This window comes from Semicossyphus pulcher, unplaced genomic scaffold, assembly GCF_022749685.1.
Source record: "Semicossyphus pulcher isolate SPU_LCO1_2020_fin unplaced genomic scaffold, fSemPul1.0.p SCAF_4, whole genome shotgun sequence".
NCBI classification, from domain to species: Eukaryota; Metazoa; Chordata; class Actinopteri; order Labriformes; family Labridae; genus Semicossyphus; species Semicossyphus pulcher.
Genome location: NW_027211715.1, coordinates 17059585 through 17203763, shown reverse-complemented (window position 1 = coordinate 17203763; position 144179 = coordinate 17059585). Strand labels below are relative to the sequence as shown.

Below are 144179 nucleotides of genomic sequence, written 5' to 3'. Positions count from 1 at the left end.
GTGAGGAACCGTTCAGAGCCTATAATAACTATTTCTGTTTTCCAACCCTTCACTGCAGCTTGGAAGTTATGCAGGGAATGTAATTTAGCTAGATCCGACATTTACAGGACAGATACAGTTCGGTATCATCGTCATACTGTTTAAATTTGATACCATGCTGTTTGATAATGTCACCCCAAAGGGAGTAAAGAGCAAATTAAATGGGTCCAAAAATAGAGCCATGTGGAACTCCATATTTTGCTTGAGAGGACAAATTTTTAGGGCTTTTTTGCCAGTTCAAGGCGGGACTATTGCGCCTCTTCCATCTTCTATGTTGAACAAACGGAGGTGGAATGGTGGGGCGAAGTTGTTCCGCCACTGAGCCGGCATCGGAGGTAGTAACGGAGGCGAAACGGTGTCTGTGTAAAATGCAGAGCCGGCAGGGCGGAACAGTGCCGTGTGTGTGTATTTGAAGCATGCGCTGTTTGTTTACACATCGCGCACGTTTTGCTTCCACAGTGTAAAAAAGGCTGTTGTCAGAGAGTTTAGGCCGAATCCAATACCTCAAAACCGTGTTTTGGATTTTGGAGGATCCGCACAATTAGTTCAAAGGACCTTTTAGGGCCTTAAAGCTGAGAGATCGTCTGAGGTATACAGGTCACATTTAAGCTAGGAGTATAGTAACTGCTGTCACGCATCAAAAGGAGCAAGTTAGAGAGGTTCAGGCATCTGATCAGAAGGCCTCCAGCGCCTTCATTGGAGGTTTTCCAGACTTGCCTATAGAGGGAGATCCCAGGTAGACCCAGACCAGGCTGTTGGTAATATAACTCATATGGCCTCAGGATCTGTCAGTAAGAGCTGGAAAATGTTGCTTGGGAAAGGGACTTCTGAACTAACTTGCTTCGCCTGCTGCCAGCATGACTTTTTTTATTAGCGAGTTTAAGTACTGTTTTAATCTCAATAATTCATCACAATTATTTGACATTTTCCCAGTTTGGCTTTTTACTACAACCAAGAGATGACAATGCATGAATAAAATGATCAGTCAGGTTTCATGTAGCTTTAAAACAGCAGTACTAAAGGCAGGTTTGTTGAACCAGCAGGGTTTAATGTGAAATGCTGAGACACAGTTAAGTATTAAGACTTTAATCAGCTCTTGATGAGTGACTTTTTAGTGCTTATTACACACTATGAAAACACTTTTGTAGAGCTGCTTACAAAACACAGGAATTAGAAATGAAAATAAAAGTGTGGCTCATTATCTGAAACTTAGCGACTGCTGTCAGCTCATCTGTAACAATGGAGCTTGTAATTGTTGAACATATTGCCAATTACCAGCTTGTTTATTATTAATAACAATTTAACAGTGGACTCATAAACGCTGCAGCAGTGTAAAGTGAAGCAAAGTGCTGCTGCTAAAGAAGAGTGGCAGATTCATTAAGACAGGCGGCAAAGGAAATCTATACTCCTCTTGTCGGTCTGTTTTTTAGGAGCTTAGGGCTCTCAGCTCAGCTCTGCAGAGAAAAAGCAAACCAAATATAAAGCTAATCCCCTCATCGCTCTGCTAAATCTGCAGCCTGAGACGGTGTGAACAGATGAGGAGAGAGTAGAGGAGGAGGAAAAGAAGAATAGGTCAGAGAAATGTTGAAAAGGAAGAGCAGACAAATCAGAGACGCAACAAGTGAAGATATGATAATCAAATTAGACATATTGGTGCGCGCTAAAGCCACTGAACACCCAAATCTACCATAGCCTTACAACTTTGTGACGTCACAAAGTGCAGCCTCAGCAGGCTTTGGAGAGCTGGCCAATCAGAAGAAGTGGGCTTATAGGGGCGGGGTTTCTTAAAGGGACAGAGCTGAGTCGTTTCAGGCAGAGGCTGTGTGAGGGCCTGCACAGAGCAGCAGTGTGAGAAAAATTTGTAATTAGAGTTTGTAAATTATGCTAAGATACTCCACAGGTATCACAGAGTGAAATTAAATCAGAAGATCAATACCACCCTGTTGAATCCAAAGCTACAGCTAGCTTGCAGGTTAGCTTAGCTTGGCAGAAAGACTGGAAAGAGCTGCTTAATGGAGAGATACGGCAAAGACATCAATCTTCTCATCAAACTCACAAGAAGAGAGCAGATATAAATAACTTTGACATTAAGTGTTAAAGATATAATAAGCAGCATTTTGTCAACAACACATTCACACTGGGCCCCGCCCCCTGGGCTCTTCAGCACCAGAAGCTCACTCTCACTCTCTCGTTGGAGAACACGCCCGCCCCGCCGAGCTACTTCTACAGCATCACGGTTACCTTTACCCTAGCATGCTAGCTTGTCGTACCTGATTTGAGGCACCTACCTGTCCAACAGAAAGAAGGCCAACTCTGCATCGCTCTTTTGCCATGTTCGCCGCTCTGAATGGGGCCCAGTTGCTAATTTGAACCACTCCCACACTCACCTATACGCTGTGCTTGGCTCAGGGAACCACAACTACACCCCTCCTCAAAATGTCCTGTGCAGAGCAAAACAACAGAATAGATGCAGAGGGAAGGGTCTCACAAGGGTCTGCACACACACTCACCAACATAGATTATAAATAGATAGATTATATTTGTAAAAGTCTATATTTTATGTTTCTAGGAAAATCCTAATTATTATACCTTTAAGGATAACGTTTAGCACATGTGGTCAAATATAATCTTTTGTGCCGTCTTACAGCACAAAGAGGGACTGACAAACGTCTCATCCAGCATGTTCTGAGGAAACAAATGAGCACAGACTGTGCAGCCATTTGTCTCTGCATGTGGTCAGGGTTTTTGTGGACACCAACATGCTGTGCCAGCCTCTCACAAAATCTCGCCCTTCACATGGAGTCCAGGGGCAATCAGGTCTCAAATTACTCCAAGTCTCTCCCTGCTCCATTTCTCCTTCAGGTTAATTTCATGCTGGCTGCTGTGATGAGAGTAACTGTAAAATACTATTCGACCATGTGAGAGTGTCCACTGAGGCCTGGAGTAAGCATGCAAATCAAATTAAAAGCATTGATTGATTACATTTCATCACTGGACAGAAGACAGGGAAACACCTTAGACAGATCAGAAACAGAAGCAGCATTTCAAAGTATACGAACAGAAACGTTGGGCTATTGTTATCGAGAAAGAAATAATTAGACACACTGAGCTGAGACCGTCTCTATCATCACCATCTCACTCAATCCCCAAATGCAGGAGGTCTGATTCCTAACTGTGCCTCTCACGGCTCTGTGACCAATCAATACGTTTAAGCCCCTCTGCCCGCCGCCCGGTGCGATTGAATGACTAAACCGTTAGCAGGGAGGCTGCTCGTTCTCTGCCTGAAAGTCATGAAATTGGCACGGCTGTGAGTATGGAGGAGCTGAAACGAGCCCTTCTGCAGTCTTTGAGTTTGTGCTGAAACTTTTAGTCAAATAAGGAAGTTAGTGGAGGGAAGCATAAAGTAGGTCCATCATTTTTAATGAAGAGCTGCCTGCTGCTGCTGGATATGAGGTTAAAAGGAGGACAGAAGTGAGATTTTTTTTTTAAGCTGCAGGTTTTCTGACATGTATGATCTTAATGAACTATAAAGGAAGAATTAATGAATGAATGTTATATCAAATAATATTTGTCAGCCCTACTCTAAGCCAATAAACTGATGAGCATCTTGACTGCACTCAGCCCTGCTCAGTCTGCACTGACAACAGATACACAGCAGTGCACCAGCCTCCCACCTGCTGTGCCGTGGTAAAAATAACTGCTGGAAAAAACACAACTATCGCAAAGGTGCAGCTTCCCCGGCTGAACCACTTGGAAGATAAAATAGAAGGTAAATAAAAATTGCATCTCAATTCTCAATTTCTCTCTGTTGGAAGCTGGACTGAAACGGCGGCAGCACACACGGCGTTAACAGACCTGGAGAGCGGCTGTCTTCTGCTGTGTAACTTTGAAAGCAAAGACGGATCAATAAAGTGCAGTCCACCATAATCTCTGTTCACTCAGCGATTATTATCAGCTATAATAGGCTCAAGCTGCAAAGCATCAAGGGAAAGAAAGAATGTCTACTGCCTGAAACAGAGTGTTTGTTCATCTTCTTGAAGGAGTTCATTTTCTTAGAAACATACTCTTCTGAAGTCGGTCATATCACAGACTTTCGTGTACATCTATGCAGATTTTGATGGGGCACATTTAGGGTATTTAAAGAAGGTGGAGAAGGTCTTTCCACAAATACTGTTCCCAGATTCTTTTCTGCATGGTCCCTAGAAATTGTGCAGCCTTCAGATTTTATGAAAAAACTGTGACTGATGGAAAAGAAGAGATCTGAATCCAGATGGACCAACAAGCAACAATCCAACCCGTGGTGCATTCAAGTGGAGGGATAATTGACTGTTAAGGTAGACAACAGCTAAAAACAAAACCCCTCAGAAAGTGGCAACACCCTGGGATGGTTTGGCACTTTAATCTACTAACAGCATGTCAGATGAAAGATCAGAATCCAGCGCAATTAAGAGGTTGTTGTTTACCTTTAGTTGGTGCAGATTCAGTTTGTGTTTGGATCTGAAACACTCATCAAGAAGATCATTAATTGTTCGGCAGTATATATATATAGGATATATATCCATGTGAAATCATGCATCAAAGTACAGGAAATGAAAAACATCTGGGCTAACAGCTGTTGCATGCTAAATATATTTGTTTACAGTCACCGCTACTCACCAAGAGCCCGCTGACTGACTGACAGGCAGCAGGCGTGGGCTTTGTGTCAGCACGAGTTACATCTCAAGCCAAAGCAACAAGAAGTTAGTGAGCTGCCCGACGTGAAAATGTCCCAATTATGTTACAAATCACATCGTTTCACATGCTGCAGAATCTGTCTGAACACTAGCAAGATAAATAACTTAAAAAAATTAGTAAGCTAATGAGTCAAAGAAGGGCTAAATAAATGAAGCGGTTCATGTAGGATGCACCTGGCGATATGTGTTTAATTATGCAAAGTGCACTGACTCTGGTATGTATTTATCCAGCAGCAATAGCAGTGGATTTCCTGTATTCGGCCTATAGGTCTAACTGATATATAATATGACTATGATGACATGGATTTTCTTACAGTTGAGCACGACTTTATATCTCAATTTACTCCAGCTTTACCATCTCTTGTGTTTCCATTATTGGCAGCTTTTGAAATTTAGTTTCAACCCTATTATGGAAATATGAGGCTTTACCATTCCTCCTGTAGCACCCTCATGCTCATACGCAGCTTGTAACGTCCAGCCTTAGACCTTAAGTCTGTATATTCTCTTTTATTACAGTCTGAAGCCTTTAATTCAGTGACTCAGTCTCAGCTCTGTAGTCTCTTAAGTCTCAGATCCCCACGTTTTACGGCCCCGCTCTCCCCCATGCTTCACTGCCTGTCTGATAAGAGGGAGGGAAAGTGAGACTGACGGACGCAGGAGGGGGGAGTGGGAGGAACGGAGAGGTAGAAGGTAGGAGAGGCGGGGGGGAAAAATTCAAGAGAGCAAGACACAAAGAAGGTAGACAAAGTGGATGAGACAGAGAAAGGCAGGCGGTGCCATTTGAGGGAGCAGGAGTGGGCGGACAGGCCTTGAAGGAGGTGGGCAGCAGGGAAGCCAAAAGCCTCCACACTCCCTCCTTCCCAATTTTATCACACATTTTATTCTCTCTGTGCGACCCATAACTTTCCTCAGTCGATAAATTAAGAAGTGTGTATCATCATTCGACTGCTCTGTCACTGTCTCCCTTCTGCTTTAAAAGCTGGTGTCAGTCTTCCAGGCGTTTGAGTCAACACGAGGTCAGTATTTGCATCGATACGACTCTTTTGATTAGGGAGGGTGGGCTGAGCTGCCCTCCTCTCCATTACCTGTCTAATTAAAGCTGTGATGATGAAGGAGAGCAGGGGAAATCTTGTTATCTCTAAAAGCCTAATGTCATTGTGGTGTGGAGGAGAAGCAGCAGACTGTGAGGATTAGAGCAGGAAGTGTCTGTTTGAAGTGAGATTTTTGTAAGAATGATGAATAAGGTAGAAGAGTAACACTTCAGGGTGAAACATGAATCATTAATAAATACATCCTGACACTTAAGGAATGCTTTTAAACAAGTATGAGTGCAAAAGATTTATCATTTTAACTAATGAGAGGCCACATTTTCATTTTAGCATGGGTCACTCAAAGAACTGCGATACAAAACTATGTTCATTAACCATCAATGTCAGCTGGAATCACTTATTTTACTCCCAAATGTACATTTTATCCCAATTTGGTGAGTGTCAGGTGCTTATTTTGGACCCTGTCTGCACAACACCATTGTTATACAACCCTCATCTGCTGAATGAGATGCAGACTGACTCAATTCATGTTAGCTGATTTCTGAAGATGTGTAAATGAATGCATAGTACAGCATTTATAGCCTTGGCTAATTTGCATGCGCGTCCCTAGATGGGCCTTTAAAATACATTAAATCAACAACAAATACACAAGAGACAATACAAAACACACTCAACAGCAATAAGACAGATAAAACGATACAGGATACAAAATACACTCCTCCAATAAAACTTAATGTAAAACAGGGAGCACAAAATCATACATGACTACAAGTTATATATATACGAGTATATGTGAGCCACTTGTATTTTTGCATATTTGATAAAACAGGTTGCATTGTGTAAGCTGAGGTAAAACATTTTGTGAAACCCTAGCTGTGTCTCAATTCAGGGGCTGCATCCTTCGAAGCGGAGGATGAGTCATTCGTAGCCTGTGTAGACCGCTAAAGCCTAACTGAAATGAGACGGTCTGGTCTACAGAGGATTTCCTGTTTGTGTCACCAGCTGTTCCCTCCCTTAACCTTGCGTCACCAAACATGACTTCTGTCTTCTAGCAACAGGTAGCTAGCGAGCTAACTAGCTATCATAACTAACGTCTCGTAACTTAACCTGTTTTTTTTTTAGGTTGTTTTGTTTTTTTAAATATTTTTTTTTTTCCGGCTTTTGCCTTTATTACATAGGACAGCTGAAGAGACACAGAGTGGGGGATGGAATGCACCAAAAGACCAGCAGACCAGGAGTCGAGTGTGCGATCAGTGCATCGAGGACCGCAGCTCAGTACATGGGCACCTGCTCTGCCAACTGAGCCAAACAAGCGCCCCTAACCTACTATTTTTAAAGAACTTGTTTCAAGGCCCCTTCCAATTTTTAACATTTGTATCACTAGCTATTCCATTGAGTTGAAACCATTTAAAAGTGTATTCCTTAGCTGTTTAAGAGTCTGCCATCTTGTTTAAATTGGCGCGTAATGAATCTCGGGATATGTTAGGCAGCAAATGATGCCCCTCGATGAGTCCTTCGTGGCCCGGGAAAAGAAGGAGGCATTTGTCGGCTACATCTGAAGGAGCCTTCGAAATGGGACAGCCTTCGACTTGCTGCTGGGACACAAACAGCCTTCAAATAAGTAATTCGAAGGATGCAGCCCCTGAATTGGGACACAGCTCCTCCATGTGTTGGGAAATTTCTTTGTATCTTTAATTTCTCTCTTCTGTTATCCACAACTTTTTAGGCTCTGACAGCTGCAGCAATCGCTGTGTTTTGAGGACAGAGACGCTCATCAAGTGTTGAAATCTGCTGATCTGCAAAAATTGGAAATTCCCTGATATCATCACCAGCAGTTTTGAATCTTTGCCCCCAGAACAAAAAGGTAATGCTTCAGAACAAAACATGCATCCAAATGGATCCAAGTTGTTGCAGTGTCAACAAAACAAAACAGTAAAGAGTTGAGAGTTTATGATACATCACTCATCATACACATCTGGTCCAATAATGCAGTATTGACGTTAGCATGTGTTTTATCTTGACGCATCAATGCTCAGTGGTCCCATCACATCCATGATGGCTGCTTTAATTGCTCCACAGAGGTTTGTTTTAGTGCTGATAAGTAGCAGTGCAGGAAGCAGGAACCTATCTGATGCTCCTCTGCCAGGTAAACACGGTTAGGTCATCGGCCTCCAGCCTAGTTAGAGGCAGAATGATATCTGGTACCTCTGTGGTCGCTCCTGGATTTCGTTTCACCCTCAAGTGTCTCTGCAGTTTTATTTCAGTCTATTTTTTGTTTCCAAACTCTGCCTCTGTATACCTGGGTTCATTTGCACATTTGCCGTAGGCGGGATTGTCTTTGCTGCAGGGAGATTCAGACGACAGCTGCGACCCCCCCGCCCCCCCTTTAAACACTTGATATTCAGAGGCAGCAAAAAAACATGACCTGAAGCTCATTATTCAACATTTGTAAAATAAAGAGCACCCACTGTGTCATATTTTATCAACCATGGACTCGGTTACCCTCTGTCCTTAATTAAAATGTGCCATTGTTATTGGGCTGGCAGCACAGAGGAGCCATAAGAGCATGGGGAGAAAGTAGAGACATTTGTGAGTTGTTTTATGAGCCACATAATAAGAAGGGAAATTAAATATGTGCCTTAATGTGTAGGTTCATTTCAGGTGCATACATAAATGAACACTCACTGAAAATGTTATAGCGTAGATAATATATTAATATTATGTAATAATGTTTGTTGCACTTTGTGCTCAGGTTACACACATAGATACAGAATCAACACGAGGCAAGAGGCACATCACTGCAGCTCATCCAGCCGCCTGGAAAATGTTATTACAGTGTTGTTGTCACAGGTAAGTGCTCCATAATGTCTTCCTTTGAAAGGCAGAGAGAGCATTTAAATACCCACCCAAAACCCTCCCTCTCTTCTCTCCATCTCTGTTTGTCTTTATGAGCACGTGTCTGAAAGCTTCTCTGTTGCTTGTTTTAGCATCTAGAAAAGTACTTGCTGTCAATTTTCTTCTCTTAATCTACAAAGTTAATCTCGCTGTACCTTCTGCTACTTACAGGAAATAATGCTCATTTCGGTAAATGTGTTTACTCCTTGAGAGAAAAGATGAAAAGATTGCTGCTACTGTTCAAAGTTGAAACTTAGCAACACTTAGTATATTAGCTTGAGATATCTACGTAATGTAGGCAAAATGGGAGTGTCAGAATGTGGCTGTGTGTGTGAGTTTGCTTAAAAATAATAATCAGGGAGTTTGAAAAAGTTCTGAAGTGCTCACAGCAATGCCGTCTAAGCGTATTGTTGCTAACGCTAGCTTGTGTGCCATTCAGTTCAGATACTGTTAAACTAAGCTAACGCTCCCCCAGCTCTACTACCATAAACAATTCATGGACTAGTTCAACTATTTTTTTGAAATATCTAATTTGTTTCCTTGCAGAGAATTAGGTGATAAGATTGATTCAGGTAGAACGAATATGAGGCTGCAGTCAGCAGTCGGTTAGTTAGCTTAGCTCAAAGACTACAAACAGGAATACAGCTCTGTCCAAATGTAATAATATCCCACTAACACCCCCAAAGCTCATTGCTGTACAGCTTGAATCTAGTTTAATTCCCACTAAAACCCAATTTTGCTACTACATCATTTTTACTCTTCAAGCTAAGCTAAACGGTGGCTAGCTGTATCTTCATTTGAACATACAGACCTGAGGGTAACACTGAGTCTTTATTCCTCTACCGCCCTTCAATAAAACTTGTTAAACTACAGACATTAAAACATCGGTGTGTATTCATTTGTCATGACCTCTCTACTGTATGGCCGCTTCCTCATCAGAGCTCTCATACTAGAACTAAAGGTCAGGCTCATCCACCTCCTCCATCCATTAGTCTTCAGTATGTAAATTGGCCTCCCAGCTCTGCACCTACACAGATGTAAGCAGGTTACAGCCCCCCTGTCATAACCCCTTAATTCAGCCACATATAAACACACTTTTGTAGGGCTTAGTTGCAGTGAACTTTCTCTCGGGGTAATAACACCCTTATATTCATCTATCTGTGTAATTATACCCTGAGCAGACACCCTGCGCCCTGCTGAACACAGACACTGAATCAGTGAATCAAATGTTTTCAGTTCCCGTCGGAGCGGGGGTCATGAATGTCTCGTCGTTCTTATGAAGAGAGAGAAAAGATGGAGCTTCAATGGTTTTTCTTCACAAGAACTTGTTCATGCCAAACTTCGATTTAATCAGACGATACATTCAAAGAGTTTGAGTGTACATACTTTGGGACTAAATTCCCAAACTGCTTGCAATTGAAATTCCTCTTACACACGACTGTGACACTCAAACTAACATGACATCCCACATCTCAGCACGTGTTTGGAATATAACCATGAAAGACCAAAAAGGCTGTGAGCTTGCAGCACCTTTATCAAAGCAGAGATCTGTGATATTCTCGTGTAAGTGAGTGGTAAATCCAACAAAATGCAAGAGGAAGTGAACGTAAAGACCTTTTCTTTCCTTGGATCACGTAGTGTTTTCTAGAATTCTACTTTAACAAAGTTGTGTTTCACTTTTATTTTAAGCAGCGACAGACTTTACAAACTAAACCGAAGAACTGCAATTAATTTACAAACTGTTAACCATGACTTGTGGACAGAGAAAAGCTGCTTTATACTTACAGAAGAGGGAACAAAATCTTGTTTAATTGCTCTCCAGGGGAGGCCGGCACATTTTGGAGGAAAGCCACCATGAAAGTTAAGATGCATTCAGGACTATAAAAGCGTTAAAGATGAATGCAGAGGATGATATTGTTCTTCCTTTAGTGAGATGATGTCACATGTTTATCCTCAGTCGCTGTTATATCTTGGAGACTTGAATTGAGTTTAGTTTGTTTGACATTAAAAGTGTAACATAATAAAGATTTATTTCATCTTTGTGCATTGGAAATCTTACGTCATACTAACGACACAAATAACTTGCTGCAGAGAAGTCCTCGCTGGCAAACCAGGCAGTGGTACACAGGAGGTCATTCAGAAACAACACTAAGAATAGCAGGAATTGGATGAACCCACAAGGACCAACAAAGGCAATCTGGCAGAGGAGCAGGGAAAACAAAGGAGGAGATGAACCGGATGACTAATGACATAATCAGGGGCAGGTGTGTAATGAGCACAGGTGTGGATAATTATGGAATAAGGAGACAACAAGGGCAGCAACGGAAATGATAGCAGATGTTAGTCCTTCAGGATATAAGAGGAGTAGTAATGTTTAAATTGATTATAGGGATCATGCAAACATTTTTAGGCGGTTTATTATGGAACTTTTAATCAGATGCATCAAAAAATAGAGGAAATAGCAGACAAATTACAGTTTAAATAAGGCTATAGAAGTTAGCAACAACGCAGACACTTTATCATGCAACCAACCTGAGAGAAATGAGCTGAAAGAGAATACAATACAATACATGAAAAGCAAGTTTTATTTTATTATATAGCATATTTGGATAACTGTAGTAGTCAGTGCACAGCTAACACGCATAACACAACATATGGAGCTTAACTTAAACTCTGCTTCATTATTAAGCAAACCTCACAATGCTAGCATTATTACAAGTTATTTCACTTGTGGCTAGGCTAGCTAACGCATATTCTGTCTTTTGTTGCCACAAAAAAGTCTCCCCGAAGCACAGTTTCTGTTTCTCTCGTACTTCTGACCAGGTAGCTGCGTAACCAGCGGTAGGTAAACACAGTTGAGTCAGTGCGCATGCATTGCTAGCTAATTCAACTAGCGAGATGGCAGAGAGGACAGCATTTACTTCCTGTCAGATTGTTAGCATAATAAATTGCTGTAAAAGGTTATATTGTGTTTGCCAGATTGTAATTAGGCTGCAGATAGGGTGACCATACGTCCCAATTTGACCAGGACCGTCCCGTTTTCAAGCTCCGTGTCCTGAGTCCCGACAAATATCTCTAAAACACTCATATGTCCTGGTTTTGAATGGGCCTGTCCCGATTTTGACCAATTGAAACAGTAACGATGCACCATGCTCACAACACTGATTTGTCTGTAGGGCAATCAGTGTCATTGCCAAGGCTGTTGCTGTTTTAACCAATAGAAAACACCACTATGCACCACCAGCCAAAGTTTGAGTCATTTGTTTGTACATGTGTCAATCAATTGGTGTGCGGCTGTTGCTTCGCTTGCCCATCTTATCATACTGACAGGACCTGCTGCGTAACATCAGGTAGGCTAACCGTCATGCCAATTTTATGTTTTCATATACCTGTTTAAGTTACATTGGCCTCAAGGTATTTCCAGGCCTACCTTGTTTTTGTTAAAATGACTTCCAGTCAAGACTTGCTTTTCCATGTGCTGCATTGTTTACAAAAAAAGAACCTGCTTTTCTTGTGATTTACTTTAATTAACGGGTCTTACCTTTGCCAAAACTTCAACATCATGATGCAGATAAGTAAAAAGTAAAAATGAAGCTTTGTCAGGTCTGTCCTCAAGAGGAGAAGAAAACTTTTAAAATGCTCGGGAAATCTGAACGCTGATCGGCTTTCGTGACACAGCGTCAAGGGAATTTATCTCAAGTTGAATTTTTTTTATTAAATGGATTGACACACCTGGATTGACTCCCTTCAGGCCTTCTTTCCTGGGCTGCCGGTGAGATTATGCACTTTAAGCTCTGACTGTTCTTAAATGTAAAGGTTGATCATATATTGTGATGTACAACTAAGAGCAGGTGTCCCCGCTCTGTGTTCCAACGACATTTGCATCCACGCCTTCTACTATGCCATCTGGAAGCGCTTCGGGGCTTTGCCAGAGAGAAACAACTGGCAGCTGCAGGCTCCGGATGTGCTCTTCTACCCTTTAAGGCCAGAGCTGGTGGAGTCGTCCTATCTGCTGTACCAGGTAACACTTTTGACCAGACACAGAGAACCAGCAGTGGCACTGTGAGAGAGAGCAGCTGCAGGGAGAGATCTCCTGGGCCAACCTGAAGAAAGCTACCGTCGATCTGAAGCTGCAGCACTCGAAGAAAAAAAAACCTTCAAGTGCAGCTGAGGAAGATGAAGGAAGAGAATGAGGCCCTTCAGAACAAGAACGAGGCAATGAAGGTGGAGGTCTTCATTGTCAAGCAGCTGAGAGTGATGGCTGAGAATGACGTCGAGAAGATGGATCATCGCCTGAAGGAGCAGCTCGCTGGAAAGGAAGCAGCAGGAGAGCGATCTTCACATTGAGAGGGCTGAAGCTCAGAAGCTGGAGAAGGAACTCAACGAGATGGAGGAAGCTCTTCTAAAGCAAAAGGAGGAAGCTAAGAAGGCCGTGGAGAAATCCCAGCAAACCCATCAAGCTGAGCTGGACGAATACAGAGCAGAGAAGAAGAACATCATGACTGCATTGAAAGAGGCAAAAGACCTGCTGGAGACTGAGCGCCTCCACCAGCAGCAGGAGAAAAGCTCCATCCAGGAGGAGATGGAGAAGTTAAGAGCCTCCTGTCTCTCTAAAGTAGAAGCTGACGTCCGCTCTGAAGGAGGCCGAGAAGGAGCTGGAGAGACCAAGCAAGAGGAAGGAGGAGAAGTCAACCCTCTTTCAGACCAGAGAAAGCCTCAAGAAGACCCTGCGGGAGAAGGAGCAGCAGTGGAAGAAGAAGGAGAGCTCCCTGAGGTCCCTGCTGAAGAGACCTGCAGAGACAGGTCTTTTAAGGAGAGCGTGGGCTGCTGCCAACATGCTCAAAATTAATAATAAGCAGAAAATAATTAATTAAAAAATTAATTTAAAAAAATTAAATCAGTGTTATGTTGTTGGTCGGTTGTTGTTGAGAATATAAAGTTGCATTAAAGTCAGGTGTAAATGTAATCCCTCACTAGTGTCTCTCAGATGCATTATAAAGTGCTGAACTTACCTGAGCTCCTTGTTTATCACATGGCATAGCCAACAGGTATGAATGTGATATCTGATTGACAGTTGGGCACTTGACGTAGCAGCCTCTGCCATCAGTGTATGAATGTGTGTGAATTGGTGAATGTGACATGTAGTGTGAAAGCAGCTTTGAGTGGTCGCAAAGACTAGAAAAGCGCTATATAAGTGCAGTCCATTTACCATTTAGTTCAAGGAAGCTATAAGTGAACATGATAATATGTAGTCGCACATTCATGTCACTTCCTCACCTCTTTAATCAGACACGAATGCAGTTGATAACCTCCACAGACGCCATGTTCATTTCCCCCCATGATCATGTTAACGCTCTTTCGAGATAATATGTCCCCTGCTGGACTGACATTTGTCACCTTTCCTGAGCGTGTAAGAGCTCAACGCTTGTGCGAGCTGGGCCAGGCGTCCATGTACTTGCTTGACAATGTATCGTGGTCTAATGCATATTTATTAATATTAATACTATTACTTTCCATGTAACTACATTTCAACACTGAATACTGTTTATGGGCATAGTATTTATATCTCAACTCCATGAGGGCTGAGATGTTTGGATCTTAATATAAGAGAAGCTCTTCACTGAGTCAGAGTGGAACAAGGCCTGACTCAGTGATGAGAGGCTTTTGTGTAACCCAGAGCTGCTCTCTAGCCTTTGACTCACCTGAGTGTGTAGGAGGCAGGAATGAATGAAGCTTTGTAATCATCATTGTGCACATACTGTATAGCCTCCAACTAACCCGTTCACTTCATCGTCAGGGGGTTAAAAAGCACCATGACTTGTGAGACTGAGAAACACGATCGTTGTTCTATCGCGTATCTCTTTCTTATTCGTGACGGTAGATGTAAAAGGTAGAGAAGATAAAGGACGACAGATTAAAACAGATGAAAACAAACAGACAGAAGGAAGAAAGCTCCTGTAGAAACAATAGAAGAAAAGCCAGTAGAGGTACGGACAGAGAGAGAAAGGGAATGCCAGAAAAAGAAATGATTGACATGAAATGTTGCTGGCGAGCCGCCTGGGCCCAATTAGAACGCCATTATGGAATCTCTATTATGACACGTCATTTAGCGCGCTGCATTCCCGGTCTGACGGGTGAAGTCACACCAGTCCAGACCTCCATCACTCCTTAATGCCTCTCCACTTCCTCCTTCGGCTGCGGACCCAGACAAAGGGCAAGAACAAAGGCTGTGTGTGGGTGCAACATATTATTCTGAGGGATGACGCGTGGCTAAGATTAGGCGTCCGCCCTCGGGGCCGGAAAGACCAGGTGTCACGGCAGTGGTATTCATCTCTGCTCTTTCCTTTACCTCCGTGTTCGTAGGCAGTTCTTTACAGTTTATAACACTTATACTTTGCATCACTGAGAGTTTTTGTTTTTTCAGTTATAAAATCCAGAGTTATGTTGGCGTGTTTATTCTAACTCTGTTTATAACTTGATTGTTATCACATATGTTGTTGCCCCTGAATATGGGGCTTGAGGGCATTGAGTCTGAGGCTTCATTGTTCTTTGGCTGGTGGTCAGGAGATATGAGGGTCCCAAAGTTTTTCCAACTTTTCTTCACCTCATCTGGCCTCTAAAACGTGTTTTAATAACTAATTCGAGAAGAATAAATCAGCCTGTCAAGTCTTTTCAGTTTTTATAGCAAGCTAAAGCAGCCTTAGCTCCTCTACACATGCATGTTAAGTCACTGTGCCACTTAATGAAGACTTACCGTAACATCCAGAATGTAAGCACCGGAATACAAGACGCAGTCTGTTTTTAGGGGTATCCCAGAGGGAAAAAGGTTTTCTATAGCTATTTATTAATAAAAATGTGTATACAAGTTTTATTAACACTTTTTAAAATGCATTTTCATTTAAAACATGTTGAAAACACACCCAGCCTACCATCTGTTTTCACCATGTCGAGTTTGCAATCCTGCTAGCTACCGGCGCTGTAGCTAGCGGTAGCTGGCAGCCTACAGTGATGCTGATTGTTGTGAGGGTGGCGGCTGCACTGGGGATCATGACGGTGCATGTCTGTAACAAGGCGTTAGCAACAATCAAGTTAGCTTTCCTCGCTTAAAACAGCGAGGAAAACACAAAACAGCGCTGCAGCATATTGTGAAAAGGAGACGTTGTAGCGGCTCGGACCTGGAAACAGTTTAATGCGGAGATTTGACGTCACCACTTAATAACCGGATAGCGCCATCGTCCGGGTTTAAATACCGTAACACAAAAACATACGTCTCTCTGCATTTCATTCTGGTTAATTGTTTGCACCGGTATAGGACGCAGCCCACTTTTTAGATGAAACAAAATGTTATAAACCGAATTTTACAGCACTTAATTGTTTTTCTTTTGTTACAGCACTTAATTGTTTTTCTTTGTCAGCATACATTCACACAAACCTCCACACTTAAAGATAACAAATAGAGAGGAAAGATTCAGCAGTATTTATAATGTTTGAAATGACAAAATGAACTTAAAGTGAACAGAAATAAGAGGACAGAAGACATTAATCACTCTGGACAGCTCATTCTAATTAAACGCTCACATTTTTTAAACTCTGGATACATTATGCCGACATTTTGATGACTAGAATTTTCAACGTCTGCTACACAGGGAGCCTGCCGTTTTGTCTACGCGTTGTAAAACCATGTGTCTGTGTTAAAGTCCTCTCTGATCACACACTGAGCACGGACTCTCTCTCTGACCTTGGCTCATATTTGTAGCACATGTTTTTATCCTCTGGAACAGCCTGTCTCGTAACCACTGTTGACACTAGAGAGCAAAGTTATTGTCACCACATACTTTCATGTAATCTGATGGCATCATGTAAAATTGGATTCTCCCCGTTCATCTGTGTCATGTGGAAATTGTCAAAGCAACTTTCTTTGGATCGGGATTTTCAGACCGTGAATTCAATTACAGCGTGAGAGGTTGTCTACAAGAGAAGTATAAACATGCCAAATGAAAAATGTTCTGGAGTTTCAGATGGATCATGAACAGTAAATGGTGTCTCTGTCTCCACAATCCAACTCGTAGTTTTAACCAGAGGATCTGAAACAGACCCACAGTGAGCTGATCCATCACATCAGCAGGGACCCAAAGTTTGTGGCGCTCACTTTCTTTCTGGCTCCCAGGTGGCAGACGCGTTGATACAGAGGCAGTCCAGACACACCATCTGTCTCTGTAATTGTCATTACTCCCCTCTGATATTACATTTTACAACTCCTGCAGACTCCCTGCAGCTTGGAGGCCAAATAAGCAGTCACACACATCGGCTGGCTTCAGTTGTAACAGTTCTAACACACTAAATCTGTAACTGACTCAATAAGTACTTGTTTGTAGTTTTCTGTCTACTTTGAACTTTTAAATCATTTACACTGAGAGTTTGATAGTTTGGTGCACTGGACACTTTGCCAATACCTGAGGGTTTGTATCAAAGTCATTTCTGTATGTCTGACAGATTACAAGCTGTCTTGTTAATGCTCATCATATGTTACATAACTTAAGGTGAACACTTCTTCACTTCAAATGTGTGCATGCTTATAACAATACTGTTTTTTCTGGCCTTTTATGCCTTTATTTTATAGAGAGGACAGTAGATAGAATCGGAAACGGGAAGAGAGAGTGGGGGTGACATGCGACACAGGGGCGAGGGCGGGAGTCGAACCCGGTACCACCGCATTGAGGACTATAGCCTCTGTACATGGGACGCCAATTTAACTGCCGAGCTAAACCACGCTTATCTCTGTAAATGTACTTTCTATATGGAGATTCTGACCAGAGTTTTGTTTCAGAAATGTTCTGGTTTCCGTTTGTAGTTTGTTGTAGGCCTAGTAGTACTGACCAATCACGTATCAGCAGGCTATTCATGCATGCAAGATAAACAGTCCATGTGGACGGCTAAAGCGGCAGAACGCAATCTGCCTTAATGCAGTCCCAGCTCCCGTCTTTTTATTAATCTCTATAACAGATATCTGCATGCATAGCCGATGTGTTCCAAAATCTCGCATGAAGGTGACAGCTTAGTTTAGCATCAGTACTGGAAACAATTAGCATGCAGCAAAGGAAAGCTATCAGCAACAAACCCTTTTAGATTAACATGTTTTTAATGGTTTAATTTGTGCAAAATCCAAAATGTAAAAATTTCAAATATACTGAGCTGCAAGGTGTTATGTGCCTGACAATTTTTTTTAGGGGGGCGGAGACTTCCTGGTGGCTTTGCTGTTTGCCTGACAATGCCACAGCTATGTCAAGACTCAAGAAAGTTAAGGAAGTGTCCTCAGTGAAAAATCATTTGCACAGGCGAGCTGTTTCCCCCATCCTTGCTAACTGTTTTCCAAATGTTTATTATATTTGGGCAGATAAGGGAGTATTGAAGTTCTTATTTAACACTCAGCTGGAAAGCAAATAAGTACATTTGTAAAATCGATAAACTTTAAGGTTTACATTTTTTGTAAATCCAAAAATACAGCATAATCAGTTACTAAACAGGAAGCCAGAAGAGTTAGCAGGATGTGAAAGGTTTGTGCTAAGTTTCCTTCATAAAAAAAACACTCAGATTTAGCTTTGAAAAGTTATTGGATGATGCATAACTCACTGTAACGAACTCGGTATACCGCAGGCAGAGTACAATAAAATAAGCTGCATATTAACTACACAGAGCTACTGCAGAGCTGAAGAGCAGCCAGTCTCTCCTAATTACAACACCACAGGACCAAACTCCCAAAGCAGAGAAAAACATGAATTAAACGCTGTGTGCTTTTGAGAATTTAGGACTAATCATTATTTGAAAAGAGCATCAGTGAAAAGCCCAGTGGCATTGGCTTAATTGCAATAATTAGTCCAAATGAACATGATGCCATGTCTACAAAGAGGATGCAAACTGCCTGATTGCACAATTAAAAAGGCTTATAAAGGTCTGAGAAGTGATTGGGATGTGAAAGTAATGAAGGTAAACACAAAGTAAAATGTTTGGTAATTGGACAATACTTCTATGTGTTGCCTTAAATCATATAATCTGTTCTTTCATGCAAATACCAAGGTAGAATATGCATCTGAGGAGAGACAGAGGCAGTTACAGACGTTAAAGTGCTTCACTGAAGAAGTGTCACATCCTCCACAGCCTGTAATTGTGCAGGACAGACGGGCAGAGCCACCGCTGAAGAGCCCTCTCTCAGAGCTGGTGTTATCTGTGTTTTCTACATGCACCGCTGAATGCCATAATTACTTCGATCACATTTCAGGAGCCTGTGCAGCTCTCGCACGTGGAGACGTCTCACTTCTCCTCACAGCTTTGCCAGACAACTGCACAGAAACATCACGCAGACAAGTTACATTAATGTCTTTACATTCTTATTCTGGTGTGACTATAGCAGAGTTTTTATGCTCTGTCATTGCATCTTTCAGTCAGAGTTATTACTGATAATGTCCAACAGCATGCCAGACAGCCTCTGGTTTCACTTCTTGGCAGTGTGGTTTGATAATTAATTAGCAAAGGATGCTTGAAATGTGTAGTCCAAGTATCTTTTAGCAGCTGAAGTCTAGGCTAAGAAACAGGAAACTTCCAGATGAATTGTAATAAGTTATAACATTATCAATCGGCCACCTGCTTAGCCCCTCCCCAGGGACATAAACTGTCCAATCAAACTGTAGCTTAGCAACACTAACTCTGCACAGCTGGCCAATGCTAGGAATTCACCACATGATGCAATGAGTCTTTTTAAATCAGTTTTTACAAGTTCTACATAAAATTCAGAATCTGTAGGCGTGTGACCGGATTTTGTAGTGTTATTGACAAAGCACATGTCAGCAGGCTTTGGTTGTACACACGAAAACAGTCCATGTGGCGAGCATGCCTGTAAGTCCTTTTGCTAACCGCTGGCTACACTGAAATCCCTAAAAAGTTGGCCGTAGCTCCCAGAGGATATATCGTCTTCAGATGTTAGCTGAAGGGTTCAGAGAATGAGTCTCCAAGACCCCAAAAGCTTAAATCTTATGAACAAATAAAAAAGGGGTTTGGGTTTTTTATGGTAATGTGAGCTGCAATCGTGTCTGGCTAACTAGCTTACTTTCGAAAATAACAACGCAAACTCCAAAGGCAAAAAAAGTACATGCATGGTATCTTCTCACTGTGTTGTTATTAGCATTTAAGCTAATCTACACTGCAGTACATGAACTATGCTGTTTCTTTAGTTCCATATATCTACATCAACTGATGAAGGTGCTGACATTTTGCCATGTTTTTGAATGGGAAATATAGTTTTTTAACTTGATACCATGTTTACAGCCACTGAGGGCATATTAAGACAACTTTCATTTGAAAAGAAGACAGCCTGGAATGATGATCCATCAGCTGGAGATGACAATGTCACTCTGCCCGTTAAGCTAATATTAGCTCATATAGCTATAGCTAGCTAAATGTTGAAATTTATCAGCCACCGTTTTCATTTTTGCAGAGAGAAACGAGAAAAGCCATCAAAAAGATTTGCAACAGTTATACTGACAATCTCAAAGATTTTGTTCTCTTTAGCGCCCCCTGATGGCGATATACAGTAATTGCGGGAGGACACCAAATTTACCGTCGTCCACGGTTGGCTCTGGTTCTAACTCTTGATTTTCCTCGCTGACGGTCACTTTCCTTTTTAGACTGTTTGCCTTCATCTGAGCGTCGAGTTTGTTTCTTTTTCTTTGGATTTTCACTTATGTTTGAAGTTGTGTCTGTAGTCATCAATCTTTTCTTTGTTTGTTCAGCCATAGTAGATTACTGTTTACTCGCAACACTTGCAGAGACCGGAAAAGCAGCTGCTTTGCTCCGCCTTCCCTCTTTGGCAGACCAACCACTGCTGGGTGATGGAAACGCGTCACTAACTGGGCGCCGCGACGTGATTTTTTTCAGCAAATGTTGCCACAGGCACCCTGTGTGTCCCCAGTCTGTAATAATACTATATACTACAAATGCAAAGGCTTTCATCAGTGGGCCATAGGCTCAATCACCATAATGTTCCCTCATTCGGCGATAGATAGTGACTTAACAGACATTTATTCACATGAAAATCGTTGAGATTATCACTTTAAAAAGGGGGCGGGCTTTGCAAGCAGACGATAAAAGGACATTAAAACTAAACAGGATGATTGTTAGCCACATTTGACCTAATGACCCTGAAGACAAGATTACCCATAATTGTAGTTTATGTATACTTTGAAAAACATTCTTGAAAAACACACATTATTTGCAAATCCCACTATATCATCTTTCCAGGTATCCCCAACAACTCAGAGCTTTTAAAGCATTTTACCGGCTGATCTGCAGCTCGAAACCAAACCTGACGATATTCTCCCTCAGGTAGAGGAGCGGGCCACCGAGACAAAACCTCTCCAGTTAGAAGCGCAGAGCTGCGACCTGATGTGGATCTCATGTCACGCCTGCGTCTCCCCTAGCTACAAATATATGTGTGTGTGTACTTTTCCATTTGATCTGGTGTCAGCGGTCAAAGACGATAATGAGGTAAACAGTGTAAAGCTCACTGAGTGTCCGACCAGGTGGAAAAAATCTTTATGGAAACTTTGCTATTGAGTATTCGCGTGGGAGGAGAGGGGGAGATACATTTCTGTGTGAGTATGTGTGTGTGATGCTGTAAGATTAAGCCCCAAGCGAGATAAGAGCAGATCATCAGCCGTCTTATGTTTGTGCCACATGTGATAAAGTGATCAGAGTGGCACCCCGCAGAGAGACAAAGAAAAGAGGAAGAAAAAGACACAAAAGGCTTTTGTGATGCACAGACGCATCGAAGCAGCAGCACAAAACTTCTGATAAAATACATCAGACATATTGGAGCTGTTGGAAACAACTGATGGCTGATTGATGCTTCAAGTGTGACTTGTAAGTGTTGAACAAATCAAAACAGCACCTAAAATACAGCTGATTAATACAACAACAGGATTAAGGAAGTTTCTCTAATTTGTCCTTTTAATTATTGGCAATTATGCAGTAATTATATCCCCCCCGTCATCTGCAACAAAGCAAAAGTAGCAACTACTTCAAAGCATTTTCTTAACCAACTTCATTGAACAGGAAGAATATGAGCCATCAAAGTTACAGCAGGTTTTAGACTCTGATGCCCGTCAGGTTTGATCAACTTTGCGTCATTCTCCAGTTGCTTTAAGAAAGCCACTTTTTCTCGTAAAGCACTTCATGCTCGTTCTGTTGCAGACATTTGTGTATAGAAGTAGCCATCAATCAACATTAATTCCTGAAGAAAAACTAGCTGTTCCCATACCGAGACTTAAATGTGAGGAGGATTCAGCATGTAGGCTGTTTGGGCCTCTGAGCTCCGGATCCTCCTCTGTGTCTGTATCGACTTCAGTGAATTCTGTTAAATCTTTTTTAAACCCTTTTTCATTAGACAAGTCTCTCGGCAGTACATTTTTATTTCTTTGCCCTGTCTGTCTTTGATTCTTTTGATTTGGGACATTTTGTGTGGATCAAACACTTTTTCTCTGTCTCAAACTGTAGTGATTGTTTATGTTATGTTTCCTCTCGCCGTTCCTCCTCCACTCTGCTAATCCAGAACAGATCGGCTGCAGGAGCTGTATTGGTCAACAGAGCTGTCAATCATCATTTTTACAACATCAAATAAAAAATTAAAACTAAACTTGTCAGAAAAATGAACACTTGTATGTAAATCAGCCTGTTAAGAACTAACTATAATGACGAAACCATGTTTGAGAAACATTTATTTGGTTATTTATTTGATTTTGTTTGACTCATGTCCCATCTGTTAACATGGAGGAGGCAGGCTTTATGACCTATACTGCAGCCGGTCAGCAGGGGGCGCGCCAAATGTTTAGGCTTCATTTTTAGGGAGCTGTCATCTCATCCATCTTTTTATACAGTCTATGGTCTGACCGCGTGGTGCACAATATCGGTGCCCCTCACCGGTGTTTTATCTCCCTCCCTCTTAACCACTTACACATCAGACTTTCAATACAACTCCAGTTTATGTCATTTACAAAAGTTCTCTGATGACACCGCCAGCGTGGAGTGTATTGTAGGTGGAGAGGAGGAGTATAGGGGTCTGGTGGAGCGGTTTGTGAGGTGGTGTGGGGAAAATCACCTGCAGCTTAACAAAGGAGATGGTGGTGGACCTCCGAAGCAAAAAGACCTCTCCTTCTCCAGTTCTGCGTCTGTGGTAATGACATAGACATTGTCAAGTCCTGCAGGTACCTGGGTGTTTACCTGGATGACAGACTGGAGTGGTCCACTGTCTGCTGTCTACAGGAAGGGCCTGAGGAGGCTCGGGTGCTTTAACGTCTGCAGCAAAATGCTCAACATGTTTTAGTAGTCTGTTGCACAAGCGTGCTCAATCATCTTTGCTGTTGTGTGCTGGGGTGCAGGCATCACGGCAAAGGACGCCAACAGACTTAATAAACTGATTAAGAAGGCTGAGTCTGTTGCAGGCCTGCAGCTCGTCAGACTGAAAGAGGTGGTTGAGACCAGAAAACTGGAGAAACTCGTGACTATTATGGACGATGACACACAGCTGTGTGGCCCTGCTGTACAGTACACAGAGCCCTCGGGGAGGGATGTGATGTGTTCAGGCTGCAGCGCGCTGGGACCAGAGCCGCCCTTAGAGCTTAATGACTCGTCTTGGAGGGCGAGATTTAGAGACAAAAGTAGAGCCACAACAGGGAACCCGCTGGTGCAATTCATCTTCATTTTAATTGGGAACATTTTGTGTTGCTCCCTTCTCCTCCACATTAATAAACCAAAGCCCTGCAGCAGTTTCTCACAAACTCATTAATGCACAAGATGCTGCAGAGCCAGGTGTTTCTAACAGAAGATACTGTGTGTCCTTCTTGCTATTATCATCATTTCATTTTCTGCAATATGAGTGATTAGCTCTGATACCTCCATTAACAGCATTCAATAAACATAAAGTGATAGAACGGGGTAAACAGGAACATTACGCTCACAAACTTAGGTGAAGATCTGATTGATTCAGACAGACTCTTCCCTCCTCTGACTTGAGAAATGCGTGTGAGACCCGACACAGCGAGGAACATTCAGGCTACAAAGCGCCTGCTGCCACCGCAAATGCAGGAGCTGTTTTTGGAAACCTGAGAGGTGATTCATGCTGGCAAATTGATTCATTTCTTGGGCTGATAAGCAGCTTTTTTTTCCTTCTTCTTTGTGCCCATATGCTGCGATGGCTTTGAAAAGACCCGACGACGACAACAACAACAACAAAAAGTCTCCTATGCCACAATAACAGCAACATCTTACTGATGCAATCCAATTCAACATCGCAAATTACGGCTTCAACAATCAGCATGCAGTTAAAAGTGCACCTCTCTGAACATTAGAAGGCTCACTCTGCTGCAGGGCTTTGTGTTGGATTTCATTTGTGTTCCACAGGTGCAGCTATTTTTACACACTAATCTTGACGGGGTCATTGTTGTGATTGCAGCTGCGGTAGAATCTGTGTGTGTATCTCTATACGGGGAGCGTATGTTTGATAAGTGCACAGCAGGTGTGTGTCTGCTTTGACGAACATTGGAAATGGAAAAGCTTTGACCAGCTCTTATCAGCAACAGCAGTCCATAGCAACAAACCAGGCAGCAAAATAGGTTTTAAAAAGCCCACCGGCTAACCTCCGCTTCACATCTCAGCCCCGCTTCTGCACAGGAGATCACACAGAACTGCTGAACTCCTCCACCCTCGCTCTGCACCCGGGGGAGCCGAGCACATGTGAGCTCAGGCTCAGCCGAGACGCGATGGGGTTGATCAGAAAGCAGCAGCAAATCTCGCGTGTGGGTACGCTGTTTGAGATTTATGTAAACAAATCCCTCATTATCAGCAAAGGCCACCCTGGCTCGGCCTCCCACCTGTTGTCAAATCTTCTTCATCGCAGCCAATTTTTGGGAGACATTCACACACAGTCCTGGAGGAATCAATCGTTTGAAATGCCAGCCATGCAATAATGGGTCTGTCTTTAACGGGAGCCTCTTCCATGAGCTTATGCACAGGATTCATGTCCCTCAGGGTGGCTTCTTCTAAAACATTTTCTTATTTCAAACAAAGTAAGACAAACGAGGAACAACAGACTGCGCACAACGAAAGAGAGACTTTCAGACTCACTTTGCAGCTGCTGAAGACGCCTTCTCAATCTGAGCAATAAGAGCTTATGATTGTAGGATAACAGTAAAAGATTTTTCAAATCTTAACAGATGTTGAAAATGTGACAGACCCCACATGTGACGATATATAATCAGAGATTGAACAGTTTTGCTCCTATAGTGTGTGGAGAGCAACGATTATGCCAAAACAACAGACGGTCAAACGAGACTTTAGAGAGTAAACAAACATTGTGGACGACGGGCAGGAAGAATTGGCGGTGATAGTTTTTGGACTTTTTACTGTAAATTCAGGAAGAAAAAAGAACAAATTGTAAATGAAGTGGTGTGGAAGTGGGCTGTAGATGTTACTTTATACTCCACGTTTGCTTTTGTCGCCATGGCTGCGGTTGTTGTGCTTCTTTCGTCAGTCAGCTTGCTTCCCAATTGGCTATCGTTTCGTTCCACGTGACAATCCATAGACTGCGTGCTCAGATGTCAACAGGGTTCCCCCCACACAGCAGGATAAAGGATCGTAAATATTGAACGTTTAATATTTACGATTTGAAATCGGTGCAGCCACGACGGCCTTCCCATTAGATCGGGCGAAGTAAAATCACTCTTAACATCCCTCACATCACAGGAAGATCTGACAAGATGATCTTTAGAACCATCATAAAATCGTGACTTATGCTTATGATTGTCAGAAGGGGGGAATCAGTCCCAGACACCTATTAGCATCGAGCCTTAAGTGTCCTGACGAACAAAGACATGCTTTAGAAGAGACTGCTGACACTGTTTCTTTAATCAATACCTTATGATCAGTTCAAAGTGTTTTCAGAGTTTCAGTGTGTGACTCAGTGACAGCTGACAGAGAGCTGACTTGTTGCTTTGAATGGAAAACTAATCATTAACAGGTGTGATCTTCTCATTAGTCATTGCTGCTAACAAACACTTAATTATGAACGTAGTTTGTCATGAGTTAAGTTTAGCCTGTTTAGACATTTTGCTCAGTGATGTAATTAACCAGAAACAACATTGAAAGACAGGAAAAACAAGAGTCCCAGGGAAATCAACAAGAAGCAAAAAAGAACAGCAAAAACACAGCGTCACAGTTAGCTGCTACCAAGACAACCTGCCCAGTGTCTTTATATACCCCACCTGACAACGGCCTTATTTGACCAAACCATTGCTGGTTGTAAGGTGAACCAGGAAAAGGAATCACCATTGAAACATAAGTCTAACATTATTAAAACAAAAACTAAAATATTTCATGGTGGGCAGTTAAAGCTCACTAATCGTGCTGCAAAGACTCACTCGGTAATGAAAAGACCTGTTTCATTTCCTTATTGATTAAGGCTGGCCCACACTAACTTTTTAGAATCTTAACAGTGACTTTAGAGTAAACAAAAATGGCGGACGAGCGGCAGGAAGAAAGGGCAATGCTAGTTTTTGGACTACTTTTACTGAAAATTTGCTAAGAAAAAACTATAGATGAAGTCTAGACACAGAGTGAGCACGGGCTGTGCATCCTCCTTAAACCGGTCTCTTAAGCTGCTGTAGAATGTCTTCCAGATGATTCATGTGCCAATAAGACCTGCCAATACCCCTTACATAGAACTATAGTTTAATACTGATGTATTGGGCCTGGCCAGCAGTCCCAATAACATCTAGCCTCTGTTGGCTACGCACCAAACTTTGACTGAGGCTGAAGTTGAAGAAGGTCAATACAAAATCTTATTGTGTTCTCCTTCTTAAGCACCAACATGACAGGACTACTCATTCACTGAGTGACCTTTCAATTACTGTGTGACATCATTACCTCCAGTTCCTTCTTTTGGGGTGGGAGCGACCGCTCTGGGACCAGGTACACCTTTCTGTGGACAGGAGATGGATCATCCAGGATGATGCTTTGTTCGACCAGGTGGCGTAACCCAGTTTGTCTTAAAGCCCATCTTGAGGAACAATGGCCAGCAGCTCCCTCTGCATTTCTGAGTAAAGATAGCTGAGCACAGATGACCTTAATAAGCCGGCTGATTGTGCCTCCTGCAGGAAATGTAGAGAATCTGGCATGAGAAAAGATATTGAGGAAACCATTTTCACTCTTGCACATCCTGTTTGGATTATTTTGATGTTCCCCAGAAAGAGGTTCAGACGGTCTAATTGCTATCTTCAAATGGACTTTGTCAGCTCGTGGTTTTCACACAGGAATTTGTGTACACAATCTGCCTGGCATTCAAGTGGTTGAATCATGAGAACAACACTGCTCGGAAATGACAATGTAGAAACCAAATTAACATTATTGCGGAGATTTGGGAGCCACTGAAGCTAACAACTTTGCTAGCAAGCAAGCATGGAACATGTAGCAGGTAATGCAAACGCATAGGAAAGACACGAGGTCGTTGGGCATTGACAATTTGCTCAGGAAGATATAAAATGTATGACGAAAAACTCTAACAACAAATACATTTAAAAAAATACTTCCATGGCTTCTAACATTTGTGAAAACATTAGCAAACACTACATGATAAAACTGCTTTTTATACACAAAACCCAACTTTGCAATTTACAATTCAGCCAAACAGGATTTACTCTCTTCTTACTGACTTGGTTTCAACTTTCAAGCAAGCCCACAGTAGGCTTTTATTTGACAAGGTGGGCCAAGCTGTGTAATGACAATCTGGATACATCACGTGACACACGCACAGGCCCCAAAAGACCTCTTCTAAATGTACTTACATTGTGAGAGAGACGTCTGTACAGTAAAGTTGATATTTAAGGTGCATGAACTTCCACGTTCCACCACTCAATGTTTCCCTTGATTAAAATGCTTTGTCCCAAAAGTAGTCATAAATTACAGGCTAACAAAATTGTTACGCAGCTAATCAAATCAAGTTAAAACAACATATTTGCTAACTATTAAGCTAACTATTTTCCTAGTTAGCATTCCCTTTAGCCGGCTGACATTACTGCTAGGCTTTGGTGGACAAAGTACAAAACTTTACTTGAGTCAAAGTATACTCCTGGTCAAATATTACTCCAGTACAGGTGAAAGTTGCCCAGTCAAATTATTACTTGAGTTAAAGTACTGGAGTACTTGCTTTTAAAAATACTGAAGTATTCAAAAACCGTAGCCATCATCACCACCACTAAATGAACTGCCTGATCTGAGTGACGTTTGCTATGCATTCAACCACGCGCGGGGTACAGGTACGGCAACACCACTTAGACAAACCATATGGAGAACTACACAAAGCAGTTTATTGTCTTTCAGGTTTAAGAAAAGAAAAGAATATTCATCAGCTTTCTTCAGAGCAAAAGAAGCGAGTAACAAGAACATTGATAGAAATGTAGTGGAGTCAAAAGTACGATATTTGTCTTTCAAATGTAGTGGAGTAAAAGATTACCCATGAAATAATACAAGTAAAGTACGGATACTCAAAAATGTACTTAAGTCCAGCACTCAAGTCAGTTTACTTCGTTACTATCCACCCCTGCCGCTAGGAATTCACGCCTTTTCTTTCGTAGCATGTAACTATGCAATTATGTTAGCTAATGTTAGCTATTTGACTGCTAACCTATTGTCTACCTGCGAATGGGTTATCAATAATGGGGTTTTACCGTGAAATATAGCCCCCTGTCTCCCCAGATTTTCATCATCTACTGTCTGCTCAGTTTCTGATCCATCAAAAAGCAGTAAAAAAAGAAAAAACTTGTCAGACTCCCTACGTTTACAAGAACGCAGCATTATATTAAACAGCATGAAGGTGGATGAGACTTCAGAGTTCTTCATGGCAGACGGAGCTGTGAGGCTGAGACAGAAGGACTGCTGTGGCGTTGTCACTGTCTGGCAGGTACACACACACACACAGGCAGGCACAGATGTACACGTCGCTGTAAGACAATGACTCACATTTTTGTACGCACAGATGCACAAGCACATGTACACCCGCACACAACCTCACCACTCTCTGTCTTACACACACACACACACACACACACGCACACAAACACTCGCACTTGAGAATGTCAAGTTGTCTGGAAGAGAGATGGGATCACTCACACTCCTGTTGCGCGGTGCTTTGACAGCCACTGCCAGCCACAGTGTATGTGAGTGTGTGTGTGTGAATTTTCATATGTGTGTGTGTGTGTGTGTTAGAGTTAAATTATTCTGGGACATGGTTTGCTTAAAATGTTATGTAAACGTGTGTCGTGCTGTTACTGAGTGTACTTCGGCTGTCAGTTGATCATCACGGTGATCCCCGCCCTTAGAAAACTGTGAATGAATTTGTTTGGAGAAGAAATTCATCCCTACTGAGGAACTACTTTATTACTCTGTCTGCCAGGAGGACGGAGGAAAAAGACTTTTTAACAACCACTCTGACTCAAAGCCTGACCTGCCCTCAACTCTCAAATCTACATTTTCAGGCCCTGAACATGGTGAACGTTTTCTCCTTAATAGCTGTTTTTTGAGTGGAAATATTTATGAAAATTGCTGTAGTGTTGAAAAAATCCCATGTGTCAATCCTAAGCAAATCCTGCTATGTTTTATTCCCAAACTTTGAGTCACAGGGAACGTGTGATTTCAGCCTGCGAGAGCAAATTTGTCTTCGTAACAACCTGCCAGTGAAGAGAAAAAACACACAGACACACAAAAGAGACTCTCAAAAGCTAGGATACAAACAAAACCAAGCAGAGACATGTGCGTTCAAAAGTTTGTTTATAATACAAACTAGAAAAAACTATATTGCCCACTACACAAAATAATTAACTGTCACCGTCTGAGAGGAGGTTTCCCAACGCAGAAAAGACTTTCACTAGCAAACACACTCTACTCACAGGTATGTGCTGATGGTAAACACAATTAAAAGAAGCAGCATTTTAAAAAAATCAGTGAAGAGGAGAGTAGTCATGAGAAAATGTACATTTAAAAGTATACATTTGTGTTTAAGGCATCATAAAGATTCAACAACATAGCGCCCACATCTGAATGCAAAGAGCGGCAGTGAGGAGATCAAAAACATTTTATATACACTTTAACAAAACAGCAGCTGAAAACTACATAACAAACAAATTGTGAGCTAAAATTAGCCTCCCATCAAGGTCAGTTAATTTAATAAATTTCATAATTTTCCACTCAACACACACTCAACACTCAGTGACGCACGAGGGGGTCGAACTCACGCTTGTAATCAATATTATAAACTTCCCCTCTGCAGACAAGGATATAAATAGGACGCACGGAGAGTTCACACTGCCACCTCATATTAATATTCTTTACTCTTTACCCTGTAGACCGCCGGTTGGATGGTTTTCATCATCGTCGGTGCGAATCGAGCCGTCTGCTCACGGGACCAACACGTCTCACTTCCTTCACTTCACTCCAATTTATAGGATTGATTTTAACGTCGAGTATTAATAGTGTCTATAGAGCTGACGTGAAATGAAATTGTTGTTTGTAAATTAGTGCAGGATCTTTTAAAGCACATGTCTGTGTCTCAGCTCAGAGAGGACTTTTAAAATGAGCTTCCTGAACACTTCAGATCTGTCTCAGCTGAAAGTTTAGCAGTACAAAGAGAGACTATGACCAATATTAACCAATAAAACGAATGATTCTCTGGGCAGTCAGAGGCAGTGGACTGTTGATACGACACTGACATTATAGTGTTTAAATTTTATAAGGCACATTTCAGCAATTTAGTAGTTGTGACTGTGGGGACCTGTTGAGAGCAAGTCCAGTATTCACTCTCTTTACGCTCCCCTGAAAGGAGCAATCCGCCCCTGGAAAAAGCCGCTGTCAAAGCTGGTGTTCTCTGTAATCGATTGAAGCAATAATATTTGAAATTGCCGCCATAGCTGTGGAAGTTGTACAAACAGCTCATGGTTTCACCCAGCGTGCATTGCGCCCCTCCCTCTGAAAGGAACAGCCCAGCGAGAGATGCTGGAATGAAATACTACCGTTTCGCTGCAGGCAATGGCTCAGAGCGGTACAGAATGCGAAATACGATGACAATATACCGGTGGATCATCTAAAAAATCTTCGGTCCTGCAGTCTACATTTCAAATCTGACGATTTTGAACGAGACGGAGGCAGGCGGATGTCTTCCAGAGCCCATTGGAGAAGCGGATAGCATCCTCCAAAGACACAGAGCCAAATTACATTTTTTTTCCCATAAAAGGACTGAGGTTGAAAATCAGCAAACTGGCCCTTTAACATCTCCACCAACTCCTAAAGGAAATATCTTGCTCTTTAGCTGCTAATTGCTCCACTATTTTCTCTAACTATGTCTGCTGTTTCCTCCTATCCTGGTAAGAAGAAAAAAAGTTGGGGACCAAAACTTCATAACAAAGAGCAGACAGGTGCTGCAGGAAGTTTGCTGATATTTCTTTGTGGGTTTGTTACTATGAGCTACGCATACAAGTAGTCATGTAATTTCATAGCCAGTTTTTCCCTGGATTTTGGGCTTCAACCATACAAATCTCTTTCTTCATGTGCTTATATTTCCTCTCCACACATCAGTGAGGAACATCTGTTAACGGATCTGACTGTCAGGGTGCTTGTGGAAAACTTGTCGGCATTCAGTGTGTTGCTAAATAAGGGCACTTCAGCTTAACGGTTACATGGCAACAACTTATCAACCACCCACCAAAAACATGTTACCTGCCTCCTTACCGAGTGCTCAGCGGCTTGACCGTACACATAAATTGGCTTTTGATCAAATGTTACAAATTCAGTAGTTAGAGGGGGGAAATAAATTAAGCTAAAAAAGAGTAACTATTATGCAACCACATTAAATCCATTTTGTGTCTGCTGTTATGGCACCATGAGAAGGACTGTTACATAATCTTACTTCACAATGATCGAGGCGACGTGTCGAAAGTAGATAACAAGTGAGAAATATTGTCAGTGTGAGACAACTGTAATCAATAGGGATTTATACTCTGTGTTTGAACAACCATCTCTGTTATGACATGGATCAAAGAGAGATAACCTCCTGATCCGCTGTGTGTTACTGAAAAAGCTGCAGTGTATGAGAACTCGTCTGTTGCTATTTGTGCTACAAAATTAGAAACTATTTTTGTGCGAGAATCCTCTTTACATGAATGTAACTGAAGGGTTCAAATAAAGCATTTATGATGTGTGTGACAGGGTGATGTACCCAGGTGTGACCCCATGTCCACTTGTAAGAGTCATTACGCCCTTAATGGCAGCACAATACTTCAGTCTCTCAGTCTTGTTGCGTCTCTCCCTTAATGGAAAAGAGGAGGAGAGAGTGCGGCAGTGATGTTGACGAAGGTCAGAGAAGGGTATGAACTCGTTCCTTTTCTCTCCGCCTGCTTCTTCAGTAGGTCCTGATGAGGAGTAAGAGGAGGATAGGGATGAGAAGCATGAAGGATGGGCGATGTTCTGATTGTCATCCTGCATTTTTTTTATGTGGAAAGAGAGGCAATGTTTTAGCTGCCATCAGAGCTTCACTCTTACAAGTAAGTAGTCCAAACTGCTGCTTTCCTCTTTTTTTTGCGCTCTCAGTAAGAGTTCAGATGACTCCATAGTCCCTGAGAGACTTGAGCAGCACCGTGTCCTTGATGTCGCTGAAGACCCTGCGGATGTTGTTGGTGTCTGTGGCGCAGGTGAAGTGTGGGTAGAGAGCCTTCGACTCCTCCCTTTTGTCGCGGTTGATGGCCTGCTGCTCGTACAACTTGCTGATGTATGTCTTTGCGTCCTCTGGGTCTTTCCTCTTTCCTGTTTCAGAGATGAGAAGGAGATGAGAGATGGGAAGGCACAACAAAATGGCAAAACTGACTTACGACTAGAGGTGGAACATTTTGTCAATTAATCCATTACTCCATCAAAAGAAATACATCAGCCACTATCTTCATTATATATTCGATTTTTAAGACAAAATAATGAACAATCCCTTGTTGTAGTTGACAGTGAAGTACAGTGTTGTAGTGACAGTAAATCAGTACTTTAGGGGGGCTGAATGTAAAAACAGACGTCAACTTGTGCCTAAGGAAATTCCAACAGGCATTAAAGGCAGAACAATTAAGATATAGGAGGGAAGACATCAGGGAGTGTTATTTAATTTAAAATGATCATCTGGAAGATGATCATTTAAATAAATGTCTGTTAAGGCACTACCGATCGCTGAATGAGGTAACTCAATGGTGATTGAGCCTATGGCCCACTGATGAAAGCCTTTGCATTTGCAGTATATAGTATTATTACAGACTGGCTGTCTGTGGCGACATTTGCAGAAAAAATCACAAGCGGCGCCCAGTTAGTGACGCTTTTTCCAGTGGTCAGTCTGCCAGAGAGGGTAGGCGGAGCTTAGCAGCTGCTTTTCTGGTCTCAAGTGTTGCGAGTAAACAGTAATCTACTATGGCTGAACAAACAAAGAAAAGATCGATGACTACAGATACAACTTCAGAAATAAGTGAAAATCCAAAGAAAAAGAAACAAATTTGATGCTCAGATGAAGGCAAACAGTCTAAAAAAATGTAACCACTTAAATGTATTTAATTATCCGGCAGTTTGAACCAGAGATGGAACGAAACATCACAGTATGTCAACAGCACAAAACAACAGTATAGCCTAATAGTCGAGAAAAATGACCAGCAGGTGGCAGTGCATCAGAAGAACATATTCTCTCTACAATTCATTCAATTAACATACTTTTTTCAACAGAAATGAACTACAAAAGTGCAACATAAATGCAACTGTAGGGCTCATCAAGTTTCAAGAATGTAAATGTAACTGTAGCTGAAATCAGTGGATACATTGAGTGTGAATAAACTACACTACTACTGCACGCATGTCAAAGGATATGTTCTTAAAATGCAAAGCAAAGACTTTTTGCCACATTTTTGGTAGCTACAGCTACCAAGTGAAAAGTAAAAAAGAAGATGATTAACTCCACTTCTCATAATGTTTTAGAGCAACACAAAACCATTGCACAAGAGCAACAAGGGGAGGAATATGTTCAGGCTGCAGCTAGTATTTATTATGTCCAGTGTCATTTACCTCATCATGACATTTGTGTTATGTCAAAAAAAATAGATCCTTAAAAATCCTTTAAATGGCTGTTTCACTTGGCCAAGCCAAAAAGATTTAATGAAGAATAAAATCAAACAGCTGCAACATCCCACTACTTTATATGTGAAAGTATATTAAACACTATTTGGTGTCCAAATAAAACAGGCTATCAATAAAGATAAATGTAGGCTGTGGGACATTTTAACGGCAATTTTTCACTTTTCTGTCGACTTCCAAACAGTTTTCGGGCGTCTCAGTGGACAGAAGAAAAACAATATCACGTTTAGGGATGCACAATATTATCGGCACGTTATCGGTATCTGCAGATAATTGCTTGAAAATGACTAATCGGCTAAATCGATTTCGATAAAACAACGCTTTAATTCGGCCTAAATGCTCGATGATTCCCTAAAAAAGCTTGACGCAATGCTACGACATTTACTCGCCGTGAGTGTGCACACACACTGCCTGCACCTCACCTCTTCCATCAAACATGAAGAAGGGTGCACGATGTCTGCGGTGGCAGTTTTTCGAAAAGTTTCCGAAACAGACGGCAAGTTTGATTTCATTTTATGTATTTCTTCTGTGTAGGGCTGTGCATTTGGAATGTATTTTTTTGACCAGTTGACAGACAGTCTTAATGGTTAATAACCGGTTAACCAACAAGATTAAAATGTACTTTTTGGATTGGATAAAAGTCTTCTTTCCACCGACAATTGTGCCCACAGATATCAATACACTATCCAGTGTCCATTTTATGCACGCACATGAGCATACAGCCATGTGGTCCAGCAGCAACAATAAGTAAATACACATTTACAGCCGACCTTTCTTTGATGGTAACTTTAATAAACATAAATTCCTGTCCGGACCTGATGGCGGTCCTTATTATGTAGGAGACAATTTGTATAATAAATATGGCATTTTGTACATAACCTAAGTTTAAGTACTTTTGTTATATTGCCCAGTGAATGTGTACATTTTAAAAAGCACTGGATTATGTTATGTCTGCATCTGCCAGTGGGCCACTACAATAAGAGTAGGCATGATGTTGAGACTTGATGTTCTCTGCGATTAGGTGGAAAAAAAACATGTGCCTGATATATCAGTATCAAAATCTGCAATCAGCAAAAAGGGTTGGAAAATATCGGCATATCGGCAAAAAATCCAATATCGTGCATCCCTTATCAATCATCATTAGTTAATAAATTAGTTATCAAAAGAAAATCATCAAACATCCTTTGTGTGTGGTTTTGTGAAAGACAGAGTTCATATGTCATTCAGGGGGGTTTTACTCATTTCCCCACAGTCAGAAGCTAATAAATGCCTCACAATAGACCTGTTTTTATGTTGATGTTTATTGTAGTCTGAAGTGCTGTCAAACAGCAATATTAGGCTATTATGGCTTCATTTGAAAGTGTCGCTGGGATCAAGAAACTGTACTATACTAAAATAATATAACATGGAACACTTTTGTCTAATCGTTGTGTAAGGGGAGGCCCACATCCTCACACTTGCAAATGAAAACAATCATTAATTGCAGCTCTAAATTAAACAGATTAAAATGCTAATTGTTCATTAGTAATTCTGGATGATGCACCTGTAATTTTTACTTCATAAATGACACCCTTAGTTTTGTGTCAATACACTCATTATTTAAATGACTAATAATTTCAGCAGTCCAATTCACTGAGTTTCTTAATGTGTCGTGGTGGTGGTGTAGGACTGCAGAGGTAGTTAACCACAGCAGCCTTCATGTGTAGTTCCAACACTAAGACGGACATACAGGAGCCTGGAAGCGTTAGCAGCTAATAGCAGCGAGGGTGGGAACTCTGCAGAGTTGTCGTTAAGGTTAAATTGACATCAAGGAGCTTGACCCCGTGTAAGTCATTATTTTAGCCCGCTAATGCTGATGGTAAAACACACACACACACACACACACACACGGGTAATTGCTCGCAGTCACTAACTCCCACCCTGCACGCACATACACACACTTCACAAATGTACGCCCGGAGGTTTGTGGGGGTGCAGGGCTAGCGGGAAGCAGAGCATCTGTCTGTGGTTGCCATAGGTAACAGAGGAAGAGAGGGGGGTGATGGAGGGTTGTGGGGGGTCGTGGTAGGTGGGGACTGTTAGGGCGACGCTCCGCATCAGCAGAGCTACAGGCTGCAGCTACATCATTAAGCACACCAAGTACCTGGAAGTGACTCATTTGCACGTGTGTGTGTGTGTGTGCACTATAAGCTGTAATGATTGCTGGCTTTGCACACGTCAGGATGTCGATGGTGGGAGAACCTTTTCTCTTCAAAGTCAGGGGCTGAAATCACTTTATGAATATCTTGAAGTAAATAGAACAGGTGCAGCAGGATGTGATGAGAAAGCTGCCGGCCCAAAGGAAATCGTCCAGAGGAAAACAACACCACAGCCCCTTTGGTCTCAGAGATGATTCTGTCCACGCGGTGATGAGAATACATCTGCAGTTGCTGTTGGCTGTGAAACTGGCTGCTTACTTAGCTTCCTTCAAATACTTCTTATTTGCAAAATTTGAAACCCTACTTTAAGCTCCAGCAAAAAGTTGAATCTGGTTTATTATGTCAGTATTCCCATCAATGTTTACACCAAAATCCACCACATTTTGTCCATTCACAAAACTACAGCCTCAGAGAAACACTTTCATACACACACACACACCTAAACACTGGCACAGGCACTACCTTGTTTGATACATTTTACTCAAAGTTTTAGGTCTTTTAAAAAAATAATAGATGCATCATTGAGCTCCTAAAATGTAACACAGGAAAAAAATTAGGTTAAGAAATTAAATCATTCATCCACCGGGTTCCACAAATGCTTGTACAGAATTTCAAGGCAATTGACGAGTTAATTCAGAAAACTGGAAGGCGTGGGACCGGTTTGGTCCAAATAAAAATTCCCTAAAACCTTTAGAGAAGCTGAGAAGCCTCAAGTTCGCCATGAAAAAGAAACTCTCCATCTTTCATGAGATTAAATGTTTAGCTGACGAATGACTGAACTAAAGCAATTATCAGGTCTTTTATTTCACCACTGATCGAGTTAATCCAGCTATTAGTTTGTTATGACCTCAATATAAATGTAAACAAGCACACACAGGGATCTATATCTTACCAGTGAAGTTGCGGAAGTATTTCTGCAGGTCGGAGGTCTGTATTTTGTCAGCCAGGATGTCAGTCTTGTTGAGGAAGAGGATGATGGAGGTGTTGCGGAACCATGGAGAGTGGATGGTGGTGTAAAACAGAGCCAGACTCTCCTGCATTCGGTTCTGAAGAAAGAGACACAGTCAGATACTTCAGCTCAATATACGGAGAGAGATTCTGTCGTGGATAAAGGGATTACACCAATGAGATTTTGAGGGATGATTTTGACTTGAAGAGAGAAAAAACACGAGTTCTCAGGGATGGCGAGACGGATTTAGATGGCTGAGGATGAAGCGGCCCTTTAAAGAGAGGAGGGGGGAGTTTATGGGGGGTCTGGAGCACACAGGCCACTGTGGAGGTTAATGAATGTGTTGGCAGACTGAAAAGTGGCTGGGAGAGATAAAGGGCTTAGTGACAGGATGAGAGGGAGGAGGAGAGAGAGAGAAGAGGGGGGGATTTTGTGCAAGAGTGAAACCTGCTGGCGGACGATGACATGGCAGTGACAAAAGGTGAGGAAGAGCAGAATAAGAGAAGATGGATGGATGCATGGAGAGGTCGATGGTTACATTACTACAGTGTATGTTTGTACGTATGTATGGGAATACAAGCAAGGATATATATTCTATATGTGTCCTTAATTATATTCTTATATGTATTCATACAGCCCTGCAAACATGCTGTGCAACAGTTTCTTCTGCACTGTTTTATATTATCTACAATATTTTATCTTATCTTGGTTAAATCATAATGCTACACACCATGTGAGTGTTTTTTAAAAATGCTTGTACTGTGTAATCTGTGCAACAAAAAAAACCTGGGGTATCCGTTTACAAGGGAAAAGATGTGCATAGTGTGTATAGTTTTTCTTATTATTATTATTTATTCATATTTCTTATCCTTTTACTGCCCTCCATATTTTCTTTATCACTTACTTTATTTAATTTGACTCTTTTTTCGAGCTGCTGTAACAAGTAAATGTCCCCTGCAGAGGATCCATTTACCTCAGCTTATCTCTTAGTATTTATACTTAAGTATTTCTATTTATGCAGCTTTGACTACTTCACTAAAAATGATAAGCAAATACTTAACTTATTACTCTGCTCTATTTATCTAACAGGTTTAGTCACTAGTTCATAGAGGTAACATTCCTGTTTACAGAGCTGATAATTAGCTACACCTCTCTCAATCGGTATTGATATGTGTAAAAGTGTTTTTGCACGTTAATGCAGAGAGAATAAAAATAGTTTGTAGTTGTTTTCTTTATTAAAAGATTAAATAGATTATTATTTTCAATTAATCAACTGATGACATGAAGTACCAAAAAAGGGGATGTCCTTACAGTTTCCACGGTGACATATTCAAAGTGTTTCTTTTGTCCAGTCAACAGTCCAACCCCGTATTTATGTAGTTAATAATTAAATAAAACATGAAATATTCACATTTGAGAAACTGAAATCAGACTTTTTTTATACCTGAAAAAAAAAATCTATCAAAACCTTTGCTGAATATTTTTCTTTCACTCATCTAATTAAATATTTGTTGCAGCTCTACATTAATATGATTCATTCACTGTCTAAAATGAGGCATGACAGGTAGGTAGATGGCTGGTTTTAGTTGAATTTTAAGCCCTCAGTTCAGATGCAGCCGACTGCCCCCTTACAAAATAAAGTACCAACCTCCTAACTTGTATTCAACTCAACAACTCGCCTGTCATGCCGTCTTTGTGAGGAGCAGTTTGTTTACAAGACAGACACATAAACAAGATTGTGACAACACCAGCATGAGCACCAACCCTGAACAGGTTCGCGTTGGTCGAAAAGGGGTATTAGTGACTTACGATGCTCTCTCTCTCCTCCAGCATCTGGTCGTACTCGCTGAGGGAGGCCAGGAAGATGAGGGAGGTGACATTTTCAAAGCAGTGAATCCACTTCCTTCGCTCTGACTTCTGACCGCCCACGTCCACAATCCTGTCAGGTACAGAGCAAGAAGGAAAGGGTTGACAAACACCATTATGAGCTTTATGTTGTGTTTTTTTTTTATGTTGATCTATTTAGCATTAACCAGGAACAATTAAAGGCAGCTAACGGTAATTGGCATCTTTTCAGTCCATGCAGGCAGAGCTGAATGCATGACGCCATTATATTAAAGGAGCAATTCTCCCCTGGAAAAAGCCACAGTCAGTCAAATGTGGTGTTCTCTGTAATCAATAGAAGCAATGATATTTGAAATTGGCGCCATAGCTGTGGAGAAAGTTGTACTAACAGCTTGTGGTTTCGCCCATTCTACATTCCTACAACACCCAGCGTGCATTGCGGTCCTCTGAAAGGAACAGCCCAGAGACGCTGGAGTGAGATTTTGAACGAGACATGACTCGGTTATAAATGAGGAATGTCAGGGAGGGAAAACAGGAGAGCAGACAGCATTTCATGGCGCTTCACAGAACAAATGATTACATTTTACGGTACAAGTTTCTTTCAACTAAACATTGCATACACCGGAGGCGGGCGTTCTAGATTGAGGAAGGGCAGTTTAGCTCCCTGGCCTTGCCAGACTACACGTCATCTGGTGGAGGTTTTCCAGGGCCCATTGGAGAAGTGGATAGCGTCCTCTAAAGGCACAGAGAGAAATTGCATTTTTTTCTCTAAAATAATGGCATTGCGCCCCATAATAGCGTGATAGGACTGAGGTTGAAAGTCGGCGAACTTGCCCTTTAACTTCAGATCCAATGTGCTAGAGCCAAGACTACAAAACCACTGCGACTGTCCTAATGCTTCCGCACTGCTCTCACACCCGTATGTGGCTTTCACACAGCTGCTAATAAGCAGCGGCTGCCTGTTCAGGAAGAACACCATACCAAACACAAACAGCATGTCACCTTTCTAATGTGACATGCTTTCACACGGGAAGAAAAAGTTATTTTCCACTTTTTGTCGTCATTTTCCAAAGCTCACGGCGAAGCCTGAAAATGTTTCTTTTAATTCTGAGCTAAACCTCGAAACTTAAGGGCAGATGTACTCTGGAACACAGTGTTCTTTTTCAGTGAATGTGGAGTTTTATCTGTTTGAAAAACAATACCAGCACATGATCAAAATAAACCCAGAGAGCGACACCTCAATTCCTGGCAGGGTCTTTGTACAGCCCCAACGAGAAATGTGATCCTGAAGCGTCCCCACAGGTGCGAGCAGACAAAGCCTCTGCCTGAGTCATTTTTTGTCACAGTGCAGTGAATAGTGTCGGTATAAGATTCATCCCTCTGACAGGTTAAAGACCGGCCACCTTAGTGTGACGTTCTTAATGTTGAAGGCATAGTCGTGGATGCCCGTGGTGGGGAATCGAACTCGCAGCACATCCTGCTCTGTGGGGATGAACTCTGGGGATGAGATGCGGTCCAGGTTACTCATGTAGCTGAAACAGAAAAGAGGACAAAAAAAAGTTTTATAACGGTGCCATTGTTTCCATCACATCCAGCTTTAACAATGCAAAACAAACTGAAATAACAGAATATATAAGATAAAAAAAACTGTGATTAAAAATACTAGAAGGGGGTGGACTGAGTCCTTACCAGCCTGTGTAGTGACGACAGATTCACAGCTCGTGTTGATACAAACCGTCATTAGCTAATGTTGACTGCCTGCCTCTTATCGTGCACACACAGCGATGATAGAGCTGCTGGGTAAACACCGAGCAGAGCAGCAACAGAAAAGGCAGAGACGGGCCGAAGCGAGTCTTTGTTCTGAGACACGTTTGAGTGTGAGGCTCACAACTGCTGTCTGCGCAGTCTTTTCATGCTGGTTTCACTTTAATAAAGATGATTAACGGCTAGTAAGACATTTGGCTGTTGTCCTCAAATACTCTTGTTTCAACCTGGCTGAAAAACGTGGCTGGGTACAGCACGGTCTGTAAGGAAGCAGCCCCCTCCAGTGGTCTCGAGATCAAATACATAGTATAAAACTGAATTCTGATTACCACAATGAAAAACAAGAACGAGGGGATGACTTAAAGGAAAAATATAAACAGGTAATATCAAGAAAAATAACCCTTATTTTTAGATTGATACTTTGACACTTCAACACAAAATAGTTTACATATAATAAGACATAAAAAATGGGAGCTAATGTGTAAACACAGCAACATAAGGACTCTCCTGTAAGAGCAGCTTTGAACAGCTTGTCTAGACAGCCATTTTTTATTGTGTCCACCTGTGAGTTTTGGTACAAAGGTCAGGTATGACTTTAACAAACAATACAACACCAGTCACCACATGTTCTCCTGTGTATCACAGGAGAGCATGTGGTGACTGGTTAGCTGGGCTGTGGGAAATTTCCATCAGCATTTACTGACTTTTTTAAAAATTTCATAGACGGAACGATTAATCAATGAAATTAAAATATAATTAACGCATTATTTGATATTGGAAAGGACAGTCAGTTGCAGCCCTAACCTGATAATGATAGCGTAACAGAGGAAGTTAAGATGCCCTGTCTTGCAGAATTCTTTCTACGTCAGATTCCTGTATTGTGACTTCATCTTTGGCAACGTGACATTTTATCATGTGTTCTTATCATGTGATAAGCTCTGATTCTCCGCCCTGACTGCAGGTGTGGTAGGGTGTGGCTAAGAAAAAACTACTCACTACTCTGTTGAGTCCAGGAGCTGGTACTGGCAGCGGCGGCTGTAACAGACCCGGATGCCCGAGTCTGCCCAGAGTCGGCGGATTGCGTCGACGTAGCCCCGGTCCAGCTGGGTGATCTGCACCGTGTTTACGTCCTGCAGCCACTTGGCGTAGATCTGACAGACAGAGAGAGGCTGTTGAGCAAGTGTTTGTGTGCTTTAGAAAAACCCTGACAATTTTAGGCCTATTAAAGCAGCAGAGTGACATCATGTTTGAGGTTAGAGGCTAACTCAAGGTTAGAGTTTACTGTGATACTGCCAGCTTCTATTTATGCACTACAACATGCCGAGTGTGTTTGATGCCTCTTATTTAATCAACTTGTTTAGTCAACTGTCCGCACACCTGCATCGACGTGTTTTGGTTGAGTTCAGTGTACATGCGGGTCTACCTCATTCTCTGGGTTGGAGTAAGGGATTTTGAGTGTGGTCATGGCTCCCGTCATGGCCTTCATGGCTGTGAAGATGTTCTGGAAGATGCATTTGGCGAAGGACCTCCTCTCCTCCTCTGAGAAGCCTCGTCCGTGAATAATCCTCATCTGACGGATGAAGGTGGTTTTACCACTCTCCCCGGTTCCTGAGGCAAGAAAGGGAGATGATAATTATTAAAAATTATTATATTAAGTTCGAGTCTGAGCAGGGCAGCACAAAGGTTAGAACCGGTTCCCCAATGCATTGAGGTTCTGGGTTGAACCTGCCTGTTTGTTGTTTTGAGCCTTTCAACAGTAGACTGATGAAAAATGTCTTGAATGAGAAAGTACCAACTAAATACAGCTCACAGTGATAAACTCACAGACAATCATCACCCATCTCTGCAGCACCCTTCAGCTCCATGAAGTGTTATAGCTTCTTTCAGCTTACGGTCTCAGTTTTAATAAACCATTTAAGTAGTCAGTAGTTTTCAGCAAAAACCTCTGACAAATAGACTGTACAGTACGCTATCTGTACAGCACCAAAAACACGACAAATGTCTTATTCACATGGGACTACTGTTACCTGGGGACTTCATGTGAAAATTTCCTGGTCTGTGTCTCCTGCGGCACATTCACATGGCATAAGTGAAGGCTGTTTTTTACTCTAATTATCTTCCATAGGCTATAACCTGGAGATGAAGGGTCAGTGGGTTTGTGACCTCTGTGTAGCATCCCACTTATAACGTTTGTATTTAACAGGAAAACGCATAATGTCCTTCACTGCATTATTTTTTATTTTCCTCAGGAGTCATTGAGGCCAAAATCAAGCTTTAAATATTATTGTTGATATGTGTGGTTGTGTAAACAAAAACAAATGTATAATGCCAATGTTGTGTTTACAACCTGTCCATACCAAGCTGTATAAATTAAGATAAAGTGTACTCCTATACAAAACATGTAATGTGATGTAGAGGACATTGAGTTGTAGCTGAATGTCTCTGATGGAGGAAAGATCTTTTAATATCAAATTTTATTATTATTTAATCCATCCACCATCTGTACCGCTTATCCTGTTCAGTGTCACGGAGGGGGGGGGGGGGGCTGGAGCCTATCCTAGCTGTCATTGGGCGAGAGGGACGAGGCGAGAGAGACAGACAACCTTTCACGCTCACACTCACACCTACGGGCAATTTAGAGTCACCAATGAAGCTAACGAGCATTTCTTTGGACTGTGGGAGGAAGCCGGAGTACCTGGAGGGAGAAAGGCCCCCATGGTCGAACCCGGGATTCAAACCAGCTGTGAGGCGACAGCGCTAACCACTGCACCACCGTGGATAATGTGTAACTTAAATTACTTTTTTATGAATATAAAATATACAGTAAGTTGATGCATTAGATTATTTTTAAGTCTTTGCATGATAATCTGTTAAGACATCTCAATATGTATATCGTGAAAAAAATGTATTTAAACTACTCTACAGTCAAAATTGATGCTGGATTTTTTTTGTAATCGTAAATGTTTTTTTTGAGAATATAAATACCTTTCTTTTATTCGGTCCAATAAGGTTTACTACTAAAACCCTCTGTGTTTATTCAGCATCGAGTCCCACTCAAAGGAGGGGCCTAAGCTGGAGATAAAAAAGACATCAACTTGATTTATTTTCTTTCATTGCCTCATTTTAATGAATATTAAACTTGATACTTTACAGCTTCCTTATTTATATTCCTGTATTTCCTAACAACTTGTTTGTTTTATTTCTCCTTACATCCCTCCTCAGGTCAGGATTCAGTTGTTAAAGAGTAATGATTTGGTTGTAATTTTATACAGAAAGAGGAAGTTAGATGAGGCCATAATTTAAAATCACTGTTTACTGTCTCTCCGTGTCACTGCAGGGTTTCTCCCGGGAAGACGGGGTAAGTCCCAAACGTCCTGATATATCTCGATTGGTTTGCTGATAGAGATTATACAAAAGACACATTATTACACGTGCCTCTTAAATTTGAGGCATGTGTAATAGTGGCTCTGCCTTTTTAATGAACCTTTTAATGCAACAAAGTGAGAGAGTTTTTCTACTATTCTCTATTTTTAATTGTAAATTCTTTGGTTTTTGGATGTTTATGTGGACAAAAACGGAAATAATCTGAATAATCACTAATGAATTTAATTGTTAATTGCAGCTCCACTTCACAACTGGTGTTGAAAACATGAAGGATTCACTTTACTTAAAAACAATCAAATTAATTTAAGGTGAAAAACATCAGTTTGACTTTCCAACATTTTAATATCATATAAAAATATCATATAAATTGTGTCTGCATTGCCCTGAAAAATGACTATTTAGAAATAATTCCTATACAATATAATTCAATGAAAAAGAGTGCAAATTGCATCTTTCTGTACCTCCTGTGATAATATAATGTAACAGCAGTTCTTTGTCCTGCAGAGTAAATGTGTCAAGGTTGGTTTCAATAAGGCTGCAACTATCATATATTTCATTATAGATTAATTTATTGATTATTTTCATTTTTAATAGTATTTAAAAAATGCCTATGCCACTTGACTTTAGTTTCATACCACATACTGCAAATAAAGGGCAAGCAAAAGCATATCATTTTTACAAGAAGAAATTAGGTTATGTTTGGCTTTGTGTGTGTGTGTGTGTGTGTGTGTGTGTGTGTGTGTGTGTGTGTGTGTCTGTGTGTGTGTGTGTGTGTGTGTTAGATAATTCAACTAATTATTACATCATAACTTAATCATGTTAAATGTTATGTCATTTTAATCCAACTATACCTCCTATTATAATATAGAATATTGTCCTTCCCTGACAGCTGGGTCTATCCGCCTCAGTTAAAACTAAAGTGATCAACCCGGTTGTAAAGTATGCCTGAGTCTCGCTGTGGTTTTCAGGTATAACCAATCCCAATCTGGTCCATTCTTTACATACTCACAGTGGCACATGCTTGACATAGTTTTCTCTCGTGGCTGCAGGCTACCAAACAGGCCAGGCAGTTTTAATTTGGGTGCAGGGTTTCTTCCCAGATTTCGTTGTAATCCATTAGTTTAATTTATTTTTTGCCTTATAAATATATTTGGCATCATAGTCCTCATAATATTAATGTAACAGTTGAGCAAACAGCTGTGTGAGGTGCTGTGTGTGTGCATTCACTGACCCAGCAGGAGAACCTTAATTTCCTTTCTCTCCTTCTTCTTCTGCTGCTTGAGGATCCTCTTGATTTCTTTGTCCACAGCGATGGCCCTCTTCTCATCCTCGGACAGACAGCACAGACAGGTGCGGCGGCACACCTGCCAGCAGCCGGCCATGGCCACAAAACCACTGTAATGACGCTGTTAATGAATAATCAGCTGTTATGAGGCGATAAGCACTCACAATAAAATAGTTGTCAACTTGCCCAATGTCCATTTGATATCCATTAGTTTCACATTTTACTTAACTGACTAAACCTGTCACACTGCTCCTCACCCGGAAATCTTATTTTTAAATCGCCATAAATCAGAACTTTAAACTGTGTTTCAGAGTTTTACAGTGTAGCAGGAGCTCTGCCGGTTATCTTTGAAATGCTCACCTGTAATTTTTGAATAAACTTCGGCTGCTATGGCAATAAAAGTAAGTTCAAGATGAGTTTAGAGGTTACGAAAAGAAAACAATACAGCTCCTCACCTCAAATCAGTCCGTCACACTCCCTGAAAACAGGCACTGATTGCGTCTCGCGGTCCATTTCCCTCCGTGTCCCCCTGTCCACTGCACCTGCGGCTAACAGCTAGCAGCTCCTGTTGCTGAAAACAGCGTCATTAGCTCACTGACACGGGATTCAAACACAATTTTTTTTTTCAGCTCACACGAAACAACCTGCAACTCGGGAAACTCCGCCGCGCCTACAGAGGAATGTGAAGCCTCAGTGGCCGCTGAAAACACTCCGAAACAGGAATGCGCTCAGAGCAACGCCGCGGCAAGAGAGCGGCACACGAACGCAGTAGCGCCGGAAGTTGGAAGACTATGAGTAGAAAATAAGAGCACCTTGTTGCTTTTTTAAAAGATTATTTAGAGTAGCAAGCAGAGTTTTACTAATGTTTCTGGGTTTACTCAGCTTTTAAAGTTTAATATGGTTAAGAAAATACAGAAGTAATGGTTAAAACTAGCCAAGTTAATGATATACTCAAGTAGTGTACCTTTTCAGGTACAGTAGTGACACATGAGATAATACTTGTTATTGTTGTTGTTTGGATGTTTTTAATTATCATTGACTGATGAAGGATATTTATTGCTTTTTAGAAACATAAAATCTCCCAGCTAAAACACTCAATATCAAAGTTACTTGGTTTCAAATAGTGTATACATTTTCCATCACAAGGAAAAACACCTCCTATGATTCACTGATGCTTTCTTGACCAAAGGTGCAACACGCCTAAGAAGTTGGGTCCATACAATGTTTAACACAGTAAGTCTTCTGCCCTCCAATAAATTCATCATTCTTAATATCAACCACTCCTCAGGTATATTGTTCCAAAGTAAATAAGCTGACCAAGTCCTACATCTGCATTTATGACATTGATAAATATGCCTGCAGGAACTACTGCCTGCGTTGACAGTGTTTAGCCTATATGTCTATGACTAAGTGTTACAGGCTGGTACACAACCCAAGGCCCAGCTCATGCTTTCCTGGATGTTTGACACTTACATGAAAACTGACATATGACACTATTCCAGCACTGTATCACTCAGTTTTACACAAATCTAAACATTGCAGGATTGTTTTTATAATTTAAAATAAGACAAAGAAGATGGACTCCCGATCATGTATCATTGCAACTCATTAAATGGTTCTATAGGCTACTTGTGTATCACACGACTTCATTACATTTTTGGTTAAAAAAAAAAAGCCTTAATCTCTTTAAGATTGTATAACTTTTGCTTTACTAACGTTTCTGTTTCTTAGGAGGCTAAACCAAAACGTTTGGCTTTGTCAGTAAACATTACTTTGAAAAGCTCAGACCGGAAGTTTATATTCTTTCATTCCGTTTAGTTTGACAGCACTATGAATGAGTGCGGATAAAGTTTCGGCTGCGGCACAGGCTGCACTGCCTCATGTTTCAGCTGAGCCGCAGTGAAATCACAGACAGACGGAAGTTTTTCTCATTTAATATTTAATTTAAGATTAAAGTATGAAGTTTACAAAGGATGTTTTTTTTGTCCTTGGAGTAGCTACCTTTGCAAATTTTGACAAGTTTAGCACTTGAAGTCAAATTATAAAAGATATAAAGTAATATGAAAAATAACAAGACATAGACTCATCACATGTGATGAAAAATAAGCTAATATAACCTATAACACAAAAACACACAAGTAGCTATATACAGCAAAGTCTCTAATCTCATTACTAAGTACAACAAACACATAAAAGAGCGTTTAGGAATCACACAGGGGCGTCAGAGTGATTTTTCGTCCTGCAGCAGGTTATGAATCACCTTTCAACTGTTTCAGAGCAGAGATGAAGAGTACAACAGGTATTTTGTCACTGCTCCTTGGCTGCTATTTGGATGTCAATCTTTTGTCTCAGCCTGCAGGACCGGTCGGTCCGGCCTCTCACTCTCAGGTATTGAGATCACTGGAGCTCTGCGTTGCCATGGGAACAAGGTGAGGTGAAAGAGCAGGAGAGGTGTGTATGGAGGGGTCCATGTTTGTGTTGTATTGTCAGCGTATGAAGGTGTACACATTTAATACATGTGCATCATATTAATCCTGCATGTAAACAGAGCTGTTTAAGATACTTCAAATGAGTGTTGAGGCTTATTTATACTTCTCTCTCTCTCTCTCTCTCTGTGTGTGTGTGTGTGTGTGTGTGTGTGTGTGGTTAAAAAATGTGATTGATGACAAAGTGTCATGATGAAAGGCACAGGTAAAGGTGAAACTAAGTTTAAGACAAGAAAGTAAGAAAGAGAGAGAAAGAAAGGAAGGAAGGAAGGAGGAGTGGTGGGGAGTCTTGCATAGAAAGTGGGCGTGGCCTGACAGTAACCATATCATACCTGCCTCATCTTTCCACTTACAGGAAGTTAGAATTCAGTACTGTTCACATGATGACAGACAAGAATCTGAATCTCAAAGAATGATAAAACAAACTGTAACATTAGAAAGGCTCTGTATGTAGGCCTACAGTATACATGTCTCCTTACAGGCAGCTCAGAGACCTGCAGGAAGTATAGCTTGTTGAGACTTTGACCTCTGTCTGCGGCTGCTGTGGGAAACAGATGATGATCAATGATTAATCTGCCATCACACACTGTGAGATACAGGAGATGATGGAGTCTGTCTCCACTCGCCTCCAACAATTAATTCTTATGGAAACTGATGTTCAGTAAAAGTGATTATTGAAACATCATTTTTCAAACAAGATTATCAAGCCTTGTTGTTTTGGCAGGTTCAGAAGAACATTTAATTGGGCCTAAGTCTCTGTACTTTGAGCATGTTATGTCTCCACATGTACAAACATGTTTTAAATTGTTGGCTTTACAAACCTTTGAGTAAAGAGTAGAGGAAAAGTCAGAAAAAATGTAATGTAATTTGTTTATAATGCATGAGCGTAGGGGGACATAGAACAGCAGGATGATAATAGTTGAGCCTGAGCAGCTGAGTTGGACATGTAATATAACCACGACACACAGGATAAACCATTTTAATTTAGGGAACATTTTGACCTTTCCTCTGCCTCTTAACTGTTTCATTTTTGCAGGTTGTTTAAAATCTGCACTGAGCAGCCTGCTGGACAAGTTTAAGTAAGAGTGGAGAGAAAAAAACACATCAGAGGTAACTACTTTTAGATTTCAAAGCTGCATTAGACAACTTAAAGTTGTCCATATTTCCTGTCAAAAAACTGAATAAGATTGAAAGCCATGGACCTGTGTGCAGTCGAAGGGACACTGTAACACAGGGGCCTTTACTCAAACAGTTTACAGTTTAGGTGTGAATAATACAAAGAATATTTGTTAACTTTGAGGGTAGCAATCAAAGTAAACCCAAAGGTTCTGGGTTTGGTTAAGGTGACTACATGCGATCATTTAAGAAAAAAGAAGTGGGGATGTTTAAAATATTTCTGAGTGATCTGTACAAAACATTATAGTAAAGAATTGTGAAAATACAGTCTTGCAATATTTATGTTGTATTAACTCTCGTCGCAGGTGTACGTTGCTTTGGACAAAAGCGTCTGCTTAATGAAATTGTAACATTGTAATATCAACTGCTATAGAAGCCAATGAGGTAAAACATAAATGTTAGAAACCAAAGTGAGAGATTTCCTGTTGTTGTGACATTTTATTTCAAACATTGTTATTCAGTTATTACTTGCACACTTTGATTGGTCCATAAGTCTCTGCAGAGAGACGTAGTTCACTTCTGGGAGGTTTTCAAGCTGCAGTTCAAATTTCTCCAGACTTTGTTCAGCTGTAAAGACACAAAACATTTTTTGATCATCAAAGGGCCGCGAATCAGAGTTCAACCCACGGTGGATGTGATAAAGATTTGCCTTTGAACATGACACGCCTGCTCAGATATTTTTTTTGTTTGTTTTTTGTAAAAGCATTTGAATTATTCATTGTTATTGGGAGGAATTCACTTGACCTTGGACCCTTTAATATTCTATAAGTCAAATTGTCAGTTCTAAATCTAAATCTCCTTTACAGTTATATATTGATTTGATTTAGATTTCTCTTCTGTTAATTAACTTCAATTAGTTAATTGATGAAAATAAACTATTAACACTATTATCATTTATATTTTCGAAAGCATTCTTAGTTTACAGCATTTCACACCTGCCTAAAAACTTTTGCACAGTACTGTACATTGATATTTACCTTTTTAAATGAGAGTTCAAATTTTATATCAACCTCCCACCTCCTCTCCTCTCCTCACTAAAGATGACTAATGTAAGTCAGGGAGGGTTATACGGTGGCCCTGAAGGTCTAACATCATTTCACAAAATACAAAAACCTTCCAGACAACACTGCTTGTTTATGAATGAAGAGCTCATTACAATCTTCCCTAGGACCCAAGTTTTTCACCACAGTGCCACCTAGTGACCGGATGACAGAAGAAAAGCACTGAGGCAGTATTCCACCTGTCCGATGTGAGACAGGGAGATGATGTCATTAGAAATGGAAAATACACCTACCTTTTACATGAGGGTGTTGATACCTACTGCCCTCCCAGGACGGAGGAGAGGAGACGACATAGGAGGAGAGGAGAGGAGGTGGGAGGAGACGACGTTGGAGGAAAGGAGGAGGAGGTGGTGGACCTCCTCCCACCTCCTCTCTCCGCCCCTTAAAAGGACAGAGGAGGGGAGGTGGGAGTAGAGCAGATTAGGTGGGAGGAGAAGAGACGAGAAGAGGACCGACACCCACCTCCTCTCCTCCCAACTCCTCTCATCTCCTCGGTCCTGCTCTCTTCTCCTGTCACCTCATCTCCTCTCCTCGGTCCTCCTCTTATCGGTCCTCCTCTCCTCTGTCCTCCTCTCCTCCCACCTCCTCTCCACGATCCTCCTCTACTCGGTCCTCCTCTCCTTGGCCTTTTTAAGGGGCGTAGAGTGGGTGGAGACGACGTGGGAGAAGAGGACCTACTCCCACCTCCTCTCCTCTGTCCTCCTCTCCTCTCCTCCTACCTCCTCTCCTCTGTTCTTTTAAGGGGCAGAGAGAGGAGGTGGGAGGAAAGCAGACAAGGTGGGTGGAGAGAAGAGGTGGGAGGAGGTCCTGTCCTCGTCTCCTCTCCTCAGAGCTCCTCTCCTCTGTCTTCCTGTCCTCCCAACTCCTCTCTTGGGTCCTCCTCTCCTCTATCCTCCTCTCCTCTGCTCCCGCCTCCTCTCCTCTCCTCCCACCTCCTCTCTCTGCCTCTTAAAAGGAAAGAGGAGAGAAGGTGAGCAGAGAGGAGGTGTGAGGATGTCCTGTCCTCATCTCTTCGGTCCTCCTCTCTTCGGTCCTCCTCTCCTCTCCGCCCACCTCCTCTCTCCCCCCCCTAAAAAGGACAGAGGAGAGGTGGTAGGAGGAGAGGTGGACCAGGGAGGAAAGGAGACGAAGTGGAAGGAGAGGAGCTGAGGTGGGAAGAGAAGAGGTGGGAGGACAGGAGAGGAAGTGGGAGGTAAGGAGGTGGGTGGAGAAGAGGACCAAGAAGGAAGGGAGACGAGGAAGACATCCTCTCACCTCTCCTCGGTCCTCCCCTCATCGGTCCTCCTCTCCTCCCACCTCCTTTCTTGGGTCCTCCGCTCCCCTGTCCTCCTCTCCTCCCCTGTCCTGCTCTCTTCTCCTCCCACCTCCACTTTCCGCCTCTCCTCTCTCCTCCCACCTCCTCTCCTCTACTCAGCCCTCCTCTCTTCTGTCCTTTTAAGGGGCGGAGAGAGGAGGTGGGAGGAGAGGAGACAAGGAGGGAGGAGAAAAGCCGAGGTGGGAGGAGAGGAGTAGAGGAGAGGACCTCCTCCCACCTCCTCTCCCCTGTCCTCCTCTCCTCAGTCCTCCTCTCCTCTCCTCCCACCTCCTCTCTCCACCTCTCTAAAGGGCAGAGGAGAGAAGGACCAAGGAGAGGACATGAGGTGGGAGGAGAGGAGGACCAAGGAGAGAAGAGGAGGAGGGAGGAGAGGAGACGAAGTTGGAGGAGAGGAGGACCGAGGAATGGAGACGGGAGGAAATGAGGTGGAAAGAGGGGAGACGAGGTGAAAGACCTCCTCTGCTCTGTCCTCCTCTCCCCTGTCCTCCTATGTCCTCTCTGCTGTTCTTTGAAGGGGCGGAGAGAGGAGTTGGGAGGAAAGCATACGAGGTGGGAGGAGAGAGAGGAGACATGGAGGTCCCACCTCGTCTCCTCCCAACTCATCTCCTCGGTCCTCCTCTCCTCTCCTGCCACCTCACCTCCTCTCCTCGGTCCTCCCCTCATCTGTCCTCCTCTCCTCCCACCTCCTTTCTTTGGTCCTCCGCTCCCCTGTCCTCCTCTCCTCTCCTCTCCTCCCACCTCTGCTTTCCCCCTCTCCTCCCAACTCCTCTTCTCTCCCTGGTCCTGGACCTCCTCTCTACGCCCCTTTAAAGGACGGAGAAGAGGAGTTGGGAGGAGAGCAGATGAGGTGGGTCCTCCTCTCACCTCTCCTCTACTCGGTCCTCCTCTCCTCGGTCCTTTTAAGGGGCGGAGAGAGGAGATGAAGAGGGAGGAGAGGAGAGGTGGGAGGCGAGGTGGGAGGAGAAAGAGGAGACTAGGAGAGGAACTACTCCCACTTCGTCTCCTCGGTCCTCCTCTCCTCGGTCCTGCTCTCCTATCCTGCCACCTCACCTCCTCTCCTCAGTCCTCCCCTCATCGGTCCTCCTCTCCACCCACCTCCTCTCTTGGGTCCTCCGCTCCCCTGTCCTCCTCTCCTCCCCCGTCCCCTGAGAAAAGGAGGACCAAGGAGAGGAGAGAACATGGGAGGAGAGGAGGTGGGAGGAGAGGAGATGACGTGGGAGGAGAGGAGACGAGGAGAGGACCTCCTTCCACCTCCTCTCTCAGCCCCTTAAAAGGACAGAGGAGAGGAGAGGAGACGAGGTGGGAGGTTTTGGTTTATTTACCGTTGACAGGAGAAAACCTATCCCTGTCACATTTTCACATTCTTAGAAAAAACAACAAAAACCTCAACAACACATGCAACAAAAAAAACAAGCCGATAATTTCTCAAATCAAATATTCACAATGAGCTCTCCATGCTCTCCCACAGAGCACAACCCCCCCCCTACAGCCCACACACAAGTGAAAGCCTGCACATTATCCATCATAGAGGCATAGGCATGTTCAACCCTCAGTCTGGCCTTTAAAAGTCCCTCCAGAACCGGCACCGGCTCCACACTACCGGCACCCTGAGCCCGGTTCCTGCGAGTCAGCCAAATGGCCAACTTGGCAGAAGCGGATAAAAAGTTCACCATCGTATGTACAGTCTTTTTCTTTGCTGAATATTTTGAGCCAAAGATGAACAAAGGAAAAGAAAAATCCTCTCTGAGAGCCTGAAACCATGATTTTAAGAGCACAAATAAACGTGACAGTCTGGGACACTCAACAAACAAATCAAACAACAAACAACCTGGGAACAAAACAGACACTCCTCTCCCACCCCAGGATCAATGTGCGCTCTGTATCTGTTCGTAGCTATTGACCCGTGTACAACCCTCCATTGGAGGTCTGCTGTCCGCTTCTCAACGGGCAGCTTGTACAGGGACCGCCAGCTGCCTTTCGGGGAAACGTCTGGGCCAAAGAACTCAGTCCACCTCGACTCCTTCATCCCTGACAGAGACCGGACATTCAGGACCTTCACACATAGCTGGTAAACTGCCTTTTTCTCCACATCCTGAAACTTGACTGGGTAAGGAGTTGTAAGGGACAGCAGCTGCGCTCCCCCCTCTTGCCAGCCCCCCATTGCTGGGGTAACAGACAGAGAGGGAAAACTGTACGCATCCCTCAGTCCACTGGTCAAACAGAGTTCGGTTCTTAGCAAAAGCCCTTAGATGGTGTGGCAGAGCAGTACAGACCTCTCCTCCACCACTCTGTTGATCAGTCGTGTGGAGGTGATGTTGCTCCTCTCTCTTAGTGCTTCCACTGACGTAGCCGTCAGCCTCATTAAGTGGCCCAGTTTGGTGCAGCCAGCCTCTCTCAGACTCACCCGTAGGATGGCAGACTGCAAGATTTGAGTCCGAATGAAGCTGTTAAAAAATAAAGGCTCCTCAAACACCCACATTCCTGGAGTCTCCTCTGTGGCACGTGTGGTCTTTAAAACTTGCCACGCCTGCAGTACTGAGCTGTAGAAAGGGGTCAGTCCAGTGAGGTCCACATCCTCAGGCTGCAACAGGAAAAGCTGCTTGTCATAACCCCAGCGCCCAGCCCTCCTCAGCAGCAGTAGAGCTGTGTCCAGCCAGCTTGGGCCACAGTTGTAGAGCAGACTTTGTGTTGTCCAAAGAGAGTCTAAACAAGGCGATTTTTGAATGGGTCCTCATCTCCTCGGTCCTCATCTCCTCGATTCTCCTCTCCTCCCACCTCCTCTGCTCTACTCGGTCCTCCTCTCATTGGTCCTCCTCTCCTCAGCCCTCCTCTCCTCCCATCTCCTCTCTCCACCCCTTAAAAGGACAGAGGAGAGGAGATGGGAGGAGAGGAGACGAGGAGGGAGGAGAGGAGAGGAGGTTGGAGGAAAGGAGACGTGGAGAGGACCTACTCCCACCTCCTCACCTCGGTCCTCCTCTCCATGGTCCCTCCAAGGAGGAAGGAGAGGAGCGGAGGTGGGAGGAGGTCCTCTCCTCTGTCCTCCTCTCCTCTCCTCTTACGTCCTCTCCGCTGTTCTTTTAAGGGGCGGAGAGAGGAGGTGGGAGGAAAGCAGACGAGGTGGGAGGAGATAGAGGAGACAAGGAGAGGACCTACTCCCACCTCCTCTCCTCCCAACTCTTCCCCTCTCCTCTCCTGCCACCTCATCTCCACTCCTCGGTCCTCATCTCCTCGGTCCTCCTCTCCTCCCACCTCCTCTAATGGGTCTTCCTGTCCTCCACCTCCTCTCCTGGGTCCTCCTGTGCCCTGTCCTCCTCTCCTTCAACCTCCTCTCTCCGCCTCTTAAAAGTACAGAGGAGAGAAGGTGAGACGAGAGGAGGTGGGTGGAGAGGAGGACCAAGGAGTGGACATGAGGAGGGAGGAGAGGAGGACCAAGGAGAGGAGATGGGATGGGATGGGAGAAGAGGAGATGAGGTGGGAGGAGAGGACACGAGGAGGAAGAAATTGGAGACGAGGTGAGCACCTCCTCCCACCTCTCCGCTGCCCTTTCAAGGGGCGGAGACAGGAGGTTGGAGGAGAGCAGGCGAGGTAGGAGGAGAAAGAGGATACGAGGTGGGAGTAGTTCCTCTCCTCGTATCCTCTTTCTCCTCCTACCACCTCCTAACTCCTCTGCTTGGTCCTGCTCTCCTCTCCTGCCACCTCACCTCCTCTCCTCGGTCCTCCTCTCCTCCCACCTCCTTTCTTGGGTCCTCCACTCCCCCGTCCTCCTCTCCTCCCCTGTCCTTCTCTCCTTTCCTCCCACCTCCACTTTCCGCCTCTCCTCTCTCCTCCCACCTCCTCTCCTCTACTCAGTCCTCCTCTCTTCGGTCCTTTTAAGGGGTGGAGAGAGGAGATGGGAAGAGAGGAGACAAGGAGGGAGGAGACGAGGTGGGAGGAGAGGAGACGAGGAGAAGACCTCCTCCCAAGTCCTCTCCCCTGTCCTCCTCTCCTCTCCTCCCACCTCCTCTCTCCACCTCTCAAATGGGCAGAGGAGAGAAGGTGAAAGGAGAGGACATGGGTAGGACCAAGGACCAAGGACCAAGTGGAGGACTTGGTGTGGGAGGAGAGGAGGACCGAGGTGAGGAGGAGAGGAGACGAAGTGGGGGGAGAGGAGACGAGGAGAGGACCTCCTCCCACCTCCTCTCCTTGGTCCTCCTCTCCATGGTCCTCCTCTCCCCTGTCCTCAGTCCTCCTCTCCTCCCACCTCCTCTCTCTGCTCCTTTAAAGGACAGAGGAGAGGTGGTAGGAGGAGAGGCGGAAAGTGGAGGAAAGGAGACAAAGTGGAAGGAGAGGAGACGAGGTGAGAGGAGAGGCCTTTTAAGGACCTCTGTCCTTTTAAGGAGCGGAGAAAGGACTTGGGAGGAGAGGAGACGAGGTGGTCCTCCTCTCCTCGGTCCTCCTCTCCACCCACCTCCTCTCCTCTACTCGGTCTCCCTCTCATCGGTCCTCCTCTCCTCGGCCCTCCTCTCCTCCACCTCTTAAAAGGACAGAGGAGAAAAGGTGAGAGGAGACGAGGAGAGGACCTCCTCCCACCTCCTCTCCTCTGTCATCCTCTCCATGGTCCTCCTCTCCCCTGTCCCCCTCTCCTCAGTCCTCCTATCCTCTCCTCCCACCTCCTCTCTCTGCCCCCTAAAAAAGGACAGAGGAGAGGTGGTAGGAGGACAGGAGGTGGGTGGAGAGGAAGACCAAGGAAGAAGGGAGACGAAATGGAAGGAGAGGAGACAAGGAGAGGACCTCCTCTCCTCTGTCCTTTTAAGAAGCAGAGAAAGGAGGTGGGAGGAGAGGAGACAAGTTGAGGACCTCCTCCCACCTCCTCTCCCCTGTCCTCCTCTCCTCAGTTCTCCTCTCCTCCCAACTCCTCTCTCCACCCCTTAAAAGCAAAGAGGAGAGGAGGTGGGAGGAGAGGAGACAAGGAGAGGACCTCCTCCCACCTCCTCTCTCCACTCCTTAAAAGGACAGAGTAGAGGAAGTGGGAGGAGAGGAGAGGAGGAGGGAGTAGAGGAGATGACATGGGAGGAGAGTAGACGAGGTGGGAGGAGAGGAGAGGAGGTGGGAGGAGAGAAGACGAGGAAAGGATCTCCTCTCGCCGCCCCTAAAAAAGGACAGAGGAGAGGAAGTGGGAGGAGATGAGGTGGAAGTAGGTCCTCCTCTCCTCCCACCTCCTCTGCACTCCTCGGTCCTGCTCTCCTCTCCTGCCACCTCATCTCCTCTCCTCGGTCCTCTAGGACAGGAGACGACATTGCACTCTCCTCTGCCTCTTAAAAGGATAGGAGGAAGGAGGAGAGAAGGTGAGATGAGACGAGGTGGGAGGAGAGGAGAGGAGGTGGGAGGAGACATCATGAGAGGACCTCCTCCCACCCCCTTTCCATGGTCCTCCTCTCCCCTGTCCTCCTCTCCTCTCCTGCCACCTCCTCTCCTCCGTCCTTTAAAGGGGCGGAGAGAGGAGTTAAGAGAAGAGGAGGTGGGAGGGGAGGAGACGAGGAGAGGACCTACTCCCACCTCCTCTCCTCCCACCTCCTCTCCATGGTCCTCCTCTCCCCTGTCCTCCTCTCCTCAGTCGTCCTCTCCTCTCACCTCCTCTCCTCTGTCATTTTAAGGAGCAGAGAGACGAGGAGAGGACCCTCTCCCACCCTCTTTCCATGGTCCTCCTCTCCCCTGTCCTCCTCTCCTCAGTCCTCCTCTCCTACCACCTCCTCTCCTCTGTCCTTCAAAGGGGCGGAGAGAGGAGGTGAGAGGAGATGAGGTGGGAGGAGAGGAGACGAGGAGAGGAGCAACTCCCACTTCCTCTCCTCCCACCTCCTCTCCTCCGCTCCTTCAAAGGTGAGAGGAGATGAAGTGGGAGGAGAGGAGACGAGAAGAGGAAGGGAGGGGAGGAGACGATGAGAGGACCTACTCACACCTCCTCTCCTCGGTCCTCCTCTCCTCCCACTTCCTCTCCATGGTCCTCCTCTCCCCTGTCCTCCTCTCCTCAGTCGTCCTCTCCTCTCCTCCCACCTGCTCTCCTCTGTCATTTTAGGGAGCAGAGAGACGAGGAGAGGACCCTCTCCCACCCCCTTTCAATGGTCCTCCTCTCCCCTGTCCTCCTCTCCTCAGTCCCCCTCTCCTGCCACCCCCTCTCCTCTGTCCTTCGAAGGGGCAGAGAGAGGAGTTGAGAGGAGACGAGGTGGGAGGAGAGGAGAGGAGGTGGGAGGAGACATCATGAGAGGACCTCCTCCCACCCCCTTTCCATGGTCCTCCTCTCCCCTGTCCTCCTCTCCTCTCCTGCTACCTCCTCTCCTCCGTCCTTTAAAGGGGCGGAGAGAGGAGTTAAGAGAAGAGGAGGTGGGAGGGGAGGAGACGAGGAGAGGACCTACTCCCACCTCCTCTCCTCCCACCTCCTCTCCATGGTCCTCCTCTCCCCTGTCCTCCTCTCCTCAGTCGTCCTCTCCTCTCACCTCCTCTCCTCTGTCATTTTAAGGAGCAGAGAGACGAGGAGAGGACCCTCTCCCACCCTCTTTCCATGGTCCTCCTCTCCCCTGTCCTCCTCTCCTCAGTCCTCCTCTCCTACCACCTCCTCTCCTCTGTCCTTCAAAGGGGCGGAGAGAGGAGGTGAGAGGAGATGAGGTGGGAGGAGAGGAGACGAGGAGAGGAGCAACTCCCACTTCCTCTCCTCCCACCTCCTCTCCTCCCACCTCCTCTCCTCCGCTCCTTCAAAGGTGAGAGGAGATGAAGTGGGAGGAGAGGAGACGAGAAGAGGAAGGGAGGGGAGGAGACGATGAGAGGACCTACTCACACCTCCTCTCCTCGGTCCTCCTCTCCTCCCACTTCCTCTCCATGGTCCTCCTCTCCCCTGTCCTCCTCTCCTCAGTCGTCCTCTCCTCTCCTCCCACCTGCTCTCCTCTGTCATTTTAAGGAGCAGAGAGACGAGGAGAGGACCCTCTCCCACCCCCTTTCAATGGTCCTCCTCTCCCCTGTCCTCCTCTCCTCAGTCCCCCTCTCCTGCCACCTCCTCTCCTCTGTCCTTTGAAGGGGCAGAGAGAGGAGTTGAGAGGAGACGAGGTGGGAGGAGAGAAAAGCCTACAAGGAGACAAGGAGAGGACCTCCTCCGACCTCCTCTCTCCGCTCCTTAAAAGGACAGAGGAGGAAGACCTCTCCTCGGTCCTCTAGGACAGGAGACGAGATTGCACTCTCCTCTGCCTCTTAAAAGGATAGAGGAGAGAAGGTGAGATGAGACGAGGTGGGAGGAGAGGAGAGGAGGTGGGAGGAGACATCATGAGAGGACCTCCTCCCACCCCCTTTCCATGGTCCTCCTCTCCCCTGTCCTCCTCTCCTCTCCTGCCACCTCCTCTCCTCCGTCCTTTAAAGGGGCGGAGAGAGGAGTTAAGAGAAGAGGAGGTGGGAGGGGAGGAGACGAGGAGAGGACCTACTCCCACCTCCTCTCCTCCCACCTCCTCTCCTCCTACCTCCTCTCCATGGTCCTCCTCTCCCCTGTCCTCCTCTCCTAAGTCGTCCTCTCCTCTCCTCCCACCTCCTCTCCTCTGTCATTTTAAGGAGCAGAGAGACGAGGAGAGGACCCTCTCCCACCCCCTTTCCATGGTCCTCCTCTCCCCTGTCCTCCTCTCCTCAGTCCTCGTCTCCTCCCACCTCCTCTCCTCCGCCCCTTCAAAGGTGAGAGGAGATGAAGTGAGAGGAGAGGAGACGAGGATTGGAAGGGAGGGGAGGAGACGATGAGAGGACCTACTCACACCTCCTCTCCTCGGTCCTCCTCTCCTCCCACCTCCTCTCCATGGTCCTCCTTTCCCCTGTCCTTCTCTCCTCAGTCCTCCTCTGCTCTCCTCCCACCTCCTCTCCTCTGTCATTTTAAGGTCAGAGAGACGAGGAGAGGACCCTCTCCCACCCCCTTTCCATGGTCCTCCTCTCCCCTGTCCTCCTCTCCTCAGTCCTCCTCTCCTGCCACCTCCTCTCCTCTGTCCTTCGAAGGGGCAGAGAGAGGAGTTGAGAGGAGACGAGGTGAGAGGAGAGGCAACGAGGAGAGGACCTCCTCCCACCTCCTCTCCTCGGTCCTCCTCTCCTCCAACCTCCTCTCCATGGTCCTCCTCTCACCTGTCCTCCTCTCCTCAGTCCTCCTCTCCTCTCATCCCACCTCCTCTCCTCTGTCATTTAAAGGGGCAGAGAGAGGAGTTGAGAGGAGAGGAGACGAGGAGAGGACCTCCTCCCACCTCCTCTCCTCTCCTCCCACCTCCTCTCGTCGGTCCTCCTCTCCTTCTTAGCAAAAGAATTGTATACATTTCAATAAAGATTAGTCAAAGGTACGCAATACTTCCACAGTGTTATTACTGCAGGCAACCTACTTACTGTAATTAAAGAAATGTTGCTGGAACAATGTGAAAGCATACATGAACACTGTTTTTCTAGTCTACCGAAACATGTCTTACTACTTACATGTCTTATTTATACAGTCTATGGTCTTACTGCACGTTAATGTCAAACTCAGACAAAAAATTCAGGCACAATCTACTTAAGAAAAATTGTGACCCTTATAAAATAAACCTTTACCAGTAATTTTTAATAAATAATATAGTATTTTATGAAGAGTTATTCTGTATAAAGTTCTCTATAAATTTCTGTCATTTATTATCATTTGTACAGAGATGGAGCAGCCAGAAAGCATTAGCCCATATATCATTGGCCCTATAAATACAAACTTCTGTCTCAGAATAGAATTTACAAATTCATGGTATATAACATGACTTAATTCATCCATGTACAGTATTTTATTTTCAAATAATTTTCTAATCCCACTTTGTCCTTCGTCTCGAAACTTCTTTAAGCCTGCAGCTAGCACGACATAGCCTACATTTCACGGAGCTAAACTTCCGCTAGCCTTAATTCAATATACCAATTTTAAGTTTTCTTACAGATTAGCAAACATTATATATCGCCTAAAACACCGTTTTTTAGTCTTTAAACTGATTTTTTTTAAAGCTTGTAATTTCGGTATCGTATCACAGAAGACAGCTTTTTTGTGTAAAATACTAATAAATCTCAATTATATATAACCTATCATATTTTTTTCCAGTAACATACAGCATGTGTACTATCAGGCCTAAATTAACAAGGTTTTTAATGTATGTTTAGCCTATATCGAAGGTCTAAAAAAACAAAAAAAAATACCGGTACATTTGTAATCGAAGAAAATATTGTTTGTATATTTCTCAACATGCTTGTCTCTACAACCGTTAAACATTAGTCCAATTTCAATGATTATTGCACTAATGTACGCTTATATTAGCAAATGTGAATGTGAGGGATCAAACTGTCTCATGGGCAAAATATTCAGAGAATAACATGATTTCAGAAAGTGAACAAATCTTACATTTCCGGTGAAAAAAGTCCGCTCGTCAATCTCAGTCGTCGTCAGTGAAGGTCCAGATGAAGAAAGTCGTCTTTGTTGGGTCTTTTTACGAAGAAACCTTTCTTTTTAGGCAGCCGTGAGTGTATGTCTCGCAGCTTTGGGCTTTGTTTGTGTTTTAATGAAAATCCTTTCGAAATGATGCACCTTGTAACAAAACATAGCAACCATGGAATGTTCTGGACGGTTAATGTTCTGGACCATGTTAGTTCTAACTGTCACTTACCTCACCAAGAGACATCAAGTCCACCACTCCTTTGCACGTTCACTACCTGTCCTTTGCTGACAGACTCAAAACACGCTGCAAACTAGCCCAATTGGATGGCCCTAATGATTCGAGATTCAAAATCTTTATTGATACTTTGAACATACACTTGCAGAGTGTGGAGTGAAATTAAAAATTAATTGCACACAGAACAAAAACAACTACAACTATTATATAGAAACTAAAATATTGATACGCAATATTATCGACATATCATTGAGTTTGAGATGATGAGTAGGCCTCTGAGGCACTTAAAGGACCACTATGTGTAGGATTAGGAGGGATCTATTGGGAGAAAGTTTTAATATTATATTTATTAGTAGCCCATGTTTTCATTTGTATATCATCACCTGAATCACCTTTAAGTACAGACATGAACAAATACAAGGAAAAAGGCAAAACTGACCAAAGAAGCAAGCAGACGTCATAAAAGTGTTAGTTTGTTGAATGATACAGCAGAAAGATCAAAGTGAATGAATGACGTTGCAAGTCATTTCTGTGGGGTTGCAACATGAGTTGCAGCCCAGTAAGGTCATTCTGTAATCTCATGAGTCATGATGGAAGATTTTCGTGATCATACAATGCGTACCAACTACAATCTTCTGACATCTGATAGACCTACCCTTTATGCTTTCAGGGTACATGAGGAGTTTGGCATTTTAGATTCAGGAGCTTAGACTTATGGATCACTTTAGCCTGCTTTAATCTGTGTGTACTTAAAATCTATTTGATTACATTTTTAAGAGTAGATCAGTGTGTTTGGTTGAGTTAAATTCCTGAGTTATGTGTTGTAATGAGCTGCACTCTTGTAGCTACCTCACATGTCCACAAGATGTCACTTGGCTCAACAATATTATCCCCCAGCTGTTTCACACTGAAGGACTTAGATACAGCGTGGCTGAGATACATTTTCAATGCTTCCACTGGGATGAGGATGGCAGTAAAGTATTTTAACCTCTGCAGACATCTTTTATCTTAAAGAGTTCAACCCTATACTGTATCTTTATGTTGTATAGTCTTGAGGTCCTTGTACTTGGTTATTTCCTTGATTTTGCATTTTAAAATATATTTTAGCGGAATAGATTGTCCTACTATCCTCACTATAATTACCTTCTTCCTCAGTCCTGTGCCTGACTGTCAGGTGTACTCCGCCTCTCGTTCAATTGACAACTGGGATCGGCTCCAGCCCCCTGCTAGCCTGAACAGGATAAGCGGTATAGACAATGCATGGATGACTAAACAAACATAAAGTACTTAAAAGTTGAACCAGCTGTAGCATTAACATACTTTTTTGTTTTAATGCAGTGATAATGAAGATTCAATAAAAGGTGGAAGAAACTGAAGCGAGGGTTGCTACTGCAACAATACGAAGAGATTAAACAGGCTGCCCCCGCATTCGGGGTGTCAATCCCGAGACTTTCCTGCTAGCGGAACTCACGGGTCAACGGGACAATGCTAGCGGGCCCTTAACCCTCGAGGAATGATTGACTTAAGATCCCAATTTTAATCAATAATAAATATTGAATAACATCAATATAGATTTTAAAAGATTACATTTTAATCTATGGCAATCAAAAGATTCATAAGATTTGTACTTTAAATCTTAATTTTAATCTCTATCTTTAAAGACTAACTTTACCTCTATCAGATAATCAATAACAACTTATTACTTTAGATCTTAACATCAATCTCAGCTAGTTTCTCTATCCCCTTGTCCGGTTACCACCGTGGATCCCCTAGTGTTCGCTCCTCGCTCACTGGCCTCGTCTTCGACCTGAAACACTTATGAGCCTTGAGGTGTGCGGACACAGGAAGGGGAGAAAGGCGGAGTCAGGCTTCCCTATTAGATTCTCTCCCACTGGCTTCCGTAGGTCTCCCGATTCCCTGACAAACTTTTTACTACTCACTTAGTTTTGTTGTCTAGTACTAAGCCCCTGTAGGAGTCTCTCTGTGTACCTCCCCAGAGTCACCAAGGGGAACTATGACACCTACAGCTACCTCTTCTCTCCGTCTGAGGAACCTGTAAGGGTCCCTATCCTCACAAAGCCTTACAGTTATAAGCTTTTAACCAGGCCCAAGCCCGGGGAGGGGCCCTGACAGATTCTCTACCTGATGTATGTGTGTGTGTATATGTGCCCTAAGGTCGTCAGTCATGTAGCCGTAGTGTGGATGCCCTTGAGCTTACCTTCAGGGGCGCCACGAAGATCTTTGAAGAAATCTCTTGTGTGTGTCCTTGTGTGAGCAACTCACAAAAACGGACAACCAGAATCTGCCTTAGAAGTTTTAAAGGGTCTTTATTAAGTCAGATTCGTCAGTACAATAATTATTATTATCAGTCAGTTGGCTTGGAGGTTCTGTCTGATTGTGTCATGTGGTGAATTGGTCATACATCTGTCATATCTGACATAACAACCATTGGGGCTTAACATCGCTCTCTTCACTAATGCAAAATAGTGATGGCAATCGCACAGTAACTAACAATATGATACACGATACATGGCCCACGATAAAGATAAAATGATACAGCGATTCTGCGATAACTGATATATTGTAAGACAATCATATAATGATACATCACGATATCGGATTAACTGAAGAACACAACATGCCCCTAAAAGGTAAAGTGCAGGATTAATATATTTATTCACTGCAATTTTGACACAAACTGAGAGGAAATGATGTACGTGTTTTCAGTATAAAACATCTGTTAAAACAAATTAGGACTTTGGATATGAAAGTGGCTGGCGCATCTATTAACTTCTTTTCACCACTGTCCGATATTATCCTGCTGTCTTCTTCTTCTTTTTCTTTTATCCTGCTGTCAACTTATTCAGCCAAGTAATTTTTCGTTCATTTTACCCTCATTCATGTCGTAAGCGCGAGGAGTCATTAAGTAGTGATGCGGTGAGTGAAAATAGTAGGGAAATCTGTTTTGAGCGCATTATAAATCAAAATTTCGTTATTTGGCGCCAGCATATCGAATATTATATTGCATGAGTCAGGACTACGATATATTGCAGTATCGATATTTTGTCCCATCCCTATGATGCAATTGGGCCAGTGAAGACTACAGTTGGAGCAGAGCTACAATAGCCTTATCCAAGCACAAAGCAGCTGAAGTTCAAGTAATTACCATGTTCACAGCCACAGCTTCAACTAACAGAGCCAGGCAGAGCAGGTGCAGCTGCGAGAGTCAGTGTCTGTTTGCTGTCGAAGGTTTTTTAAAGGAGTAGATGTTTAATGTAAAGATACATCACTTCTCCTTTCTGTATATCTGCATGATGATCCCTAAAATGAAGTGTATTAAAACTCAACTAGACCAACACATTAACAAACATATTTTGAGGGATCACAAAAGTAGTTCTCAAAAAAAAATCTTTGTAAAATGTATCTGTATGGCTGAGTGGAACAACATATTTGGATTAAATGCTCAGGAAACACTTTTTTTATCCTCTGCATCTGTATTTTTGCACCAGTTTGGGTTTATCCACACAAGATATGACGGTTTCAAAAAGAGAACACAGCTGTCAATTTTTCTGTTTGAAAAGTATACACACTTTTGACTTGATCCTGTATGGTATATGTCACATTACAAAGTAAATATGAGACTTTCTGTTTTGTAACTACAGGATTAGGCTACTGTAAAACACGAGACACTTTACTTATCCTTTAATCCATAACAAAAGGAAGGACAGACACTTCAAATATTGACAGTATCTATGATGCTACTGGTTTTGTTGTTGACAACGAGTGCGTTATGTGAAAGCCAGAGCTGATATTGTGCAGAAGGATATACTTTTTGACCATGCAATGTTTTTTTTTATTTTGGTTCCCTAAGAAATAATGCATTAAGCTCTGTCTTGCAGAGAGTGGCTGAAGAAATACTAAGATTAAAAGTACTTAGTAAAAGTACGGCTACAAGTATGTAAGAAGACTCTATCTAATGTCCTACTTAAGGTAAAGCAAGAGATTAAGAGCTAAATTAACATAAAAAGTATTAAAAGTAAAAGTACTCCTTCCACAAAAAAAATTCAGTAAGTGACATATATACAACATTCATATTTATTATATGTTATAATTATTACTTTCGTTTTCTGGATAAGATCTGCTAATAACTGAAACGTGACAGCTGAAACATGACAAGGGGCTCCAACTGGACAATTTTTATATGGCGTCACAGGCCAAATATGTTAGACAGTAGCAGTCCATTGTATCTTGAAATATACATATATATTTTATATCTCAACCTAAAAGCAGTGGGCTATTTTACCATCACTTAGTAAATGTAGTGAAATGTACAAAATGTACCTCTAACGTGAAATGTAGGCTACAGCAGCCTACTCTTCTAAATTTAATTTTATTCACAGCTTACAGACACTTTAATGAATGTTTTTAGAAGTGAGCAACAGATCAAGAGCAGGAACAAACAGCTGTAACAGTCAGGCTGAATACACTGTGTGTGGATGTGCTGCTCTTTGACAGGAGATGGGCGTTGCCCGTCCAGCCAAATGTCAGTTGCTTTGGATGACACGCCTCCTAAAGGAAGACTTCCTCTCAACCAAACCTGAGGACTTAACCATCCATGAAAGACCCGCCCTAAACGCCCACAAGCTCTGTTTTCATTCGCTCTGCCGATGTCAATCAACTATATCCCAAGCGACGTCAGCAGCAGCGCCACACCGGGGCAGAGGAGTGGGTGACGAAGAGCCATCACCACCACCAGGAAAAAAAAATACCAGGAGCCTAAAATGCACGGACTACAAGGCTCCATTTGACTGTCAGTTGGACGTTTTCGCATTTTTCAGGATTTGGTACTGGAAAACTCAATTTGGTAACACTAGCTTTTTAAAATGAAGCTCTTCTGTCAGGGCGAGCTTTCTGGTTTTTAGCCAGTTGGCTGCAATTCCAGGGATTCTAGCTGAGCTAACCGAGCTAGCTAACAATTAGCCTACCCATTTAGCTACACTGGTCACTGGTTGCCTCCTTCTGCAAGGAATAACTGTCTTTTTTGCTCAATTGTAAAGCGACAGTTTCTTTACGATTATAACAAGGGTCCTTGTTCGTCGAGTTGTTGAGACATTTGGCAAGCCTGCGTGTTTGTTCAGTAGATGGACAGTTTGACGGACGCTCATCTTCACTGCGCGGGCGTACAGTGTTAGTTTCTGGGCGGCTAGGCTTGTACTCGGCCGGGCAACCAGCAGAGAGACTGAACAAATGTGGCAGCTTCAAGTGTCCCACTGTCTCTGGGACCGAGGTTGGTAGTTTAAAAAAATAACCGGATTCTTTATGAGCGTCAGTTTTACGGGCTTACCCGCAGCGTAGAGAGGGAAAGAGAAAGTGTTGGCAGATTGAAAATTCATCAACTTGTCACGTTAGCAGTATTTAGCTTACTGGCTAGTTAGCAAGTTAACGTTAGACAAACTAATAACAGCTTTTTAGGAAAGTGCATCACTTAAAATGGTAATTTGCACCTCAGGCTGTCATCTAAAATGTTGGCGGACATGTTGCATGTTTCTATGATCAGCTGTCAGTCTCTGTAGGACTTGCACAAGACTTTGACTAAGCTGTTAAATATTCAACACTTGACAACAGCCTTACCATCAACAAGGAAGGCCAGGTCCTGCACCAATCAGCCCATCAAGTTTATCTGGATATCACTTGTTGAATAGACTGCTTCATTAATTTGATACTTTGTGTGAGGTGTAGCCCGACGCCCCCTGTCAGACGGGCTTTTCAGCTCATGCGGTGATGACTTTAGACTCCATGATGGCTTGTTGCCTGAGTGAGGAGGCGAAAGAGTCCAAACGCATCAACGCTGAGATCGAGAAACAACTCCGACGAGACAAAAGAGATGCAAGGAGAGAACTGAAGCTTCTGCTGCTGGGTAAGTCTGCATCATTTTAAAGGTTTCATTAGAGACGGTCCCACCTTGGCATGGTTGGGCACGTGCACTCTGTTTCTATTTGTGATACACACAAGCCACAGAGTGCCGAAGCTTTGACTTGAGTGTGTTGCAAAGGTTTGGTATGCAAAACACTGCTACCACGATTGCACAGGCCACAGTAACCTTGTCACCGCAGGATTTGTCTACAGTGTGATATGCAAATCTTAAATCGGATGTGGTTGAGATGGTGTTTCCTGTCTGAAGGGAGCAAGTAAAAGGCTTATGATTTGATCAAAGTGTGTTAATTCGACATTAACTTTCAGGTTGTCTTCATACCTGACTATTTACCGATACTGGCTATGGTGTGCCTTTTGCTACACAACATAAGTAGACAGTTTTGTACCAACAAATCACAACTATCTACTTAAGAAACTGTGTGTGTGTGATATATGTTTGTTAGTAGTAAAAAAAACTGAGTATAGTCTTTTTTACAACCATCTGTCAACAGTTCCCTCTTAATAATACCCCATTCTACACACAGTACAGTAGTTTTATCTGCCTGTAAAACAAGGCTTAAATAATGAAAAAGTTGGTTTTAATTAAGTCTTCTACAACGGAGACAACCCTCTCCGGGTGTCTACTCTAGAAAAGGCCTCAGTGAGGCGGCCCTCTGTTTGAAATAACTGTTCTCCAGAGAATCCGTGCACAGACTATTTTTCATGGTTTAAGAAGAGCAGAAGTATAGTTTAGAGCTAGCAACAGAACCCATCACTGAAATGAGAGAATTCAGTCTCATGCTAAAAGCCTACTCCAGCCTTTCTCTGGTTTGTTGTCACATGTGACTGAATTTACCCTTTATGGTTTTATGATGCTCTCACTCATAGCTGCAACAACTGAAAGGAAAAGCAGCTTATAAGAAAAAAACTGTTTTCTTGTCTCTGTGCTCAAACAATGAGAATTTATGACTCGTAGTATCGCTGCCAGAACCTCATGGGAGCTGCACTTGTTGAATGCTGAAACTAATCATCTTAATATCTTTGTTAACATAAGGAGAAGGGAAGATCAATGAAGGAGCCCTCTATCCACTAATACATCGTTAAATAGATGTCAGGGGAACAAATACTAGTCTGGAGGTGGGATTAGACAGGACACGATCTCCATAACTGGCCTTTTACCCCAATTTGCCACATGAAGTTCCTCCTTTGTTAAAATATTTAGCTGTCATTTCTGTGCATGTGTGTATGTGCACAGCCTTGGAAGTCCTTGTCACAGTTTTATACCAATCTCCTCTTTTGCCAGTCTCTTTAATACCATATTTTTGGGGTTTAAAGGCCAGTGGAACAATGATTAGACAGGACAATATCTTAATAACGGTCCATAAACCCAATATACTAACACTAAATGCAGATTGGATAGCGTCAGATGTTTGTGAAGTCAGGCAGATGTTGAAAAGGTGTTAAGGTGTCTCTCTAAAGGTGATGTGTAGTCTTTACTTCTTTAACTTTATGTATGTATGTAAGAATGAGATGCGGAAGCTGAAATGAAATGGAAATACAATGAAATGAGCTGTCACTCTTCCTCTCCTTAAAGTGTCAGGGAGGGAGCAGCTCCAGAGTCTTCTTATATGCACATAGAGAACATACAGCAAGCTGTTGAGGCGTTTATTTTTTTTCCAAATTAACACTATATGATCTGGTTGTGGAAGGGGTGAGTGACAGCTTGAGAGGATGAGAAAAAACAGTTTTTCTCAATTGAAATATGTAAATGTCGTATGTAAATGCTGTTTTATTTTTAGTTTCGAATGGCTACCATATAGTTAGATAAGCTGTTGTAATTAGAAATGATGATATGAGTTGTGAAGGGCATTTTTTTTACTGTAGGTTATAATGTATGTCTCTGTGTTCTTTTGGGTTTTTAAGCAATTACCAAGCAGCTTCAGGTGCATCAGCACTAGATCTGCACGATAATAGAAAAAAACTGGCATTGCGATAACTTTTTGTTCTGCAATATTTATTGCAATATCAATGCAGTGTGTTTGTATGTACATAATTAACAATCATACATTTTGTTATTTGGGACCTTTTAAGTCTTTTTTCCTCTAACAAAACAAAACCCCTCTCTTACTTTTACCACACTTGTAGAGAGAGTACGGAAGTGAAGTGACACGTTTCTTTATAAATTAAATACAAATAGATTTGTGGGCTGCACTTGTGTCATTTATGTGGTATGTCATCTACCGTTTCTAACGATGTTTAAACATACATCTTTTTATCAGTGTGACTGACTCGGTGACGGTAACTTTTTGAAATGAAAGCTTACCGTCTTCTACTTCTCTATTTGTGCAAGTGAAGCCACTAAAAGTAAACACTGCACGGCATGTCCGCTCCGTTACCAGCCCGTATATGTAGCCACAGCATTAACGAGCACCGGGACGAGCTGCCATTGCTGCCATGCATTTGGGTTGCAACTGCAAGAAGGAACGTAACAGAGGCGTAATAATCATGCCTTGAACTGGCAGTCTAAAAGAGACTATGAATTAGGGGTATGAGAAAATGTTAATACACTCGGGTATTGAGATAATGTTTTGTGATAGATTTTTATGAGCCCTAGATGCATTACATTTGCCTTTTTTACAATATGACAATATAATATAATACTGTATAGGACTGCTGGATATATTGTTTCATCATTGACATGGTGATGTGCACTTGTGCAAAGTCACAATGCAGAACTTGTCAACTAAAGGTCAACTAAATTAACATATGAAAAACCCCCCAAAAACCCAAAACTAAATTAACAGAAACACGTCATGATGCTATTTTTTGATGCTTGATACAAAAGATTAACTTGGAAGGTTTAAATTTTCCATCATTATTCGACAAGAAAAGGCCTTTTGATTTTACAATTGTGCAGCCCTTAAAGAGAGCACAGGTTTTACTGACTGCTGTGCATGCAGAGTCTGTGTATCACCTGCCTACCTCCTCTTATCAGTAGCACCTTGCTTCGTTTTAGTGGTCTGCACACACATACATTGTAGTGAGCTTTTGATTTTTAAAGTTACTGTCATCCAGCTGGGTCAGGCAGAAGGTTAAAAACTACTTGAAAATTGTTGGCAGATTACATTTCAATAACACAATTGTGACACAACACTCTCGTTCTTTCTCTCAAATTGTCCATGCCCGTCTCTCAGACAAAACATAAAGAGGAGGAGTTTTGTTTGTTTGTTTTTTTAGAAGAAAATACATTGCATACATCTGGTATAATTTCTTTTCTTTTTTTTTTTGCACTATATATCAGGAAAAAAAGATATCACAATGTCAGGTTTTTCCAATATTGTGTGGCATTAGTTTGTATGGGGCCTTTGAATATAGGGTTGTTAAATATTTCTATAGCCTACTGGATACTGTGATTTTTTTTTTTTTTTTTTTTAATCCGCAATTTTGTTGCCATCTTCAAAATACCCAAATGTAATGGTATCGATCTCTAGATACGACTATTCATATTCAGATTTTAGCATTGATCAGAAATGTTGTTGGGGAAGAGACATGTTGTAATTGTGTTGCTTTTCCTGCACACAGATGAGATGCTGGGATGGTGACTCATCCAAGAGACTGATTTGGAAGACATCTCTTTGCCAGTCTCTCAGCCCAGTTTTTTTTTTTTACATGAGAAAAGTATTGCAGGAGCCATTTTTTCAGCTTTTTGTAGGAGTCGGATGTCACATGCTTGTGTAAAATGGATCTGAGCTCTGACTAGCTTCAGTTAAAGCAGTCTCTGCCTTTCCTTTAACTGGAACCTATTATGGACATAGTGAGCATAGGTGGTTTTGTCTGATGTTTTTTTTTAACTGAATAATCATTCCAGCGGCTTTGTCAGCAACAAGTTGGCTTTCTTTATTTGCATGGTTAACAAATACATAGTAGACATGCAGGCTAAGTACTGTGAACTACAGCTGGTTGACTCGTAGCGAGATGAGCTCACAAACTCCCGTTTTACTTGAACCTTTCCGGTGCAGATTTAGCATATTACGTTGTCTAATTTGGCAGACGTTCCCTGTCATTCGATTGATAGCCTGGTATATTCCTACACTGGCAAAGTTACATTTGGTTTCACAATCAGAGCAGCTGCCATCCTAATACAACTAAGACTGAAACTATGCAGCACCGGAAGAAAACGCACAGTTGGCAGGAAGGAAAAACAGTTTTTCTCATTATGAATTTATTAAACATTCATGATTACTTGTCAAATTGAACAAAAAAGGGCCTCATGAAAAAAATAATAAATGTGAACAAAGTTTTTATTCCAGGATGCCTTGTTTTCAGTGATTTACACTGTGGGTTAACACGTCAGACCTTTTTTACAACCTGTATCTGTTTACGTTTTGTAATGTAACCACTAAGGCTGGCTGTAATGCTACTAATTATTAGCGCTCCATCTGCTATAGTTAGCTCGCTCTATGTTAGGAAGAGTTGTAAGGTTTGAGGTCAGCTGTAGCACTAACTGTAGCACTAGCGGGAGCTAACCAATGGAGCAAAAAATAATTGAATTTTTTTCACTTCTAAAAGCAACAGAGCAAGAGGATGTTGTGTCCAGTCACTGTATGAATGTGTCTGCTACACCTGCTCAAGCTCTTACGCTGCTGCAGCATTTAAAGAGCCAGAGCATCAGCCTTTGCTAAGCTACCACAAAGGAATCAGGATGGGTGTCTCTGTTCTGTGGCAAAGGTTCGCAGTTTGGGAATCAAACGTGATGTAATGTTTGGTAGTCATGGTGAATATTTTTGTGACCATGACCATGAAAGTGTTGATGCACAACTGAGCAGCAATACTACATTTTTAAAGAAAACGCTCCTGAAAATCTTAAAGCTCGGGGCAAAATAAGTTAAAACTTTTATCTAGTTTTGTCATATTTTAAACATTGCTACCTGGATTATGTTTTTCCCTTGAATAGTCGCTGTCCGTCTGGGTATTGAGCACAGATGTTGTCATGTGACAGCTCACTTTGATGAACAGGAGAGAAGTGACTTTGTCTATGAGACTGACAAATCCACAACATTAAGTTTCTGTACACTAGCTAAGTCCCCAGGCAGCATGCGATATTTACCTGAACGAGAGTCAGGATGCTGTATATACACACACACACAAACCACACTGAGCACACACACACACACTGAGCACACACTTCATCTGTCAATGTGCACACTGTCAAACAGGTCGGTAGTCTCAGGGTTAATGAGTGTTTGTTTTTTGGCAACACCCAAGGATGTCTCATGCACCGAGCCTACCTACGCCTATTATAGTTTCTCTTAGTAAGTCCTACAGTAAGCTAAACAGATAAGCCCTGTGTTAACCATATTTATTTGGATCCCTGTTAACTGCTGCCAAGGTAACGACTGTTGTGGCAGGGCTTTGTAGAAATAAAAAAAGCAGACAGTGCAGATTAACAACCCACACACGGAGGATAAAATGACCCAACAGACACTTGTCTGAGTGTGTGTGTGTACAGTAGCATCGTGGCCATCACGGGGCTGCCCTGTGGTATCCCAGCTATCCTCATTGGCTCAGTAGCACTGCTGAAGGCTCACTTGGCAGATGATTTCCTGCATCCTCACTCCCACAACTGTATGTCTCTCAGCCAAGGTTCATAATGCTAATCATCACCCACGTGAGCTTATTTCCCAGAAATTGCCAGACTCGCGCAGCCTGACCTGGAACTCTGGTGTGAGTGTGCCAACTAACTGTCAGTAAGTTTAGCAGGATGCGTTTCAGTTTATTTTGAAATAGTTTTCTATCCACCATGAAAGTCACGCACTTTCTTTGCTATTGCACTCAACAGTAAATTGTGACTAAAGGTTTGGAAGTATTTAACCTGATAGCCTGGCTGTTGGATAATAATTCATTTTTATTACACTTCTATTTATTTCTTGACCAGGTTTTTTTTATTTGGCACATTTTTTAGGAACATTGAAACATTTAAATTAGCTGCTGTTACTTATATTGCTATATATATATTTATATATATAAATATATAAATGGCTGTGGTGGTATGTAATTTTACAATCAATGTGAAAAAGCAGTTTATTGTTTATTTATGGCAGTTCAGCACCAATACAATCCTATCCCCCTCTATGATGCATCACACTGAGTTGTATGGTTTGTCTCATTGAGTTTGAGGTGGATGCTGCTAGCTGTCTGCTGGACATTACAGTTTTCCACAACTGCTATGACAAGTTTCTTGAAACCTTCACTCATTTTCTCAAAACTTCATACACAAAACCAAAAAAGGTATCGTAAGTTTATTGTAGCCCTATAAAGTAAACGTACATAGCAAAAAAAATAAAGTAATCACAATCATATTGAGCACTTGCATACAATAAAAGTTCAGTAAGCCCAGAGGAAACTCTAAATGAAAGCACTTTACAGAACACTCAAATGTTGTGCAACTGCAAAATCAAAGTCAGTGAGGGAATCGTTCATCCTCAGCATCATGTCTTTGTGCTGCTTCCCTCATTGTCATCCCATGAACAAGAACATGGTCTATGATAGTTGCTTGAATTTCATCTGAAATGACTGTTCTTCATCTAGCTCTTCCTCGTCCTCTCCCTCCTCGTCCACCACTTCTTACTGTATACTGTCTCGGATTGATTCCATCCATCGTTGGTATCAACATTTAATGCACTCTGAGCTGACTTATATATATATATATATTCTGCTCAGTTCCATCAGAAACATCATTAGAAACAAGGGTGAACAGTGTGTTGTAGTTGTGTTCAACTTTTGCCTACGTTAACCATTTTGCAACACATGTGCATCACAGTGCAGAACGTGTTTTAGTGAGTGAGAATGTGGTTCGAATTTTGCAAAAGAATGGATGAGATTTGCAAATGATGTCTAACTACCTGAGCTTGTTTAAGGTTTGGCCAAAAGAGTGGTTGATTCAACAAATGGGTTTAGGCCACTGAGCATTTGGTTCAGAGAATGGGGATTAGTGTTTTAGCAATTGTGAATAACTGTAACACAGCTAATTCAGTCACAGAACTTAACCTCATCACTGTGTTTGGATTGTTTGTTCCTTTTTGGGGATTTTTCATGCAAATATCAGAGAAAAGATTTTGCTTCCAAATCTATGGATGTAAAGATATCTCATCCAAATATGGTAACTACTGGCTCCAGTAAACCAACATGGCAGCGGCCAGTAAGCTCAAAAACGCAGCCTACAAACCAATGGATGACGTTATTGTGGCTTTGTCTGTTATTTATAGTCTTTGTTTGAGACTTGTTTTTTAAAGGTAACTGCCTGCCATGCTGTTGCTCCTGCCTTACTGTTTGTGCAATGACACAGCTAAGAAACGAAAGTGCATTTATTCGACTGACAAAACGCTGCGAGTCGAGTCAGGCCTCCTGCTATAAAAGCAGCTCTGGAAACTTGTGGCGATGGTGGTAATGAGCTTGAACCTGTGGTGGGCATCACATGACCACGATGTTGCGGCCATGCGGATAGTCACAGCGCTGGGTGTGTTATGATATGAGAATTACTGTAGAAAACATGTGAAAGATTTCTCTGACCTAAAGGGGTTATACATGTCAGGGTTTTCGTCTATGTTTTGGTTCAGCTAATATTTAAAATGTCAAATCTTTTGAACTATATGCTTATTGGTATTGTTTGTACAGCTTGTTGACATAGCCTGCCAGTTAAGAGGCTATGCTCCTCTTATGCTCTGACGGATAAGAAGGACTTGTTTGTCTACTTTATGTGTGCGTGGTGAAAGTATACCTGTACTGTGTCAGCTATCCCAACCTCTTCTTTTTTTTTTCAGAGCTATACGTATGTAGCTCTAAGCTTCTGTGCCGGGTAGATGAAAAATTGAGTTTCACAGTGAGGTACGAAGGCAGGACAGGTAGGTGTTCGTAGTTCTGCTCTGTTTGTCCGGCCCCTCTGTTGGCTGAGGGAACTGATGTTGACACACCCAGAGTTTTAGCAGTTAAATGGCAGTCAGGCTTGTGAAAGACTGTCCAGTGCTTCTCATTTCACCGCCTGTCTCGCTCCATGTTACTGACACATACGGTCCCATTTAAACACTCTTATATCACTTTATGTCCAGATACAAGTCTCTGGTCTCTGTCGGGGTACATGTCATTAAGACAAATGTTAAAAAACAAAAAGATGAAACAGGATTTTTGAAGGGAAAGGGTTAAGGAGAGTTTTAAATTGCTGGTAATTACTTTATGTTGCATTTATGTTTTGCGAAGAAGAGACTAAAACAAGCTACGATTGCTGATTAAGTCACCAATTCAGTTTGTTCAACAACTCTGAGATATATTAATGACCTGTGTGTGTGTGTGTGTGCGTGTGTATGTGTGTGTGTGGTGTGTGTGTGTGTGTGTGTGTGTGTGTGTGTGTGTGTGTGTGTGTGTGCATATGAAAATCAAACAGGTCTGGATACTTTAAAAGACAAAAAGCTCCTTTGTATGTTTACACAGCAACACATCAGCTGAGGGAAAGTTCCCAGCAGTCCTGGACTAGGAAGAAGGAAGTGAAGTTGAAGACGGATCAGTTAGATTTCAAACTAAAAAAAAAAGCCCTGGTCCAGTGGGAAATACTGATGTTCCAGTACAAGAAGCATTTTGATAAAATGGGAGCAGAATAATGTTATTGACATCCAAGTTCTTTTAGAAGTAAAATCATGCCAGAAATTTGCGAAAAATTGTGCACAGTTCGTCTTGTTCCTTCTCTTCGCACGGATCTGCTTGTGCTCTTATATTACACTCAGTCCACACAGACACATTTTTAACATCAGGAAGCAGCACAGGAGAAACGTTTGTGAAGTGAGTAGACGAAGTTGTTGCTGTAAATGCCAGGACATAAAAGATCACTTTCAAGAATGGCCTGGCAGATGTGAAGTTGTTGTCTGGTGCCGTCCATCTGCTTCACTTGTTTTTGATTTTTTCATACATTTTAGTTTTCAATAACTTTTTTTTTTTTTAAATAACAATGCCCTCGTCTGGAAAAGGGGTCAAAATAAACTTTAGTTATAAAAATATACATTTATGCAGGCCTTCATCACACTCTTTGAGAAAGCATGAATTTAATCTTTCAAATTCCCGGCACATCTTTTTATTTAAACATCTTTCACATAAAAATAATCTTTTTTCAAAAAGTAACTGCCTGAAAGCCTCTTTAGCCTGTTTTAGAATCACCAATCTTTCTGAAAACATAAATACTTTTAAGTTACAATTAAATTTACTGCACAACTAAAGCAATTAAATAATAAAGCCATCGGTGCATGCCACCTTATTTGCCGATGTCTGTTTACACGGCCGATATCAACCAATTCCGATGTTCAGCCGACGCATCGGTGCATCCCTAAATAATATAGAAACAAATCCAACAACCCATATCTGACCTTGAGAAACATTAGCACAGCCTGCAAGACAATCAAGAGCTGTGCAAGAAATGTTTGTTTGAGAAGGGGATTATAACATTTTGTTTGTTAAATTTACAATTTCATAAATACGTTGGCAGGTGTTCAACGAGCTCTTTACAGAGCAGCGCTAATAAGGAAATCCTGACAATATAAAGCAAATGTAAGACAACAGAACTGTAAACGACTAATACCAATGATGTTGAAAGATCATCCAGTTACAACATTAAATTAAAAAGCAAAAACATTTATACTTAGACTCCACATGTATTCGATTATGCAATCTCCATTCAGTATACATGAAAGTTTGTCAGCCCAAAGCTGTGAATAAGTAGAACCCACCAAAGAATGAAAATTAGTTATAAGCTAAATCTGCCAGCGAGAGCAGCAGTGATCACGCGAGTTGGAGACTGAAAGAGGAATATCCTGCTCCTTATGCCTTTTTAATGTCTTTTAATAAAAAGTGTTTTAATGACTGGGCCGTTTGTTTTAGAGTGGACAAGACCTCTGCTGATAATTCTGCTCCTAATAAAAAGCTCATGAACACTGAAGGAATCCGAACCTAAAAGCAGTGACCAAAGTTAAACATAAGTGCAGACATGTGGAGACAAAATGTGAGCACTGATGATTTGAACTGACAACTTCTCGAGGGCAGCTTTAAATAAAGATAAATCATGCATCTTTTGAATACATTTTTGAGGCCTGGTAGTACGATGTCTTGTGGTTTATGCCTTATTTGTTTAAATGTAGTTTACTTGTCAGACCGAGCAGAAGCCTAGTAATTATCAGCTGACAGAACAAATACTAATGTCATCATGCTGGGCACAAGCCAGTTAGACTAATGCATAATGTACCCTTACGCTCTATCGTCTCTTTTCCATCCATTTCTGATCAAGGTTTCTGCTTGCTACTTACTTTCCTTTTCTTTTATACGTCCCATGTGATCTGCTGTTTATAGCTGTTCATATAACCAGTAAGAGGAGGATGGGGGGAGTGGAGGGGGGTGGACAGTGGCATGGGAAATGAGTGTGAAACAAATTTTTATCTCTCTCACACACACCCTCTTCTCAAGCATACAAGAGTTACTGTATCTAATCCATAGCAGCTGTACACTGTAACATCTGCCAGAATGGCTGTCCAAGTTTTACAGTGACACAGTTAAGTTTGGCAAACATTGTTCTGACTCCTTAGATGCTTACATCATCCTTTTAGATGAAGGAACCATGTGACCTGGGATCTAAACTTTTATCGAGTTTATTTAGTACATCACAAATTAGACGAACAATAAAAAAAATAGGGCTGCAACAACTAATCGATTAAAATCGTCTGCAACGAATTTCATCATCGATTAGTTGGGTCTTTGTTATCATGCACGGCATGCGCTGTGAAAAGGTCACTGGCTTGTGTAGCTCACGTGATGAATTACAGGAAGTTAAAACGTCTCCAGTCTTCTTTGGGATAAACATTCATTATTTTTCAACGAGGAGTATCCGTTTGTTGTGCAGTGCTGATGATGTGTCCGCCTCCGGTAGATTAGTGACCGTTTACACGGACAAACGCATGATTCCGATTTCTAACGTTCCTTTAAAAAACGTAACAGACTGAAACAGTGTTGAAAAATTAAGCCAATGCGGAAGTGCAAAAAACTGCAGTCTGTTTCTGGTGAGTCTGTTACACTGGAAATAGTAAGTTACACACTTACTGGCTTACCTCAGCGGTTTGAACCTGAAAAATAAACTGTTTTTCTTGGGATTTACTTGAATTAACAGGTCTAAAGTTTGCCGAAAGTACAACATCATGATGCAGATTTGTAAAAAGTTAAACTGAAGCTTTGTCAGGTCTGTCCTCAAGAGGAGAAGAAAACTACTTTTAAAATGCTCGTGGGATTGATAATTTCTGGCGCAGTAGAGGTAGTCGGGAAATCTAAACGCTGAATGGTTTTTGTTACAACACGTCAAGGGAGTTTATCTCAAGGTGAATTATTGGTCTAGAGCAGCTTGTCAGCTGTTAGCATGCTGTCTGTGGAGATTAATAAGAAGGTAAATCATTGTCAGATGACCGCTGATGGGAGATGGGATGTCATTAGGGCGGATCACGTTCTGCCTGCTTTTTCTTGCATACGCCGGAGCCTGCTGAGACGTGATTGGTCAATACTACTCGGACTACAAACGTAAACCAGAACACTTCCCGTACTAAAATCCAGTATCTACAAAGAATCTGTAAATAGAGATTAAATTGAATCAAACATACAGGAAAAATCTGAATAAATTAGTCAATAAATGTGATGAATGTTGATGCTCTCACATAAAGGCGTCAGTAAATGGATTGCCTACTAAAATGTGAATGTGAATCATACCTTTGTGCAGATGCAGTCACTAAGTCCCACCAAGTTGTGGGAGGTCTTTGACTTTTTTTTTTAAGACGGGCAACTTAAGACAAATTAAAGAACTTATTTCGGCTTAGTTGAGTTGAATTGACCTCCAGGGACTTGGAGAATCCACACAAAGGAGTATTGAAGCTGTTTGTGTTTCAGCTTGAAGTGGATTAACACCTTACTGAGATGCTTTTTGTTTGATTTGGCACCAATTGCTATGTTTGAGTTTCTCCTCTCTCCCTGTCACTGACTCACTCTCTCATGCTTCCCTCCATTTTTTAAGAGCCCTGCATTCTGCAAGTATGTGTGCATAAGAATCCACTATTAAGCAGAATGCCCCCTATTGCTGTTATAATTCATATTCATGGATTATTATGAGTTTTATTAGAATGTAAGAAGCACTTACATGTTGTAGACCGTCAAGGTGAAGCTAATTCTAACTACTTTAGACTGTTTGGTAGTTAAATCTATGGCGGTGCAATTATGTAATCTAATTTTAAACACTCATTGAAGGTTTACTGGCTACAATTTTAGTAACTACACCTCCTAGTGGTACTTCAGTACAGTTTTTAAGTAGGTGTATTCTTACTTTCACCAATGCCTCATGTTTCTGTCTGAGTAACTGATGAATGAACAAGTTGGCCTTGGTTGAAACTTGTTTTTTGTCACTCTCACCATGGCACAGTTAACCCCGATAGTTCCTTGTGTAACAAAACTAGGTATGGAGTACGGATATTTTTTCATGCAGAAGCTCTTTCAGTCAAAATTCAGGTTAAGTTGTTAAAAATGTTCCTGCAGAGTTACCTGCGGGCGAACAGGGCCACTAGACAGTCACTCAGTCACTCAGTTCCTGTACAGTCAGACAGGCCTTCAGCAAACACTGAGCTGAAGGAGACGCTGCTTCCTGTTGGATGTGCTCGGGGAAGTTTTAAGGAATCATTTACTTTGAGTGCCTCTCTCCTCCGCTCTGTCACACTTTTCACCTCCTTCCTTTCACTCATGTCACACTGACTCTCTTTAGCTCTTTTCCAGTCAGAGTAGATGCCAAACTCTGCTCTGAGTTATTTCTCCTCATGTGAAGAGGAGCTGAACTGTCTGTCGTGGTCTCCAGCTGGCCTGAACCAATGAAATGGATCTCTTTTAACTCTTTTTTTCCATCTGTGTGAGTTAATGGTTATTTAGCAGAATGACTAATACTCCAGTCGGTTCATGATGCGGGCACAGTGACACGGTGCTGCCTCGGTTAATGGTCATGTTGTGTTATTATTGGGCTTCTTCTCACCCGGCCCTCTCCTTTGCTGTGTGAGGGATTTAAAAATATTACTTCTTGCCTGTTGTGAGCCTGTGCGAGTCCTAGCACCTTAATATTGTTAAGCTTCTATTTGCACTGCTTTCCATATGAACATTCAAGGTCATGTTGGTTTTCTATAAGTTGACTTTGGGCTACTATCCCTATTCTTTATATTTGTACTTTTTGATGCACCTGTACTCTCCATGTGGAAAAAACATAGGTTGTTGGATTGGGGTGGGAATCGCAGAGTAACTCACGATACAATACGATACATGGCCCACGATTATATCATGAGTCAGCGATTCTGCCATTATTGATATATTGCAAGACAATTGTATAATGATACATTTCCGTTTACATCCGTTTCTCTCATTCATGTCATAAGCGCCACCGCGAGGAATCATGAAGTAGTGACACAACAATAGGGCTGGGTTTAAAAAAAATTGATCTTTCTGATTCGAATCGCTTCTCATTTGAATGACCCAATATCGATTAATCAATCCCAAGATCGATCTTTAAAAATATGTTTAAAAATGTGTCTGATCACTCACGTTTCTGAGCGCCCCTGAACGCAGCACGACTCAGCGCATCCCCCCCTCAAACACGGCAGTGAGGAAGACATGCCCGGACTTGTTTACTGCATCTACTATGGAGATATCAGTGATCACCGACAAACTCTTTTTAGCGTGTGTGCGTCCATGAATATGTAAGTTAGTTTTGCACTGATGTTTTACTCTCTGTTAGCGTCGGCTTTGGCAGCAAGTGTATTTTCAGCAAGTTGTTATACAATATGCCTTTCCCCATGACTGTTAGTCTCGTGTGGTTTTGTTCTTCGCGCTATGAGATCTCGTAGGCAAAACTTGCGCAAGTTGGACTAAAAATCTGAAACTGGGAAAAAAAAAAGTTCATAAGCTGTTAAATTCATAAAATTGTTAATACTGTGTTGATCATGTAGTACATGATGTAACTTATTTGGGGTCAATTCAAAACATTTTGATAATGCACCATGTTAGAGGTGCATTGATATTGTAACTGAAATACTCGGATCGGAAATCGAATCGGGACCTTGTGATTCAGAATCGAATTGAATCGAGAAATCTTTACCGATACCCAGCCCTACACAACAAGTTAAAATCGCAGGAAAATCTGTTTAGAACTCCATATATAGGTAAATTCAAATATCAATATTTGGCGCCAGTCTATCGATTATTTGTTTATTATTGCTTTGAGTGGTCGCAAAGACTAGAAAAGCGCTATATAAGTACAGTCCATTTACCATTTAATGGAAAGATGTGACTGGGTTGCTTCACAGACAGCAGTTTGAGTACCTAACTTTATAAAAGCTCAAACTCTATTGAATTTATATCAAACCAGGAGATATTTTCCAATTGTTCAATTTAAAGGGATATTTCCTGTATCTATATTTTTAAGTCTTCACAAAATGAGATATAAAGTTCATGTACCAAATATCCAGAGGGAATAAGATGCTGATGAGATTCTCTTTTATTTGCTTTCATAACTGTTAAATTCCCACAGGCTGAGAGCCGAGGACTGACAGAGGACATTGTGGGATTAAAAAAATGCTCGCTAAAGTTGCATGTTCGTGTGTGCTCTGTGTTGGACTGAAGCCGATCAGCTGGTGTTTTCTGACATGTATTTATGAGTCCTGTACAGGCGTTGCCATGGGAACTAGCGTTACCCCTCAGGAGTAGCTGTGGTGAACGTACGACGGCTCATCTGTGAGAAACGCTTCTGCCGGGTTTTCCAGTTCAGCAAGAGAACAATGGGATCTGTTGAATTAAGCTGATCATGCCTGCAAGACGTGCCCCCTCTCCTCGGGTTGTGTGCATATGGAAATCCAAATACACATGCACACACACAAAATGAACCAGTTTACACTCCCTTTATTCCTCTGCTTGCAGCTTAAACTTGCCTCTAATATCGGCTTAAGCAAAGGAAAGCAGGGGAAATGACTCTCCCTTTCTTACTCCCTCACTTCCCACTAACACTCCTCCGTTCTGTTCGGCTCTTTAGTCAATGAGAAAGTGAACTCTCCGCTGCTTCGTCTTGACAATTGCTATTTATGTCCCTCTCTCAAAGACTTACTCTGTCTGAAGGGGAAACTCCAATGTTGCCTGACCTGCTTTCCACAGTGAAAGATCCTGTCTGGGTAGAGGGAAGGCAGCGCTCAGGGCAACTCCTTCACTGTACACTCACAACTGAGCTCTTCAGTCAGCAGCAATCAAACTTGACTCCCGTCATCTTTGGAAGACATTTCAGCTCTGTCTCGGGAATACCAGCTGTACTTAATCTAATCAGCCACTACAGCCCGCTCACACAACGAGGCTGCAAGTATTTAGTATTCCCTCTCGGGGAAGCTCGATAGATGGTCAACTACTTTTGCCCATTAAGAACTACAACTGTTGGATGGGTGGTCATGAAATTTTGTACAAACATCCCCGGGAGCCAGAGGAGGAATCCTTTGACATTTAGACCCCAACTTTTCCTCGAGTGCCACCACAAGCTGGATTTATCTGAACAACTGTTTGATAGATGATCAAAATGAGAATATTTGTAATGCTTCCAATGACTCAACAGTTACTAATGACATTCCCATGAGCCTCAGCTGTACTTTGACTTTGCTGTTAACATTGCAAATTGATACCTGCTAAACATCATGTTAGCATGTTGGTAGTGTTGTTATGAGTGGATTAGCATGCTAATGTTAGCATTTAGCATTAAAGAAACTGGCCTGAGGTGAAGGCTCACAGGGCTGCTAGCATAGCTGTAGAGTCATAGAGCCTAGTCGTATGTCACCTGCCATCGAGGTTCTTCAGCTGTTGGAGAAAGCATGCAAAGACCTGATCTCAAACATCAACTACTGTTTAGAGGGACACTCGCTATCATTGCTTTTAAGGATTTGATACTGCAAAACGGATGCAGACACACAGATCTGTTTATGCCACATTGGATGTCTGCAAGCACAGACGTGGAAGTGTTCAGTGCAAACAGTCCGTGGCTTAACGATGCGTCTACACAAGATGGGTTTCAGCCATGTTTAACAGTCTAAGGACTTACACATGTTCATATTTTAATCAATCCAGCTGTTTTCACAGGCTGAGCTCACATTTTGCCAAACTTTTTACTGGTTTAAATCATAGACAGTATAAATCATAGAGGTAGCCATGGTGATGTCACCCATTTGTTACTCAACTGCGTAAATGAAGCTGAAATATAGCCGCGGCCATTTTGGTTTTCCATGTTGCCCAAGTGACCATTTTTTGATGAGAGGGTGGTGCTGCAGAGGAGCGAGGGGTTGGCAAATGCCAAGTTATTAAAGCTAAACAGTCTGTGTCTGTGGCTAATCCATTAGCTTGGGAATGAGCTAGTTTAACTTTGTTTGTTGTGGTGAGAGGACACGTAATGGGAAATAACTGATCTTCTCATCACTACGGTCCGCTGTAATCTCTCCGGGGAAAAGCCAACAACTTCTGACTCCTATATACTGGCCGTCAATTAAATAAATGTACGATAAACACTGAACAGGCTGACAAGCCAGGTATGGCAATCACAGTATGCTACTGAGTGCTCAAAAGATATCGGTACAATAATACTAGCGTTTTAATTCACTGAAAAGCTGGAGCTCAGACTTCTTGCAAGGCCAGAAAGTTCCATAAATCACAGATTCAGATTATTTGTCTGATTTTGCAGGAAAAGGACCTCAGCTTGGTGTAAATGTGGCTAGAAGCAAAACTACAATGATTTTTTTTTTTATAGCTCTGATATTTCCTAAAACACAGGTGTCACAAAAGAACACATAATGCTCTGCTCATTCTTTCCAGCCAATGCAACATCACTAATCTCAGTGTGTCCATCATCCTTGTGCATATCTTCCTGAGAGCCATTGTTTAAGATCCACGTTAGGAAGTTACAGTTTGACATTTTGAAATTGTATTTTCTCATTTATATCCATGCTCTGCTACATGCCATTTTTAAAGGGTGTATATAAAAGACATCCATTATTGCTGGTTATAGCTTGTCATCTTGAAATTATTCATGCTTTGTTTAATGTGACTGTTCAAACAGCGTCAACATTTATAAATGAATCCATAATGCAGATTTCCAGCTGCAGCACCGGTTGAGATCAGTGTAACAAAGAGTGAAAGGTAGAGAGCAGAGCGAACGTGTAGCTGATGCTGCAGTGACTCAGACTTGAATGTTTGGAGAAGTGAGATGAAGAGATGAGTGGTGCAGAGCTCGAGCAGGGTTGTAGAGGGAGAAAATAGGTGGTGGACTGGGGGTGGAGGAGAGGAGGATCGCTCTGGAGAGAGAGATGCATAGTGAAACTAGAGGTTGAGTTTGGGTTAGACCTCTACCCGTCTTTGAATGTTCCTCTTTTATTGATGAACACAGCATACAAAGCTCTGAGGCCTATATCCTGACTCTGCAGTCTCCTAGGACTGTAGTGCTAGATTTCTCATGAAATATTTCCAGATAGGGAGCCTGCTTTGGAAGCTCTCACGGACATGTTAGTGTGCGTGTGTGTGTTCTGTGTGTGTGTGCATGTGTAAGCAAGTTTACTTCTCTATAACCAGGTTTCTGTGTGTTTAGGCATGTGTGCATATGCATGATCACTGTGATACAAATTTGGAGGAGACGAACTCGGCTAACCCGGCTCTTTGTTGAGCTGAGGTGAGCCGTGCAGCCCTCATGTGGTCACTCTGGGCTTGCCCAGACTGTCGGTGTGGAAACCACGGCCAAAACAGTGATTACATTCCAGTGTTACATTCACATCCCAGAACACAAGAGCCAAGATGACAGGAGACAAACGCCGGACCACATTTTAGGCCCAGAAACATTTGTATATATTTTAGCTTTTTAGATTCGTACCGTGGGACGCTTGCAGAGTTATGTAACTCATATTTCTTGCGCACAGCAATTAACTCAACCCAACTTTATTTATATACCACCTTTCATACAAACATGAAGCCAAAAATCCCTCACAGATGAACAAACAGGCAAAAAATAACATAAAAAGTTTACAACAGTTAAGACAATAAAATGTTAAAATTCAAATGATTTTCAAAAGGTATAGAACACAAAATAAAGGGATACAGCTTTTGTGAAAACGCCGAATTCAGACTCCAATTATTCCAAGTCCACTCCAAGTTATAACATTACTTAGAAAAGCAGAATAACATACCATCAGTAGAAAGTAAGATCATTTGGCGTGCTTGAGGATGCTTTGTTTTAATGCAGTAATAGGTTGATTTAACTCTAAGTGTAACAAGAGGAAGAATAACTAGTTTATGTTTGCAGCCTGCATTGGTAAAACACAGAGACTGAGTTGGCATTGAGGTCCTGACCGCAGCCTGTGGGCATGATTGTGCTCATTCCTGTAACACCATGTGTAGCAGCGCCAGGGTGTAGGTGGACAGACGAGGTCAGCCTGTTTATTACCACAGAAATTTAAGTTGCATAAAAAGGATAAAGTTAACCAAGTTAGAGCTGTGTTTTTCTGACTTTCAGAAAAGCTTAGCACCCAGAGGTCCGTTTTACTTTACAGTTTTGTTTTCTCTTAGCGGAGATGGAATTCATAAGCAGTACAAAGTTGTGTGATAGAGCCTCTAGATTATATCGCCAGTTGTATTTTTAATAGATTTTTTCATACAAGGGTGGCTTGTCTTTCATTACCCTCACTCTTGTACCTTTGTTCATTTCTGGCATTGTTTGTCCCATTAAGCAGGTTTCAGAGTACGCTCATTTTCCCAGTTCCTAACCTCCTGTGTCTTCTTGTCCTTCAGGTACTGGAGAGAGCGGCAAGAGCACCTTCATTAAACAGATGAGAATAATCCATGGGTCCGGCTACACAGATGAGGATAAGAAGGGCTTCACTAAACTGGTCTACCAGAACATCTTCACCTCAATGCAGGCCATGGTCCGCGCAACGGAGACCCTCAAGATCCCGTACAAGTATGAACAGAACAAGGTGCGTATTGCCAAGTTCAGAGGTGAAAACGTTGTCGCGTAATGTGATCGGGTGTCATGATTTTTATTCTAAATCGAGTCTGATTTCATCGGTCATCATTGAAATTTAAAGCAGGATTGGGCACTGGTTTAGCTCAGTGGGTAGAGCAGGCGTCCCATACACAAGGGCCTTAGTCCGCAGTGCAGCGGCCACTTGTGTCCTCGGCGCGTTGCTGCATATCGTCTCCAACTCTCTTCTCACAATATTTCCTGTCTCTCTTCAGCTGTTTTTTCAATAAAGGCAAAAATAGTTGAGAAAGTAAAAATCACTATTTATTTTTCTCTCCAGCCCCGCCTACATGCGCATGCCCAAACACATAAAGACAACTGGTTGTACCTGACCAGTAGCCCGCAGCTGCACTTTTGTATTAATCATGGCCACTTCTAAAGTCGGAGATGACACAGGAACAAGAGAAATAAGGAAAGTCCTCCTGATCCTTTGAAGTCACCAAATGGGGCAACATTTTCCCTCCTTGGGGCTGGAGTTTTGCAAACAATGAACCTGTGGTTGACAAAAAAAGAGAGGCTGCTTACATAAAAACTAGTTATGCCTTATGACTGGTTAATCTTGTGAAAGCCACATTCAAAAAGGTCATAAACCTGGCCGCAACATAAGATTTGATATAAAATGAAATGCTTTTCGTGAGTGAAATGTGACGTATTGTTAAAAGTCTGTTTTTGTGCTTTGTGGTTTTGTTCCTCCAGAATAACGCCCAGGTGGTGCGTGAGGTGGACGTGGAGAAGATTTCATCATTCGATCAGCCGTACATCGGCGCGATAAAGATGCTGTGGGCTGACCCTGGCATCCAGGAGGCCTACGACCGCCGGAGAGAGTACCAGCTCTCTGACTCAACCAAATAGTACGTTTAGAAAATATTCATCTACGAGAATGACTTATTATTTTGTGTAAAAAGGGAGACGCAGTTATACCTGTGAACTCTAGGTGTTTAACTTGGGGGCATGATGATCGAGTACTTAAGTACTTGTTTTGAATGTCAGTGTTCACTAAAAATGTCTTTTAAATGAATGTAAACAGAAATGTCTGATGTCAGGAAGAAGCCATGTGACTGCTGTCTATTAATATCTGATCTGAGTGAATGATCGATTCAATCAACTGCTAACAACAATTAAAGAGTTTAGTCGGAGATCACTCGACCTAATTTATCAGGCAGATTACAGGCATTTCACAGCAGGAATAAGTCTGAAAGCATTTGACAAAGTAGTGTATTTAAATCTTGAAATAACTTAAAATGCTCATCCCTAGAGTTGACTATAGTAGTTTTAATAGTAAGGCCTTGAGCAAAGAAATCAGATGTATTTTACTGTATTAACGTGTACTTGAACAGAGGAAGGCGAAGAGGGTTCAGGCAGATAGGAGGGTGGGGGAAGGAGAGGAAATGTTGGCAGCTTTATAAACGACTGCTAATAATATCAGGGCTAAATCCAACCTGCTTTAATCCATTTAAGTTTCATATGGCTCCTAAAAAATTTGAAGGCTGGGAACAAATTAAATCTCGCAAAGGTTTGAATGACTTCTTCTCATACTGACTGTATGCAAATTCATGTGTACGATGTTTTGTAATTGGTTGTGTTTTCGACAAAAGGAAGCTATTGTTTAGGTCTCTTCTTTGTGCATGTTGAGTCCCGTGGTTTGCCTACATGACATATGTTCCCTCCCCTTCTACAGTTATCTTAACGATTTAGAACGAATAGCAACGACCGGGTACGTGCCCACTCAGCAGGATGTGCTGCGGGTCCGAGTGCCCACCACCGGCATCATTGAGTACCCTTTTGACCTGGAGAATATTATCTTCAGGTACTGGTGTCAAGTGCTGCTGCTGATGTCACTGGTTGGCGAGCTGCGTGACAGTTGGTCAACCAGTTGGAAACCGTCGATGCCGCTATCTGCATCTCCCCTGTGCTGCACAGCAGGGCCCGGCACTTTTAACACGTCCCTGATGGTACACTCTCAAAGACTGGCCTCGAGAACAGGACACAACAACTCTAGATTCACTAGAATAGGCAGTCGTTTTGACGTCCACTCAGGCTGTCAAAGTCGGCCTCTTTAGCGCTAAATCCTCTTTTTGGAGGCAAGTAAAAAGTTCCTGCTTCTCTAAAACGTCACACTAATCACTTTGAGGGGGTGTTATGTCTATGGGAGCTGCCATCAAGGATGAAGCTACATTTCGAAGAGATAATTTGGGGGTAGAGGTACAAACCGTCACCTAAACCCTGCATAACTCTTGGGAATGGCTTCCTGTGGTCAAATCTGGACTGATCCACTTGCTTTTGGCGGGGGTGTGCTGTATCTGCTGTTATGCTTCACTTTCTCTTTCCTCCCTCTCTCTCTGTCTTTTGTTGTTCTTCCTGTTTTTAGCTATCTAAGTGATCTGGATCGTATTGCCGAATCGTCCTATCTGCCAACCCAACAGGACGTGCTTAGGGTTCGAATCCCAACCACTGGGATCATAGAATACCCTTTCGACTTGCAAAGCATCATTTTCAGGTAGAAGAAGAACCACTCTGCTCTCACTAACTCCAGTTTTAATACCCTCCTAGTGTTCTGTTTTCATTTCTAAAACCTAAACGGCCATCTGAAGTCTGAGATGACATGCTCATGCTTCACCTTCAACATGTTCTATGTCCCCATTCAGTCTAAATGTGTCCCTCATCCATTCTGTTACTTGCAGTACATTTAATTTGCATCGTCACAGTAGATAAGACAAGTTGTCGATCAATCAGTTTCTTCAATAAAAGAAAATTATTTGCAATTGTTAAACATAATTTATTATTTGTTTGAAGTTTTGATCCTTAAGATTTCAGTCCTGGTTGATTTGGGGACACCCACTGTTACCATGGTAACAGCAAGAGCAGTTCAATTCTGAAGCAAACACTGCTTGAACAGTTATTTTTCACAGAAATATGACAGAGAACCAGAAAGTGAGTCTGTTTCACTGCAACCAAACAAACTAATGTAGTTTTCTAAACAAAGCCAGTGGGGAAAAAAAGGACTTCTTCCATCATGATCTGATTTCATGCCGCACAACGTGAAAGTAGTTTTTCCAGACAATGTCAGGACAGAGTAAAAGACGCTGGTTACCCTGCTGATGAGTTTGACATGTGCAGCATGTCAACAGAAACTCCTCATCTAAAGGCTCGGTGTGGCTGCTGCCTTTTGTTCCATTACAAATCCTCCTCTCGAAAACAGTCAGTTAGATGTTACTTTGGCATAGCAATGAATTCATACAACATGTATAAAACTGTATAGAGATAAACAGTAAACAGGTCAATATTTATGATTTTTTTCCTGTGAATAAATCTGAACCCAGTGTCGGAATGGTGGCCACCTTCAAGAAAAAGTGTTAACGACAGCAAAAACTACTTAATTTAAATAATTACTTTTTCAGAAAAATTCAGGCTAAAAGTGGTATCAGGTATGATTTTTTAAAGGGGGGGGGGTATTATGCTAATTTCAAGTTTCATATTTCACTCTGTGATACCTGTGGAGTACTTCAGCATAATTTACAGTGTAAAAAAATCCTCATTTTTCTCACACTGGTCAGTTAGCTCGCTTTCTTCTGATTGGCCAGCTCTCAGAAGCAGTGATGTCACAAAGTGCAGCATGTAGAAACAACTGTGTGAAAGCTGGCGTTCACAGCAGCCTGCAGACTGAGCTGAGAAGCCTGGGGATTACTCCAACATACTTTTACCTACAGAGTTAAAACCTCACCCACATTTAGTTTGGAGATCCAACATTGGAACATTATATATATATGTCTGAAAATGTGAAACGGCATAATACCCTCTCTTTAAAATATTAAGGGTTTTAACTTCTTGCAATTTAATAATAAAAATAAAAAAAGAGAGATGATTTTTTTGGGCTTTTGCCTTTATTGTGTAGGACAGTGGATGGAGTCAGAAATAAGGGAGAGGGGATGACCTGCAGCAAAGGGCCGAGGGTTGGAGTTGAACCATGGGCCACTGCGTTGAGGGGTGCACGTTTTAACCACTGAGCTAAACCGACTGCACATGGAAAGGATTTGTTTCCTTCTTTTTTCCCCCCCTAAAAAAACATCACTCATTTATGCCACAACACACCCCAAACCAAACAACCACATCTGCTCATAAAAAGTGTTCTGAATTCTAAATGGATAAAGTAAACATTATAGACAACCTAACAGAGCGTGTAGAACAGTCTTTAATAGTAAAAAGTAAGCACAGTGACTTTAAAGGCATGGATAAATAGGTGTAAAATGAAAAATGAAAGTGGGTTTCTCAAAAAACGTTTCTAGGGGGGCTTTGAGTTTTTGATAATTAGCAGCACAAAATACGCTAATTAAGCATTTTACAACAGTTTATATGCAAGATAAGTTATAATAAACATAATTTTAGGCCTCTTCATGCATCTTTGTTATCACTTACATGCAGTCTCTAAATTGGCTCAATAAAAACAGACCTTATACTCAGTAAATACTTTATGACCATACTGGTGAAGTTCTGAATGTTAAGAGACTGAAAGCCTCACAAAGGCAAATAAAAGCAGTGTTTTTATGTAATAGACCCTCCTAGTCTTTTGCACAGCTGAGAGACTCTGGTCTTGGCAGAGAGACAGTCTTGGAACCCGCCGCCAATATGTAGAGCAGCTTCCCTTCCTCCTCCTCTCGCAGAAAACGGAGAAAATGAGGAGCTAGAGATGGATCCAGGGAACAAGAGCGATTACAGAAGAGTGCAAATCGATAGGAAGCCATCATGTCAGCCCCCTCCTACGCTTGGCAAGGCTAGAAATAACTGCTTGCAATGAGGTTGTGCTGAAGAGGTTCCCAGCAGCCCTGCTGCAGCTCGCCGATAGGCTGCACTCTGTTTGGCTGTGCTGCTGGTGGTGAATCACTACATGCTCTCAATGACATCAGTTTGTGTTAGGAAACTGAACATACCGATATGAATATGAGGTGTCGAGTTTTATTGAAAGAAAAGCTTGATTATGAAGGATTATAATTATGTGATTTATGAAAATGTCTTTGTCAAACAGCCTCTAAGTCATGTATAGAAACGAGCATGTGGGACCACTGTTGTAGCTGCAACAAGGAAGCCTTTCATTGACAAACATCTCCATTAGGCTTGCCTTCCCTCCCTTTTAATTGGCTTTGAAGTCACAGAAAATGTAATTTCGCTTGGCTTATTCAGCATAGGAGAGCTTATCGTACTAAGTAGGTCACTCGTCCTTACTGAAGGAAAAAAAAGCAGGTTGTCTGATGTGAAGGAGTTTTATTTTAGGCTGGATTTTTCGGAGGACTCCATCTATCACTGCTGTCCCTCTTTCTGGCAGACTTCACCTTTATGTTCAGAGTCTTACTGTCTAGCTTGAATGATATTGAGACGTATACTGACTTTATTAATGAGTACAGTAAGAGTATAATTTAGACTCCGGAGTTCTATTTTCTGCACTAGTTTAGTCACTGACTTGTGCCCTTAATGACACTCCTTATCAAGCAACATGAGATCTTCATCCATGAATTGATCAGTGCCTCCTACCCTGGAATCAAAGCTAGGGATGCACGATATTATCAACACGTTATCGGTCCTTGCAGATAATGGCTTGAAAACCACATATTGGCATCGACAGATAAGTCATTTTTCTGCCTATATTTTCGCTGATAAAACAACCCTTTAATTCTGCCTAAATGCTCAATGATTCTACAAAAACGCTTGAAACGTGAGTGATCAGACACGTGACCTTTTGTACAACGCCTCTTCCGGCAAGCGTGAAGAAGGGTGCACGATGTCTGCTTTATGGCAGGTTTTGGCCACTACAGTATGAGTAGGTGATGATATCAATTCCACTATAGGGGAGACTTGATGTTCTCTGCAATTAGGTGGAAAAAACCCTGTGCCTTCAACCACTCCCCTTCTCTGTTGCTCCTCTCGTATGCCTCACATTAAGCACCTTTTATAGGCACTTCTAAACACCTCCTCTTGCATGGGCTCTCCTCCATTTACTTTGCAAAGGAGGGAGAGAAGGATGGCATTGTTTGTTCATTGTTTGGGCATTGTGTTTACACTTCCTTGTGGTAATTGCTATTTTGGTTTCATGCAGGGATTTTTTTTTCCTGTCCTCTCGGTGATTCATGCTACAAACTCTCCTTTCATGTTTCCTCTGTTGATATTCTTAATGCAAGGGGGTGTTTGGCTTGAACTACACATTATTTATCATGTTTCAATAATAGCAATAGTCAGGCCACGTCGGGCTTGAAATATATTAATAAAAACTTCAAAAAAAATAGTTGACATTTTACAAGATGAATGCCTCTTTGTATGGATTCATTTTGTAATTGGAATCATCTTTTTGTACTGAAGTGACCCTGTTCCTCGGCTTGTCCTTAACAGAGTCACTTCAGGATTTCCTACTTTAATTTAATGTAATGTCATGTACTTAAATTAACTTGAGATCCGGACATGTGTATTCTGAATGTCTGTGGTTCAAGTTTCATAAGTTTGACACCCAAAGTAATTTCATAGATTTAGCTAAAGTTAAATAATGATTAAAATGCTGCTTTCCTCTGTGGCAAGAGGTCCAAGGTTAGACAGCTTAAAAAGATCAACGGACTCCAGGTGATAAATTCAGAGCTCATTTTATGTTTTCTCTTCTATGTGATTCCTTTTGCCCTCTGTTTGGCGGCCTCATCCTCCAATCAGAATGGTGGATGTGGGGGGTCAGAGGTCAGAGAGGAGGAAGTGGATCCACTGCTTTGAGAACGTCACCTCCATCATGTTTCTGGTGGCGCTCAGCGAGTACGACCAAGTCCTGGTGGAGTCAGACAATGAGGTGAGACAGAGACAGTTTTTTTTTAATATTGGGTGCAAACACAACATTTTATCCCAATATATTCAAGAAGTGTGACGGTATGGAATTTCTTCTTTGCCTTGTGGTTCGGCCGTTAACTGCTGCCCCGGCCCGCCGCCACTTCCTCCCGCCGTTACGCAAACCGGCCTTTTTACCGTCTTTCTTGGACATTCACTTTTTCCACAGAAATAAGCTAAAAAAGTGCAACATAAATGCAACTACTGTCGGGCTCATCAAGTTTCGAGAATGTAAATGTAACTGTAGCTGGGATGACCCAATCAGTGGATACATGGAGTGTGACTAAACTGCTCTACTACTGCTCGCACATCATAGGAAACCCATGTCCTTCAAAATAAAAGCGCAGCATAGACTTTTTGCCACAACTTTTTTTCTTCAAGCGCAAATCCACGACAAACTAAAATTTAAAACACTTTTGGGTCCCGACCCACCACTTGAGAACCATGGCTTTAGAGAATGATGACCCAACTGTACAGTTTCCCTCAGCTCTTTGAAGTTTTTTAGCTTTTTTCCGCTCATTGTTTAAGCTGTATTTTTATATTAGTTGTAGTTTAATATTTCGTATAGTTCGTTGATCTCAACGTCATTTCCAGCAGCCGCAAGCAGCTTAACTTTACCTCCTGCTCTGCGCTAAATGTTAGACAGACAAAGTTGGTGCCATGCTGATGAACATAGTGCAAAAATAGCTGCTAAGATAGGCGATAGCAGATATTTCACTGAGTAGTTGGTAGTGACCAAATCAGAGCTAAAAGCAGAATGAACAATGAACCTTGTCGGTCAGTGATCCACAAGCAAGACTGCAGATTCCGACTTAAGTTGGTCTGTGTCTGCTTGATGTGTAAATAAGCATGTTTGCTTACACATTAACAGTATAATCTTTATAAGGTTATTTTCAATTGTAGCTTTTTGCACTCAACCAATATGGTTAATAAATGAATTCATGCAGGTTTTAAGCATGGTCATCTGTTGTGTCTATTAATGGATTAACAGTCACCATTACATAGATAGATGCAATTTTATAATATCAAACTACCACATGTTAAAAGTAATATCAATTTTTTTTGTTTCACTGGAAATAGATGTCATGGACAGCACCACTGGATGTCCACATGCATACACACAATGAGGATTATTGATAAATAAATACAACAAACCAAAAACCGATCTTCTTCTTCACTCCACACATATCTTCCGTTATCTATGTCGTCCGCTCTGACTCCTCTGACTCTGCTCCATTCAGAAGAATTATGGCTAATAAAACTAATGTGATCAGCCACTGCGTGCCCTCTGCTCCCCTCCTGACAACAAACCCTTTCTCTGACCTGGTCATATGACTGCTGGGTTTCATAAACCAGGCCCAGCTGCCAGCTTGACTCACTGTTGACCGTGTAGATATAGATATAGTTAACCAGGGTCAATGTTTCTCTAACGACACTTCCTAACTACACTCGTACAACACGCTGCACATTATCTTCAATGGGCCTGCCTGTGAGGCCTTTTTAAACGCACACAAAGACAGGAATATGTTTTCATTTTTGCCCGCTGCTGTTTATTTGCTTTTCCTGCTTGTAGCGTGTATGTGGTCACAGGTGGTAGGCAACGATAGACCATTCTGATGCTGTTACCGAGCTTGACGGCTGAGACGACATGGGGCAGCGTTTAGCCATCGCAGTCTGCAGATATAATCCTGTAGTGCTGACAGGTCTGAGACTGAGACTTTGACCCTCCAGAACCAGCCAGAGCCTGACCACATTGTTTTCAAACCTCTTTGATTTCATCAGTGCCATCTGGCAAGGATCATACTATGACTTAGCAAGTCTAATCTGTGGGAGTGATGCTGGCAAGACATTTAGATCGGAAAGAGGAAGAAGAGATGTTTGAGAGCAGCTTTTTGCTTTTCCAAATCCACTTACTCCACTTTTTACGTGTGAGAGAGTTTTAATACCCTGTGTTCACTGTACATGCTGCCTTTAAACTTCCACACTATGATCCCATCTGGCTACAGTCCATCATTAGAAACAGGATAATGTGTTGGGACAGAAAAATAATTGTATACATACTTGAGATATGTAAACACCAAAGCCTGAACAATATACCAGTTAGTGGATACTATCCTGCCCATACAGACCCGTTATGATATATCCAATAAAAGGATAATATCCTTTTTCACACTCAGACTCACCACCTCTAATGTAACTGGCGGGCACTTTTCAGCAATGCTAGAGACACATTAAGCTCTTTTCAATGTTAAGGCAGCCAACTGAATGGAAAGCCAAAAACTTTTAGAGCTAATCCCTTAAATCAATTTATACCTATTATTCTATTGTTACTAACAGAAACATCTGTGCATGGGCCAAAGATATTAAAACCTGTTTTATTTAATAACACTCACAGGAAGGCGCGACTGTAGCACAATTGATTAAGTCTGTATCCTAAATACGTCCTAACCTCATGTTTGTGTTATTCAGAATCGTATGGAGGAGAGTAAAGCTCTGTTCAGGACCATCATCACATATCCCTGGTTCCAAAACTCCTCCGTCATCCTCTTCCTCAACAAGAAGGACCTGCTGGAGGAGAAGATCATGTATTCTCACCTGGTGGATTATTTCCCAGAGTTTGACGGTAATTTTATTTATTATACATCTTAAATACAGCATAAATGTAATATAGTCTTTATATCGCTGAGTGGTCGTGCAGTGAGCTTGACAGTAAAGTGGTCCACAGGTATTATTTATTCATACACACACATTTTCTTTCACTATTAATGTAAAGCATTATCTTGCTCTTTTACCTTTGTTTTTGATGATACACTGACACCCTGTGGTCATGTGCTGAACTACAATGCAAACTGAAACTTGTTAGAACATGACAGATCTTAATCTGTTTGGTTTATGACCTTATTAATTTTACTTCTGGGGAATTTCCTCACTCGAATTTTCCCACTGGGGATCAATAAAGGATTATCTTATCTTATAAATATAAAAATGCCTATCCGCCCCTCTCATCACGGTAATATCCAGAGTGGGAACTTGTAATCCAGAAGTAACCTGTGCAGAGAAATGCACAAATAAGAAGATGTATATAAAATGAAAAAACAAAAGAACCAGGTGAAATGCTGCTAAAATGACGCTTGCTAGAAGCTTAATCTAATGGATGTGTTCCTCTCCAGGTCCCCAGCGGGACGCCCAAGCCGGTCGGGAGTTCATCTTGAAGATGTTCGTGGACTTGAACCCAGACAGTGACAAGATCATCTACTCCCATTTCACGTGCGCCACCGACACGGAGAACATCCGCTTTGTCTTTGCGGCCGTCAAAGACACCATCCTGCAGCTCAACCTCAAAGAATACAACCTGGTGTGAGGAGAAAAAAACATAAAGAGCGAGGGAGAGAGAGCAAGAGAGAGAGAGAGAGAGAGACCTGCAGCCCTAAACACACAATGCAGAGTCCACTTCTACAAACACACACACACACGTGCATGAAACATAGTGCTGCTCAGCATCTTTGCTTCTACTTTACAAGACCAACACTACCCAGCATCCGCCCCTCTTGTCCACTTCGCTTCTTGGTTGTTGGTTTCTCTTTTTTTAAAGGTTATCTTTTTGTGGTTTGAATATTTGCTCCTCTTGTATAAAACACACTTTAATCTGAAAACACTCCTTCCATTGTGCCCCTCTCTTTGGGGCTTTGCTCTGCTCCTCTTGGTCTCCATGTGGCCCGGGGGCATTGATCACATGTTTTCCTTCTGTACACTACATTATCGCCACTGCTTGTGTGTTTGAGGTGGGTAGAGGGCCTTCTCTGGGTAGACTAAGCTTTCATGGACAAAGTGCTCTCTTCCCTTCTTCTTATTTAACCCGTGCATGCTAAACACTACAGCATGAGGGCACGAGGCCAGGCTGCGGATCCTGGACTCTGCTCATGTGCAAAGGGTAACTAATTACGATGATAGGAATATATTATCAGGCAGTGTTTGGATGCAGTGAGGTACTTGGTTCCCCTGGGTCTTGAATTGTGTATTTGTTTTGTTAACTTTGCCCTAAATCAGAGCACAGAAGCTCTGTTGAATGTAAATAAAGTTTTCATGCAGCTCACACAGAGTGAGGGCGACACAGAGATAACTACATGCTCTCTGTGGACTAAAATTTCCTGCTCTTGTTCTGAAATTATTGCTATTCTCCGATTAAAGCTGAAGGTAATTACTTAAAGGATCGCTCCAGAAAGAGTCACAGTATGTCCCTATTTCACTGCCCATTGGATTCAAGTGTTATGAAACAAAACACCACTGGTATTTACATACTGTATATCAGCTCCCCTGTCATTTTGTACCACATTGCCATATTAAAAGCACCTACTTTGTTTCTGTAATTATAACTACATTGCCAGTATCCTGTTTGTCCTTTAAGTGACTCAGCTTCTAACTAAACATTTTAAAACTGGTTTTGCCAAAATGAAGTGCAAGTTGTTCTCTCGTGATGAGTCACTCAGATGTCGATGGCATAACAACTCACTCTGTGTGGCATTTATTCATGTCGACTGACGTCTGAATCACACGTGTACTAGTACTGTGATCTCTTCTTTGTTTGCTCTTATGGTGAGAATAATCTTCCTGTGCACAACGTGCGAATGACACCAGATTAGTTCAGTGCAATAGTCGGTCGTAGATGAGATAAAAGCTTTTGCGCTGCCAGTTCGCTTAAGTCACCAGTTGGTCTTGATCATGGTTATGGCTTCTCTCTGTAATCAACTTTATTTTGCCACATTATTTGGCCAACATTTGATAAACTGTAATGAATAGTGAGAGAGTAAATAGTTCTTTTTTTGTATGTCTAATTTATCAATCAGATCTGCGTATTGTTGATACAGTAAATGAGACTTCCTCCCTAGTTTCAGCTCAAAGTTTTTCCAACCGCCGAGACAGGAGGAGATTTTATACTGCTGTAAAATATCAAAACTATTTTATGGACAAGTGTTCTATCTTTCTAATGATACTTCATATATTTAGTTGTGCAGTTCTGTTTTGAAATGCTGACAGTGGAAGATGCAGTTTCCACGTCAGGTTTGTGCTTTATGCAAACAGGAAAATGAAAACAGACAAAAAACTTAGTGGTTGAATATTTACTGTTCACGGATGCTTGCTTTTTTTGTAATTTTTGAGGATATGTGTTGGCTATTGGTACCAATCCCATATCGTGTCTCTTGCCTGATAGTTGTTTAAATATTCCATTACGCTGAAAGTTAATAGATGGCTATTTTTGTCTTCACAATGTAATTCAGGTAAGTTTTTTCATAACTTTTTCATCACAAGGGCTACTACTAGCAGCTTTGGTAGAAATGAAAGGTCTCTATGGACAGCATAGAGCAAAAGGTGCAATTAATTAAAGAGGAGGGGCTTTGAATCTGAGTGTGTTGACATCCTGTTGAGGGTGATGGCCACAGGTTCAGTGAGGGAGGAATACAGCAGTCCACGGACGCAGCTCTACGTGACGTTCCCTGACTGAGGGAAGTCTGACGGCTGTTTGGCTCTTTGTTCTCGATCTTTTTGCCTTCAGAGGAGGAGAATGGCTCGCATCAAAAGAAGTGAGGTTCACCTAACCGTCCTCTCGTGAATTCTGTGCAGACATTTTCGGCTTTATAATGTTTTCCACTGTGTGGTTATGCACATTGGACTTTTCTTCTCATTGGTGGTGTTTTCATGTGCGACTTTGGCTGTGTTGGAATCAGAAAAAAGGGAGCGCTTTGGACATTTTGACCTTTTTGTGCCAATTAAAAGATCTGGAAGAGACCGATTAGATAAAATTATTACTGTAGTTTTTAATCTTGCATTGCTTACCAAAAGCAGTACAAGTTAAATTTCTCTTAATTACATGCACCCAGTGAGAATAATCTTAGCGTACACCTCTGGTACTAATGTGTTCATTGTGTTGATGCAGCCATTATCTGATCTGTTTAGATTTCAGAGTCACTTCATGAAACAGTGGAGATGTTACAGGATTATTTAGACTTCTTTCCCCAGCATATATTGGTAACAAGACCCTCTGAGGTGCTTAAGACCACCTTTAAGGCCTCTTTTTTTGACCAGTTTGCGCCGATGTTTTCCGATGCATTCCCTGTCAGAAGTTAATTACGAAGGTGCCGCAACTTGGCACACTTTTCATCTTGAAATTAAGAGCTTAAGTATTTTGATGTGTGAATAAATAAACTTATTGATAGACTGGATCTAAGCTTGGAAAGGATTCATGAATACTTGAGCACGCTCCATTCCCCTGACCTGTGGTGTACCACTTTAAGGGCAGGCCTGTGGTCTTATTCTCTATTAAGATAATGCAGAAATAAAAGGGACCACTGTTGGCATGACGATTTCTTGTTGAACCAAAACTGTAGAACCAACACAGAAAAAGTCACATGGATACACTACCGAGGATAAGAATTAAAAGCACAGCTGGGTCCTTTCCATTGACTTGTTCTTAATTTGCATGGACTATATTTTAAAGAATGTTTTTCAGACAATCCAGTAGAAAACTCTGTGCCAAACAAAACCAATCAGACACAGAAAAGACATCAAAACCTAACGATTCATTGTAACTTGACCCAGAACTTTTCCATTCAGATTCTTTTGCCAAATGAAGTTTGTGTGTTCAGCCTCAGTATTAATGTATTTATTGAAAGACTTGCCAAGTGAAGGTACTGAAGTGGCTATTATAATATGTTGGTGGTTCTAATAGCAAGTGAGTGAATGAATCTGCTGTGTGTTTACATGTCCGCCATTCTCCGCTCTCTTTTCCTCTTCACTTCTCTGGACTGTGTATTCTCTCCCGGGGTGAAGGCACTGAATCTGCTCCACTGCAATGGGCCTGCATTCATGCAACTTAGATGTCTGTTCAAGCGCGCTCGTTGGTACTCTGAGGTGTGTATGTATGTGTGTGTGTGTGTATGTGTATGTATGTATGTATGTATGTGTACACTTTTGATGGCTATTGCTTATGCTTCAGATCCATTCTGACTAGAGGGATGGACATACAGTGATATTAAAAGCTATCTTTACATCTTTTTTTCTTTTGTAAGGTTGACACACCTTAACACGTGTATTTAGGACCACTTAAGACTTTTTTAAAAGAGTTCAAATAAACTTTTGTGTAGTGGTGTACAAATTGAAAGTAATGTATTTTTGTTCTGATTTTTTTCTTCTTTTTTTTTTTTTAAGTATACCAAATGTAAATTATGTACAATGAGTGTGCCAATCCCCTTTCTTTGTAAAGCCAGATTCTTAACAAGTGCCAATGTTGTGAAAAATCAGAGGGCCTGTGAATTTCATGGTCCACTTTTTAAAACAAATAAACACTCAAGTATGTGATTAACTAATGAAAAAAAAAGGACAATTTTATTCTATATTTAAGATTAATGATGAACTGCTGTTTTTAAGATTAATGTCATTTTAATTGCATGTGTTTGTCAGGTTGGGGAGGGAGCGGGCGGGTGAGATACTGTATTCATGCAACGCCCTCATGAAAAGGGTCCTACGGTCGGTTATTGATTTACAGTATTTTAGCCATATTTCTCTTTTGTATGTTTCATTTCAACCACTGTTGCCTGAACCTCATTCAAACATGAAATGATTTTCATAGCCTTCTCCTTTAAATGTTTTAAATTGGAATAAAATATGTTCCTATACTCTCTTACGGCATCCTTTGGAGCGTTTTCTTTCTCTGTGGGATTGAATAACTATAGCACCTTTTATGTGTAATGTTCCTAATGCTTTAGATTTCTGGATGTTTTTCCCTGCTTTCAGGAAGCTGTTGGAAGCGTTATAATTTCTGTATAATATGCAAGACAATTATCATGCAACAATAACAGAACTTTGTACATTACATCTTTCAGCTTGTTGTGTCAAAGTGCCAGATTACCGCTGTGTTTTTATAATACCAATGTGACATTACTGAAGTCAGTGGATGTTTGAAAGGTAATTTTTACTTTCTGCAAGGGCAGAAACTGCAGCATGATTGAAAAATGGTATTGCAGTAGCTGTTAAATACATCTCACAAGTGTAATTTGTGTCAAATGGAGTAAAATATGCATAAATACTTTGATAATATATACTATGATTTTTTTAATACATAGATGGTCAGTAGTTGCAGCAAATGGTGTGACTACAATCCTTGAATGGAAATGTCAGTTAAGTTAAAATCATAGACACAAGTTCTAGGAGTACACAGAATAAGATAAAAATGTACTGGAAAGGAACTTTGATTCCGAAGCAACATAAATCACAAACAAGCTTAATCATTTTAACAGAAGGTGCATTCATTATTGTTAAAGCTCCTGTGAGGAGTTTTTCCCAAATTAAATTCTCATTACATTGCACTATATGACCTACAAAAGCAAACCAGACCATCAGTGACTAGATTGATTTTTTTTTAATGCTGGTGGGGGGTAGGTGTCAGACGAAGCGATTAACTACACGCTACCTTTATTTGCATTTTTCAGGGCAGAAATTTAAAGTGAGTGATAAAGAAAGCAGCATGAGACGCTCAAGCATGTACAGGACAAAATCAGCAGAGATCAGAGGTACGGCTTTGTCCACAGGGGGCGCCAAAATCAACACAAACAGAAAGTTCCTCACAGGAGCTTTAAAGGAGATCTGCCACTTGGCATTTTGATGTGAGTTTTCAGAGCAACACTTGAGAAGCAACAGGACTCCAAACAGGGAGGTTCAATGATGTGCAGATTACAGATGCATTCTACAAATGTCAAAAAGAGCTATCTTTAACGCCATGGTCACATATGGCAAACAAATTATTTGAAATAATAAAATAATAAATGATACAACAGGTCTTAAACCTTAATGTTAAATAGCTTAGAAATGGGAATATATACTGTAGATAAGACTGTAAAAGTAACATTTAGCCCTTTATTTGAAGTAATTCAGCAAATACAATGCAATGAAAGTGAAAAATGTAAATGTTCACCTCAACAGACAGTTTGTAGGGGGCTATTAAAAAATCCCATGAAAGTGTTCACATAAATGACACATCACTACTTAAGTGGGCCGGGAATTTGTTGACACACACACACATACACACACACACACACACACACACACAGTAACACTCCTGTGTCTGTGGAGCTGGGTGTTGGGAACCTGTCCACACGAGGCGCTAGTTGCTCAGACATCAGCCGGCTGATGAGGTAGATCTGCAGGGTGTAGATCTGCGCGGCACCTCTCTTCTATCCGCTGTGTTTCTGTGTGGGGCGGACAGCTCAGCAGCAACGTCGCGCCTACCTACCAGCTCCAGGAATGGACTGACTTTCTAGCTTCACCACGACCACTGACAAATCCTCTGTTTCTCTACCGACTCCTCGTTTCGAGAGACAAACGTTCAGAGTTTAACTCAAGCCTGGGATGGTTTTAATCTGAAGTTTATTAGCCGTCTGCCTGAGCGACAACACAGATTAAGTGGGTTTTTTTCACTCGCGAGACTTATTTGTAGCCGTTGGACGAAACGGGATTCAACTTAAACGAACCCGCAGACATTTTGTTATTTCTGAGATTTAGACCGTTTTGCCTCTTTACTTTTTCACCAGTGTGTGCGCAGCTGGATGAAGACAGCGAGCTCAAACCTTTAAGGACCTCCACAAGACGAAGGAAGAAAGCATTTACCCTCCGCCTGCTGGCTACAGCCAAACAGCGCTGTGTACATAACGTTATTAATTTACATGCGTTGAGCTCGCATCGCTGCCGCTCGCGCGTTCAGGCGGAAAGCTTCAACAGCGATGGATCATTTTGACTGACAGCTTCTGAAGAATTAGCTAGCTTAGCCAGTGAGGAGCCAGCACTGGTGGTTGTTTCCTGCTCGCAGACACAGTAAATACAGGGTTCGGACAGGTACAGCTGAATGCTCTTACATTACCCCGACAAGGCACCGACTCCTTTAGTTACCTCGCTAACGGTTGCTCAGCACATTACTCATATCCAGCTGAATTTTTGAGGGGGCTCGCTAGCCACCGTTAGCTCGGCATCCTGCTAGCGCTGGACAGCTCCTGTTTAAGGCTGGGCTAGCTTTGGACAAAGGACCAACGCGAGGAAAAATATAAACACAGGGCACTCAGTGGATCGTGTTCGGGAAGGACAGCACCAAACAAGGAATTGACATGATGTTTCCACAATCAAGACACTCAGTAAGTGCACCTTTGTTTCATTTTTTGTTTAGAAAAAAGGTACTTGCTCTACATTACGCACTACGTGATTTACCCGGGCAGGTTAGTTAGGTAGATGTAATTTAAATAGAGGAATCATAAGAAACTTAAAGGATTTTCGGAGGGTAGTATGACTGCAGTGTCTTTAAGTTTTGCAGTAGATGTTCGTGCTATATAGATAGAAAAGTATGGTGTAAAGGGAAAAAAACAATATAATTAAGTTTAAAACTTTTTTCCAGATGAAGTCATTCTCCAAATCAAACACCTCCAATGAATGCTGTCATATTTCACAACCATACGATTTTCACACCTTTGTGTCACTTTAGTGTCAATTGACTGCATTCACCAAAATGCAAAAAACAAAATCCTGTTTCTCAATATAAGCTTTGGTCTTTCTACAACAAAACAGAAGTGGTGTCATAGTATAGAACCTGAACCACCCAAATTCACTGTACACCATAATGTGCAGGTGGGTGTATTTTGTGACTGGAAAAAGCAAACATCTATGTTCCCCTAAATCTCAAGTTTCCATGGTAACAGAAACTCAGTCCAGGCCATGCATTCATCAGTGATGAGCGCTCTTTGCCCATTGGTCAAACATTTATGTTAAGTGACTGGCAGAGCTGTCTTTCCTGTCTTACTAGTAATAATGTCAGTAGTGATTTGTAGTGTAGTGATTCTTTGAGCTGAGGCCTTAAATTTAAATTTGTTTCTGGTTAGGACCTTCATGCAAATTCAAAATAGAGACTCTCATTTGGCTTATTTGGGTTTCATAAGAAACCTGCATAAAATCGAAATTTGGGGGCCGACCTGTGTTTCATCCTTGCATGGACAAATATAAAAAAACTGTATGTGTTTTTGTGCAGCACAGGTAAACACAACCACAAGAAGACTGTTGTGTTGCAGGGATGGTGCCCTCTGCTTCTCAGTGGCATCGTCTTGTCTGTAGATCTTTTACCTCTGAGTTGTCTGCTAAAGCTAGAGCCTGAATGTCTTCTGTGACATGAATGTTTTGCCCTTTGGCAGTCAGTCTGATTGTGCCTGTGCTCTGGTGCTGCTGCTGATGTGAGCCAGATGATGTACGTTCACAGACAAGAGAGCAGGATGAGAGAATCTGGGAAGCTCTGGTCGCAGCCTGGCTTGTCAGATGAGTGGAATCCTTTATAAGTGATGCGATTCACTGAGTTCATCTTCAGTGTTCTGATACTGTTCATCTGAAAGGATGATTTTCTTAGAACAATTTCCAACTGCAAATAATAAAACAGCTGCTACAGCTTTGGCTGTGCTTTCTGTAGACGTACTGTATATCTGTCACTATCTTAGCGAAGCTTCATGCCTAATTTTGAATTAAAAGGGAAACACATACTTTCAAAAGCCTTCAGGGAGTCTAGTGCTTTTAACTAACCTGAATATTTCATTCTACTGGACTGTCTGGTCTGAAAGGTCTAACGTGTCGATACATTTCTTTGAATATGATCATTATTTAGTTTTAGTAGCCCTCATCTGATTACAGATCCAATCAAACACAAAGCTGTTCGATACATCGTCACACCCTAAAATTCCCGTATTAATGAGCGATAAATGCTGCCGAACGGAAAACATCTTTAATAGGGCTGCAATTTTTTGGACAGAGTTGTAATGCCACAAGAGAAGGTTCAGATCTTTGCTGCCAACTTGTATTTATTGTTGATGCCACTGGCAACTTCCTATTTACAGTGGCAAAGAAGAGCTGGAGCTGATTTCTGGCCATTTATAATGTGACAATAGAACAGTGCAGTTCGTTTGGATCTAGGTGCCCTGTTTGTTTTTCACTTAGGATTCCTTCAGTGTTCATCTTTCTAGAGTATCGTTACGAGAGCCAAATAATCTGCAGAGTACTCTCCTCCAAACAAACTGACTGGTGATTCACACCCGCAAGAAACTGAATTAAGCAGTTTCACATTAACATCAGTGATTCTCTCAGGCTCTTCTGCAGACAAGAGGGAGAAATGTGTCACAAAAAGTTCCCGACAGAATTGTTAATAATTCATAGATTTTTTTTGTTCAGCTATGACCGTCTTACACTTAGACTATTGCCCTGGTATTGGATTGTTATTCGGTATGGGACGATTCATAAATTCAGAATCAGTATCGGGGAGGAAAACAATTGTATTAGAGCGTCTCTATTATTCCGTTTAAAATTAAAAATAGGGACAACTATTCTTGTAGATGTTCAGATAATACTCTCCTGCACTTTTCCGAAAAATCATTGGGGCAAGATGTCACCGCAGGGCCCTGTTTTCAAACCACCCTCCCTCCTGGGTGATGTCGGGAAGCAGTCACCTCCTGATGGGGTGAGAACTCTGTCACCTTTTCCAAGGTGAGAGCATCTGGGCCTCTCCGCTCCTGCCTGCATGCCTGCCTGATAGGATGTTATTTTTCTAATCCAATTGAGTACCCTTATGCTTGTTGATTGGAGTATTAAGACCCAACACGCAGGATTAAAAAATGGGGTTTGGGAATTTAGCATGTCTCTTAGCTGGCGCTGCAGCTGCTTTAGTCTTAGCCTGCTGCAACAAGCCATTTCAACCCCCCCCACGCACACACACACACACACAAATACCCGTGTGTACTGACCCCCACCTTCTACTGTGTCTTCAAACATAAATATACTGTACACACACACACACAAACCCACACACAACATCCCCTTTCAATCCTCTTTCTCCTCCGTTGCTGCTGCTGTCACAGAGGCCGGGGGATGGAGAGAACGTGTGACACCCGTATAGATATGAGTGTCAAAGATAAGGAGCAGGAGGATGAGAGAGACTAACAGCACTGCCTCATAATGACAGATGATGAATCTCTCAAACTGACACGGCTACTCCCGAATCTGCCTTCCATTTATTTCCCTTTGTTTACTCGATAGTAACATTACCGTAAAGATTTAATACGGTGTATGATTTGAACAAAAGCCTCATATTTCCATTGTGGACGTGCACCATCAAGGATCCTCTCATGGAGAATGTGTCTAGTTCAAGCAGCAAAAGACTGGAAGAGGAGCTGTATTGTTAATATTATTGTTAATGTTGGACATTGTGGTTACATAGCTTTAGACTAATTTTAAGTCATTTCCTGTGTAGATTGAGTATTTTAAGTTAGGGCTGCAGATTATGGCCAAAATGATGATCACGATTATTTTGAGATGACGTTTATTAATCACAATTATTTATTAACTTTAGGGACATTTTTATTTTAGTACTTTCACATTTAAATAAATGGAACGACCTTTTTGTGCTGCATCCTGCTCATGTACAAATGTTGCATCAAACTAAAAAATTAGGTTCTTTACTTTGATTCGGTGCATCTTCTAGAGGCAAAATATATATAAAAGCGATTGCATTGGTAATTTTAGGCTCGAAATGTGTTTGAAATGCCATACTATGTAGTACGTACTGATTTGGCCAAAATGTAGTATGCAGTATGCAAACAAATGTAACATTTACAGTATGCCAAAGACACCCGGATGTCATACTGATTCGGAAAAGATCTCCAGTATGCATCGGACCAGTCTATCTCACGCAGGCTGTTGTTTACTTCCGCTCTCCACAACTGGATTCTGGCGCCTGGCGTTACATACAGCCAAATAAATGTGAACAGCTCCGTACTACATACTACCACCTAACGCAGTATGCAGTATGTAGTATATAGTATGGCATTTCGAACACAGCCTGTGTCTGTCTTTGGGAGCTGGTTGGATAGGGTGTCGTGCTGTACAACCTCGCTGTTATGGAGGTCTGACTTGACGTCGACAAGGTTGGGAAGTTGCAACGTTATTCCTCTTGGCCTTCATTACACTCTTCATACTGCACTTTTGGGTGTTGATTCAGGTGGTTGAACAAGTTAAGTTGTGTTGCTTTGTGGTACAGACACAGGCTTCATGTACGCTTTGCACAGAATTTTTTCTTGCTTAACATCACTTGCCCTAAATCAGAAATACCTCCAAACAACCGATGACGAGCCGATTCGGGGGACCAGCTCTCAGGTCTTTTGTTCCAGACAGGTGACTTTAGTTTCTCCCGACTGGTCTCTGTTGTTTGCTCTTCCACTCTGAACTGCTGCTGAAAGGTAGGCGCTCATGACATGACATGCCAGCTCCCCCAAAAGTGAAGCCAAAACCTCTCGATGGCCCCCTGGGGAAGTGGCTTGGCGTTGATTTTATTTAATCGTGGGACGCCAACATTGCGATCGAGATAAATAATATATATTTACATATTAACACAAAACAAGAAAGATTGTACTGTCTAACACTGGGTATGGCCATTTTCTTCCCCATATAGATGGTTAAGTTTTTCATTCAAGACATACTCATTACTAGCTCAACATTCCAGTTCAATAATTTGTATTAGTTATATGGAAGCATTTTGTTTAATCAAGAGTTAGAGTCTGGTAGCGATGCTTAGGTGTCTTTAAAAAGGATAAATGGAGCAAAATTGCTTTATCTGGAAAACAATGATTTTGTTCCCTTCAGTTGTCTGTCCCATTTAGATACAAGAAAGAGGTTTAACAGAGCCTCATGTCTCTTTTTTTTAAGTCATTCGTTGCATTTTAATCCACTGTCACAGGTTATGGAGCACAGTTCATTGGTTTAAGAGGGAAAAGCCTCATTTGATAGTTGCACAGTGCCTGACCCAGTTGATAGCATTTGCCATATTGTTTGGGTGTTGATTAATCCTAATGCAGCTCCAACAAAGCTGGCTGTGGCGTGAAAGTGGAGCAACAGAAAGGCACAGCGCCAAAGCCGCAGAGTAGAGCGAGTAATGTGGAGGCGAAATCTCTCAAGTCCCCTGAGCCCATGCTCGACTGTGGAGATGGCCACAGGTTGCACACACACACACACACACTCCCTCCTCCTCTTGCTTGTCTCCCTTTATCATGCGTTTCCTCCCAGATCTGATGTAGTGGTGGGAGGGTCAGGGGCAGAGGGTGCACAGGCATTATTAAGCCCACTTGAATTAACAGGACAGCCCCCAGCCTTTCCTCTAAAGCCTCCAGCTGGGGGGAGCTTAATCCCCATGGTCCCCTGTCTCGCCCATTAAACAAACTCCCCCCCCCCACTCCTGCTTCGTTGCTCTGTTGCACACACACTCGCACACACTTACACGTGTTTGTGTGGCTGTGTGTGGGGGGTACTGGACATTAAAGACTGCACACACACACACACAGAAGAAAGCACAAATCCGACATACAACACACGAACACACACTTTAGCTCTCTTCTCTGCTGGTAATTATGCCTCCAGTAGTACATGCATAGAAATAAAAGGATTTTTCTCTTTCACCAATGCAGCATGAACAACAAGGACAAACACACACACACACAGACAGACATTCTTAGCAGCCTCAAGGGTCTTACCTGCTTTTTGTATCCAGGGAACAAATTGAATGTGGGGCTTGACACATGCAGGGCAGCAGATGTCTGGGTCGTTAAGGTTAGGCCAGCTGATTAGCATGACAAACAGAGCCCGGCAGCCCCTCCCCCCCGAACGCCCCCCCTCTCTGCAGGAGGCCCCGCTTTTGAGTGGCTGAGTCGAGGCCACGGGTCACAGGTGATGTTGATTTTTGTGAAGGGCCACAGTGGATGATTGTCAAAATGCTTTGGGGTCGGTTGAAAGGGAGGGGAGTAGACTGGTGCAACCCTTCTCTTCTTGAACACACACACACATTGACCTGGACTCAAGTATAGACTGTGAATTCACATTCAAACATTCTGACTTATAGCCTTCTTACAAAAGACCTTTGCACCCAAGCAGCAGACTTTAAGCTATTAAAGTCATTTAAAGCCTTTCTTTTAAATGGTTACAGTTGGAAGAAATGGACAAGAAAGAAACCCAAAAGACATCCCTCCTTACACCCCCTAACCCACTCTAAATGTTTCACAAATGGTAACAAAACTTAAAAATGGTAATTCAGTATTCCTTTTTATACATAGGTCCTGCATTAACTTGTGTGATTGTCAGTGGAGCTCAATTTGTCCAGTACTGTCTTTTGGATGATGTTTTCTTGGGTGGATTAATAGATGTTGATGATAAATTTGTTCACCAAGTGATGGCTGTTAATATGCCCTGGGCGGCATGCCCCAGTAGTTTGTGGAAAAAACATGAATTAATGTGCATTTCCCTTCACTTTTGTTATATAAATATATTCGGATTGTGTGCAACGATATCATCAATGGTTGGCACTTTATTGAATCATGAATTTCTGGTGTCCTCAGTAAAGCGGAAAGTTCAGTGGAAGTTACATGCGTCTTTAAAAATTCGAACGATTCTCATTTGAATGACTCAATATCGATTAATAAATCCCGAGATCGATCTTTAAAAATATGTATAAAAACGTTTCTGATCCGTTTCTGAGCGCTCCTGAACGCAACACGACTTAGCCGAAACACGGCACATGCCCGGACTTATTTACTGCACCTACTATGGAGACTTCAGTGATCGCCGACGGACTCTTTTTATCGTGTGTGCGTCCATGAATATATAAGTTACTTTTGCACAGATGTTTATGTTACTCACTGTTAGCGTCGGCTTTGGCCACGAGTGTATTTTCGGCATATTGTACAGTATGCCTTTTCCCATAACTCTCGAATCGAATCGGGACCTTTTGAATCAGAATCAAATTGAATTGAGAAATCTTTATCGATACCCAGCCCTAGTCATAAACGTAATTTATCCACCAAGTCTGTTTCCATTGCACTTTATCTTGTCCACCTCAGCAAAGTGAAAAACACTTTTATAGTTATGATTCTTGTTTAGGTGCCGGACAAAACAAAACAGAAACAGACGGCAAACGCACCTCGGTTATATTATATTCAATCTCTGTAGATGATCATACTTCCTCATGTAGACAGCCCAGACACTCACAATAGATATAAGTAAATGACAAGAGAACTACATAGCAATATGCGTAGAATAATATAATGACAATAATATATAATAATATATGTAATTTTTAAACGTCATATTAATATATACATATTGCGGTTGTCTAACATGTCAAAACGTTATTAGTTTTACAAAGCAAGCGTGATTAAGTGAGCATGTGTGCACTCAAGATTATCAGATTAAGTTAATATTGACTGTGAGATGATGAATATGACAGTAGTTTGTCTGTTATTTCAAATCTATTTTCTTAACCGGGGATTTCTAAAACAACATCTGTGTTTGAAGCTCAATGTTATACAGCTTTAGGTGTGGTCACAGTGTGAATTCAGCTAAAGCAAACAAGCACAGAGGCTGACACACACAAACCATCTGCACCATCCCTGTGGGTCCCACAGCGTACAGCGGAGCCGCCTCTGGGTTGATGGAAATACTGAATCAAGGCGACAGAAAACATGTCGCCACTATGAATGATGCAGTGCCCTCCTGGCCCAATCAGTTACAAAACTTTCACCGCATGGTTATTTATTGTGGAGTACAGTCTGGACCATTTAGAAAGTAAATTTTAAAACAACATTAGCAGAGACATATTCATCAGGAAAGACGAGACAAAGAGAATTAACCCAGCTTATTGCCTGGTTTAACGAACTTATTGTGATAAAAATAACCAAGCTGTGTCACTTTTTTTCCCAAATTACAGTGATACAAGGTCTCTATGTCAGATCTGATATAAATGTACACTGAGTGCTATCTGTACTTCTTTGTCTGCCTGGGCTACTTGGCATTTCATAAAGTACTGCAGCAAATTCACAAGAGACACGAATCAAAATAAAAACAGATGTCTGCTGAGTTGTACCATGTTTTCTGTTTTGCTGAAGACTGCGTGAGCAATGTGAGCTCACTGATATGAATATTTGAGTTTCTGCAGCGTTTATGGGTGTGCATGTACAAAATAGCCTTATAGGCATATTTGTGTGTGTCTGAATGCACTGAAGGGTGTTGTGCGTCAAGAGAAAAAAAGTAGAATGGTAATGGATTTTGTGCTTGTGTGTGTTTGCATGCACGCTTGCACACACAGTTGCGAGCTCATCGGGTGGTGTGTGTGTTTTTGTGTGGGAGTGTAGTTTGGGGGGTGGGGGTGGTGGGGTTGGAGTGGAGCGGCTGCATCAGTATTCAGCAGCGGCTCCCTACGAGGAGTGTGTGGGAGGTGGGAAAGAGGGAGGGTGGCGGCGGTGGGCAGGGCAGCCCTTCCTCAGAGCAGAACGGTGCGATGGCTTGGAACAAAGCGGCTCGACGGGGGGCTGCTTGATTGGCCCGGCCCAGCCAGGGCCCCCCTAGACCTGCCAATACGCAATGCACTGCACCAGCTCAGACAAGAGAATTAGCTGCTCTGTTTGTGTGCCTAAGAGCAATAAGGCCCAGACTGGAACAGTATGCCGCCTCATAGCCACCAAAATCTCATTCAGGCGACATGAGGATTCACAGCAAGGCAGTGAAAACCTCCCTCCCTCTGTCTGTTTGTCCAGGAGGGGGGAGCCGCTGAGGACAAAAGTGCACTACGAGACGGGTCTGGGCTCTGTTGTGTTGTATTCAGACTACTTGTTGGCAGGTATTGTCACCACCCTGCTGTGAGGTCGGCGCCCCGCTAGTCCTGAGTGCAGCCAGTCCCATCCTTATTATGCATGCTTGATATTTGCAACAGGACACCCTGTCAGTTGTTAGACACAGGCTAAAGAAATGGTCTCACTATATGCAGGTATTAACACTGAAAACAGGGTTTAAAAAACCAAAGAGGCTGCATTGGTATGGATGTGTTGCGATAACAGTGTACTTGCCTTTAGGCCACCAATAAAGTGTGTTGCTGGATGAATTGGGGTTGCATTGTTTCAAAAGTTGAACCAGGTTTTGTTTCCCTCTTTAAGGAGTTCTAGTGCAGGCGTTGGTACATACGAAAACGATCGGAAGAACAATGTCTGCTTTCTCACCTCTGCGTTGCTTTCCTATTTCTTCCTAAAATTGAGTTATTGGACTTTTGGTTTTGGTAAGTTACAAATAGTGTTGGTTGCATTTGACCCACTTCTAGCGTTTGAAATGTGTCGGGGTGGAGGGGCTCAAATGATGTTACAGCATCTTGCAAACACTTTGTTTATTGATTGTTAAGGCATGCTTCATTCACACTGTCAGTGCAACATTGATTTTTGAGGAGCCGGTCTGAACGTGGCTTAAGACAAGCAGAATTTTTAATATTCACGTATGATAATCTAAAGATTAGACTGGGACTCATTAACAAGTATTCAAAATTAAAAGACTTGAATTGTTGTCGAGGGAGAAAAAAGCTCTACCTTTTTAAAACATTTAACTTGTGCACACATCAGAACTTAAGTGCGGGCGCCTCTGTCGAGCAGATGAAACAGAAGTTCCCCTGGTGTCAGCCTCATGCCAGCGCTCGAGCTTTCTACTTTCATTGTCCACTTATTTGTTGCGAACTTTGGGACTAATCTTCCTTTCCTCCCTCCCTGTCTCCCCTCCTTCCTCGGCTGTTGTAAGTAATAACCTTGGTTTTACAAGCAGGCATCAATCATCCACACAACCGTACTGGGTGTAATCTTAAAGCCCCCCTTCTGCGAAGCTGGCTTTAATCTCAGCCATGGTCTCCAAACCCACAGCCCTGTCGGCCTCACCACTTTCCCCACTCTTGACAAATTGCCCATTTCCCTTGGCTTTGCAATCTCGGCACTATTTTCCTGTGTGTGTGTGTGCGCGTACGTGTGTGTGTGTTGAGTTATAGAATGCCAACCCCCACCTTGTGTCTGCTATGTTTGAGTACATGCTTGTGTGCGTGTGTGTGGTTAAAGTCTACTACATTTTTGTGCATATGTGTTTGCAGGGCAGTGTGCCTTAAGTGTCATGTTTGTGTGTGTTTGCACTGCGCGCTTGGCTGGCCTTGCACAGGGGGTCAAGATAGTTCTGCAGAGCAGGGAGAGAGGCCGAGCCATGCCAAGCCTATGTTAGCAAGGGCACTTCACTCGAAGTGATAAAAGTAGAATAATCCCCTTTAAAGCGTCTTAACGAGGTCAAATCTGTTGGGCTGCGAGGGGGAGGCGTGTGTGTGTGTGTTTGTGTGTGTGTGTGTTTTGGGGATAACGCTGCAGAAATGGGGGTAAGCCTTGGCTTGGTTCGTGAGAGATAATAATCAAAATCAAATTCCTGGCCCAAACAGGATTAGGCTCTCCCCGCGCTCTAAAGCCCCTGTCCAGAGTGGCTGAAGACACAATGCTATTCCTCAGCCTCTTGCACACACACACACCCCAAACACACACACACACTGAGCAGCTAACAGCAAGGCTCGCTTGGCCCAGACAGAGTTGGCCGGGGTGAGCTTGGACGCGAGCCAGTTAGCCCTGTCCCTCTCTCAGATCACTGGGCACATACGCTTCAGTCCAAACACTAATCTGGGATATTTAGATGGAATTGTTTGGTTGGAGCTATTCTTAGATGGAGGATGTGATCTTGTTTGGTGCGGCTGTATTAGCAAAAGGCTTAAGCCCTCAACGTCTGGCTCTGCAAATCATGTCATGATGGATTTTCGCTGGGAAGTTTGCCTACATGTTAAACACATCCTGCATGTGTTGTGTTCACCAACACACACGTCAGGGCCACAATTATTCATTTCAGTGGGCTGAAAACTCAAGTACTATTTTACAGGAAATGGGAATATCTTTGGAGACAGCACCTCCCTTTGCATAGTTGTGTTGAATTACTCCAAATGCATCACAATAATGAAACACCACTTTGTATACCTGCTTTCAGCACTTATCGTGAAGGCATTTTTCCTAGACCACACACGGCACTCACATCCCGGCTTTAATTCACCGCCATAATTTCTAATCTCACCACCAAACTGAAAAAGGCAAATGATTATTTTGCTTTCAGCGGGAATACTTATTTTCCTTCATTGTGTTATCTTTGAATAATAATGTGTATGCATCCATCCTCCGCACTCTGAAACTGGGAAATGGTGAGTGTGTGATGGACGGAGGAGGCTCAAATGGCATCCTTGGGACTGTTTCTGTGGAGCCAACAGACAGCCTGGCGTTGAGAAATAGGCCAACCGCTCGTCGGCGCAGATCTACTGCATTCATTTAAAAGTGGGAGTGAGATAACATCCAGTCATTAGTGAGCGATTACAATGCCAAGGCACCATCCCTGCCCCCAACACACACACACACTCATATATACCACACACAAACACACTCCAACTGAGATGTAAACAGTCAGGCAGTGCTCCAGGAAATACAATCCCCACACTGCTTCTCCCCTCAGGCAGGATTTATAGCGAGGAGGATGTTTTCCAATGCATCCTGCTGTGTGTATTGTGTTTGTGTGTGTGTGTGTGCTCTGCTGCATGTATGTACTGTATTCATGTGTTGTTGGTGTGTCTAATCACTGTAGTGTGCTCTGTGTGTGAAGCCCCCCCCCCCCTCCTGTAATCTCCATCCCTTCCTATCCCCTTTGTCGACTGATCTATGGAGCAGAAACAGCCTTAGCCTGATTCTTATTTAAAACAGACATTATGGTTCACAGTAGATTTCACATGGATTGGACCAGATGATGAGGCCAGAAAGGGTGGGAGTGTGTGCGTGTGTGGGTGGGGGTGACGATGAGTGGGCTTTGGGTTGGTGTGGGGGTGGGGGAGGGGCAGCAATTTCCTGAAACGATGAATCCCATTTATTCGCTGAAGACTGTCTCAATTGCCTCAGCAGCGCACAAAGCTTTTTAATGCTTTAATTACGTCTCAAAGGAGCAGGGCAGAATCAAATTAGAGATTGTCCTACATTTAGGTGCTGTGTGTGTGTGTGTGTGTGTGTGTGTGTGCGTGTGCGTGCACTATTCAAATTCAGCATGTGCGGCAGAGTGTGTGTGGGCTGTCGTATCCTTGTGTATGATTCATGGCAGTGGATATTTGTTCCTCTGGCAGCCAAGCATCATGCATAGAAGCTTATCACACCCCACACACAGATGCGCACACGCAAAATCCGTCCCTCACACCTATTCAACGTTAAGGCTCACTGTTTTGCTCTAACACACACTTATCTTTCTGCGTCACATTCACACTGTCCATGCCTTTCCTCTGTAATAGAAACAAAAGCATGCACGCACACACAGACACACGTTAGCCTAGCCTCACTCTTGCACAAACACAATTTCACTCACAGCGTGTAGGTAGCTTTTTTGTCACAGCAGATGGCATGTGTCACAATATTACGGCAGTATTTCATTAACGTTATGGGCATCCATCTGTTGTGGGCTCTCAGGCCCCCATAGAGCACCTTGTTTTGGTCACTGACAGAGAGAGAGATAACAAACATTGTTATTTGTGTGTATTGCACGGGGCCAGGAGAGGCCTGCATAGTCTGGTTGTGTTGTGGCATAAAATATCAGGGCCGCGCTGAGAGGGAACGTCCTTCACACTCCTGCAGTTTGCTGGACGTCTTATACAGGATTTAGTTTGTTTAACCCTGAACTTGATTGAGAATTACTGGTAGATTTTTGGCAGAAACATATTTTACATATTTAGTAAAGTAGAAATAATTAGAAATACAACCAGATTGTCTTGTTGGACCTAGAGTCTGTCTTGTCCTTTGGCTGTATGGTTTCTGTTTATAACAACAAAACCGTTGCTTAAATTGCCAGGTTCCCTTCCTGTCTTGTTCGCTTGGTTTGAAGAGAGGATGTATATTAAAATCACCTCCAGCCAAACTTTCAAAATATCACCAGCCGTCAGCCAAATAGAGAAGGTGAGGTGTGACAGTTATCTTGTTGACCCAGGCAACCGTCTTGTTGACCACTGCCAAACACTTTAGTCCGGTTTGCCCCTGAAGGCAACCATTCCCACATTAAACACCTCCAGTATTTATTGCCCTCGTTGAGAAAAGTCATCTCCCGGATGATTTTCTCCAAACTCAAATGATAGAGCAAATAAAAACCCAGATAGAAGCATGAGTGTTTTTAATCCACAAGGAAGAATCACTGATACTAAATGAGCTTAACCACAGCAAACAGCATTTAGAAATGTGAGTATGGCTGGTAAGCAGCTGGTGGGCAACATGTCTCCAAGAATATGGTTTTGTATTCCATTTATCACTACTGTCTACTGGTATTTGTTCAGGCTTTAGACAGATCTTGGTCTTCTTTTCCTGCTGTCTCTCGTCTTTGTCTTCCTCTGCTTGTCTTCTCTGCCTTCCTCTGTATTCCCCGTGGAGCAGGATGTCCCACCTGGGGCTGTTGACTGACAGAAACTTTGGTATTTTAAACGTTTGCATACTGAGCTACACCGTGAGGAAATCAGATCTAGGGCAACAACTCTACCCTCAGGCACAGGGGCTAACCTGTAGTGTTCAGAAACCCTGCCAGTGCAGGGAGCAGTTATTGCAGTGTGAGTTGCACTGCTGCCTGTAGCTAAGTGCCTCGTGTTGACACAGACTCTGTGTGGCACAGACCCATATAGCCGAGCTGTTGTTTGCTTGAGTCCGGTCCGGGCCGTACTGGCTGCAGAGATAATGGAAAAGGTTATATTGCTTTACAGTCCAAGCTTCTGTCTCTGAGCAGCTGCTTGGTTTGTGTGGATTCAGGGTTTCTGTGTGTGGTGACTGCACAGTAATGTCAGCACTTCTCATGACATTTGAAAGTGTAATGGCTGCGGTCACTGGGCTCTCCACTGTTTCGCAGAGGACTGCTTTATTTTCTCTTTTAACCTTGACGTTTCTAATTTTTTCTACTTTTGTAGGTTGGTGTTAATATTTTAAACAGAATCTAATATTTAATTTAATATTCAAGATGATATAATTACGGTGGCCTGCAAGGGCAAACGTGCTGCAACAGCCCAAACGATTTCGATTAGAAGGAAACGAGCTGCAAATTCAGAAACGATGTAAATTAAAAATCATGCAAAAGTCCAAAACAAATGCAACGACAGAAACGCGCTGCAAATAAAAAAAACCTGCTGCAAAAAGCCAAAACAAATACGTTAACATTAAACGTGCTGCAAATACAGAAACGATGCAAAGTCAAAAACACACAAACCCAGAAAACACATGCAAAAGAAAAACGCTGCAAATACAGCCCTCACAACGGAAGTGCCGAGCCGGACAGGAATATAACACACAAGAGAGGAACGCTGCAAAAAAAACAAACATATAGTACCTCTTGCACACTAACAATGATACACATGATGTCAATTGTATACAGGATCCACAGATACATTAGCTTCATGAATGAAATGCAAGGAAATAACTTCATTTGGCTAAATATAATTAAAATGAATTAATATGAATTAATACATTTGATTTAATCTGTGATAAATACCTACAGACTAATCAATTTATTCATCTGCAGGGGGGCTCTTTTATATATTAACAAGCTACTTACTGCACGGCTTAATTCTGTGTCTTTACATGCGTAAAGCTACGGCTCGAAATCTTTCCATATACACATAACCTCAGCTGCGAGTCTATATTAACCGTGGAAGATATCGTCGTTAGGACATAATTAAAAAAGGCAGCTTCGTGACACAGAAAACAGCCCCCTGGACTCTGACATCGGGGTTGATTAAGACACGGTGGGGATGGAAGATTAGCATCAGTTCGTGCCCATCTCCAGGGGGCCTAAGCGGGGGTTCGGATGGGGAATCTCACTGGTGCCGAACCCAGCAAGAAAACCACCGCGCTACTGTCTTCCCTGTTCTCAAAGTGAGCGGTGTTGGTTTCTGACTTAATGGTAGCAGCCAGGCCGTGGCTTCCGCTGCGGACAAGATAACCCCAAACACCCGAACTGCCTTTTGCTAGTTTAGTTAACACGAACACTTCACTGTACTCGGAGCCCGATACCGGACAGAGTAATCATAAAGAACCACTAGCTGCACGGCTAACAGAATTAGCAGCGTTTTTCTTTTGCATGCGTTTTCTGGGTTTGTGTGTTTTTGACTTTGCATCGTTTCTGTATTTGCAGCGCGTTTGATGTTAATGTATTTGTTTTGGCTTTTTGCAGCAGTTTTTTTTATTTGTAGCGTGTTACCGTCGTTGAATTTGTTTTGGACTTTTGCTTGTGTTTTTGAATTTACATCGTTTCTGCTCGTTTCTTCTAATTGAAGTCGTTTGGGCTGTTGCAGCACGTTTGCCCTTGCCGGCCACCGTATTTAATCCCAAAATTACACATGATTTAACCCCTTGAAAAAAATTTATTCCCAACACTAAACCATGTTCGAGCCCAGCAATGTCTACTGTGCCACAAGCAGAAAATAAACCAGGCTTAAAAGCATTCAGGATCTATTCATTTAAACTGAAGCAATCCTGTTGTTTAGCTATTCTCGGGCCTTGGTTCTGTGAATGTGAAGCAGCCTGTTAGTAGTTAAAAGTAAAGCTGAGCGACGTACCTCGGGGAGCAGGCTACAAAGCGACAGGTCATTCCCAACAGCAGCGGGCTAGCTTCCCGTAAGTGCTGCAATCAGATTTCTGATGGTTTTTTATGCCTGCTCAATCATAGTGGGAAAATGTCGATCCCTCTTCCCACCTGACCCATTATGCAGCCTGCTGAGAAATAATGAGATTTTGTCCCTATTTGGGTTTGATGCTTGCTGTGCTCTAACACACAACCAGGCCGTCCACGGCTGCCTGGGGAATGTAGTGTGGGCAGAATTACAATGAGGGCTAATAGCTACATCCAGGCTATTTGAAAGAACGATGATGTAGCTTCCTGTATGAGGCCCGAACTGAGGCTTTATGACTTCACATGGGTGGAATTCACTGCTCAGTTTTATCCAAAATGCCTTTCATTGAACATTTATAGCGTGGCAGGTCAAATTATTCAATAAACTACAAACACTAGCTCGGCTAGTGCTAGATCTCACAGGAATATGAACCATGATGACATCATTTTGGAGACATACAATGCATTGTTTGTGCAGAGAGGTCGCTGTGTAGGGATTTTTCTTCACAGGAACGTACTAACCTATAACCCTAACCCATAATAGAGACTTTATTGAACCTTTCCAGCCTATGGTACTAGGTTCTTTCTGTTTCCATTTTAATTTACAATCAAGTCAACAGTGGGACTGATCAAGTTAGTAATTGTGTGTTATTGATGTTTCTTTAGCTCAATAAATGAATTATGAAAATATGGTAATGATTCTGTTCTCATCCATATAATCTTAACTATTTCTTGCTTAATTGAGTAAATGACATTAGTCAAAAATACGATTATTAATGTTAAACCCAAGTTTACGTCCACAACTGTGTTTTTCCAACCATTGAGCACACAAATATATTTAATTTTCTTTAATATAGGAAGCATCAAATCCCGGCACTAAATACACTGAAACACTGCCGGATAGATTAACCAACTAATTTCTTCATCTACAATCAATTGTACAATCAATTTTTTGTCAACATTATCCAACTTGCCTTTTTTGTCTGTATTTTGTTTAGCTGGTGTTCTCTACACATTTCTGTGACAGGTGTTGTGTTTGTTGTAGTCGTCCTCTTGGGATGTACTGCCACATCTGCTTGTCCAATTACAATCAAAAGCTCTTCAACAACCCCTTAAATACCTGAAAATTCAATTTAATAGTAACTCCTGAGCATCAGTGTTCAATCTTCAGGAGCACCACTCCAACTGTTACAGTGAGCCAGGCAAAAAAAAAAAACCTGTGCCCTTTTTTTAAAATATGCAAATGTTGTTGTTAATCGTGTGCTACAAGGTTATACATATCCACACTTCAAGTTTGGGCAACTAGCAATCAAGACTGTGAGATCAAAGCAGTTTGTTGAAGTAGAGATTTTTGCGTACCGTTAATACTGCGATGTAATATACTGTGTCTTTGTTTGTCCTCTCTGTCAAATCTTCTTTTTTTGCATATATGAGGCAAGTTTTCTTTACCAAAATTAGCCACAAACAAACAAATAATTGTTTTACATGTATGGTAAGAGAGGGTTTTATCCATGTGGCCATCTCGACTCCACACCAAGCCAATCTCTCATATGAACAAACTATTTAGTGTGACGTTGAAGTGTAGCAAAGAGGAGGAGGGAATTTAAGAGACTTTTTATTTGGAGCTAAGCACCTCAAAGGACTCAAAACCAACTGAACCATTACCCTACAATAATATTACAAGTGGGTGTTACCACCATTATTTGTACTTAAAGAAAATAAGTCCAGCATTAATGGGTCTCACCCAAATTGATTGTTGCCTTAACAATAAGTAATGCTGAAATAATAACACACCTTCGATTATAAGTTTGTTTCAATCATGTGTCATCAGTCATTAGGCTGCAATGGCCCCCAAACATGTGCTATTGTTCTTAACGGCTGGGGGTTATAACTTGCATGGGCACTATGCCGCCTCTGCCAATGCCAGACCAAGGACAGGAGGACTCTGGGTTCTGTCTATTGAAGGTTACACAGGGGTGTGTGTCGATGTCCATCTAGAGCTAATTGTAGCTGTGTGTGGGTTTGTGTGCAGCCTTTGCATAATTTCACAGTGATTGAGATAACAGAACAGTGCAAAGGCAGGGGTTTGAACATCAGGTAGAAACAATTGGGATACATGTTTCTGCTTTTAGTCTTGTGTCTGCACAGAGTTTTAGGCATTTGCCCCCTTGTGTTTGGAAACATGAGTCAATCCTTTTTATAAATGATGTATCTGCTGGACTGTGTGAAATTGAATGTTGGTATTTTTCTTATTTCCTCCACTCTGCTCTCTTTCTGTGTTGTTTACTCGTTTTCAGCTTCTTTTACTCTTCATGTTTTAAACCTCTTTCTTACCTCTTTGTGTTTTTCTCTTTGACAGGCTTCATCGCAGCAGCTGAAATTCACAACCTCTGACTCCTGTGACAGGATCAAGGATGAATTCCAGTTCCTCCAAGCACAATACCACAGGTGCTAACCAAAACACACACACACACACACACACAACTACACACAAATACACATAAGATATAGTTGCATACCACAGGCTGATTGCTGTAGCTTTTTGTAATAAGGAGTATATCTCCAGGCTGTACACGTATCACTTAGTGTTTTTATTTATTGAACACAGTTTTGTAACTGTAGCTATGTTGTTAAACTGCAGAATGAAGCAGCAACATGGCTGCTTGTCTTGACCAGACACAAGCTTGGGATATTGGCTTTTTTAACACTTTCACATCATGTGTCACACTCAGTAACGCTTGGAAACAAGCCCACTCTAAGAACTGAGACTCTATTTCCCCTATTTGAACCACACCTTGTGTAGGTTCCTTCCCTCATAGGAGAATTAAGTTGTAAAATAAAGCAGAAAAATGAACTTGAACTCAAAGGACACCTCAGTGGTCTGCTGTAATCAGAATGTCTGTCTGCTTTGTTCCACTGTTTCTCCACTCTTCCACCAAACTGTACACTGAGGAAACATCGTTTCTTGACTCATACCCAAATCAATCTCGTTTACCTTGGGCTATTGATCTCCCTTTCCTGCTTAAATACAGCTACAGTGCCAGAAGTCTGAGGCACTTCCAAAGTGCCTGGTTCGACCTCCAGTGATCTGTTTGATAGCAGTTATAAAGGGAGGGGACGCCACGGGGTCTGCATCTCAGAGAGAGATCCTCTCTTTGTGAGAATGGAGTCTTTGAAGCCCGCCTTCCTTCCTGAAGAGGTTGGTTTGTTCCTCTGTACCTGTTCTCCCACAACCTTCCAGAGGCTTGCCTCTGCCGGTAACAGAGACGGGTGAAGGCAGATGAAAGCCTGGCAAATTGTGTGCAAAATCCCTGCTCTGGTCTGATCGCTCTTGTTTGCAGAGGAATCTGAAGCAGCAGTAACACCCTGCGCGTTTTCCTCCTCGCCTTTGGTTTTTGTAATTCCCACAACGGTGAGCATCACCGTTTAACCCTCTTCAGAGAGCCAGGGCGCAGTTGAAAGAATACCTTTTTTGTCTGAGCATACAGAACATGCATACAGTGTCTATTGACTCAGTAGGGGGGGCTGGGACGGGGTGGCGGGCTTGGGAGCTACAGACGAGGCTTTGTAGCACTCTGCTGCTGCGATGTGCTTGTCTGTAGCTGAAGCCTTTAAAAGGCAAATGTACCGCAGGCGTTCCCCGGGGTATACTAGCAAGCATTGTAGCTGTCGCTGTCTTCCTCTCCCCGCCGCCCTCCTCCTCCTCTGCCACCTCTCCTCCCCTCGCTCACATGCATAAATAGATCAGGGAATACATAAATCAAAATAAAGATGACAGCAGGAGCGATTTAGAGACGGAAGAATCGGCAATAAAACTCCATCAAAGTGTCGTTTGAGAGCAGCGGTGCAGGCCCGGGGGCTGCTGAGCACCAATCAGAGGAGGCACAAAGCCAATCCCAGGTAGGCTGGCAGCAGGGAGCCCTGTCGTCATGACAACCCACCACACAGCCTACGCATGTACACGGGGATAGCAGGAAGGGTTTTATGTAGGAGGGAAGGGGAACGTTTTGGATAAGTGGAGGCTGCTCATACACACACAGGATTGGAGGCAGAATAAAACTGCCCATCACCCCCAACAAAGAAGCATCCCACATCCCCCTGTGACTGCTGAGCAGTTTGGATATCTGTTGCGTGCCATGTCATAAGCTTCTGTGATCATCCTGTAAGGTGGACTTTCTCTGACTGTCTCTGAATATGTTGGACCTCAGGGCCTTGTGCACCTGTCACCTGTTTTCTCTTCCCAATCCTCCCTTAAATTATTGAATTATGATCCATATACAGATGTAGATGCAGAGTTAATTTAAAAATGTTAACTTTAAGATGTGAAGTGTTTTTGTGGTACACGTAAAATCCTTCGTGGTGTACTAGCATTAGCTGGTGTTAGCATTAGCTGGGATAGCCTCTAGAATCCAAGACTCTGTATGATATATACATTTGTCAAAAAACACTTGATCCATTTATTTTTGCCCAATCATATCTGGCATGTGCAGTGCGGCAACAGCACAGTAATGACATCTTAAAAACAAGGATGTCCCCACTTTGTAAGATCCCATTTAGTTTAATACCACTTGCAGAATAGTTACAGCAAGCTGTGAGATTGTTAAAATCACATTTTTACTTTAATTTGACTTTGTTTTGCAATTAAACATCATTCAAGTTAGCATAATTGCACAAGGCCACACGTTTAGACGGAATAAAAGCTTCTCCGGGGACTTCAGTGAAGTTAATTGATCACAGTGACATCAGAGGGCTCATTAAAGGCTTTTAACTTCCTCACTTGGTGAATAATTAGTGTTTTTGGGGAGCACCATGAGAGCGGTCAGATTGATTTTGGATCATTTATTCTCATTATCTAATTTCTGTGTGCTCTTTTTCTGCACAGATATGAAAAGCAAGAACAGTTTGTAAACTAGGTTATTGTCCTTAAACCTTTATAGACTCATTCTCTAATGGTAGAAGTACTTTAGAAGCAGTGCTGATATTGGCAGCTGTTTTACATTTAGTGTTAGACTTCAGATGAACATTTTAGTCACTTTTACCCTTTATAGTTTTCGTCCAGTTTGGTCAGTAAAAAGCCCCCCTCTCCAGTCTCCCTCATCTTGTTTTTACCTGTTTACTAAAGTTAAATTAACACTTTTAATTTCAGCAGATCATTCGTACAGTAAAAGAACAATGAGGGCAGAGCCTGAAGTAGAAAGCCTGGGTTGACATTGTCGTTATCTCCAACCGGGATAGCCATGTACAGGAATTAATTACTTGTATTTTGACAGACAGCTTAAACGCAAAGTGGGGGAAAATATGCATTATGAATGTCTGACAGAACACCACAAATGTTTCAGTCCAGTCTCATCTCATTAACAAAAACAAAACATACCAGCTGTCAAAGTTTTTATCATCAAAGATCTATTTTTAGCTCGCCAACCTCTTGTCTTGGTCATGGTCGCTGACGAACATTTTTCGTCTTTATATTCGTTAACGAAATTGACACTGCTCAGAAGAAGCTAGCCAGGCCTCATGCACCATTGTAAGAAATCCTGGAGTTATCTTTGATCAGGATATGTTCCTTTAAATGCCATATAAAATGAATTTCAAAAATGTTCTAAACTTAGGAAACTTATGTTCCAATGTTCTAATGTCTGTAAGTAATAAAACAAACAAACTCCAGCTGCTGTGGTAATTATAGAGGAATCACAATACTGTGTTTGAGTGAGCTCACATATTTGGCCCTGTGTAACACTGTGTTCCGCCTGCCATTTAAAACTAACAGCATTGAAAGATTCATCCAGCGCTCTCTGTAATCGAGCTGTCATTCCTGCAGACAGCTGAGAAGAACATCCCAGCATAAATATACACACCCCATCAAACAGGTTTCAGACTTATCCTAAATCTGAAACTATCCACCGTGTGCCTGTGCATATCTTTATTTGATCTGAGCCTTATCCAGTCCTCACATCGGATGATGCCTCCTGAGACGACACGTTGTAACTGGCTGCTTCAATCAAAGGCATCGAGGGGAACTCTTCCTTTTTTTTCCCCCCTCTGTCTCTTTCATTCGACGATCAGGGTGACTTGTTGACACGTCCTCCTTTGTCCTGTCGCCTCGCGTGACATCAACACTGACATGATTTCAGCTAATAGATGCTGCACAGACTGGGTCGCAGGGGAAAGCTCCAACACTATATTTAGACTCTATCACTGCACTGCTCCTCTCTGATGCAGAAGACATTTCTGTAAGAGTTCAGTACGACTTTGACCTCCTCCTCTCAATCGACACCTTGTCAAACGCTGGCAGCGACTACAGAAAGGTGAGGACGACGGCAGCAGCGATGATGCCATTGATGGAGGTTGTGATGATGATGATGATAAAGATAGTAATGGTAACGGAGATGATGACAATGGAGGTGGTGCTGATGATGACGAAGATGGAGGCAGTGATGAGGGCTGAAGTGAGGATGAAAGTGATGACAGTGCCGTTGGTGAAAGTGGAGGTAATGATGATGAAGGGGGAAGAAGTCACCTGGTGTCAGCACTTTAGAGAGAGGGCTGTCAAGCTGACTAACAAGGTCTGACTCAGTGCTCCTCTCCTCTCTCTCTCCTTTTGCAGTTTGAAGCTGGAGTGTGACAAGTTGGCCAGTGAGAAGTCAGAGATGCAGCGCCATTATATCATGGTGAGTAAAGCTGTGTGTGCCACAGTTTGTTTGACCAATGTAATATGTGTTTGTTGTGTAAACTCCCCCTCTCTCTTAATGAATACTCTTTCTCTTTCCATCCCGCTGCGCCACAATCATCCCTTTTGTAGTCGTGTTGTTCTCTCATGTCTCTTTTCTTGATTATCATTTTAAAATTTCCCTCATAATAGGTAACTTTAGTTTATTACAACCTCGCTCTTATTTTCATTGCTTTGGCCATCTGTTCTAAATACTCAGAAACATTTTACAAAACAAGGAAATTGCTGAGATCTTAGAACACAGTAACTGCTAAACACTAGACCATCTGGGCAGGAAACACGAGCTGTTCGGCCGTAATACATGTTTTTAAACAGAACCAAATGGAGATGAAAAATCTAACGATTCAATCAAATCAAATTCAATCAAAATTTCTACTCACTGATAAATGAACACAAAAAGGGGGCACTGTTTTCAGGCTCCTACTTCAGTTCACTTTGTGGCAAACCCTTCATTAATTGTCTTAGTTTGATGAATTGCAATGAGAAACACAACCAACTGTCCTTTAGCGCTTTCTGCCTGTTAGAAAAGTGTGTGGGAGTGTGCAGCCTTTTTGTTGGAAAATGTTCAAAACAATTATTTGCAAAATGAATTAGTTACAGTCTTTGGCCTGTGTGAGAGGAATGAAATTAAAGAGTAAATCACTGTCGACCACCACAGCCGGGAATGTCTCCATTTTTTAAATAGAAACAGAAGTTAATATCATTTTATGGAGTAAGTGTGCAACACTCACCAACAAAATGACTGCAGCCGTCCCTTTTTTACAAATGCATTAAAACAATATTTTACTCACAAAGCCCTTTAGCAAGCGTATAAATGAACAGTCTGTGTGGAGAGCAAAAGCAGGCGGAACATAATGCGCCGTAATGACATCCCGGCTTTCATCATCGGCTATCTGATGATGATTTAGCTTCTTATTAATCTCTATAAACAGACGTCTGCAGCAAGTTCAGCTAACAATCTGCTCCTGATCAAATATACAACTTGAGACAAATTCCCTTGACGCTGTGTCACGAAAGCACTTTCCTGACTTCCACGAATGCGACAGAAAGTATTGGTCAGACCTCCGATCCACAAACAAGCATTTTAAAAGTTGTTTTCTTCTCCTCTTGAGGACAGACTTTGTACAGAACTTTTTACTTATCTGAATCATGATGTTGTAAATTCAGCAAACTTAAGACCTAAAGTTAATCTCAAGAAAATTGGTTTCTTTTTCAGGTTCATACCGCTGATGTAAGCCAGGGTGCAGCCTCTGTGTAACTGACTATTTACAGTGAAACCGAGACTCACCAGAAACAGATGAACGGGCGCTCCTCTGGGGGATTTAATGAACCAAGAAATTACAGTGATTATTTTGCTGACATACCTGGGGGGGAAAATTTGCTTAACTTTTGATCTGAACACACAGTTGCTTCTCAAGTTACTAACTGTAAACAATGCAGCGCCAAAACAGGAAGTCTTGGCTGGAAGTCGTTTATCGCTAACTGCTGGCTAAACCGGACATGCCCAATATATTCGGCGTAGCTCCCAGAGCTATATCGTTGTCAGACTACAGCCAATGGGTTCCGAGATCGATCTCTTGGAAACATAACACTGATCATCCACTTAAACAAGTCTATTTGGTACTTAAATCAATCTAATCAATCTAATCAAACCTTAACCATAGTGTTGTCAAACATGTACCCAAAATAATGTTTCTAAAGATTTTTAGAAGACATTTCATTGTTTGATTTAAAGGGACTAAATTTGATCTTTGTCTGGTCCATCAACAGAGCAGGAAGAACCTAAAAAGTAATAGATTTAGTCTAAGAATCAATATCTGAAATGTGTGAATTGATTCAGAATTGCTGATTCTTATGTGAATCGACCCCCAAACCCACCGTCAGTTAAAGCTGTGAGACCATCACTGAAAAAAATTGACATTTTCTTTGTTTATTCACATCCTTTGTGTTATTTCTCTCTGCACAACCCCCTTCATTTCCTCTCCTTCTAAACCAGCTCTCTGCCTCTCCACACATACACGTTCACATGCACACACTTATGTGCACGCCCGCTCTCTGCTCCACCTCAGGGCTAATCTCATTGTTGCTGGCCGTGGCTGTGTAGCCGTCTGATGTTTTGCCTCTAATTGATCCTCTGACTGGCTTTAATCTCATCTAATCTGTGCCGCCGCACTGCTCTCTCCACCATCAGCCAGCCAGCAGGCACACACACGCACACACATACACACTTCCTCTGTGTTTATTGCAGAAAGGCATGAGTGCATATAATCACACACACACACGCGCTCAGGCATTGGCTGATAACAGGGGTACACACACATAAAAACACATTCTGACAGAAAAGCACAACATGCTAATACCTATGATGTTAAAATGAAAATAATATCCAGCTGCTGACATTGACTATTAAATATATTCTCTACAGCTAAAGCTAATTACCTTAAATGATCCAGATGAAGTTAATTGTTAAATTAAGCAATTTAAAGCTTCCACAATTACCCAAGTTTACAGGATTTCTTTGATGGTCGGCTAAATGTCCGGCAGGATGTGTGTTAGTCAACAGGCTGATATTATCATCACAAAGAAAGAGAGAGTTGATGAAGGCTCTTCATTGGTGTTTGTAGTGCACCGCAAAGTGTACTGTTCCTGCAGCTGTTTTATTTTTGCCCAAGAAGTAGTTTTTTTCTAACGTGTCTCTTTGATAAGGAAACACTGTGATTCCAATGTGGACTCATGGGTGTATGTATTTAATCGAAACACGGGGACAAAAAACAAAGCCACATACATGTAAAGTAGAATTGTCACAATACTGGTATTGGAAATGCTAGCTTACCTAGCTTACCTAGCAGCAAACACTGCTAATGAAACGTGTCAGAAAAAAGTCAAAGCCGTCGAAGCAGACCAATCATGCAGCCTGCTGAGTAGCTTTGTTTAACATAAACTACACGCCGTCATCAAGCGAACTGAACAGAATACAAAGTGGGAGCCAACCATTTTAGACAGAGCAATATGCAAAATCTATAAAGGTAAAGTCCCCCTGAAATTGTGAAATACGTCAACTTGATACACCCAACTGTCTAATGTCAGCTGTCCCTCTAGCACCAAGTCGCAATAGCTTGCAAAAAAACAAAGGCAACACTTTTTGCTCTGTTGCGCCACCCTCGGGAAAAACTACTGCAACTGAAATCTCTGACATCTCTCTTTATATATACAGAAAAATGTAACTACTGTAAAATTCGGTGTATAAGACACACAAAGGTGGGCTGTGACCAATATACCAGTATAAAATGCAGAGAGGTATTTTACTGTGTTACGGTATTCTACCCAGACGATGGCGATGTGATCTAACTAAAGCTTCGTCATGATCGCCAGTGCAGCCGCCATCCTCCCAACTATAGACGTTACCGTCCACTGAGCTCAACTACCGCACCAGTAGCTAGCAGGATTGCAATTTATATTCCAGATTATACGGTGATAGAAAATAAAAACTGGTGGAAAAGTCGGCTTTTAAAATCTCAGCTGCCTGCAGCAATTTCACGCTAAAGTTTTCCACGCTGCTTTTTATCAAAACTTATTTTTTATGTTTTAGCCTCGATTGCGAATGTGATACTTTGACCTAGAAGTATAAACATTAGTGTAATCCAGATTTATTTAAATTATGAAAGGACGCTTGCTTTGATCAAGCCTCTGTATTTTCATGTTCAATAGAAAGCTATTTTCCTCAATTGAAACCTTCTTCAGGTTCATCCCATATGTTGCAATAAAATTGAAGTATTGCTGCAATATAGCGTGTCCCTCCTTCACTTGCTTCACTCTTACACAAACACACACGCACACACACACACATGCTCACACACATACACACCCATTATGCACATGCATGTGAAACACACACACACACAAAAGCAGACCATGCACATGCAGGCTTTCAATCGCCCTTCCACTCCATAAGTAGCAGGTCTGGCCTTGTACACCCCCCCCTCCCCCAACACACACACACACACACACACACACACATTGCTCTAATAGCATATCAGGTTGCCCCACTCCCCCGGCCAGCGGCAGCACCTCCATTTCCCCAGCGCTGTAATTACTTTAGGGAGCTTCCGCGTGGGCCTGAGCAGTTACTGAAAAAGGTGTGTGTGTGTGTGTGTGTGTGTGTGTGTGTGTGTGTGTGGTGTGTCTGTGCGTGCACCTGCATTCACTTACAAGGTTGTGTCAGCGTGAGACTCAACAGAAAACAACAATGATGTGTGCGTGTGTGTGCAACAAAGCACGAGACAGAAATGTGTGTGTGCGTGCGTGCTTGTGTGCACATTTCTGTGTGAGGGATCTGTGTGTTGTTTGTTTTCCAGTGACAGAGCCAGTCCCCCTGCAGACAGAGTGGGTGATTAACAGGGTTGACGCCTAGAGGGTGGCCCTCTCATTAACACTGAACACACACACACAAACACACACACGCTCGCTCACAACAGAGACTCTTTCTCTGTTGTCTCTCCTTTTCTCTTTCAGTTCCTTTTCCTCTTTGTAAACGTGTCTCTTCTCTATGTGTGTGTGTGCGTGCAGGCGTGTTGGCGGTAGGAATACATTAGCAGATCAAAATCTGAGATCTTTGGAGGGATTAAGATGTCAAAGATGTGTCATGTTGGGTTCAGGGTCTACTTTGTGTGGAAGGATAATGTTGTTAATTTCCAACCTTGTCTTTTTTTTTTACCATGATCTTACCTTCAGATGTCCACAAACTAGTTTCCTACAAACATAGCTCTCTGCTACAGATCCAGAGGGGAGGCCCGGGAAATAAGACTATGTTCATCAACTGAGATATCACGTTGTTTTTTTAATTGCTAATTATGACATTTTTTTTGTCAGTGGTGTATAATGAAGTGATAGCACATCTGTTGTTAGTGATGTTGTATCTTACACTTTTTATTTTCTCCTCTCCAGTATTACGAGATGTCCTATGGACTCAATATTGAGATGCACAAACAGGTGAGTTATCTTCTCTATCAGAAAAAAAGTCCCCTGTTTTCATCACATATAAATGTCATATGTGTTTTATAGCACAACATTAGAAAATGTTCTATAACCATGATTTGTGAAAAAAAAAAAACAGCACAAAGAAAGATGCATTTTTTGTTTGCTGAATAGTCTGGATTCAGCCTGAGGGGTCATGTGTATCTGCGAAGCTAGGTCAGAAAAATGACCATTGCAACCTATGGAATCTTTGCGTTATAGGTTTCTGTGGTTAAAAATGGCTGTTGATCTGAAGTCCTTGTACTTGACAGTTAAATGTTCCATAAAATACAAGAGAAAAAGCAAAATGCTGCATATTTCTGTGCACCAGTATGCCTGAGATTTAAATTATGCATGCATCTTGTATGCAGCATGTGAAGTCAACAAAACAGAAGGGATTAATTAAGGCAGTAAATACTACAGTACCCATGATGCTGCTGCTCAAGAAAGGCCAAAGATAATTAAAGGGCAAGACATTGCTTTTTCACTGAACTTGGTTCTGACAGTGAGCAGTATCGCTTCACTCTCCACCATCAGTATTCTCTTTGACGTGCTGCGGAGAAACCAGGGGTTAACTTATCATGACCAAATGAGTATCAAACTACATTTGTTTAATTAATTAACAGTATTCTTAAATACTGAAGTGACATTTTTTTATCTCTTTGATTGGACAAAGACTGAAGGTCTACCTATCCTTCATCACAGTCCCTCATCACACTTGCTTGTTGTTCATGCTGATGATTCAATGAGGGGGAGTTTCATGGCCATAAAAACCTTGGATGTTTTCCAGCTGCCAATCAACTGTCATCGTCTATGCACAAAAAAAAACAGAAAGGCATTCGCTTCCAGAACCTTGAACGCTCAAAGTAACTCCTCACGCTTTGTTACTCTGTTGATGCAGACACAGCTGCGCATTCCCAACCCCTTTCCTCCGCTGTACACCTGCAGCTCACTGATTGGCAGGTGTGAATTGCAGAGATAATCTCCCATCACTTCGGGAGTGCAGAGAGACATTTGAATGATGCCACCTGAGGCTGTGTGTAAAATTGAAGCGCAGGGGGCTTAGCTTTTTAGTTCCAGCTCATCCTGTATGCTGTGGTCTCAGGCCTAAAGATATATTGTTTCAGCATCAACATCGTAATGTGAGCATGTGCAAGAGTCCCATTGTAGGACATGAGGCTAAGTTACTCAAACTTTTTAGCTGCTTGATACAAAAGAAAAACACACAAGGTTCTTGTTTTCAACAACTACACAGAAAAAAGTCAGCCAGATAATTACATTTGAAGTGCAGCCCTTCACTCGAGCACAATGACTGCTGTGTATGCAGATTTCTCTGTCACCTGCTTGTAAACCTGCAAGTCAAGCGGCTATTGTTATGGATAATGTTACCTGGATGCTTTAGGCAGGAGTTCAGTTATACCAGGCAACTTTTCAGTGCCTGTATTGCCGTGATGCACGGCACCACGGCCATTTGCTGGTTAGCCATGTGGCTGCATTTGTCGCCAAATTGCAGAGCAGATGTTCTGTGGGATGTGTACCAGGACTTTTTTTTCGGCTACACCTGCAGGACACATATGACCTAGAGTTGTGTGTGAGTTGACTAGCAAAGCTCATGTCTTGAACACTTAGTGTCATGAGGCTGATCCAACATAACACACACAAAAGTTGCAAAGTAGATATCGATAAATCTATTTTTTGCTTCAGACTTTAAACTCCTCAGCTGCACCAGGAGGCCTGTTTGTATTGCACGACGCAGATTAAGAGAGCTTTGGAACACTGTGAGAAATGGTAGAAGTGGTACAAGTGAATGACAAAACTGTGACACACAAGACCATCTGTAAAGTTTATTAAGACACGTGTTGTTTACCCACCTGTTCTCTCTCTATACTTGTTGATGCCTTTGTCAGAGTTGCTGGCAGCCTGAACCAAATGTGGGAGGTTGTTTTGGTTGTTAGAAGAGGATAGACTTTCAAAGAGTCCCAATGATGGACTGTACATTTGTGCATGTGCATGAAAAACACACGGCATATATCTGGTGAAAAACTGAATATTCTTATATTGCAGTATACATATCGCAGGGGATTAATGCTCATGTCTGTTTTTCCTGATATCGTGCAGCCCTACAGTACTCCATGTTAATATTGAGTGTGGAAAGGTGTATGAGGAAGTGCATTTCATAATGGCATTTAGTGATTTCACACAATGTCGAGAATTGATGCGAAGACGATTCACCAGTGTCACGTGTAGGTGTGCGACAGACAAAGATATCAACGGCCAAAATGTCCAGTGGGAAAATATGCCAAATAAATAAATAGATAATATAAAATAATGATGTTTTAAATAGGCAACTGTGTTACTTTAGACAGGTTGCCAAGACAACTTGGATGCTATAAACTTATACAGCCTGGTTTTGCCTCCGCTGTTAAAACATTGACTGATAGATAGGCGGCTGTGGATAACAGTGCGACGCATCATTTGCATCTCGGTAAACAGTGAGATGCAGTGCGGCTGATGACAGCGCTGCGTGGCTACGGCGGGTTGAATCTCCACACGGCCTGGGAAACTGTTATCCAGGATTTCAGGGAAATCTACCCCGACCAGGAAAAGCTGGCGAAGATTGCCAGCACAATTCCCGTGTCGAGTGTGGCTACAGAGTGTGGATTCTCACTCCAGAACCGGATAAAAACAGCCCTGAGAAGCTGCTAGCAAACTGACCTAAATGGTAATTTGACAAACGGGAATTTGGACCGAGGAGGCTATTTTTTTCTTTTTTTTTTTTTTTTTAGACCTGCAGTATATTGGATTCTTCATGTCGCTTATTTTAAAGTTATTTTATTCGACATAAATGCCTAGGCATATTTTGCTATTCAAAGCATATGTCCGATTCTGTAATATTAAATTGGTCATCAAAAATAAAAGTCTACCATAAACTCTGTTCCTAACTAATATTGTGATAACTTCTACAACAGAGCAGAAAATATAAGCGGCATCCTTCCAAATTTCCAAACCCTTTTAAGTCGGTGCAGTCACAATCAGTTTGCCATTTTGAGCAAGAAAAGGAAGCCGTCGTTCAGGCAGCGGAGGGCTGAGAGCAGGTATCCATACATCAGTTTGCGCGGCTGAAGCTGGGGGAGTAATTTATGCTCAGCCTGTAGGAGGGAGAGAGCGATGGGCCTCTAAAGGGCCAGCCCTTATCGGTGACCTCGTCTGGCGCTGCCCGTCCACACACACAAACACACACAACCGCACACTGTCTTATGATTGACGGCGCGCACTGACAGTCATATTGGGAGAAGCGAGTGTGCTTTGACAAATGACACACGCACACACACACACACAGAGAAGTAGCAGCTTCGATAATTTAAAGACCTTCGCATATACGCACCCACACAAACTCACACACACACACACACACACACAGACTGTAACAGGCGAGCAAGCGCACACACAGATGCTGAGCCGTATGTGTGCAGCTCATCTCACCCCTTTCCTTTATCTGACAGGGATGAAATTCACAGTCACGATTGCTGTTGTGTGTGCGAGTGGGTGTGCGTTTTGTTTCATATGTGTGTGTAAAGAAGTGTGTGCGTGTGTGTGTGATGTATGCTCATGTACTTTCCTTTTGGCTGTCTGCAATCTTTGTGTTTGTGTGGATTTAGCGCGCCTGCACGAACATTTTTGTGTCTGCGAGTGTGCACGTGTCCCCGTCTATCAGTGCATATGCTCGCCCGCGTGTGCGCGTGTGTGTGTGTTGGTGGCACGTGTTCATAAGCATTTCTGTGTTTCGTGTGTGTGCGTGCTGTCTTTGTGCGCAGTGTGAGTGGGTGCGGAGAGTCGCTAGTTCTATTAGAGAGTTGAAATTGAAGGGGATGTGTGGAAACGAGTGTCGAGGAGCATTCATGTCTAGGCCCATTGTGCACCGCCAGTCCCTCCTCCTCCTCTCATACTCCTCCTCCTCCTCCCTCTCCACCTCTGTCTCTATTTCCCTCTCTTTCTTTCTCTCTCGCACTCTCACACATTCAATTGCTCCCTCTTGATCACTATGTCCTACTCAATTCAAAAAATGCCTCTCCACTCGCTCTGTTCGCTCTCTTGTCTCTCTGTTTTCTCTCTGTTTTGTCTTCATGTGAAGAAGCAAGGTTGAGTTGTGTATTGAACTGGGAGTTTGTTGAATGAAGCCATATTGTTGCTGAGTCTTCTTTGTCTTTCTATTGTTCTGTTTCCTCTGCGTTTAGTCTTGAATGTGTGTCCTTGTCACTGCAGAACTCTTGTGTGTATGTTTTTTTCCATTATATATAGTGTTGGCATTTCATTGTGTGTCTAAAAAATGTACATTGTCTCGACAAGCAGTCGTCATCGCTCGTACTAAACAGAAGAGCCAATTTCCAACACAGCTTTTCTTTACTGACATCCTAACTTCTTCACAGTGCATGCATCTCTTCTTTGTCTTATTTGATAGTAAACTTAATATCTTTAAGTCATGGATTCTTCTTGTTTGTAAGACCAATGTTTTGTTTGTCCTTTGACGCGTACCACCTACCTAAACATTGTTGTAGACCAAGTGAAACAGTATTCCCTAATGGTGGTGGCCTCTTTCAGTAGGATAATGCGCCCTGCCACACTGCAAACATGGTTCAGGAATGGTTTGGTGTCGACTTGGCCTCCAAACTCCCCAGATATCAATCCAATCGAGCATCTGTGGGATGTGCTGGACAAACAAGTCCGATCCATGGAGGCCCAACCTCACAACTTGCAGGTCTTAAGGGATCTGCTGCTAATGTCTTGGTGCCAAAGAGCTCAGCACACCTTCAGAGGTCTAGTGGAGTCCATGCCTCAACAGGTCAGGGCTGTTTTGGGGGACCTACACAATATGAGGCAGGTGGTCATAATGTTATGGCTGATCAGTGTGAACACTCAATGCAGAAACAGGTACCCACCAATTGCATAGAGAAGAGAACTTAAGTAAATGCGCTTGATTTTTTCTCCTGGTTATTTTCAGATGGTTTGCGGTCACTATGTGTGACTGTGATGTATGTTTAGTGTTGCTGCTTGAATCTATTTTAGGTATCTAAAAAACGATGCACGAGTATCATGTCCTGTTGTGTTCCTGGCAGGAAGCAGTAGCACAAGACACTCGTTCAGAACAAAGGCAGGACGCCCTGAGGAAGTCTGTGAAATGTTACATTTGTTTATGCTGCCGTCCGTGCTTCCTTAAAACACATTTTAAATCAATCGAACACATTTTTGTCTCCGTGTTTGCTTTCCTTTTTGCGTCTACAGATAAAGCTTATTGAAATTGGCAAAATGCAGCAGAGACATTTCCAACAGCAATGAATTCATCCTGTTGCAGATCCTTGATGTGTTTGTCCAGCGTCTTGCCAAGTCTTATATTATGTGCGTTTATTTGCACACATTCAATGCTCTTGTCAGTGAATGTGTGCTCCAATAGCACTTGTGGAAAGCTAGAAAGAAGCTGAGGGAGAGACACAGAGAGGGGGATAATAGAGAGCGCGGATAAAAGAAGAGACAGAAGCTTGGTTGGGGGAAAAAAGGCGACATAAAGGGCACTGAAAAGAGGAAGAGCCATAGTTAGCATGTAGCGAGTCCCGCAGAGACATTTTAGAGAGACATTTCAGAGATGTCAGGGAGTGTGTATGTGTAACGATGAGCGGATAGGAGTGAAGCGCTTGATGGGGAGCTGTGCTCTGCATGCCTAATGACTGTTAGGAGGGCCCCTCGCTCCTCATCGTGCCACGAATTACGCTCTAACACAATTACTGCTGCTTTGCATATCTCAGACGGATTGGATGATTACCAACCAAATGTGATAATAGACCTGTATGTGAGAAAGATTGGGAATGTGCATGATGAGGGAGAGGAAAGGGTGTGTGTGTGCGTGTGTGTTTGCTGGCATGGGTGATTGTTACGCTGTGTGTTTGTGAGTGTGTACATGCGTAAAAATGTGTGTCCAAGAGTTTTGAGAACGGGGAGTATTAAGTAGAAGTAACCTGATTAATGAGGGGAATAAAGGGAGTGTGATATGTCTGATGTGTGAGTGGGTGAAGCAAGATACTATGTCTCAGTTTGGGAAGGTCATAGTAGATGTTTCTCATACCGATGAGAGAGGGCTTTAATCCCTTTGTTGGTTTTGGTTCTTTTCATGGAATTTGTTGATAGGGAGAAAATATAGCATATCAGGAGACTGATAAACACCCTCATAGAGTTTCTCCCTCTGTGCCAAAGACCTCCATTGTTGTCCAAGCACTACACAGCTGTTTTCAGTCGCCCTGTCTAATCGGAGCTCCAATCAGGACGTACATAATGTCACCAGAGTATCTCTAGATACTAGCTGTGTCCCAATTCAGGGGCTGCGTCCTTCAAAGGACGTATTTGAGGCTGATAGCGTCGCAGCAGCGCGTTGAAGGCCGTCCCATTTCGAAGGCTCTTCAGATGCTGCCGACAAATCCTTTTCCCAGATCACGAAAGATTCAATGGGTGCATCCTTCGAGGCCCAACGTATCCCGACATTTATTGCGCACCAATTCAAACGAGATGCCGGACTCTTAAACAGCCAAGGAATACACTTTAAAATGTACAATTTTTTGGTTTCACCTCAGTTGAATACCTAGCGATACAAATGTTAAAAATAACGAAAGGGACCTTGAAATAGATCTTTTAAAACAATAGCTTGATTTGCGTGACGTGAATAATGTTTGCTAGTTAGTCCGCTAACTACCTGTTGCTAGGCAACAGGAGCAGCGTTTGGTGACGCAAGGGTAAGGGTGGGAACAGCTAGTGATGCAGACAGGTGATGCTCCGGAGAGTTCGGCCTTAGCGGTCTACGCAGGATACGAATGACTCATGCTCTGTGGACTACGTCCTTGAAAGGATGCAGCCCCTGAATTGAGACACAGCTACTGTAATCAAAAGGCCATGAAATTCAACCCTAATACATTTTATTAGTTACACCTGTGCTTTATGAAGTGTTCTCTGTTAAAAAAACAAAACAAAAGGTCAGATATTGTTGGTCCAAACCTGAGGTGGTGTGGTTTCTTATCCATTTCCATTTGGCAGCAAAACAGCACAAATGTTACTCATGCCGAGAATGTCAAGAAATGATGCCTAATCAGGCAACATAAGTGAAAACACCTGTGTGGATGAGCTTTGGGCTTTTCCAACAGATAAATAAGCTACATCAGTGCACAGCAGGAACATGGGCACTGTAGTTTATTTGGATTCGTCCTGATGCTGTAAATACTCACTAGAACAACAAACGTGTATTCATCTGCATCTGAAAATAGTTCCCAATAATTTAGCAACAATTCAATCTTTTTCTAGTTAACATTTGCTAAAAAAACATTGGCTGTGCCTTGCTTTTTTCAATACTGTTACATCTGAAGTAGGACTTAATGAGGTTGGTATTGAGTGCGACAGACAGGTGAGAGCGGTGGAATCTATTGAGACTCACTAACACACTTTATGTTTTTCTCTTTTAATGGAATTTGTAACAAAAAAATAAACTTCCATTATTATTGTTTAATTAAGAAACTGTCCTTCCACAGGCTGAGATTGTGAAGAGATTGAACGGGATCTGTGCACAAGTCCTCCCCTACCTGTCTCAGGAGGTAAGCTCACACACACACACACACACACACACACACACACACTGACACAAAGACGTCACTAACCCTCTGACCCTCAGGCCTATTCCTAACATCTTGGAATGAGATCACCCTCATTCCCGCCTCATTACCTCTCCACCTCCATGACCCCTCGCTCAGCATCCTCTCTCCTCTCCACCCCTCTCCTCCCGTCGTTCATCATCACTCCCTTCCTCTCCTCCTTTTCCACCTCACTTTCGCTGTATTCCACCCTCCCCCCACTCCCCTCTGCCATATTCAATCTGTCCTCCCAGTTTTCCCTCCCCCTCCTTTTTTGACATCCTCCTCGAATCCCCTCCTTCCCTTTATTCCTCCCTCCCTCCTCCACCTCCATCCCTCTCCGTTTTATACATGTGTGTGTTTGTGTGTGTCAGTGTAATAAATGGTTGTGTGATTCAGATAAGCCATACTCTTATCTGCCCACCAGGGCGTCGACCTCCACCCATTACAGCTCACCAGCCAACCATCCATTCACCGGTGTCACACAAGGCTTTTGTGTGCGTGTGTGCATGTGTGTGTGTGTGTGTGTGTGTGTGTGTGTGTGTGTGTGTGTGTGCGCGTGTGTATATATATGACTGGATGAATAGATGAATGGCCGGAGGGAGGGCTGCATCACCAGAGAGGGTTGTCGGGTCTCTGTTGGGACTATTGATATTGATCTAACCTCTCCACCTCTCTCCCCCCAAACTCTCCTCCCCTCGTTTCTGTCTCGCTTTTTATTGTCTCTCTCACTTTCCTTCCCTCGTCTTCACCCTCCCTCCTCCACCCTCCCCCCTTTATCCACCGTCTCCAGCACCAGCAGCAGGTCCTGGCTGCCATAGAAAGGGCCAAGCAGGTCACCCCCCCAGAGATGAACTCCATCATAAGGGTATGATGGTCTTGTGATGGCTAAAAAGTGCAATTATTCATAATGAATGGTTCTATTGTGTTCTTTAATAGCCTTTTTTATTGGCCTGTTTGTGATTTTTAGAACAGCTGTGCTTTGAAATAAATTGGACTAATAAAGTTAACCTTACTTCCTAAGCTACAATTATTCATTTAGTTGTTTATAAAATCCTCCTGTTTTTTTGTACAAACAAGGCATCATGGGAAATAAGTCTTCAATTAGCCTGGTTTAAAAATTCTACTTTTCAAAGCTGACGATTTTGAACGAGACATGACATCGGATGTAACCACCAGATATAAGAATTTATTTTTTCAAATGTAAAATATAATGGTTTTTTTCTTAATTTTAATTTTAATTAAAAAAAAAAAGAAATATAGTTAAAGCAGCACTTACTCTCAGCTACAGGATTAGATAATTCCCTTCACGCTCCACTATATGGGCACAGTTTTGATTATAAGAATAGCAAGCCAATCTAGCTAGCTAAAATAACTGAATGCTAGCTACTTACCACAATCCTTTATCTCTCTCTGTGGCTTTAATGTTAGCAAGCTATACTTTATCATTATAAGCTTTACACTAGCTAGCTTAGCTACTCCATCATTCCACCAGAGCTTTAGTATTAGCTGGACGAGCCACTCCATCATTTTCCTATGGGTCCAGTGTTAGCTAGCTTAGCCACTCCATCACTGTGATGCATGATTCAAAGAGGGGCTTTGCCTTTGTCTTTGTGTCTAATGCTTTATATACTGAGCATACTGGCCCTGCACATGGCCTGTTTATAGGCTTGGACCTGTTCCCCTTCAGTACAGGGATCATTTTCTATTATCTGATTCCCATCAGTATCCTCTTGGATTGCCAAAAATACCATACTTTATAACTGAGGGACTCAAAGTAAACAAATTTAAAAGACACAAGCAGTCTGTGCAAACTTTGGCTGTTAGATGCTATTTATGAGAGGTCGTCAGGATTATTTGCACGTGCTCGACACTAACAATTTGTCTTTACTTTAAAATGAATTGCAGGTGAATTCCATTAGATACATATTTTCTTATTTGAACCATGTCTGTCATATGTAAGACAACTTTCTGTCTCCTCCGTACTTCCTTGTTTTCTTTGCTTCATATATATTGAAAACTGCATCTGTTATAAATAAGTAATGTGTGCTGCAGAGTTTCCATCTCTTACCAAGCTTGCATTTTATGTATGATATGTGCGTTCCATCTATCCCATTGTGCCCCAGCTTTAGCGCTGTGCCTCAGGGGTTATATATTAAACATCATTTGTGATGTATAACAGGTCTGCGCGTTGCATATTCTGCATTTCCCCTCAGTGTTTTGCAGTGATTTGTGTGCTCCTTCCACCCTGCTGTGCCTAAGTTGTGTGTGGTTGTCTTCCGTGCAGCAGCAGCTCCAGGCTCACCAGCTGTCTCAGCTCCAGGGTCTGGCCCTGCCCATGACCCCTCTGCCGCTGGGCCTGAGCCAGCCGGCCCTCCCCGCCGTCACCACCTCCTCCGGTCTCTTCTCCCTCTCCTCCCTGCTGGCCTCCCAAGCCCAGCTGGCCAAGGAGGAGAAAGCGTCACGTGACGGAGTGGACAGCCACCGCGAGGAGGACGGCGACAAGTCTGATTAGATGGTGTCCCCATTCAGCTCTGTTTTGATCCAGAGACCTGAATCCCAACATCTGATTCCCCTTTTGGCCTCCAGCCTCTCCCCTGGTCTCCTTCTCTCTGACCGTAGCTAACATGGGCTTCAATCCCGCAACACTGCTCCAGCTAAAGACCCCTGACCAACTCCCATTATTGGGCGAGCTTTGACACCTGCTCCTCATGTCAGACTAGTCCTGATCTCTTTATATACTATACTTGCCTTTTGTCTTTCTCCTCCCCTCCAGGGTGACTCTCTCTTGTGCGTCCTGTGTCTTTTCTTCAGGCACTGTCTCTTTTCTGTATTCGATTAAGTCTCCGTTTTCTGTGTCTCTTTTTTTATCAGGGCTACTTTCTATTTCTGTTTCTTCCTGCCTCCCTGTCGCTTTGTCCCTCTGTTCTTATTCCCGTTTAGTTTCTTAGTCAAATTTTTTTTTATGCCGTGTCTCTCTTCCTCCCACTCTCCCCACCTCTTTGATCTATTTTAAACAGTTCCCTGTAATGCAGGACTGATCTGTGACACACTGCACTGTAGGTGTTAAAACCAGCTAAATGTTCAACACGGGGATTATTTGGCAGGATGTAAAACTTGTCTGAAAACACAGGAGTCCTTCAAAGTTAATTCTCCTAAGAAAGAGTCCAGTAGTGTTGATATTTTTGAGTCCAAATTACTGCCCTCATCTCCTGGCTAAAGGGTAACTTAACACACATTTACCAAAAAGCTTCTAATGCAGAAACATTGTAATGAGAAGAAATCTCAAGTCAACAAACGAGAGATTTTGTGTATAATCCCAAATTTATACGTGAAAGGGAAAAGCACCTCTTAGAGCAGGCTTCATGCTGAGAGCTGTCAGACTAGATAACAAACCCACCATCGTCAGTAATCCCGATCCTTGCCTGACCCTGTGTGGTACCTGAGATAAATCCGCCCCCAGCACCTTAACCGACAGGCAACATTTTCATCAGCAGCTAAATGAGCAGAGCTGCCACTTGACTCCTGCTTCCTCCCACCACCTTTTTTTTTTAAATCTTTTAATGTGCACTAATACGAGAAGAGCAGGCGCAGAGGGGAGAGAGTGTGCATGTTGTGTGTCGACAGCAGAGGGCAGTGTGTGTCCTCGCTGAGCAGAACAGGGACAGGGCGATGACAGGCTGTGTCACTGGGGGTAAGGCTTATTCATCCACTCTGTGTGTACAAAGTTAATGTACAGAGGCTAGACGTTATTGTCTGCATGCGGTCAGGACAAGTCTGTCATGATCCCGTTCTTGAGAAGTGATCTGAGGTCTATTTTACAGAAACAGGAAGTAGACCCGTGTTTTTGATCCCTCTGTACATACAGATTTAAATACTGTACATATGCAGGCCGTTTCATATCAGACTACATAATACAGACGAATTAACACCTACAGACAACATTGAGTGGGACATCTACATGACCTAACGAAATTAAATCAGAGCCCATCACACAGATGACGCACAAGCGTCCTCCACAGCTGCTCTGATGAGTAAAAACACTCCCCCTCAGGCTTACAGGCCCTGCACACCTACTCAGGTGTTTTCAGTTACCATGTCAGTTTAGGCTTCTACTACTGCCATTTAAATTGAGCAGCAGAACTCTGTTAACTTAAAACCGCCTTGGAAAGTTTCCTCACATAGGGCGCCAAATAGTTAAAACATGAACCGTGTAATCGCAGTATCTTTAGACTGATTCCAGCAGCAGAGCGTTGCTGATGCCCCTTTTAATTACTTGTGGTTTAATCACTTAATGATGAACTTTGGCTGACGTGAGGCGTCCGTGTTCGTTTGGCTTTCAGGCACTCAGATATTTTAGAGCTTCCCCCGTTTCCCAGACTGGGAAAGCTCTGATTTCCCAGTCCTAATTACCACTCCAAGTGTGAGGAAGATGTCAGGCAGGCCGAGTTTGTACTCACCCACAGAGTCCCAGGAAGAGGTCGGATCAGGATAACATCAGTGAAAACACCCGTGAGTGTGTGAGGAGCTCTGACAGGGGAAGTAGCAGCCACAGTGGCCCCTTTTAAATGTCCTTTTTCTACTGATTGAAAGAAACGTAAAATTTTAGGTTATTATGTGAACATACATTCCTGCAGAGGTCGCCTAGTAGTAATTGAACCCCTGTGTGCATTTAAAGACAGCCCCAACATACACACAAACACACACACACACACACACAACTTGTTAGCCTAATCTCTCTGTGTGTATGGCTGCACTGTGAGAATTATTTGATAAGAAGAGCTCAGAAAAAAAAAAAAAAGCTTTTATTTTGGAAAATCACGACTCAAAATGATCTTTGTTATGACGTCACTGAGTAACATTCAGATGACATTATTTTGGTGATATTAGTGGATGACTCCATAAGTCTCTGTTCCTACTACAACTAAAGCTAACACGCTATTCTGCTTGTGTATTAAGCTGGCAGCACATCGTCCTCCTCATCCAGCCACATGCTGTATGCATCTAGCAACATACTGTACATGTCGTAGTGATATGCAGAATGTGTAGAGGAAGTGAGGCACACGCGCACACACACACACACACACACACACATCCGTGCATGTCTGCAGGGGAACAGAGATTGATTTCTTTCTGGTGGAAACACTTAAAAAAAAATGTTTAGTCCAAACTTTGTGTGATCAATGCACTTGTTTTTGTTTTTTTATTCCTCGACTTTTTTTTTTTTAAATATTAATCGATATGAGCTAGAATGAGAATTACAAAGCTGACGTTATAAACATACAAATGAAATTCTATGTATTTGTTAAAGTAGTTGGAGGCGCTCGCCTCCATATACAGTTATACATAGAAAGCTTTATGTGTATATAGCTGCATCTTTTCTTGTCTGTCCTGGATGATTCTTGTGCTATTGTGTTACAAAACTGATGTGACACCAGGGGGGAAACTGCAGTACATTGACCTTTTGACCTTTGACCCCTTTCCTCATCTCTGACTCCCCCTCCCCTTCCTAAATCCCAGTTACTCCCATCCTACACCCCACCTTCCCCACTCTTTGCCCCCATAGCGTGAAGCATTGTAAGCGTTTTGAGCTTTGTAAAGGTCTTTTTTTAAATACTTATTTTGTGCATAATGTAAAACCTGAAAGTGTGTACTTTGGAAAAAAAAATGTTTTGTGTCTGAAATCATAGCTTCATTGAAACAAAAAAAAGAAACTATTAAAAAAAGTAACATTTACTATAAATAATATGAAATGTTCTGCAGTAAGGAAGGACTTCTGGTGCCTTACAAATAAAGTCAATCAAATCGTAAGAAACTTTCCTGCTCTTCTTTTCGTCTTTGAATGAAGATATCTTACTACAGATTAGTGAGTACAGATTGTCTCCTGATTGTGATGGATGGTTCGCTGATTACAACTTTTACTGTGACTGAAAAACTAATCACATTTGATTCATCTGCAACAGCCTTTTTTTACCCCAGACACAGCGTATGCTTTATTTCACTCTGGTTACAGCAGGCAGGATGGTGAAGTAAATTAGGGTGATTGTCTTAAAGGGGCCATGTCTTTTGAATGGATATTCTCCTATTTTAAACTGCATAATTCCATGTTTTTTCCAGAATCACGTTTAAAAAGGTCGCCTCTGAAATGTGCTGTTCAGAACAGCTGCAGGTTTCTACATAGAACTTTGCTTTGGCTGAAATTGACCAATCATCATTC

General features: G+C 42.4%; 3 protein-coding genes across 6 annotated transcripts; 2 read left to right on the top strand and 1 right to left on the bottom strand.

Moving 5' to 3' along the window:
* Positions 1-32112: 32112 nt before the first annotated feature.
* LOC138607936 (guanine nucleotide-binding protein subunit alpha-14-like) lies at positions 32113-46086 on the bottom strand. 2 transcript variants are annotated; one of them, XM_069680597.1, is made up of 8 exons: positions 45836-46086; positions 45327-45501; positions 42135-42319; positions 41708-41862; positions 40351-40479; positions 38912-39041; positions 37046-37199; positions 32113-32605 (listed from the first exon to the last, which is right to left on the bottom strand). In XM_069680597.1, the coding sequence occupies exons 2-8, from the start codon at positions 45475-45477 to the stop codon at positions 32400-32402; spliced, it is 1110 nt and encodes a 369-aa protein (XP_069536698.1). In that variant the 5' UTR covers positions 45478-45501; positions 45836-46086; the 3' UTR covers positions 32113-32399. The 2 variants fall into 2 exon arrangements, with proteins under 2 accessions (XP_069536698.1, XP_069536699.1); XM_069680598.1 differs by having other exon boundaries at positions 45327-45490.
* Positions 46087-65818: 19732 nt separating this feature from the next.
* On the top strand, positions 65819-100640 carry LOC138607007 (guanine nucleotide-binding protein G(q) subunit alpha). 2 transcript variants are annotated; one of them, XM_069679522.1, is made up of 7 exons: positions 65819-66994; positions 85885-86069; positions 86813-86967; positions 88485-88613; positions 92801-92930; positions 95435-95588; positions 96136-100640. In XM_069679522.1, the coding sequence occupies exons 1-7, from the start codon at positions 66859-66861 to the stop codon at positions 96324-96326; spliced, it is 1080 nt and encodes a 359-aa protein (XP_069535623.1). In that variant the 5' UTR covers positions 65819-66858; the 3' UTR covers positions 96327-100640. The 2 variants fall into 2 exon arrangements, with proteins under 2 accessions (XP_069535623.1, XP_069535624.1); XM_069679523.1 differs by lacking the exon at positions 88485-88613 and adding an exon at positions 87795-87923.
* Positions 100641-102269: 1629 nt separating this feature from the next.
* On the top strand, positions 102270-143767 carry tle5 (TLE family member 5, transcriptional modulator). 2 transcript variants are annotated; one of them, XM_069679525.1, is made up of 7 exons: positions 102270-103140; positions 120921-121009; positions 125166-125229; positions 130233-130277; positions 137864-137926; positions 138756-138830; positions 140253-143767. In XM_069679525.1, the coding sequence occupies exons 1-7, from the start codon at positions 103114-103116 to the stop codon at positions 140475-140477; spliced, it is 588 nt and encodes a 195-aa protein (XP_069535626.1). In that variant the 5' UTR covers positions 102270-103113; the 3' UTR covers positions 140478-143767. The 2 variants fall into 2 exon arrangements, with proteins under 2 accessions (XP_069535626.1, XP_069535625.1); XM_069679524.1 differs by having other exon boundaries at positions 140250-143767.
* Positions 143768-144179: the final 412 nt, after the last annotated feature.

Coding starts and splice junctions, on each gene's coding strand:
- LOC138607936 (XM_069680597.1), bottom strand. CDS start 45,477: ATGGCCGGCTGCTGGCAGGTGTGCCGCCGCACCTGTCTGTGCTGTCTG. Junction 42,320..45,326: donor AATTAAGGTTCTCCTGCTGG/GTCAGTGAATGC, acceptor TTCTTGCCTCAG/GAACCGGGGAGAGTGGTAAA. Junction 41,863..42,134: donor ACTCCAACCCAGAGAATGAG/GTAGACCCGCAT, acceptor TCTGTCTGTCAG/ATCTACGCCAAGTGGCTGCA.
- LOC138607007 (XM_069679522.1), top strand. CDS start 66,859: ATGACTTTAGACTCCATGATGGCTTGTTGCCTGAGTGAGGAGGCGAAA. Junction 66,995..85,884: donor ACTGAAGCTTCTGCTGCTGG/GTAAGTCTGCAT, acceptor CTTGTCCTTCAG/GTACTGGAGAGAGCGGCAAG. Junction 86,070..86,812: donor ACAAGTATGAACAGAACAAG/GTGCGTATTGCC, acceptor TTGTTCCTCCAG/AATAACGCCCAGGTGGTGCG.
- tle5 (XM_069679524.1), top strand. CDS start 103,114: ATGATGTTTCCACAATCAAGACACTCA. Junction 103,141..120,920: donor TTCCACAATCAAGACACTCA/GTAAGTGCACCT, acceptor TCTCTTTGACAG/GCTTCATCGCAGCAGCTGAA. Junction 125,230..130,232: donor TGCAGCGCCATTATATCATG/GTGAGTAAAGCT, acceptor TCTCCTCTCCAG/TATTACGAGATGTCCTATGG.